The sequence below is a fragment of the Panicum virgatum genome, chromosome 7K (assembly GCF_016808335.1).
Source record: "Panicum virgatum strain AP13 chromosome 7K, P.virgatum_v5, whole genome shotgun sequence".
NCBI classification, from domain to species: Eukaryota; Viridiplantae; Streptophyta; class Magnoliopsida; order Poales; family Poaceae; genus Panicum; species Panicum virgatum.
This window is the reverse complement of record NC_053142.1, coordinates 34,397,332-34,535,170: the sequence shown is the minus strand read 5'-3', so window position 1 is coordinate 34,535,170 and position 137,839 is coordinate 34,397,332. Positions and strand designations below refer to the sequence as shown.

The 137,839-nt window shown below is 49.1% G+C and overlaps 14 protein-coding genes, 1 long non-coding RNA gene and 2 pseudogenes across 23 annotated transcripts; 5 read left to right on the top strand and 12 right to left on the bottom strand.

Moving 5' to 3' along the window:
- Positions 1–21,781: 21,781 nt before the first annotated feature.
- Positions 21,782–35,106, bottom strand: LOC120641186 (FBD-associated F-box protein At3g49020-like). Of its 3 annotated transcripts, XM_039917189.1 has the most exons (15): positions 34,885–35,106; positions 34,094–34,159; positions 33,950–33,998; positions 33,702–33,841; positions 33,281–33,382; positions 33,137–33,196; positions 32,936–33,036; positions 32,760–32,841; positions 32,336–32,428; positions 32,168–32,232; positions 31,742–31,754; positions 31,575–31,655; positions 30,859–30,967; positions 30,595–30,764; positions 24,455–24,555 (listed from the first exon to the last, which is right to left on the bottom strand). In XM_039917189.1, the coding sequence occupies exons 1-14, from the start codon at positions 35,026–35,028 to the stop codon at positions 30,646–30,648; spliced, it is 1,224 nt and encodes a 407-aa protein (XP_039773123.1). In that variant the 5' UTR covers positions 35,029–35,106; the 3' UTR covers positions 24,455–24,555; positions 30,595–30,645. The 3 variants fall into 3 exon arrangements, with proteins under 3 accessions (XP_039773120.1, XP_039773122.1, XP_039773123.1); XM_039917186.1 differs by lacking the exons at positions 30,595–30,764; positions 30,859–30,967; positions 31,575–31,655; ... (9 more) ...; positions 34,094–34,159; positions 34,885–35,106 and adding exons at positions 21,782–22,388; positions 22,487–22,639; positions 22,748–23,563; positions 24,996–25,697; XM_039917188.1 differs by lacking the exons at positions 30,595–30,764; positions 30,859–30,967; positions 31,575–31,655; ... (9 more) ...; positions 34,094–34,159; positions 34,885–35,106 and adding exons at positions 21,782–22,388; positions 22,748–23,563; positions 24,996–25,697.
- Positions 35,107–38,069: 2,963 nt separating this feature from the next.
- Positions 38,070–40,935, top strand: LOC120641185 (plectin-like). 2 transcript variants are annotated; one of them, XM_039917185.1, is made up of 3 exons: positions 38,070–38,313; positions 39,110–39,257; positions 39,416–40,935. In XM_039917185.1, exons 1-3 carry the CDS (start codon positions 38,294–38,296, stop codon positions 40,859–40,861), a joined length of 1,614 nt encoding a protein of 537 aa, XP_039773119.1. In that variant the 5' UTR covers positions 38,070–38,293; the 3' UTR covers positions 40,862–40,935. The 2 variants fall into 2 exon arrangements, with proteins under 2 accessions (XP_039773119.1, XP_039773118.1); XM_039917184.1 differs by lacking the exon at positions 38,070–38,313 and having other exon boundaries at positions 38,980–39,257.
- Positions 40,936–45,055: 4,120 nt separating this feature from the next.
- On the bottom strand, positions 45,056–47,496 carry LOC120641183 (histone H3.3-like). 2 transcript variants are annotated; one of them, XM_039917182.1, is made up of 5 exons: positions 47,350–47,496; positions 46,133–46,233; positions 45,830–45,906; positions 45,636–45,726; positions 45,056–45,522 (listed from the first exon to the last, which is right to left on the bottom strand). In XM_039917182.1, the coding sequence occupies exons 2-5, from the start codon at positions 46,202–46,204 to the stop codon at positions 45,352–45,354; spliced, it is 411 nt and encodes a 136-aa protein (XP_039773116.1). In that variant the 5' UTR covers positions 46,205–46,233; positions 47,350–47,496; the 3' UTR covers positions 45,056–45,351. The 2 variants fall into 2 exon arrangements, with proteins under 2 accessions (XP_039773116.1, XP_039773117.1); XM_039917183.1 differs by having other exon boundaries at positions 46,133–46,226; positions 47,350–47,487.
- A 7,277-nt stretch (positions 47,497–54,773) lies between these two features.
- LOC120640169 (arabinogalactan protein 1-like) lies at positions 54,774–55,835 on the top strand. Its single transcript, XM_039916036.1, has 2 exons — positions 54,774–55,098; positions 55,816–55,835. The coding sequence occupies exons 1-2, from the start codon at positions 54,774–54,776 to the stop codon at positions 55,833–55,835; spliced, it is 345 nt and encodes a 114-aa protein (XP_039771970.1).
- Positions 55,836–56,839: 1,004 nt separating this feature from the next.
- On the bottom strand, positions 56,840–65,888 carry LOC120641181. 5 transcript variants are annotated; one of them, XM_039917178.1, is made up of 6 exons: positions 65,595–65,888; positions 65,394–65,465; positions 65,220–65,261; positions 60,541–60,566; positions 60,224–60,417; positions 56,840–57,168 (listed from the first exon to the last, which is right to left on the bottom strand). In XM_039917178.1, the coding sequence occupies exons 1-6, from the start codon at positions 65,840–65,842 to the stop codon at positions 57,100–57,102; spliced, it is 651 nt and encodes a 216-aa protein (XP_039773112.1). In that variant the 5' UTR covers positions 65,843–65,888; the 3' UTR covers positions 56,840–57,099. The 5 variants fall into 5 exon arrangements, 4 of the variants coding, with proteins under 4 accessions (XP_039773112.1, XP_039773114.1, XP_039773115.1 ...); XM_039917179.1 differs by lacking the exon at positions 56,840–57,168 and adding an exon at positions 58,633–59,068; XM_039917180.1 differs by lacking the exons at positions 65,220–65,261; positions 65,394–65,465; positions 65,595–65,888 and adding exons at positions 60,695–60,775; positions 60,962–61,378 and having other exon boundaries at positions 60,541–60,608.
- On the top strand, positions 63,727–64,920 carry LOC120641182. Its single transcript, XR_005662170.1, has 2 exons — positions 63,727–63,996; positions 64,713–64,920. It is a non-coding gene; the product is annotated as an uncharacterized LOC120641182 (long non-coding RNA).
- A 3,856-nt stretch (positions 65,889–69,744) lies between the features above and the next one.
- On the bottom strand, positions 69,745–75,706 carry LOC120641180. Its single transcript, XM_039917177.1, has 5 exons — positions 75,054–75,706; positions 74,833–74,904; positions 74,677–74,744; positions 74,396–74,589; positions 69,745–70,005 (listed from the first exon to the last, which is right to left on the bottom strand). The coding sequence occupies exons 1-5, from the start codon at positions 75,242–75,244 to the stop codon at positions 69,916–69,918; spliced, it is 615 nt and encodes a 204-aa protein (XP_039773111.1). The 5' UTR covers positions 75,245–75,706; the 3' UTR covers positions 69,745–69,915.
- An 839-nt stretch (positions 75,707–76,545) lies between these two features.
- On the bottom strand, positions 76,546–79,894 carry LOC120641179. Its single transcript, XM_039917176.1, has 7 exons — positions 79,579–79,894; positions 79,265–79,406; positions 78,928–79,029; positions 78,612–78,727; positions 77,963–78,228; positions 77,788–77,878; positions 76,546–77,712 (listed from the first exon to the last, which is right to left on the bottom strand). The coding sequence occupies exons 1-7, from the start codon at positions 79,690–79,692 to the stop codon at positions 77,344–77,346; spliced, it is 1,200 nt and encodes a 399-aa protein (XP_039773110.1). The 5' UTR covers positions 79,693–79,894; the 3' UTR covers positions 76,546–77,343.
- Positions 79,895–80,476: 582 nt separating this feature from the next.
- Positions 80,477–82,339, top strand: LOC120641178 (E3 ubiquitin-protein ligase Os04g0590900-like). The gene has a single exon (XM_039917174.1). The coding sequence runs from the start codon at positions 80,777–80,779 to the stop codon at positions 82,001–82,003; it is 1,227 nt and encodes a 408-aa protein (XP_039773108.1). The 5' UTR covers positions 80,477–80,776; the 3' UTR covers positions 82,004–82,339.
- A 10,842-nt stretch (positions 82,340–93,181) lies between these two features.
- LOC120640166 lies at positions 93,182–93,888 on the bottom strand (annotated as a pseudogene).
- Positions 93,889–95,845: 1,957 nt separating this feature from the next.
- On the top strand, positions 95,846–97,969 carry LOC120643049 (glutathione S-transferase T2-like). The gene is made up of 4 exons (XM_039919584.1): positions 95,846–96,121; positions 96,495–96,636; positions 96,702–97,067; positions 97,159–97,969. Exons 1-4 carry the CDS (start codon positions 95,985–95,987, stop codon positions 97,792–97,794), a joined length of 1,281 nt encoding a protein of 426 aa, XP_039775518.1. The 5' UTR covers positions 95,846–95,984; the 3' UTR covers positions 97,795–97,969.
- A 326-nt stretch (positions 97,970–98,295) lies between these two features.
- On the bottom strand, positions 98,296–99,866 carry LOC120643048. The gene is made up of 2 exons (XM_039919583.1): positions 99,496–99,866; positions 98,296–99,415 (listed from the first exon to the last, which is right to left on the bottom strand). Exons 1-2 carry the CDS (start codon positions 99,729–99,731, stop codon positions 98,368–98,370), a joined length of 1,284 nt encoding a protein of 427 aa, XP_039775517.1. The 5' UTR covers positions 99,732–99,866; the 3' UTR covers positions 98,296–98,367.
- Positions 99,867–100,202: 336 nt separating this feature from the next.
- LOC120641177 (E3 ubiquitin-protein ligase ATL6-like) lies at positions 100,203–101,874 on the bottom strand. Its single transcript, XM_039917173.1, has one exon. The coding sequence runs from the start codon at positions 101,616–101,618 to the stop codon at positions 100,464–100,466; it is 1,155 nt and encodes a 384-aa protein (XP_039773107.1). The 5' UTR covers positions 101,619–101,874; the 3' UTR covers positions 100,203–100,463.
- Positions 101,875–104,171: 2,297 nt separating this feature from the next.
- LOC120641175 lies at positions 104,172–106,631 on the bottom strand (annotated as a pseudogene).
- Positions 106,632–107,497: 866 nt separating this feature from the next.
- LOC120641176 (dihydrofolate reductase-like) lies at positions 107,498–110,563 on the bottom strand. The gene is made up of 6 exons (XM_039917172.1): positions 110,164–110,563; positions 109,870–109,968; positions 109,719–109,760; positions 109,462–109,591; positions 108,014–108,115; positions 107,498–107,825 (listed from the first exon to the last, which is right to left on the bottom strand). Exons 1-6 carry the CDS (start codon positions 110,404–110,406, stop codon positions 107,722–107,724), a joined length of 720 nt encoding a protein of 239 aa, XP_039773106.1. The 5' UTR covers positions 110,407–110,563; the 3' UTR covers positions 107,498–107,721.
- Positions 110,564–124,821: 14,258 nt separating this feature from the next.
- LOC120641174 lies at positions 124,822–126,261 on the bottom strand. The gene is made up of 2 exons (XM_039917170.1): positions 125,438–126,261; positions 124,822–124,970 (listed from the first exon to the last, which is right to left on the bottom strand). The coding sequence occupies exon 1, from the start codon at positions 125,984–125,986 to the stop codon at positions 125,450–125,452; it is 537 nt and encodes a 178-aa protein (XP_039773104.1). The 5' UTR covers positions 125,987–126,261; the 3' UTR covers positions 124,822–124,970; positions 125,438–125,449.
- An 8,906-nt stretch (positions 126,262–135,167) lies between these two features.
- On the bottom strand, positions 135,168–135,795 carry LOC120643047 (dehydration-responsive element-binding protein 1F-like). Its single transcript, XM_039919582.1, has 2 exons — positions 135,661–135,795; positions 135,168–135,533 (listed from the first exon to the last, which is right to left on the bottom strand). The coding sequence occupies exons 1-2, from the start codon at positions 135,793–135,795 to the stop codon at positions 135,168–135,170; spliced, it is 501 nt and encodes a 166-aa protein (XP_039775516.1).
- Positions 135,796–137,839: the final 2,044 nt, after the last annotated feature.

Genomic DNA, 137,839 nt, shown 5'->3' with positions numbered 1-137,839 from the left:
CCAAGCGCACGATCACACCGCACGGTTGACAATTCACTCATCACAGGCAGGATAGAGTACTCTCGTTCCTCAATCTCCCCCTTGATGAGTGCATTGTCAACACACCACCTGAAAACAGAGAAGTGATAAAATAGAAGCAAGAAAGTGAAGAACTCAAGCAAATGACAAAAAGCTTAGAAAGTCAAGAATAGTCACTTACTCAAGCACAGATCGATTCCCTAAGACAAGGGCAACGGCTCGATGCAATCGATCAAAAGCCAAAACATGACTCCTCAAAGACAGAGGTAACGCTCGACGCAGTCATGCAAGAAGCAGAGGGAAAACGAGGAAACCAGGAGCCACAACCAAAGCAGAAACTCCCCCTAAAATGCATTTTCCCTTCACACGTGCAACTATCACAAAATGATGCACTCTCAAAGCCCTGTGCACAACAAGTTTTTCAAAAATCAAACAAGTCTCCCCCTTGTTCGATCACTTCTCCCAAATTCCCCCCTTGTTGGCACATGCACACATCAAGTCTAAAAAGACCTAAAGCTCCCCCTGAAGCTGAGACTCCCCCTGAACAGATGCTATGCAATGAATGCAATGCAGGAGGTGTAAGTGAAAGCATTCAGGGATACAAGGATATGAGTAACATCTAGTCACAAGCACGTGTGCATCCATAAACAAGACCTGCATTTAGCTCAACAGGGTATATCAAATCAGTCTAGAGCTAGGCAAGTTCAGTTTAGGAGAAATAAAAGCATCACCCAAGATCTAGCACTAACAAGTAGGGAATGGAAAGCAGTGCTAATCATACTCATACAGGTGAGCCAAACCAGCCAAAAGCATGTTGCAAACATTCATTTTTCGATCAAATTTATATCAAGCAATTCTTAATGCCAGGGGTTGAAAGCTTGTCATGCTTTACTTAGCAACGAGGCCAAACCTATGCCAAAGACAATCAGAAGCTTAAGGCACTCGTTTCAGTCATGCACAGCCTTGCCCGGGTTTTCACAAGTGCAAAGTGAGCCGTCCCGAAAACTCGATCAGTGTGACAAGCAATCCCACCTGGATCTTTTCAATTCATTTCAAGAACAATTCAAGCAATTTTATCAAATTTAGATCATTTCAAGTATGAATTGTTGAACGAAAGGCTACACTAGCATGAATAAGATAGCAAAGCATATCAACACGCCCTAACATGCTAGTAGCCAAGACAGGGTGATCATGTTTTCAGATTTTCAAATCAAAATAGCTTAACTCAGATGATGTCATATACACAGTGGAGCAAGCTATACATGATCAAATTTATCAACTCACACTAGCAGGCACTAGAAGATCATAGCAATGTATACAAGAATGCTAGTGCAAGTGAGGCAATGCAAAATGCAAACATATACAATGCATATGCACAATGCAACTGCCAAACCTAGAAAACGAAGAGAAGAGCAAACAAGACCTAAAAAGCTAACCAAAGAAAAGTCAGCGATCAAAAGGGGTAACAAACCCCAAGCTCCCCTCGCAAGCGAGCAAAAGTGTCCTGCTCTAGCGGTTTGGTGAGGATATCTGCAGTTTGCCTCTCTGAAGGGACATGGATCAAGTCTATGTGTCCTCTCTCATGATTATCTCGCAGGAAATGGAATCTGATATCTATGTGCTTGGTTCTGGAGTGTAGGACAGGGTTCTTTGCAATGCTAATGGCTGACAAGTTGTCTACAAAGATGGGAACCCTACCGAAACTCAGTCCATAATCCTGCAAGGTTTGTTTCATCCAAAGGATTTGGGAGCAGCAGCTAGCAGCGGCAACATACTCAGCTTCTGTGGAAGAAAGCGCTACACTAGCCTGCTTGCGAGAGGACCAAGACACCAAAGATGTGCCGAGAAATTGACAAGTGCCGGATGTCGACTTGCGATCCAACCGACACCCACCGAAATCGGCATCAGAAAAGCCAACCAAGACCAGAGAAGAATCCGCAGAGTACCAAAGACCAAATTCAGGGGTGAATTTCAAATACCTGAAGATGTGTTTCACCACCTGCCTGTGGGAGGTGCACAGAGAAGCCTGGTATCGCGCACAAAGGCCGACGCCGAACTGAATGTCCGGCCGCGTCGCCGTCAGGTACAGGAGAGAGCCGATCATGCTCCTGTACTCCTTCTGGTCCACCGCCTCACCGTCCAAGTCCTCATTAAGTGCCGTCGAAGTGCTGATCGGAGTCGGCTGAGGTGACAAGTCACTCATATCGAACTTCCGCAGTAAGTCCCTACTGTACTTGACTTGATGGATGAACTTGCCCTGGGGAGTTTGCTAGATCTGCAGCCCGAGGAAGAACTGCAGCTCACCCATCATGCTCATCTCGAACTCCCTAGACATCTGCTCAGAAAACTTGGAAACAAGAGCGTGAGAAGAGTCACCAAAGATAATATCATCCACGTATATCTGAACTAATAAAAAATCAGTGCCAAATCGCATGAGGAACAAAGTTTTATCCACACATCCCATTTTAAAACCCTGAGCCAGCAAAAAGGTTTTCAATCTATCATACCAAGCTCTAGGTGCCTATTTCAAACCGTAAAGAGCTTTTTGAAGTTTATAAACACGGTTTGGAAACTTGGGATTTTCGAAACCAGGGGGTTGTTTCACATAAACCTCTTCTTCGATAAAACCATTTAAGAAGGCAGATTTCACATCCATTTAGAAAACTTTAAAACCCTTGGAAGCAGCAAATGCAAGAAAGATTCGAATAGCTTCCAAACGAGCAACAGGGGCAAAAGTCTCCTCAAAATCAATATCCTGTTTTTGGCAAAACCCCTGGGCAACAAGACGAGCCTTGTTTCGAACAACCAACCCATCCTCACCCTGCTTGTTTTTGAAAACCCACTTCGTTTCGATGGGATTACAAGCAGGTGGAGGCTCGACTAAAACCCAAACTTGGTTTTTTTCAAAATTTTCAAGTTCCTCATGCATGGCATTGACCCAATTAGAATCAGAAAGAGCATGTCCAATATCCTTGGGCTCAAAAGAGGCAACAAAAGCTGAATGAGCAAAACCAGCGATACTTGTTACCTTGGACCTGGTGACTCACTCATTGAGATCACCTAGCATCTGTTGAGGTGGATGACGACGCTGAATATGTCGAGATGCTTCCCGAGTCGATGTCGCCTCCTCCTCAACAAAGTCTGGTGTCTCCACAGGTGCGGCTGGTGAAGCCTGAGTCACCTCCTCGATCGGCCCTCGTGAAGTAGACGTAGTCGGATCGGGGCCGTCATCATCATCCGAGCTCGTGGCGGAGGCGGCTGGGTCCACAGCACGCGTGGTAGCCTCAGCGTCGCCCTCCGCAGCTTCTTCCTCCTCATCTTCAAAGATGGAGGTGCCGAGCTCATCATCTCCTGCAACTTCAAAGACAGAAGAATTGCACGGTGCAGTCTCATCGAAAGTGACCTCACAAGTCTCTCTGACGATGTTAGTATCAATAATCAGCACACGGTAAGCTCTGGAGTGAGAAGCATAACCGAGAAAAATACCGTCAGACGAGCGAGACTCAAACTTTTCAAGATTTCCATCTTTCAGCACAAAGCACCGGCAACCGAAAACTCTGAGATGGTCAACACGGGGCTGGCGTCCAAACCGCAACTCATAAGAAGTCTTGTGCATGAAAGCACGCAAGAAAATGCGGTTGGACACATAACAAGCGGTATTGACCGCCTCAGCCCAGTACTTTCGAGGAGTCCTATGCTCATCGAGCATCGTCCTTGCCATCTCTACCAACGTCCGTTTCTTCCGCTCTACAACTCCATTCTGATGTGGAGTGTAGGGAGAAGAATACTGGTGTTCAAGCCCTTGATCACTGCAAAAGGCATCAAAACGAGCGTTTTTGAATTCTGTGCTATTATCACTGCGAATTGCTCGCATGGCCTGGGGTAGCTCGTTTTTCAACCTCAAGATCAAGTCTCGAACAAACTCGAAAGCCTCATGCTTGGTTCTCATGAAAAAGACCCAAGAATAGCGAGAGAAGTCGTCTACGATCACAAGAACGTACCACTTCCCACCGACAGACATCACCCTAGAAGGACCAACTGTGTCCATGTGTAGCAACTCTCCAGGGTGAGCGGTCATCACCTGATTAACAGGCGGGTGTGAAGTATCAATCATCTTCCCGTGGCAACACGGATGGCAAACAAGGTCCTTTTCAAACTTCAATGTGGGCAATCCTCGGATCAGGCCAAATGAGCTCAGTCTCGACAACAGATCAAAGCTCAAATGTCCAAGTCTCCTATGCCACTTCCACAGATCATAAGAAGGACCAGCCAACAAGCAACGAGAAGGGCCAAGAGGAGTTCCAGAGAAGTCAACCAAGAAAACCCAATCGCGAGGTGTAATCCGGCAAACCAAATCTCCCCTGGAATCCAAAACACGCGAACAGCCCTCCTTGAAGCGAACCTCAAACCCCTCATCAAGAAGTTGCGAAACAGAGAGCAAATTGAACCCAAGGTTCGAAACCAAAGCAATCTCTCTCAGGGTAAAGCGATCAGAAACTTGAACAGCGCCAAGTCCACGTACCTTTCCTCTTCCGTTATCCCCGAACACAATGTACTCCTTTGAGCGCATCGGGGTGAGGCTGGAGAACCATTTGTCATTCCCGGTCATATGGCGCGAACAACCGGAGTCCATGATCCACCTGTTCTCCAAGCCTCCGACCTGCACATCAGTAGTGAGACAAAGGGTGAGCAAATGTCTCAACACTGGGGTTAGCAAAGTGAGAAGCAAACCAGTGTCGAGCCATTTGCTCTACAGAAGGGTTAGCAAGACCAGGCAAAGCGTATCCCTCATCCCGTCTACTGCGAGACGGACGAACACCACCGCGAGGAAAGCGTGGTGCATCGTAACCTCCTCCAAAGCCTCGGTCCCGTGGTCCATAGCCGTACTGAAAACGACCAGGAGCACGACCGGCAAAGCGACCACCCGCTGGAGCACGGTAAGCGCCACCGTCTCCCTGACCTCCACCTACACGGCGCGCCCTAGCATCTTGCCTACCACCACGCCGAGAAGGACCATGCACCCGAGCAGAGTATATGTCCGCGTTCTGTCTCTCCTGCTCATGCCTCACAGCTCGCTTCCTTCTGAAGCAAAACTCCTCCAGGTGACCTTCCCTGTCACAGTACTCGCAGTGGTACCTCACCTCACGCTTGGGAGGCGGAGGCCTAGCCTGCGGATGGGGAGGAGCAGCCCCCTTCTTCTGGGCAACCTGGGCTGTGGCAGCAGGGAGCGCATCGAGGGGATTCCTCAGCTCATTGGGCTTTGGAACCCAAACCTGCTTCTGTGGAGGTGCTTTTTGTGGTTCTTTCAGCACACCATCCACGGGGTCAACAAGTGAAGGCTGCGTGCTCGTACTAGCAGTGTTTCCAGCAGCCTTGCCGATCTTACCATACAACTTGTCAAAGTCTGACTTCGTGTATGTGTAACCGACCCCAAACCCATCACCACGCTTGAACTGCTTGATCATCATGCCCAACTGCGGCTCACTATCAGAAACCCAACTAAGAATCGTCCTAAGATAGGTATTCTCATTCTCCAGGTTGGCTTTCTCTACCGCAAGATTATCCAAATCAGATATCAAACCAGGGCAAACAGAGTAGTCAATAGGTGGGCTAGACTCCACAACCTTAGTCTTCCCCCAAAGACTTAATCAAGGCGTTCTTCTCATCTAGCTCCGACCTAAGCGTGGGACAAAGCTTGCAAGCACCAAGCAGAACTGGCCTAGACTTCATCTCCTCTAGCTCGCACACAACAGTAGCAAACTTGAACTGCAACGAAGCTAGATCGGACTTAAAAATAGGACACTCAACACATTCAAGCACATCACTAACAAAAGGAGCATCCTTAACCAGTTCTAGTTCATGCTTGGCCTTAGCGAGCTCATGAGACACATCAGCAAGCGAAGTCTTAGCAACATCTAAGTTCGCAACATTCTCATCATGCTTGGCACGGAGAGCAACAAGATCGTTCATGTGAGATATGCAGCCAGCGCACTCATCCTCACCAGATTTCTTCCTAGCACAAGCCAGCTCAGCCCTAAGCTTTCTACGCTCTCTAGCTGCTTCCTTAAGCAGCCTCTTCTGGTTGTCGAGAGCGGCGTACAACTCCCTAACCTCCGTATCAAACAGATCGATTGTGGAGTTTATCTCTGAATCGCTCTCGAATCCAGGAGAAGAGTCGACGTGCGTCGGTGTAGCATGTCCTCCTGAAGACGCACGAGCACCATCGGCTTCACCCGCCATGGTGCAGAAGCCCTTACGCCGACCGGCCGCCAAGCAAAGGCCGATGAAGCCGGTGGCTTCCTTGTCCCGCTTCTTCTTCTTCTTCTTGTCGTCGTCATCGGAGGTCGGTGAAGAAGAGCAGTCGGTGTCGGAGCTCTTGTCGAGGTCGCTGAGCTGCGCCAGAAAGGCCTTCTCCCGCTTCTTGGCCTTGTACTGGAAGCGCTTCTTGAGCGACTCCTTGTCGAAGTGTCCTCCCCGGTCACGACTGCGGTGCTTGTGGTGCCGACGCTCCTTGTTGGAGCCTCCCTCGTCGCGGTCGCGGTGGCGGCAGTAGTCGAAGTGGTTGTTCTGGCCACCGCCGGACTTCTTGGGGCAATCAGCGATGAAGTGGTTCAGATCGCCGCAGTTGTAGCACTCGGGGTTCTTCTTCCTCGGCCTGTTGTGGTAGACGCGCTGGAACTTGCTGATGAGGAGGCACAAGTCATCGTCGCCCAGCGTCTCCAGCTGCTCATCTGTAACAGAAGACAAAGAGGCAAGAGAAAAGACAAGAGCAGAGTTAGCGTTAGAGCTCGATCCACCTGGGCCAGTCACAAGAGCGATGCTCTTGGAAGGAGGGGCACCATTGAGCTTGGCTCGTGTCTGGTTATCCACATCCGTGGCCTTGAGCTTGCTGAACAGCTCGTTCACGGTCAGAGTCTCATAGCCAGCAGACGCAATGATCGTGTTCACCTTGAGATCCCACACAGAGCGGTCAAGTGCGTAGAGTAGCTTGAGGGCCTTCTCATGCTCTGTGTACTCAAGGGCATCAGCAGATCTGTTCGCATTGACCTTGTTTACAATCGATTGAAACCGACTGAGCATGTCGCCAATGCTCTCACCCGGCCCCTGTGTGAAGTTCTCATATTCACACCGGTGAGTCTCGAACAGTCTAGTCTTCACCTGAGGTGTGCCCTCATGGTAGTTCTCAAGGCACGTCCAAACTTTGTGGGCTTCTTGAAAACCCTGGACGCGTGAGAACTCCGCACGAGAAACACCAGCGAACAAGACATTGACAGCCTTGGCGTTGGCCTCGTGCTCGGACACCTGAAGAGGTGCGGTCCGAACGGCAAGCACCTCGTAAGCCTGGTTCCTGGTAATCTCCCAAACCTCGGCTCCCATGTTTTGCAAGAAAGCTTGCATACGCACCTTCCAATAAGCATAGTCCTCGCCGGCAAACATAGGGATCTTACCAAGACTCGCCATGGTCGTCAAGTGGTTTTCGAACCGGTTAAGGTACTGAAAATCTCAACCAAGCTCTGATACCAATTGAGGGACCGAAAGAGCGACCAGAGGGGGGTGAATGGGAGCCGATTAAAAATTTTTGCAATCGGAAAGATCCGGCTTAGTCCCAAGGAGCACGCCCAACCCTAGAGTCCTAGGTGACGTGTGGAGTAGCTAAGGAGGAGCTACACCTACACAAGAAAGCCCTAGGAACAAACGGAAACAACCGCGGAAGCAAACACGGAGAACAGCGCAAAACAGGCACGGTATACAAGCACCGGTTAAACCGACGTGTGAAGAATACCTTCACCGGTTCAACCGACGTTGCAGAGCCAGCAGCAAAGAAAAGGACAGCACCGGTTGATCCGACGAGGCTGTTTGAATAGCGTCGGTTCAACCGGTGTTGGCACGCCGGATGATCCGACAAAATCAAACACGATCACCAGTGCAGTTGTCCAGAGAGGCACCAAATCGTTATGTGCTGAGCACCGGTTAAACCGATGCTACAAAACTTCAATACACCGGTGCAACGATCCAAAAGCCAGAAGTGCAGTTCAAAAACCGATACACCAGATGATCTGATGCTAGTAAAGAGCTAAAACACCGGTGCAATTGAAGAACACCAGAAAACCCTAATCTCAGAGAAACCTACTCACCGGTTGATCCGAGGCCAACACCTTGAAAGCGTCGGTTCAACCGGTGCTAGGAGAATCAGAAACCAGAGAGGATTTTCCAGCCCGCGTTTCTTGACAAACTCAACGATCGACAGACCAAATCATGTCCAAACCTTGCCAAACTTTGTAGACACGATCACAAAGGACTTGTGAACATATCCACGAAAGGAATCAACGAATCACTCCATGGTTTGGGAGGAATCAAGGAATTCCCGAGCAAGAACGGGGTTTTCTCTAGAACGCGAAAACTTCGATTTCAGGAGACTCGTGATTCCGGGGGGTTTAGCACTTGACTAGATGGATTGGAATCATCACAAAGATTCACGAAGTCATCACGAACCTGCAAATCATCTCGTGTTCAAGAATCGACGAAGGAAAATCGAATTCAACTAAAACTAGGCACAAAACGTTCGAGATTGATTTGAATTCAAAACCCCGGAGGGCATAAGGAGGATTGGGCCTCCTTTCCCACACAATCTCAGTAAAAAACCTCAAGAATCCATATCTCTAATCCTAATCCTAGAGAGGGAGGAAGAGGGAGGAGAAGAGGGGCGCCTGGGAGGTTGCTGCCGTGTGTGTCTCCAAGCGCACGATCACACCGCACGGTTGACAATTCACTCATCACAAGTAGGATAGAGTACTCTCGTTCCTCAATTTGCAAAGGACTTTTGGAACTCCCTTGGACTGCATTTTACTCCAGGCATGTCAGTCATCTCCATGCAGTCCTTCCCAAAGGTTCCAACCATTCCAATCAAACAATACAGCAGCTTCTTCGCCTTGTGCTGCTGGCAGCTATGGAAGAGAAGGAACGCCTTCATTTTCCGTAATGAGAGCAATTCACTGAGACAAGTTCTTCAAGCCTGTTATCTTGACGCATCTTCCTGGAGACACCGTTTCCCGAAAAGACAGAAGCATATAAGCGATGCTTGGTCTGCCTTTTTCCAGGGGCTGATTGCTCAATCCACTTTTTTGTAAATTATTAGTTTGTAAAGCTCCTAAATACCTCATGTTTACGAACACTGCCTCTGGGCTCTCTGAATAAAAATCAGGTGGGAACCCCCCCCCCCCCCCCCCCGTTGAATGTAAAAAAAACAGATTTGTGAGGGGGTTACTGGATGAGCTTGACGGTGATATATACTAGAAATTGCTTGTATACGAAGATACTAAAAGTTGTTGGACATCAGGCTACTCAGATTTCCAAGACGACAGTGGAGGAGTCTCAGAATACTTCCAAGTGTTGCCCATCTGAAGATATCTGTCTCCCTGGACATGACTAGCAGCAGCATATGACTCGAGTTCATTCATTTCCTCTGGTGTGAGTTTCACAGATAATGCTCCAATATTCTGGTTGAAATTTTCGACTTTTGTTGTACCAGGTATGGGACAAACATCGCTGCCTTGATGACAAACCCAAGCTAATGCAAGTTGTGATGGCGTACATCCTTTTCTTGTCGCCATTGAATCAGCATGTGACTGAAATGCATAGGACAGTGGGAATGAATAGCAGGTACAGTAGATGGGAATGCAAGAAGCTTCAAAGAACTAGAGGACATAGGCACATAGCAGGTGATAAAGTAGGGAACGGGAAGAGGGAAAGGAAGGGTGGGAAAGAGAGTTGACCAGGGGCGGATGGTAGGAGATAAGGTGGGCGTCCGCTTGCCGTTGCGGAATTGTTCATTCGGAATGTCCTTGGGTTGGCTAGTGTGCTGGGATCGAGGAACCTGAAAGTAGTCAAGGTCACTCACAGTAGCTAGTGTCACTGTTGTCACTGCAGGGCTGACTACGTCACTGCCTGCGTGGGATTGCATAGACATGTAAAAGCTTACGTCACAGACGAACTGTTGGAGAAACGCATGTAAAAGTAAAATGGTGATGTATCTATCCACGGATTCCTCCACAGGGCTTTCGAAAGCTTCAACCTGAATTGTAGCCTTGTCAGTGCTACTGCTAACAGAAAGTTCATGGCTACTGCTAACAGCCACTTGAACGGAGAGCAGCGAGCCCGTGGCGCCGACGAGGTACCCCAGCGTGGCGTCGTGGATGTTGAGCGCGGCGACCGCGAACACCAGCACCAGCGCGGCGCAGAGCAGCGCGAACGTCAAGACGTGCACGTACATGTTTCCCATGCCCATGCGCTCCATGTTCCACCCGAACACGCAGAACGTGCACGCCAGGGTCGTCGGCGACGTCGAACAGCCCGCCGGCCCACTCGGGCCTGGCCACCGCTACTCTGCTACCGCTGGACGACTGTGCCGAATCTTTCACCGCGACGGCCCTGTCGTCATCTTCGTCGGTGGACACCTCCGGGAGCTGCACGATCCTTCTGCCAAGCGGGCCGTAGACCATGTAGAGTGCGGCGGCGATGGGGGCGGCGAGACCGAACCCCATGCACAAGTTAACGGCCCAGTCGGGGCGCGTCTCGCTGCTGAATGCCCAGATCGAAGAGCGTGCAGTAGGCGTTGCGTGGAGCAGCAGGAGCACGACGGCGACGTGGCGGGCGCTCCTTCTTCGGGACGGCGGCGTCGTTCTTGCAGTAGACGCCACGTAGCTAGGCGGCGTCGCGCCACCGGAGCAGGAGCGCGATGAGGTGGTGGAAGAGCCGCGGGTGCTGGTACACGGTGCGTGCGAACATAAGAGGTGTGCGTAGGCTGCCGGTGCGCGCGCGGACAGTTGCGACGAGGACGGTGTGCGAGGCGGTGATGGTACGGTGACGCGGTGCAGCCACAGGTCCTTGGAAGGCGCCGCACGTCTCTGAGGAAGTCGAATGCCATGGCACGGCGAAGAAGGAGAGGTTCCTCGACTGAGTCAGACGAGACATCAGGCAAGCAGAGCGGCGCCTTCCAAGGCCCTGGCCCCTCCCTGGGTGCTAACCCCCAGACCCGATCATGTCGTAACAAAATTTGACTAGGGACGACAAGACACGTGCGGGTGATTGATAATTAGTTTTAACCTCAAATGTACTTTTTCTCTCAAATTACGACCAGTACGTTTCTGTTCAGTCCAACTATTTTTTTTTTTACGGTCACGGGGGAGAGCATCCCCACCCGAATATATTGATAGGCTTTTCGCAAGCCAAAATGCTAGTACATCAGTTATATTTTCAGAAGTTGAGGTTTAAACCTAAGGGTGAAAACAACCTTTTTGATGCAAGATTTACATTGAAGAGAACGTGGAACACCAGACATCCGCTAAGACACGGTCCGCCACCGGCCACCGTTGGCACCACAGCTGTGCATCCTCATTGCAAACGGACCAGAACCGCGAGATGGAGGGCGGCACACCATTGAAGACAAGGTTGTTTCGCTGCTTCCACAGTTGCCAACACACCAGGAGGATGTAAACTGAGGAGTGCTTGGCTGGCAGCGTTGCCGGGCAAGGGACAGTCCACAGCCGGGCCACACTACACCCGTCTGTGTTCACCCCAAGCGCGGACAAGACATCAGCAGCAGCAGGGCAGGTGAGGATGATATGGTCGCAGGTTTCATCCCCTTGGTTGCATAGCTCGCATCGCGCATCATCGACGATGTTCTTCAGCAAGAGGTTCATCTTGCACTGAATCTTTTCTTGAACAAGGAGCCAAGCGAAGAATTGAATCCGCGGCGGCGCGCGGTTTTGCCAGACAAAGGTGGAGAACGCACACAGAGGGGCACCTGTCGTCTTCATCAGCATCTTGTAGATGGGGCCGGCGCGCAGCACGTTCTCCGGCCCGGAGAGCGGCGAGGTTCGCCGGTCCTCCTCCTCGGAGAGCAGTACATCATCAAGGAGCGGGGAGAGCTTGGCAAGCTCCTCCCGCGCGCCGGCAGTCACGTAGCACACATGCCACCGACACCTCCGAGCTGATGGCATGGCTTTGGAATAGGGGAAACACCTCCTTCAACCTCCCGCAATCCAGCCATCGATCTTCCCAGAAGCAGGTTGAGGCCCCATCCCCGACCATGCATGAAGTGACGGCACGGTACAGAGGTAGCAGTTCCGCCAGGTCCCTCCAGTGCGGGCCGGCGACATCGCCGGTCAATGTTGCCAAGTCGACGCGCTCCCGCACCCACCGAGCCCACGCAGAGTCGTCGGGGTTGTGCAGCCGGTGTAGGAGTTTGAGCAGCAGACATTTGTTTTCCGCCGCGATGTCCTTAATCCCCATGCCGCCCTGCTCCTTTTCTTGGCACACTTTCTCCCACGCAACCAGGCACTGCGCACCATGCACTTGCTCATCTCCCGACCAGAGGAACACGCGCCGGCGACGATCCAGGGCGTCCATTGTCCCTTGCGGCAGCTGCAACACCGACATTGCATAGATCAACTGGCTGTCCAGCACGGTGTTCACCAGCACCGCCCTGCCCATGGTGTTCAGCAAGGTCGCCTGCCACCCCCCAAGATACTTGTCTGATTTACTGATCAGGGGAGCGAACGCCGTCAAGCGCAGCTTGGTGTCCGACAGAGGAAGTCCAAGATAGGTCTGAGGGAAACTCCCAATCTGGCAACCGAGGATCCCTTGCAGGGCGCCCACCGTCGTCGCCGTGGTATGCATAGGAACCATGGTGCTTTTGTCGTAGTTGATTTTGAGCCCGGTAGCGGTGGAGAACTGGTCAAGAACAGTTTTATGATTTTCCACATCTTGCCGCTCCGCCCGGACAAGAATCAGTGTGTCGTCTGCATACTGCAGAACGGGGCACCGCAAGTCCGGCGCAGCTGGGTGACGGATTCCGGCCTGCAGCTTGATCATCTGCTGGAGAACGTCGGCCACCAGGAGGAACAGGCAGGCGGAAAGGGGGTCCCCCTGGCGGAGCCCCCGTTTGCAGCCAAACCACGGACCCGGGGACCCATTGACAAGAACAGCGAGCTTGGTAGTAGCGAGGATGTTGGCGATCCACTGGCACCATTGCTGCGAGAAGCCACGCACCAGCATGACTGCCGCCAGGCAGCCCCAATCCACAGAATCGAAGGCCTTAGCAAAATCCAGTTTCAATACCAGGGTCGGCAACTTCCGCAGGTTACAGCACTGGATCAGTTCCATGGCGTAGATGAAGTTCTCGGAGATGGAACGGCCGCGGATGAAGCCAGTCTGATCCACATCGATCAGTTTGGGGATCTCCTGCTGAAGCCGCGTCGTGAGCATTTTGGACGCAATCTTCAGAGAGCATTTCTGCAAGCAGATAGGCCGGTAGTCGCTGGGGCGGCGGGCCGCGCCATGCTTCGGCAGCATGATGATGTAGGAACGGTTCAGCCGCTCCAGGGCCGCCGTGCCCTGGTGGAATTCCGCCGCGAAGTTCATCACGGCGCCCGCCACCACCGGCCACGCCGCGGTGTAGAAACCGGGCCCGAAACCATCCGGGCCAGGCGAGCTGTTACGGTTCATGGCCCGGACTGCCGCCTTCGCTTCCGCCTCCGTGAAGGGGTCGATCAGGCATTCCAGGCTCACCGGCATCGCCCCCGTGTACAACGCCTCCACGTCGAGGGCGTCCGTGGGCACCGAGCAGCCCAGCAGAGCGCGCAGGTGCGCGGTGAGCGCTTTGGTCTTGGCGTCGTGAGACGAGAGGACGACGCCGTCGATCTCCAGAGCCCTGATCTGGTTACGACATAGGCGCTGGCTGGCGTGCGCGTGGAAGAAGCCGGTGTTCGCGTCCCCTTCTCGGATCGCACGGTGTTTACCGCGCTGTTTCCAGTACGCCGCCCGTTCACGCAGGGAGATCGCCAAGCGATCCCTGCATGCCTGCCGCAGCACGGTCTCACCTGCAGATAGGACATGAGCCTCCTCGAGCACGTCAAACAGATAAATCACAAACTTGCAATTGAGGTGGAGGGATGGTGGTGCACGCTTACTCCGCGCCCAAGCCTTCGACACGCCACGGACCGCTTTGAGCGACCCAACCAGCGCCGCAGTGGCATCGCGGCCATTCGCCGCCTGCCAGGCAGGGAGAATGGTGGGAAGGAAATCACGGTGTTTGAGCCACCCGTTGTCGAAACAGAAGACATTTGGTTTGGGGATAGAGGTGGAAAGGGACAGGAGAATTGGGGTGTGATCCGAGGTGGGTTTTGGGAGGGAGTGAGCGATGAGTTGGGGAAGGCGGCGGCCATGGGGGTGTTGAGGAGAACTCTGTCCAACCGAGCCAGAGTGGGGGTGGATTGGTGATTCGACCAAGTAAAGAGTCGATCAAGCAGGGGCAAGTCAATCAGACCCAGGGAGTGGATGGAATCGTTGAAAGCGTCAGCGAGGTGTTGGTGAACATTGCCATTGTTGTTCTCATCTGCTCCCCGAGTGAGGTTGAAATCACCCGCCAACGCCCAGCAGGCAGGGACGTGGCTGGCAACTTCAGCCAGATCCTCCAAAAACACAAGCGAATCCCGGTGGTCAGCCGGCGCATACACATTAGTGAGAGCAAACTCCAAGTCAGAGGCCGCAGAGGTGAAGAAAATAGTAAGCGTGCGCTGCCATTTGATGAACGAGGTCATGCTGAGCGTTCTAGGGTTCCACGCAGTCAGCAAGCCACCACGGGCTCCATTTGCGTCAACACAAGAGAAATCGGAGAGTTGGGGGGAGGAAAGAGCGAGCTTTTGCAGGGTCAGTGCGGCTCAGCTTCGTTTCCTGGATACAAGCAACATCAAGACGCGCCGAGACAAGGGTGTCCCGGATGGTTTTGCACTTATCAGAATCTCCAAGACCTCGAACATTCCAAGAGACGATCAAGAGGGGAACCGTGTTAGCATTCATTGAAACGTGGGAGTCACCTGGTTACAGACTGGAGCGACGACCACCCAGTCGCTGCTCGCAACTCCCCCGGGGGGCCAACAACGCATGACAAAGGCAACATCCAGGCACACACTAGACTGACGCAGCTGGTGTGAAGCACCAACAACACTGCGCGACGCAGCGAAAAAGAAGCTAAAACAAGAACGGAGGCGGGCAACACACGGCTGCCGGCAAGGGACACGGTATGCACTACTGCTAACAGAAGGCAGCAAAGCAGTCAGTGCGCGACCGCCATGGTGCTCAGACATTGCGGCGGCCGAGCACCTGATCCAGAGCACGAGTGGTGGCATCTCCGATCACCATCGCCCGATCCAGCGCCCGGGCAGTGGCAGCGCCGAGGCCAATGGCGTCAGAGAGCTTGGCAAGGTCCTCGCTCCCAATGGGCTTCTTTGTCTTCTGCAGGAGCTTCTTCTTTGTGATATGGAGCTGGACAGGTTTGGAGCAGAGCGACAGGCTGTTCTTCAGAGCCTTCAACTGAGTCGCTTTATCCGCGGCACAGACAAATTTGCCACTGTCTCTGGCAGCGATCCTCTCGCTGTTCCTCGTCCCGGCACCGTCGATCGCAACGCGACGGCGCACGCGCTGCACAGGAGGGGGCGGCGGCGAGACGCGCGACACAGGCAGCGGCGACGAGACTCGCGGCGCCAGAGGTGGCGGCGAGGCGGTGTGCGGAAGCGCGTCGGTGGGATGCCAAGTCAGGAGGAGGACCGGCGCGACGGAGCAAGTGAGGAGCCCCGGCGCCGGGCCCGGCAGGTGAACGAGAATCGGGAGCGCCGGCATGCGTGGCAGCGGATAGGCATTGAGGAAGCCATGGCACAGGATCGCGGCACCCAGGAATGCGCTAGGGTGCAGCTGCTGCTGCGGCTGCTGCGGCTGTTGCTGCTGGTGAGGAGGAGCGGGCGGCACTGGGCCGAAAACCGACGGGGGCCGGCCAAGGAGGTGTGGCGGAGCCGGACTGAAATCTTGCGGCGGCGGCGGTGGGGGCCCAAAAAATGGGATCCAGTCGCCCGCCACGTCGAACTGCTCGGCAAGCATCCAGAATCGCATTGTATCCATGCGCAGGATGATGCTGCGCCCGCTGCGAGTGTGGACGCCGACGCGGTTGGGGACGTGGGGGTGGCAGAGTGCGACGACGAGTCGCAGGCACGACCGGTCATCCCCCGGGATGCATTGGGGATCAACCTCCATCACATCCCCCATGCAGGCGAAGATCTTGCGAACTTTCGGTTCGGTCCAGTGCTCCTCGGGGAAGTTCCACACGACGACGTGCGTGAGCCAAGCCAACTCGCGGACGAAGCGATCGTTGGTGTCCTCCACCCGCTGCAGCTTGACAACGTCCCCACGGTGGTGCACCGGCTGCACCGCCATGGCCGCCTCCCTCTCGGACTCGGAGTCGAACTCCATGAGGGCGACCCCACGGGGAGAGGGGCGGAGTCAAAAGTGGAGAGCGGGCGCAACACTGAGGAACGCAGAGCGGATGCAAGGAGTAGGGATCACCACCGCAGTCGCCGGCTCGAGCTCCACGAAGGCGAAGCGAGCGGCGCGGTCCCAGTTGCCCTCGTCAACCCAGATCTGCAGATAGTCGGGGTCGTCTGCCGCCAAATCGTTGCTCTCCACTGACATCTCCTCCTCACTGTCCTCCGGGGTTGGCGGCATCGCGGGCTCCTCCTCACCCACAGGGTGCAGGTGAGGTGGCGTAGGCGGGAGCCCACGAGCCGGCACAGGGGAAGGCGGAGACCGTGCGCCGCGGCCACGCACGTTGGCGCGAGCCGCAGCAGGCGGAGAGGCCGCACCAACCACACGGATGTCCCGTGCATGGGGAATGGCGCGGTGCGGACGCGCATCGGCGACGGGCTCCTGGAATAGGTCACCGAGGAAGAAAGGACCTTCGTCGTCCGCGGACGCCACAACCGCCGTGACCTGGGTTCCAACCACAGGCCGGGCGCTCGACGAGGGGATCATGTTGAGCAGATCGAAGGCGGAGGTGAAAGGCGGTAGGTTGAGAGGAGTGGGCGGGGGCGTTGGTGTGGCGGATGGGGGCGGGGAGGAGCGGGGAGAGAAAGGCACGGCGTTGACGGCGGCGCGCGAGGCAGGGAGTGGAACGGTGGGGCGGCGGCGTGGGTGGCAGGGGGTTTGTTCGCGAGGGAGCACCATGGTGCAGGTGTAGCTCCGGTGACCAGCACCGCGGCAGGTGCGGCAACGGATGGGCTCACGACAATCTCTGACCTGGTGGTCGCGGGAGAGGCACCGGAAGCAGGCGTCTGGGTGTGGGGGGATGGGCGGCAGGCGGCGATGGGTGGGTGGAGCTGTCTGTGAAGGAGTTAGGGCAGCTTGCAGGTAGGAGCGTGGCGCGGTGGTCGAAGCGTAGGTGGAGGGTGGTGGGACCGGGCAGGGGGGGTGCCGCGTTGTCGCTCAGGGCGGCCTGCTGCAGAGTAGGGAGCAGGCCGGGCGCGCAGGGTGCAGTGAATGCTGGATCCGGGATGATTTCTTTGCTGGGGCGCCCCTGACAAGTCAGCGTGAAAACTCCTGTAGACGCGCCTCTGGACAAGGGTCCAACTTCACTGACGTGAAGAAGCGAAGGCACGAAGATGAACAGTGATCTGAGTCTGGATGAACAGTGATCCCTAACGTAAAGTCACGGCCCACAGAGACTCAAAAATCACGGGAACAGTGATCCCTACCGTAAAGTCACGGCCCACAGAGACTCAAAAGTCACGGGAACAGTAATCGGACGGCCCACAGAGACTCAAAAGTCACGGGAACAGTATTCCCTGACTTGCTGAAAAGCAAGTCAGGGAATCCCGATTGTCTGGACAAGCCCTTTGCCTGCGCGGCGCCTCGGGCGGCGTTGCAGTCGGGGGGGTGGTTCGGCGCAGTGAGTGGGGGGCCGTTGGGGTGCAGTAAAAGCTTCTTCTTCGTCGAGAGCCGCCGCCATTGCCAAAGCTTGAGCTTCGGAACTGTGCAGGGTGAACCAGAGGCGATCGAACGCAAGGCGGCCGCGAACAATAGCGAAGTTAGCGACAATACGGTTAGCAACCCTAACGCGGAACACCGACCGACCAACCTGACACGCACGAAGGAGGCTTGGGGGACCCGTAAGCAGATAGGACAGCATCGAGGAGATGTAGAAGGAGTTGAAACGGGTGGCGTGGAAAGGTGGTGTGATCCAGAAGGAGGCGGGGGGGGGGAGGACGAGGCACCTGGAACGGCCGTGACATGGAAGTCACGGAGGAGGATGTCTTGAAAAGCTTCCCCGGCCTGACAGGGGGCACGAACTTCGCCGAGTGCGCCGAAGCACTTGGGGTCGCAAGCGGCGGTCCCCGGCGCGTCGCCGGCGAGGGTTGGAGGGCGGCGTGGGGGCTGGCTGGGGAGGTGGCGGCGCCGGCGCAAGGTGCGCCAGAGCCGGGAGGCTCCGTCTCGCGAGAGGCGAGAGGAGGCATTCTCGCTAACTTACCTTATCACAACATTCTCGCGACAGATCTCGCCCGGCGATGATTAGTTTAATTCAGTCCAACTATCGTGCATGTTTACGGTGAAATACACATTGATAGGCCGGCTTGCATTGTTTGGATGTACTAGCTAGTCGAAAACACATCAACACCACCTCAGGCGTTGTGTTGGATGTAGCCGAATGCGCATCAATCCACATCGGTGGGGGTGTACTGAAGTGGAATATTTGAACTAAACTCCACTCCAGTACACGTTAGGTTAAGGTGGATATGTGGCCAGCTGTCCTGTTCACTGGCTTCAACTAACTTATCAACCGTGGTACAATATTTTGCTCTCATAGCAAAATAGCACCTGTCGGCGCTTATCGGCCGCAGAAAGAAACCATCAGCCACCGAACAGCTAGAGGTTTCATTTGAGCCTCCAAGCGTATGGTACCCGATCGACCGAGACGTTTACGCGCATGCAGGGGGGAAAAACGGACGAAAATGCATGCTGATAACTCTCACTTTCCCATCCCAACTACGGGTAGATCAGAGCAGCATGCATATATGCGGCATGCCATGTACGAACTCTCTAGTAAACTTTTGGTTGATGGCTTTCGTACGTACGTGACCGAGGACAACAATGTCTTGTCATTCAAACAGAACAGCAGCGCAACGTACCTGAAGACATTCATCTGGATACCCCCCCCCCCCCCCCCCCCCCCCCCGCCGGCCCCGGCTTGGGACCGGACCGGACCGCATCGCACGACCAGGCCGGAGACTCAATCCAAACGACAATATGGTAAACAAAATCATGTATACATGCCCATCGTACCCTCCCTCCCTCCCTTCGATATTGCGAGGCACACCGGCTGGAGCCCCGGCGGCGCTCCTCCTGTCCTCCCCGGTGTCGGCCCCTCTCCCCCACGCCGGCCTTCTTCCCCGGTGTCATCGTCCCCCTCCACTGTTGGCCTCTTCACCTCTCCACTGTCCCCTTCACCGACTCCGGCGGCCGCGTCCCCACCTTCTTCCTCAACTCCGGTGGGAATAAAATGGCCCGGCCGGCCAAAGGGAGGCAGGCCGGCCCGGCGGTGGTGAAGGAGGCCGGGCGGCTTAGCGGCCCTGGCGGTGCCCGTGGTGGCCGGGCCAGGGAGGGGCGTGGGCGCCATGGCTGGATTTTGGCGGGGGTAGGGGGAGAGGGAGAAGGTGGCGCCGCCGATGAGCTAGGATTTCGCTGGAGCTCCACGGCCGCGGCCTTGAAACATCAGTTTAGTCTAAAGGAGTTTCATTGAAAGAAAATAACTCACACAAGGGTCAAATAAGTTGCAATCAGAAGTACATAGCATCAGTACAACTAAATTGTGCAACTAGTTATTTTTTTTACCTATATTTACTGCTCCATGCATGTGTCCCTAGATTGATGTGATGGAGAGAGAGTGAAAAAACTTGGAACTTTGGAACTTTGAAGGGAACTAAACAAGGCCCTAGTTGGAACAAGAAATAATGTTGCATGCAGGACAGGAGGAAGGAAAAGGCACGTGCCCGTCCCTAGTACTGAGTTCTCACTAAACAACCAACACCACATTAACCCGATCTCTTCTCTGGCCTGAATGAGCAGAGCAGGACCCGGTCAGCTGCAGGCATGATCTCTAGTTGTTTTTGTTGTTTGGATACTATTAATAGAGAATTTTTGCATATACAAAATACAAAATATAATTAAGTTAATTAATTGCAATCAGCGATGATGCAAATTGTAAGTATAGTGCACTGAAATTTTAATTATGAGGATATGTATATATATGTCCTTTTTGCTTTCGGGGTTACCGATTAGTAAGGAATTCATTTTTCCACATGAATCTCAGAAAAACATTCACAATTATAATATGTTATTAATTGTGATTTATGGGCACGACTTCCACTCGGCGTGGGAGTACGGGCATCAACCTGGCGTGGGCCGTGCTCCGCCCGGGGGGCGTCATGTTCGGCCACGACTACTCCACGTCGACGTCCGCCGACGACCGCGGCTGTTCGCCAAGGTCAAGGGGCTCACCGTCCGCCCGCACGGCCAGCACTGGGTGCTCTCCCCAAAGCCTCGATCGCGCGGGTGCCATGCATCATCCTCCGGCCGGCCGGCACCGAACCTAGCTGCCTGACGTGTCCCGTTGCACCAGCGGTCTACTCCCCAGGGAACTGAATCGGTGGGACGTGGCGCTGGAGATCTTCACCCTGGAGAAGGCGGACAAGAGGTTTTAATTTGCAGCCCGTGGACGAGAGGAGGGAGACGCAGGGTCTGTCCATATCCATGAAGATGACAATGGCGGCGACGACGTACGTGGTGGATGGGGCGGAGTTGCCGGCCGATCGATTCCAATGCCGTCACCATGATGATGGGGCACGGCGACGACGGCATTCCCTGCGACTTCGTCATGGGCAGCGACGTGCGCGTGCCAGGCAATGTCAGAGATCGTGTCATGCAGCAGGATAATGGCTTCCTGTTCCTGAAGCCGTGCAACACAGCCAGTATATATGCGTCCTGACGCAGGCATGGACGGCTACCAGCAGCATATGCGCCCGGCCGGTTGAGGTTAATGGCCGGCATACCGCCCCTGGTCGCGCAGTCGACCGCCGACACGAGCATGCCGCTGGCGTAGCTCCCCCGCGTCCAGAGCGCTCAGGCTCAGCGCGAGACCGACGGCTCATCGGCAGTCGGCACCGCGCCATGTCCGGCGAGTCCGCTACGCCCGCGTCCCTGGCCACGCGGAGCGCCACGGCGACCTGAACAGTACTAAATCTGTCAAATGTGTTCGTTCGTGTCCATCTTTGCCTAAATCTGTCAAATGCGTTCGTTCGTGTCCATCTTTGCCTGATTTTTGCTTCGTAATTTATGGTTCACTAACTGCAGATTGAAATTTCCCAATAGCTGGTTGTATTGTATCGCCTTCGAAAAATTCCTACCCCAGCTCAGCAAGGGAGCAGGGATAGTCTTTGAAAAACTCCTACAAGTACGTACCGCGGCTCAAAATCTGGCTCAAACTCCTACCAGTACCCCGGCTCAAACTCATAGAGAGCAGAGTAATACCCCGGCTTAGCAACGCTCAAAATATAAAACATTTTGACCTTTTTAGATATAATTGTTTTTAACTATGTACCTCGACATAGGCCATGTTTGTTTCCGTGGCCACCAGTCGCGTGATACACAAAATCGCGATGGAAATAAGCCTAGATTCCCTCGCTTTCTGCATAAGCGGTGCTCCAGTTAAAAAATGAGCTGTCCCAAACAGGGCCATAGTGCATATATATAAATGTTTGGCGTTCGGCGGGATTCTTCGCTTTCCGTCGCCGCTGCCACAGAAATCGCAGTCCCAAACAGGGCCATAGTGTATATATAAATGTTTGGCACCAAAAAACTATGTTTAAGAAAAACACAACCAACGTTAGAAGCATGTTTGGTAGCTTGATTGAAGAAATGTATGTATACAGTGGACACACAGACAGCTTCAAAATAACAAATGGCATACCAAAGTTATTATTAACTAATAAGAGGTTATTCAGCACATCCAAACGCAAAACAGAGTCTGCAGCACAAGCGCTCAAGTACTAGAGCTACACAATGGATATTATCCATAATTATGAAGGGCTGAAACTTAGACCCAGCATCTAAAGTTCAACAGCATGGCATCGTCGGCAAGTCTCAACAACATGTAGCTTTACCATAGCAGGAACTTTAGGCTCAATGTACGTCCTGATGGCCAAGAGCCCTCGTTGAGCTTCCTTGAGAATATGAATGGGCAATGGGGAGCACTTGTTACTTTTATCAGCAGGCTCGAAGCACCTAGAAGAACTCTGATGGGTCTCCAATGTAAGGCATTCAAGTGATGTCATGCTCTCAACAATATGGCATGTTAGCTCAACAAGACTCTTTGCTGACGTGAATCCTTGGATCTTCACTGACTTCATCTTGTGGTGCTGCTGTCCTTGCATCTTCCTCAGCTCTGAGGGATCTGTGAATATGGAGACGTGTTCCATTTCATACTGGGATACCTATATAACATAGAAAAGATGAAAAAGGAGAAAAAAAGTTATAGTCATGGTTCTGCAGTTTAGCTACTTTTACCACAGAAATATGAACATCAACTTACATCCAAAACCAAACTTTCCATGGAAGGGCAACCATCAAAAATGGAAACAAGAGAAAAATAATCGTAGGCCGGAGGAAAGGTTCCAGCAAAAAGCAAAATAGTAAGGCTTTTGAGGTGGAGATATTTGCTATGCAGCAATGGTGTATTGATGATCTGAAAAAAGATGAAACACGCTAGTTATACTCCATGGCATATGACTGCTGTAAATATATGGAAGCAAAATATGAATATTGCTGGTCCAGCCAAGACTTTAGAGTATACCTCTCTATGCGAAGATATAGTGGCAACTTTAAGGTTTGGCATTCTGGATGGAAGTTCAACAGAAAAGTAATGAACTGAGCCAGAGAAGGACAATCTTAGCTCCTTCATTTGCAACGTTTCTCCGAGTGACAGTTGAATGCGCTTTCCTTCATAGTCAAAGTTGAAAATATTTGGAGCTTTGCTTTCTATCATTCCCAGCTTGCAACAGCCTAAAACCTCTAGGTACCTTAGGCGCTGCAGCGTGCAAGGGAGCTTCAAGCTACCTATCCCATTACAATACCGGATTCCCAACACCTCCAAGGCAAAAGAATTGGAGAGAAGGCACCCTAACTCATCCCCAGTAAAACGGACATGATAAAGATGCAGTTTTGTCAGGCTTCTTAAACAACCAAGTTCAGTTGTGGGACGGAAGGAGCAACCAGTGAAGTCTAGGTATCGGATTGAGTCTCCACTCCCATTAGATAAGAGTGAGCATGGGAAGCTGTATTTTGCTATTGGTGGTATCGAAAGTGAAAGTTCTTCGATTCCTGATTTAACAGCAACCTGGAGCCAACTGTCGAGATAACTATTACAGTAACCTTCACACATCTGAATGTTGAGTTTTTTTATACCAATGCATGAGTGCCTTTTCAGAATCTGGTCAACTTTGCTACAAAAATCTCTCACAATATGTTCCTTCTTATTTGATCTCAGCGTCCTGACACTAAAAGTGAGGTTGGGATGGCACCTCCAGGAACGTAGAAAAGCTTGAGATACACAGGCAGCTCGAGCAGCAGATCGCATTGGCATTAGGGAATGTATATAACACCAGATGTCCTGCACGCATGTTACAAAAGCATGAAAAAGAAAATTCAGCATTAGAAATATAAAAGGCTAATGGTTAATCTAGATGGAGGGGAAAGAACTGAAGAAAACTATGACACCGTAACCCAGGTACTATGCACATTGTTGCACAATGAGTTTTCAATGGCTGCTTTAAAACAAAGTATGCACCTAGAGCTGATTAGATACTTCGAAAACTATTCATACTTTTTTACTTTTAAAAAAATATGCATGTATGTATGGACAGTGAGGTCGATACATGCTTCAAAATCAGTGTTGATTGGACACAGCAAACATGCATGTATTATGGAAAGGGTACCAAACTACCAATGGAGCATCTCTTGATATTAAAACAACAGGAAGTCCATGCAATTGTGTTTTATCGATCAACTTGTCAGCCACAGTGCAAGAGACATGATATAAACCATAACCGCTGACGTGATAGGATAATAGGCCAAACAGGCAGGGGGAGGAGGGGCAGGGCGGCGCGCAAGGGACTAAAAACTGAATTTCATTACCAAGGCCACAAAATTACAAGAGCTATTGTTCAGAACCACAGATCAACGATGATGAAACTAAAAACCCCAGACACATGACCGCCCAGGGAGCACATGCCTGAGGGCGTATGCTACCCACAACTGTTATTAGCTTTAATATGCATTATTATCTTTTTATATTTATTTAAAATATTAAAACAAATAAAAGAGATTGGTTGAAAAGAAAGAGAAATAGAATAATGAGAATCATATGGATTTACACAAACCTCTAATCTAATGATTAGAAACTAAAAACAAGATCTCGAAGTAATTGAGAAGTTTACTGACACATGGTTTACTGACATTTCAGTAGCACTAAGCCTAGCATTGAGAAGTTGCCATGGCGTACCTCTGGAAGCCTAGGCATCTGTGCCTCACCACCTTGAGAATCAGCTTCTTGCTGGCAGGGTGAGACCTTATTATTATTATCCCGTGAAGCAACCAACCCATCTGCAGCACAGCATTGGTGATTATCAGTAATGCGGACATTTGAGGCGCAAAACAACAAATGCACACAGAGGAATCCGTTTTTGTACTCTTGTCAAACATCAGACAGCTTGTTAAAAGAGAAAGGTTTTGCCAACATGGTTGAAGCCAAAGAAAACAATACAGTGGCCATCAGCCACTGCTTTCAATATCTGCTCCCTCACAAGGAGAGGCTCTCGTCTCGGATTTTACTTATACAGGTAAAAGAAATAAGGAATTCAATTGAATGTGCTAGCAATATTTTAACAATGATGAGATATTGTATTCCTCTGGAAATCTCCTTGGCTTAGATTTTTTTTTCTGCAAACAGATTCACATCAATAGTACAAGGTGGGTGGAGAAAAAGTTTGGATTTTTTCTATCAACGACGAAAAAGAAACAGAGAAAAGAAGGCGGCAGCTTACAAGTGGTATGCGCTCGCCGACGAAGGCGGTCCGGCTGCCGCTCCATGGACATGTGCTACATAAGATCCACAAGCCCCATGTCTTCCTCTATGTGAAATATATATAGATAATCTATATATATCCCGGGCCGGAATCGAATCAATCCCTCTCTGCCTGCCTGCCTTGAACTGAATCCCCTCCAGATCCAGCCCCTCCCTACTGGAGGAGTGTCAATTTGAGGGAGGGATTGGACTCAGATTTGGGAATCCCACCCAACAACGAGACTGGCTTCGGTTACGACAGGGAGGGCTGCTGGAGTTGGGTTCGATTTTGAGGCCGCGTTTGGCCGGCCGGACTCGGTTAGCCACGAAATCGAGGCTCCACGCGGCTCCGCCGAGCTCCTCCCGCCCTTGGACCGCCTTGCCCTCACCAGGGCTCAGGAGGCGGCGGCGCGGGCGGACGCCGCGGTGATGGAGGCCGGCGGCGCGCGCGAACGCCGGGAGGCGGCGGCTCGGGCGGAGGCCGGCGGCGCGGGCGGACGCCGGGATGCGGCGGATCTGGCGGAGGCCGGCGGCAGTTCGGGCGGAGGTCGGGAGGGCAGCTGCGCGAGCGGAGGCCAGCGGCGCGGGCGGAGGCCGGGAGGGCGGCGGCGCGAGCGGAGGAAGGGGGCGGATGAGGCGCGGAGAGGAAGGAGAGGAGCGGGCGACTGGATAAGGAGGAGAAGAGGGAGGAAAAAAAGAAGAGGGAGAGAAAAAGAAAAAGAAAAGGAGAGGGAAAAAAATGAAGAGAAAGAAAATGAAAAAGGAAAGAAAAAATAAAGAAAAATATAGGGAAGTGTAATTTAGATATTTCACAACCTCAACCCAATATGTGAAGCCATTTTGGCAAACGTTTTCTAAAACGGCTCCCGCTCCACCAGAAGCCGCTCCACCAAAATAGCCGGAGCCGTTTTTGAAGGAGCCGAAGCTCTGCCAAACAGACTCTTACACGGCTTCTGCTCCTGCTCTTGAGGGGAGGGAGCCCTACCAAACGCTGTAAAATTGTACGAGCTGCCCGGTTTGGGAGCGCTGCCACTCGTCTTCTTTCCCCACGGCGGTCGAGGACGCCTCCCCGCTCTCCGCCGACTACACGTGCACGGGCTGTAGGAGCCGTCGTGCAGGGACAACGTTCGGCGAGCGGAGGCCCGCCATGAGCGCGCGCTCCCGCCGCCGCAGCTCCGTGGCACCGTGTGCTCGCCATCCTCAACACCGCCCACCGAGTGTTTGATAAAATGCCAAAGAGGGGGAGGGGTGGTAAGGCCACCATGTGCCAGATGCAAGGTTACTTTACCCATCTTTGTACCATATCAAACACAAATACCAACTCAGCATGTCTTACAGGAGAACAAACATAAGACACGTGAATGGGTGGAGCCTGGCTCTGGCTGGCCACAGCCAGGCTCATCGGCCAGGCTCGCTAGGAGCGTGAAATCAAACACGCCCCTACTGGCCGCCCGCAGCCACTCCGCTCGTACGAGCTGCCATTCGTACGCACCCGAATACATGGTACATTAAAAAAAATCTATAAAAAAAAAGAGACTATGGATACCTCTCTAATGAACTCAAGTTACAAAACTGACAGTAGTTCAGTTAAATAGACAAAGAAAGTATAGACATTCAACATGTTTCAATAACAACAACAACAACGCCTTCAAACTAGTTGGGGTAGATTAGAGATGAAACCCACAAAAAACAAGTGTAAAAGAAACTCAAAGAAAGACAAGACAAAAAGTAGAGTTAGGGGGTAAACAGGAAGAGAAAAACAAAAGTCACGGTTCTAGCACGTTGATTGCTAGTCTCCAAGCGCTCCTATTCATAGCTAAATCTTTGGAGATATTCCACTCCTCAAGTCTCTCTTAACCGTCTCATCCCAAGTCAATCTAGGTCGACCTCTACCTCTCTTCACATTATTGTCTCGCATTAAAACCCCACTACACAACGGCGCCTCAGGAGGCCTCCGCTGAACATGTCCAAACCATCTCAATCGATGTTGAACCAATTTCTCCTCAATTGGTGCCACCCCAACTTTATCCCGAATATCTTCGTTCCGGACTCTATCCCTTCTTGTGTGTCCACAAAACTAACGCAACATACGCATCTCTGCTACACTCAGTTGTTGGACATGTTGCCTTTTTGTAGGACAACATTCGGCACCGTATAGCATCGCCGTGCGAAATTCAACATGTTTCATCCATTCTTGAAAAAAAAACTTTTTGCGAAATGTTTTTCAAAAGTGCTCCAACTTCTCCATTGGAGGAGCCAAAGTCAAAGCTATTTTTGGAGAAGCCAATACGTTGAGGACTTGTTTGGAACATAGAAAACCAAAACAGAGGAAAGGAAGAAAACGCAGGAATAAGATATAGGTGTTGTGGGAAAACAGAGGATTGGAAGAATACAGGAAAACAACTCAGCAAGCTGTTTGGAACAAAGGAATTTCAAACGTAGGAATTTAGAAACTAAATGCTAAAGAAAATATTTAAAGCACCTAACCCCACGTGAACAAGCACCTAACTTTGCGCTGGCTGTTGCTTCTCGCTGTTGATCACGCGCTTTGTCTCGGACTTCGCGATAGGAAGAGAAACCAAGAGATCACGGTGGATTTTCTGGTTCCTACGTTTTGAGAAGAGAAGCAAACCTTTCCTCAGGAAAGGAAACTTGGAATCCTCCAATCCAAACGAACAGTGACGTCATCTGTTACACCCCTGGTGTTACTATTAATAAAAATGTGACATGTCATCATATGCATTGCAAAGCATCCATGTTTAGCTTACCATGAGTTGCATTGAACTAAAATAAGTTTAATTATAGGATTGGTTGGGTTGTTGGATGAAAAGACGCGAAAAGAATTGGAATCCGAAAATTACCCCCCTTGTCGGAAACCCTGAAACCCTAAACCCTCTTTTACCCCCTTTTCCTTAATTCAAAATCTATCGAGAATTTGGGTATGGTTTCAAAAGCAAAAGTGTAGATCATTCAAAAATGAACAAAGTTAGTATTTTGAGTTTTCAAAGTTTAGTTCAAAAATTTAAAGTAATTTTGAATCCCAACAAAACCCTAAACTCGCCCCAAATTTGAAATTCAAAAAGTATGCCGAATTTGAAAATGTTTTGAATACCAAAGTTGTAGAATTTGAAAAATGGAGCAACTTTGATTTTTACATATTTTTAACTTGTATTCAAAATTTGAGAGTAATTTGCAAAATTCAAATAGGAAATAATCTGCTACAGTGAAACCACTGTTTCCCTCTCTGCTCATGCCCATGCCGGGTTGCCGGCCGATCGCCGCCGTGGCCATCTCGCACCTTCCAGCGATCCTTCTCGTCCCTGCGCGTGTGGCCGAGTTCGAGATCCCTCCTGCCACCTCGCCGTCTATCTCTCCCCTCTATTTAAGCCGGAGCCGTCGTCGTTTTTCATTTTTTTTTCCGAAAGCGCCACCGCCAAAACCGCTGTCACCCGCCGCCGTCGTTCATCGCCGTCGAGCATCATTTCGCTAAACCGACTACGCCATCGCCTCCGCAACATCGTTGGGCCCCTTCGACGTCCAGCCGCAAGCCGTTTCATCCTCTGTAGCGTCCGCACGGCTCGTCTTCCTCAAAACCGGCCGATCGGGTCACCGGAGCCCCGCCGCCGTCGTTCTCCTCCTCCGATCAGCTTCCAGGCCATTTTTCTTCATCAATCCGTCCGCCTTGACACCGTTCTCATTCCCGTGTGGATGGTTTGCCCAGCCGACACAGTGACTCGCCGAAACGTCGTCGTGCCGAGCCGCCGCACCGCCACCGTCCGCCATCGCCGCCGAGAACCTACCTCCGTCGCGTATCCTTCCGAACCAACGCGCGCATCAGTACCGGGGTAAGCTTCCGCCGCTTCCCATGCCTTTCGTTTGAACTCTACCGCTCTGTTGTCGCCGGAACGGCGATGCCGCCCCGCGCGGTGACTGCCGGCGGCCTTGACCGCGGGGCACGCACGCGAGGGGCAAAGCCACAGTAGCAAGCTTTGCTACTGTAACACTTGGGCCGGCCCAGTAGCACAGTAACGGGCCGAACGTAATAGTTGGGCCAAAATAAAAATAAAATTCAGCCCACGATGAATAGTAAAAGGCCAAATGAACAGTACGGCCACACAGTTGTAACACCCTAAAATTTGCGTTTTTGAAAATAGCGTGAAAATAATTTAATTATGTATTTTGTGCTCATAAAACCATAGGAAAAATAATATTTTTCACTATATTAAAAATTATCATAGGAAATAAAAACATGTTTGTGCATACATGTTGGTACATATGATTTATTGAAATGAGTGGGTTTCGTTCCAAATCCAAAATATTTCAAAATGATTTTGAAACAGATTTGAAAAGGGCTTTGAAAGAAAATAAAAAGGAAAGAAGAAGCTCTCTCCTTTGTGTATTGGCCCAAAGACCCCTAACCCACGTCCGGCCATATGTCACCTGACAGCAAACCAGGAAGCCAAGTTGGAGTCCTTTTCAATTAGCTCCAATATCATCCACACATCCTGGATATATATATATATATATGCCATACTAGGCCCTTGCCATCTCCTTGTTTTCTTTTTCTCTTTTTTCCACGAGAGCGGCGAAGTCCCCTAGCTGTGCCCTAAAATAAAATAGTTTTCGTTGCTGTCGCCGCCTCATGATCCTAGTTCGGTGCCGCCATCGATCTGCCGCTAGAGTCCACGCACGTCTACCGTCGCCTGAGCAGTACAACAATGCCATCTAGAGGGTCTATCCGTGCGTGTAGGATCAAGCCACTAGGGTTTGCTGCCTACGCGAGATAGCTGAGCGCGCATCTTCCATGAGCCGGGCCGTGCGTGCCCCGGTTGCCTGCGGTGCCCATCATCTTCTCGAGAGATTGGTTGGTAAGACCGTCCACAGCGATAGGAGGAAATGGAGGAGTAAATTTACTGTTTGGCACTGTAGATGTACTGTTTGGCACTGTAGACAGAGAAGGCGTGGGAAACGAGGCAAGAGCAAATTTGCTCTTGCTCTTGCCATTGTGGACAGCCTAAGGTCCATCCTTCTATCGTTTCATTATCTATGCGTTGCTCTCTCTCTCTCTCTCTCTCTCTCTCTCTCTCTTGCTTCTTGTTGTTTCTGTCACCGCAGGCCAACAAATCGAGTATGTGAGGTGCTAAGGTATTGCCAAACGTTGGAGAAGTTGGGTGCTAGAGCTAAAGGCTTAGCTGCGGTGCAAAAATAAGCTCCCGGTGCTCTAGAATAAAGTACTCCCGCCGAACTGCAGCAACATTGATGGGACTTGGGCTTTTTCTTTCATCTTCCATTGCCATTGGCCTCCCGCCGAACTGCAGTAACTTCTTTCCTCCTTTTATTTGTTGCGGGCCCCAGCTTTTGGTAGGAGAAAGTGTGCTAAACGTTGGAGAGAAAAAGCAGACTTTACTAAGGTATGAGGTGGTTATCTCTAGCACTTTGATGGGTGCCAAACACTGTGGATGCCAACCTCAACAAGTTCCACACTGAACACACCCTAGCACCTCACATATTGCAGGCCATCCTGCAATCTGCATTTCACCTGACAAGAACAGAAATATGTATATGGGTAGGACACTTACTAGCAGTGTACACTGAGCTTCAGTTTGATGTTTGGAACATGAAAACTGTCATCAAATGATTGTAGCAGAAGCATCATGTTTGCTCGATCTTTCACGTCGAAATGATTCTTCATCACTTATCACAGGAGGGATATTCCATGTTCCATAAGCATGACCTGATATTTTTCCACCTGCAATAGGGTGCCAAACATGACAGTGGCTCCAAAAATAAAAACAAATCAGATGAAGAAACGATCCAATTCGACAAGAACAGAGAAGACAAACCTTCCTTTGTAGCTTCCTCACATCTTCTCCAGTAACAACCTGAGAGACTAGGGTCCAATTTCTTTGAGAAACTCTCATACCTCTCTTCAGCCTCCCCTATGCACTTGGCCTACATCAGACAACCACGACACATACCACCACAAAACTTTTACATTTGATTCAGCAGCAAATCTAGTAACTTTTTCACTCACCAATATAACAAGACTATTACCGTAGTACGAAAATGAAAGCTATTCCTATTTGTAAGAGCTTATTTCCTCACTGGAATTGTAAACCTCAAAATTCACTTGAGCTCAGTCCACTATTCGTATCCATAAATGATTGCTTTTGGCTCAGTAAATAATGATACAATACACAAAGCGAATCCACGAGTCATTATCGAGGAACAAACAGGATCGGTTCAAAAGGAACAAACAGGATGCATCAAATCATGCAGATGGCAAAAGTTCTGGGGTGAAAACATATACACTGAATGTTATAGTAACATTGGAAAATCTGCATGGCTCAAAATTTATGGTACTAAGTTTAGTTCAAACGAAAGTGTTCTCCATGGTTGGACATTTGGACCCAACTTTCAGTTTACAGGATATACTAAGGATACAATTTTTAATAAAATTCTCAATAGAACATATGAAATTAGGAATATGAGAGTGATGTTATCAGGAGACGAGAGCAAAATAAATCAATTAATAAAAGATAGAGTGCTTGTTGCTCACCAGCATATTTGGTGCCTCTGAAGGTCCATATATCGCAGCATACATGCGGAGGATATTGAAAGTATTGTTCATCACATCCTCCTACAAAACAAAACTTCACTGCTTAAATAGATAGGCTCAAATTAGTATAACGAAGCTTGAATGACAACATAAGTAGCACAACTTACCTCATAATCATACCTGCAAGATATTTACAACAAGTCATTGATGTCATAACTTGTAAAATAAAACAAAGATTTAAGTACGAAAAGGAGATACAAAATTTCAATGTAATCTGATTCTAATTTCGTTTATTTATTTATTAACGGGGGGGGGGGGGGGGATTCATGACAAGTGAAGCAGAATTTTGTTAGTAACAGAACCATCGTTCCTAGTTAGATATAACATCATAGTATCATATCGAAAAAATTTAGACACAAACTCTACTTCCATTTACTTAAGCCCATACATTACGTTCCTACAGAATCTAAAAATCCAGCAAATTGCCAACGACATGTTTTCAGACATAACAGATTAAGAATGAAGGCAGTTCATACCATTCTGTGTAGAATGTGCAATTATGCATGTATGAGTAAGATTCAGAGCATACTCACAGGTCATCAGATATCTCAACCAAAAATTCTGAAATTGACAAGAAGTCCATATGCAATTCATTGACCTAAAAAGTCGACAACAAAAAAAGGATCCAGGTTCTAACAACACAAATAGGACTGTAGGAGTATATATTATAATTTAGTAAGTAATGAATAAAATGCACCTACCTGCTGACCAGTTAGCTGATACATCAAGAGATTAAGAACTCGATAATCAAATGATTTGAGATGGATTGCTTTCATCACATCGTCGATTGAGATCTAGAGAAGAAAAAATATTGAGCGCCACATTTGAGTTTGCCAATAAGGGGGAAGTATTTTTCTATGAAACAACAACAATAATAATACCCATTTTCATAAGTTCAAAATTGGCTGTCCGGTTTTAGTTTATGTTCTAAGAGACTGTTATTTAGCATCCATCAGTTGCTCTTTGAAGTCAACAGTGTACAACTTCGCCAAGAAAATAAAGTGATGGATCCAGCAAATCTGATGAAATTCAAAAGATGATCTAACCTACTAAAATCGATATTATTTGATACTTGGTTTTAAATTACAGCAAACAGCATGCAGCACAAGAAACGCCTCGACATACCTTCTCATTTCTTGATAATGCTTGACAAAGCTTCCGCTCTAAAGACCAGTACTGAATACCTGATTCCAGTTCAGTCCGCAATCTAAAAAAAAGGAGAAAATAAAGTGAGTAAATTACATCAAATATTAGTGGATATTTTATGTATGCAAAAGGTACATAGAGGAGATAGTTCCAACCGATCTGTCATTAACCCCTGACACCGAAGAAGACCAGTAAGGGGTTCAATCATTTGAGACAAGGATGTTTCATCGAAGACTTCTTTCTTTCTTTCCAACGCCTGTATGGTAAATAATGTAGTCATTATGTAGATCAGATTAAACACAAGTATCTTCTATATCTTATTTAAGTAGATAACAAATCAAAGGTCCAAATCTTACTTTTGAAGAACTGCTGTCATCTGAGACCGGATCCAAAGAGTCCTCATTTGAAGCATCTAACTGAAACAAGAAATTGTTAGAGTTTACTCAATGAGAAATGGAAACCATAAGAAGAAAGGTTATAGCAGATTTCAGAAGTAAAACCTGATATATGAAGCTCTCTGTGAAAGAAAGAACAGGTAGATACTTGAAAACAGATTGTGGATTGTTAATGTCCAGTCCATGAAACATGAAGTATGATCTGCACTGTTTTTTTCAAGACAAAATAACAACATTACCTGAACTTTCCCAAGATGGATTCATAACCAAGACGAAAAGAATGGATACATCCTTGGAAATTAAAATTTACAACATCACATGACCCAGTTTCTGTATGACTTGTAAAGAAACAGGAAAATACATTCCATGACCACTTGCATTGTTTTGACATGAACCTATTTCCTCTAAGCAGTTTCAGTTCTTTTATTAAACATGCATTGCAGTATCTGAAATGAAAGGCAGTATGGAAGTGTTGCAAATTTGCAATTATGCATTTTAGAGCTAATAACGACCAAAAAATACATACAAAGTCTTCAAGCGTTGACTTGGCTCTTGTCACAGCATCAAAACCAACCATAGGCGCAGCCTGAATGGTTGATTTGTCAGCCTGCATCTTGAACTTCTTATTTGGCTGTAGTAAAGCTCCAGAAGATATATCTTGATCAACTGCATTTGAAAGGGTCCTAATGTCTCATCAGATTGCAGGCCCAATCAACAAGAAGTTATCCAGATAAACTCATAAGGTAAAAGGAAGACCGTCTTCGCAGCTAATACCTTGCGGATGGGATAAATGCTGCACTTCTTCCAGAGTATCAGGAGTAACCTAGTACAAAAGGTCTCAAAAATAATTTTCTGTATAGCAAACGTATAGATGTAAGGATAATGAATAAGGAAATGGAAAAACGTCAGTAGGATTACCTTTCCTAACATCTCAGAGATCAATAGAAACTTCTTCTCCATGCTAAGAGAATCAAATGGTTGCACCTACACAAAAGAGTATATGACCATCAAAATAATTTTGTGAGAAGTTCTAAATGCACTTAATGTCCCATTTCAAAAATCACAGGAATACTTGACAGGTCAGGGGGGAGGGGGAGAGGGAGGGATAGCTGCAGTGTGTTAGCAAAGTTAACTAATAATTCCAAAAATGTCAGGTAACAATAAGGCACATTAACATTCCATAAATTATGTAAACCACCTGAACTGCTCATGAACATTGGGGCAAATCAATCATCAGCAAAACTAAGTCTCCAGTTGCTGTCAATTTATAAATTTCGACGGACCATGCCTGCACTGGTTGTAAACGCACTCCACACGAGCACAAGTACAGATGTTGCTTGGCTGCTTGCCAAAAAAGGGGGGAAATCAGACCGGGCAAGAGCAATCATCACCAATCAACAGCAGTTAAGTACAGTGCAACATCGATCATCACATTAAATCGATCGTGGCTCACACCACAACGGACTCCGCAGGAGGAAACGTACAACCAAAATCGTCCTCATCGTATCACCCCATCAAAATCCAAAACCAACAGCTTATACGCCCATAAACCCTTGTCCTAACCATTTAACCAAAACCCTCCGCAAGGCCACCAGCACACGGCACATTTGTACGGACGTTCGCTACACATCCGAGTCGGTTGAGTCCGCGGAGAGGGAGGACGAGGGGCCAGGGGCGTGGGGCGTGGGGCGTTGTGGGGGAAAACTCACCATGAAGAGGAGGAACTGGGCGAGGAAGCGGTCGGTGTCGCCGCCGCCGCTGCCGCCGCCGCTGGAGAGGGTGCTGCAGAGGCCGCGCGAACTCATGAGGGAGAGCACCCTCTGCACCCTCTCGAGCTCCAGCAGCGCCTCCATTGGTGCCGCTCCGCCTCTCGCGGCCTCGCGCTGGGTTTGATTCGGTTTCCGCTTCGAAATTCTCGGGGTTTTGTGCAAGCAAAAATAACGAAGAAATGGAGGAAAAGGCAAGGAAGGGAAATAAATAAAGGAAGGGAAAACGAGGCAGGGGTTGGGCTTGGGCCTCGACTAGGGAGCATGTGGTTCTGGGCTTGGATTTCCAAAAACCCTGATGAAAATTTTCTCGAGCTGGGCTTGGGCCCGACGGGCTGCAACGAGGGATCAAAAGGCTTGTTTTGGGCTTAACGAGCATTCTATCTAGTGCCGTTATGACGAAATCTGAAACCTGCAGCCTCAGAAGAACATTCAAACTGTGCGTAGTGTCTTAGGAACATGCAAATCCTTAGCACTCGTTCAAACTTAGAGAGGGTACAATTTCTAAGACACGTTGGCACCGCATTGCGGGGGCAGCTAATTTATGATCGACCGTAGAGAGGAGTTCTCTATGGCTATGGTTACTCCTGGGATTGGATTGGATCAAATCCAATGTCCAATTGGATTTAAGTACTAGTCTCAGTTGGATTTAGATTTAGTTGAATTTTGGACATCCATTGCTTAAAAATCCAATAGCGTTGGATCCTATTGGACAAAATCAATTGGATAATCCAACTTTATTGGACTTCCCCCCATCAGATCATCGGCGTGCTGCAGTGCGCTACTACCCCTACGCCTGGGCGCACAGCTGGTGTCGCTGCATGCTGCGCTCGAGGAATGCGTCAGCACCGCACCTCGCGCAACACCGTGCTGGCGGGCTTGCCGCGTCTGATGGCTGGCGACCTCCTCAGCTCTTCTCCGCGTCTTGCCTCGCCGCGCTCGCCCGAACCTGCCCCGCGACGCCGCATGCCAGTGCATCGCGTGCTCGCAAGATAGTGATGAACCGAGGGCGGCGGCGAGCTCGCAGCGAGCTAGGGGCCTTGAGGCACATTCATCAGGATGCTTTTGCGGCTTCTTGTTTGAGCCTATATGGCTCGCTGTGCCTCCCACTCTTGCAGTCAGCTCGACATGCTTGAGATTTGGATTGTGTTGGATGGATTTGGATTAAATGGAGTTGGATTGGACTAGATTGGATATTAGACACTAATTATTAGGATTGGATGGATGGCTGCCTCAATTTAGTTGGATTTCAATTGGATTCCTTCTATTGGATGTTGGATGTCAGTCCAATCCCAGCAGTTACTGGTGACCACCTGGCCGAACCGGAAGCATGAGCCAGCATGCGGTCGGCTCCTCACTTGGACGTGCACTGGTGATGCTTCTCCTTCCGCACGAAGGAAGATGCACCCACATGCTGCTCGTCCTCGTCTGGCGTTCGCGTGCAGACTCTGTTGGTCGCTTTCTCGGAGAAGGGAAATTGCGCGGCGGTGCTCGCCGCCGCTGGTGTCCCGTCGCCGTCGACCCGTCGTCATGCGGCGATCGCGGAGGAATTAGCATACATAGTAGGAAGGAGCGCGACATATCTGGCAAAAATGTTGCTGTTGCTTAAGAACGTCGCATGAACATCGGTGAAAAAAAGAATGTGGCCTTGTGTTTTCCTCACCACAACGAGGCATGTGATCATGAGCAAAACAGAGATCGACGGTCTCCGTTTACTTCATTCACAGTGGGAGCAAAGAATATTCAATTGCAGCTTTGTCCAAGGAAATCACATGGGTACCCTTTTGTTTTCTCAAGTCAACACGACATCATCGAACACAACCGTTGCAAGACGACTACAGAAATGCCCATTTTGTGTGTAACGGCGAGAAGAGATTACGCTGGCTCGCGGTAACAGCATGTGCGTTGCGTCAGGTTTTAGCTCCAAGCTCGCTGACATGGGGTGTGTGTGTGTGGAGCAGCTGTAGTTGTGACCCTCCTCGAACAGAGCACCAACAGCCGACCAAGCCCAATAACAATGCCAGTGTCTGAATGGAAAGATATAGGATAACGGCGCCATGTGTTGCCAAACCCAGCCGGCACTCGATCATCGGCCTATAATTGCGGGCGTTACGACATGTCGGTTTCGATTTGGTTCGCGTTGATACTATCTTTTGCATTAACGAGACCACCGGCCCGTTGGTTCTTCTTCCCAGGATTTACCATCCGGGCAGCTCAACATGGTTCTTCTTCCTTCCACGGCTAAAAAGGCGCAATGACTTGGCCTCATTTACTCCTGGTCGCGCCCCGAGCTTGCTGCTGTCGGCTGTCGCCCCCGTCCGGCCCGGCCGGCCTCGAACTCCACGATTTCAACGCGAATCGGGTCTGGCAATCGGAGCTCGCTCGCCTTTGTCTGAAACAGGGCCTTCATTTACGAAGTTGATAGCAGAATCACCATCCATCAGATCCCGCTGACCGATTCACCGGGTCGTGGAAACACTCCGTGTTTACTCCATTATTACCAACGATTCCACTGGAGAAGAGCTTGGACCCGCCTACCCCGGTCCACGATCAACAGTCAAGCTCGCCGCCGGCCGCCCATTACCGGCTGGTTTCACCGCGGCGCGATCCATCATCCATCACCCCCACACCTGAAAAACGGGGGCGCGGCTTCCACGGAAGTTTTCGCGCAGCCCCCACCAAATCCACACAAGAGTCGTCCCCGTCCGTCCCCGGCGCGCGCAGGACGCCGAACCACCACCGCGCCGGTCGGCAGCCGGCAGGCGAAGCGAACGCCCATGCACACGAAGCCAGTGGCGGTGCCCGATCGAACAGAGAAAACACCAGCCAGCCAAAAAAACCCCCACCACGCAGGGACCGAGCCAAACCCCACCGGCCGTTGCCGTTGACCCCCTCCCGCACGCCGCCCGGGCTCGGCGCTGGGATCCAAACGCACGAGCGCGACGCGACCCTCCTCCCGCGCCCTCGCCTCGCCTCGCCAGCTCGCCTCCTTCTGCCCATGAGTCCACGACCCGCCATTTGCGGCCCTCGCGCGCGACGACGCGCGCCCGGACAGGTAAACAAATCCAAAGCCGGCTCCCCCCCTCTCCGTTCGTTAATTAATCCCTCTCCACTCCCGCGGCGTCGCTGAACCTGAACCCCACTGACCCGCCCGCCCCTCCTCCGTTTCCTTCTTCCTCCCAGATGCCTCCTCCTCCTCGCCCGGCGTCGGCGGCGGCCCGGTGGTATTAATTGCGGCATGCTGCGCGGGGCCTCGCCTCCTTCTATTCCGATCCCCTCTGACTGACACACGGATTTCTTTTCCCGGGCCTCGGAGTCCGCGCCGCCCCCATCACTCCCCCGCGTGCCCGAGATGCTGTCCGCCAGGCCGAGGTGAGACCAGGATTTACCTTCCCGACCGCTCCGGCCAAACCAGAGGAGTCCGGTTCCGGTATACCGGTCCGATTTGGCCGGTTATCGGTCGGAACCGATCAAATTCGAATTTGAATTTAAACTTCCCAGTTCAATCGGTTCGCCGACCGGTATACCGGCCGGTTTAGCTGGTAACCGGTCGGTTTGACTGATAACTGGTCAAATTCAATTTTTTTATTTAAATTCAAATGCCCGCAATGTATATTAAATAAATATTTGTATAACATATTTTAGTATAAATAAACCCTACAATCCTCTTTTGTACTACTTTTACATTGTATTTGTATATTTTTGTATGCACGCTTTTTTTTTACTTCAAATCCCTGCAAATTATACTAAATGAACGATTTTTTGAGAAAATCTGACACAATTAGATTTGTCGCACCTTGAAGTATTTTTAAGAATTTTTTGGCAATTTTTCATTTTTTTGAATTTAAATTTAAATTTTGAATTTGTGCCGGTTTGGTACCGGCTCAAACCGGAACCGGTCCGGACCGGACCGGTTCCCACCGGTTAGGGGAACCTGGGTGAGACTCGAGACCCAGCTGCCCGCCCGCCCGCCCACGCACGCGCCTTCCTTCCCTCGCTCGCTATAGCAGATCCTTCTTTCCCGGCTCGGCTCGGGGATCCCTCTCCCTCCCTACCCCTGTTCCATTCCCGCTCGCGGCGTGCGGCGTGGCGCCTTCTTTCTTTTATTGTTTGACTATTTAGCCCGGGACGCGATTCGGTTTCTGATGAGCTGGGATTCGCCGCGCAGATCCGGCTCCTTCGAGGCCGGGCTCAGGGCCGCCACGGCTTCTTCGTCCGCCTCCTCCAGGGAGCAGCACAGGCAGCCGTCGTCCCCTCGTCTCCACCGCAGCCGCTCGTCCGCCGGCGGCCCCTCCAAGGCGTCCCCGTCCCCGGAGGTATAGAGTGCACCGGCCTTTTCCTCGATTTCTCACGTTACGCCCAAAGCTGACGGCTTTGGGAATTTGGAATGGCGCGATCGCTGATCAGGAGGGGCAGGTGATTGGTAGGTTGCTGTTTCTAACGGCGGCTCTTGCATTGGTTTGCTGTTGGGCAGAGGCGGCGCGGCGTCGGCGGCGCGGGCGCGATGCAGCAGCAGCAGCAGCGGGTGGCGCAGCTGGAGGAGGAGCTCCGGAGGGAGCGCGAGGAGAAGGCGCGGGCGCTGCGTGAGCTCGAGGAGACCAGGAGGGAGGGCGAGAGCGGGGCCAGGGGCGCCGCGGAGAAGGCGCAGCTGCTGGAGCGGGAGGTGGACAAGTCCAAGGAGTCGGAGCGCAAGATGCTCGAGTCGCTGATATACCAGACCAAGCAGCTGGAGCAGGCCAAGATCTCGCTCGAGGAGGCCAAGCTGGAGATCGCCGCGCTGCGGCAGGCCAACAAGGGCCTCGAGGCGGCGGCCCGGCGCGGCGGCGCCGAGCAGCGGAGCGTCAAGGACCTCATGTTCGGCGGCGCGGACGAGGAGATCAGGGTCCTGCGCGGCGAGCTCCGGGCGGCGATGCAGGGCGAGGAGCGCAGCCGCAAGGCCGCGGACGACCTCTCCGTCGCGCTCGCCGACGTCACCATGGAGGCCAAGCAGGTCAAGGTCTGGCTCTCCGAGGCGCAGGCCGAGCTGGAGGCCGCCGGCGCCGAGGCCGAGCGGCTGCGCGGGGCGCTGGCCGCCGCCGAGGCCCGGCTGCGCGCCGTGTCCGCCGAGCACGACCGGTGCAGGCTCGAGGCCGACGAGTGCGCCGCCGCGTGGGCCGACAAGGAGCGCGTCCTGCTCGACTGCGTGCGCGCCTCCGAGGAGGAGGTCAACCGCGCGCGCCAGGACAACACCAAGCTCGTCGAGTCGCAGCGCGTCATCCGCGACGAGAACGCGCGCCTGCGGGACATCCTCAAGCAGGCCGTCGCCGAGGCCAACGTCGTCAAGGACTCGCTCGAGCTCGCCAGGGCCGAGAACGCGCGCCTCAACGACGCCGTCGCCGACAAGGACGCCGCGCTGCAGAGCCTCCGCCAGGAGTACGAGTGCGTCAAGGTCAGCGAGGCCGCCGCGCAGGGCAGCCTCAAGGAGCTCAACAGCCTCCTCGCCGCGACGACGACCACGGCGTGCAGCACGCCGGCGTCCGCCAAGACCGCCCCCGCGCCGGACCACGGCTTCGATCAGCGCCTGCCGAACGGCAGCGAGAACGGGACGCCGCAGTCGGCGTCGCAGCGGTGGATGGCGGACAAGCCCAGGAAGCCGGGCAAGCTGAAGGGCGGCTTCTCGCAGTCGGCGAGGATGGGGAGCCTGAACCCCAAGGAACGGGTGTTCGCGTCGCTGAGCAACATTGCCGACCTCAAGTCCGCGGCCGACGCGGCCATGGAAGACTTCGACGACGAGTTCGATCACATCGACGAGAGCCACTACGCTGACATGGAGGATTCCATGAAGCACAAGAAGAAGAGGCCGATATTCCGCAAGTTCGGTGATTTGTTCAGGAGGAAAAGCTTCTACAAGCCGAATTTGGCGCCAGTACACACACTCTGAAATTTTTTCAACCTAATGATTGTAGCTCTGTTCTGTTCGTCTGAATACACGAGAAATGAAAGATTATTTGAACAGATTCCGTGCCTTTTCTGCTGAAATTTCAATGGCTTCCAAAACCGCTGGCATCTTCAATTTTTTTCTGCTGAAAGTAAAAAAAAAGAAGTTTATAGTCATATGGCTCAATGGCTGACGCAATGATTGAAAAAGGTCGAGTCTGAAGGTGATGTAACAAGAATAGGAAGAAGTCGCGACTTTGGATGCGCTTACGTTTTGGACTTTCAGTGCTAACTTTTTTGACACTTTCGTTTCTAGAACCACGAAGGAACAGGCGAGTCAAGTTTTGCCGAAGGCCGCCATTTGTTTAATTAGGACATAATATTGTGCCTAAACCCTAACGACGGTTTCATATCCAGCGTTCTCCCTGAATTTTCTCAGTTGAGTGGTATGGTAATATTATAACTTTCGGAACTACTCTCGACGTTGAACTACTCACATCACATGATCTATGGTATTCCTTTTGGAATCTAGCAATATGAATTTCTGAAGTGGCATGCTTTGAATCTTCGTCAGCAGTCCTTTCAGTACAGAAAGCAACCTCTAATTTCAGCCGACTTTCATGGATCCAAACAAAATTTGACCCATCGTCTATTTCAGTGAAAACGCCATGCAAATTTTGGTTGAACTATATACACACACAAATAAAAGGTTCGAAACGGAATGGACCGGGATAACCTGTTGCTAACATTGTGGATTGTTTGGTTTTTTTTTTTTCAAAACCCATCTGCCTATCAACATCACTATTGAGCAGGCAGAAAAGAGAGCAGCAGGCCCTTTAGTCTTGCTCCATGCTTCGTCGGATCAGGCAAACTCACAGGCCACCAGGGTTTTCTTAGCGTTTCATCCAGAAAAGGTATCTTTTCTGGATCGTTTCCACAGCTGCGAGAAGGCGTCGTCGCTCGCTTCTGCTCGAACGGTGATCGAGCTCAAATCACGGCGCATGGCTCCTGACGTAAACCGAGTGAGTTAAGCTTTGTGCCCCTGATCAGTGCTGCAGCAACAAGTAAAGATGAGCCACTTTCGGTGACGGCTTCTACTCAATGATCCATCGAGAATTCGGCCGATCGGCTGTCGGCAGGTGATCGGCGCCTGTAATCGTAAACAAAGTTGCACGGTTGAACTCACTTCTGGCTATTCATTCTCCAACAAATTAAAAGGATGCTGCAACGAGGAAGACTTGAAAGCAAGCATGCACACTGCGTCGCTCATGATCCTGTGCCCCGTTCCCTATAGAATCGATTGTACTTTCAGCTAGTCGTCGAGGCCTGGCGAGACTGAAAGCCTTACAAGAAAAGCACTTCCAGTCAATGGGCACCATGAATCATGACTCAAGAATGCAGGGGAAATAAAAACTGTGGGGGAATACGCGATGCTCCCACTGCCTGGCATTGTACCGAACACCTTTACGTCGTTTCTTGAAAATCGCCGGATACGTCGTTCCCAAGCGATTTAAAAGGCAGTGAGCTCGCCTAGGAGCAAATCTTGTTGATACATGCTGAAGGCACCATGCTGAAGGCTCCCATGGGTGCCAGTTTTATTTTTGTTCTAGTTTACCTGAGCACGCCTCCTGTTGAGCCCTCGATCGAGTAGGCCGGCTGGCCGTTAGCAGTGCGTGACCGACCGAATATACGATAACAATTTTGATCTAGTTTGAACTGAACAGGGTGCTGACCAACGGGCTCCGAGCCAAGGCATACAGAGAGGTCAGGAAGTCAAGATGCGCTCGTGGGGTGACGGATCATAGCCCTAATGGTTTTTTCACAATCCAACTTGATTTTTATATATTTTAAGCTCAATATTGTCTAAGATAAGAACTCATTTTCGTTAAGGTCCAGGTCTTAGATTATCTAGACTAAGGCATTGTTTGGTTGGCTAGCACGATTTGTGCTACGAAAGGTTTCTTGCATGCATGAGCCACTAAATAAAGTTTATTTGCAAAACCTTTTCATGGATGGGTGTAATTTTTCGCGACGAATCTAATGGTAATAATTAATCCATGATTAGCTACAGTAATGCTACAGTAATCATCTTCTAATCATGCTGTCAAAGACATCGTTAGATTTGTCTCGCGAAATAGCGCAGGGGTTGTGAAGTTAGTTTTGCAAACCGCCTTCATTTAATACTAGTAATTATCGGTCAAAGTTCCCTAGCACAACTTGTGCTAGGGAACCAAACAGGGTCTAAAATTTGAGACTCTTTACCACCCCTTGTAATGCTTGGGATGTTCGTGGTGCCGTCCATATCCCTGAGAATGATAAAAAGCAGGTAAAAAGTTGGCTGGTTTCGCTTGATCTATTAATGTTCTGTGAGAGAGAATAAGCTAGAATAAGTTGAAGCAGGCAAGTCGAACAAAGAGATTGAGTGTACAATTCATGGTCGAAACTAGAAATGGGTCAGCAACAAAAGTCACAGGCAGGGTTGAAAACGGTCGATGAAAAACTCCACCACTTTTACTTTCACATTTTTTTATCGGAAACGAAAGCGGTACGATATTTTCGGAAACGAAAACGGCGCCGGTATTCTGGTAATTTCGAAAACGGAAATATACGGTCGAGAACACATTGATAACGGTCGAAACCCATCAAAACGATATTTAAAAAACGATAAACATATCAAACAATAGAGCATAACATTAACAATATGACTTGACACATCTCATATGCAAGTATTGAAGATTCGATTAAGATATTAATCTAAATATCGAACCAATCCGTGATAACTGACATATAGTAGCATGCACGATAGTATGGCACAAAGTTGTGCACAACATACGTGACATAGTCATACATGATCATTAACCAAATTCAAATAGAGACTTAAACATATACTAGCATGCCATTAAGAATAGTACTAGTACAGGGCCGCAGACTGCCTATGCCTACAGCTGAACCTCAGGCTGCCACATAATCATCATTGACTAGTTCTGAAAATTCATCCTACAAATATAAAAATATATTAGTACTCATATTATCATACCAAAGTACAAAACCAATAGCCAATAATGGAATGAGAAGAACCAACCTCACAGGGGTCACTGTCTCACTGGGTCACTGCCTCACTGGGTCAGGGAATGGGGAGTGGGGGATTTTGAGGCTAGGGTTAACCTGAAAGGCTGGGCCAGCAGGGAAGCCCGCGAGCTATTGGGCCGAGAAAATATGTGTTGGGCTGGGCTTCAAATACAGTAGGATCCCTAAAATACGGTAATACCGACGGTAAATTACCGCATAAATACGGTAATTTTCGAAAACGGTCGGTAGAGGCTGAAATCATTTTCGCTTTCAGTTTCGGATAAAAATACCATTTTTGTTTCTGTATTTTCTGTAGCTGTTTTTGTTTTCATCTACACCAGAATCTCAGTAAAACCTCGAAAACGGTTCCCGGTAATCGAAAATTTTCGTTTTTGTTTTCAACCCTAGTCACAGGTCTGACCTAATCATAGAAAACGCGCAATGAGCTTGAATATCTGGGCTGGCGGGAACTTGTCCCCCAGGATGACAGCCGGTGCCCGGTGGTGCAGCTTCTGGTCTCGGAAGGCCAGAAGAGGGCTGAACACAGAAGGCCGGGGAGCAACTGCTTGATGGCTCAGGTCAGAGCAAGGAAGTGAGCGGTCCACCCCAACCCAGCCGGTCTGGAACTCAGTACTCGGGAACGATGGATAGAGAGGAAATGGTCAGTCAGCTATGGCCGGAGAATGGTGGTGGCCACTGGCCTGGTGGGGTTCTTTTTTTTGTTTTTGTTTTTTTAGACTCACTGGCCTGGTGGGTTGGTCCGGCATGCAGAAGCAAACGGAATGGAAGACCGGCCGCCGGTCAGCACGGTCGTATGGGTAAAATGCTTTGGTCGTGGCGCGTGCCAAAAAGGACGCTGCTTTCGGGTCTTTTTAAACGCGACGGCAGCCTTCCCGTGTTGCTCCCCGCGATGCTTCCTGCCGGTCGCCAATCCTGTCGTTTATGGGCTGCCGCCCAGCTACAAGCTTCACATGAGGACAATGCAATGGCCTGATCTATGGAGGCATGTACAAGCCAGCTTTGCATGGTTGGTCATGACTGTCCATTTCAATGCCGTCCAGAGAAGGGGCACATTGACACCACGGCAGGCCACAATATGCAGAAACTCAAAAACCTCTGCACAACATAATGCAACCAGAGCTTGACACTATTGAACCAAGTTAACAACTTGCTTAACATACCAGTTCAAGGTTCAGAATTCAGATAGAAACCACACCCATCAGGTGGATGGATGAAACCAGCACTTACAAGATGTATTCGGTACCAAGCGATTAAACTCTAAAACATAATAAGATTGCAGCAGCACCTAACCTAGCACCACGAACGAACACTATAACTATTCAGAGTTCAAAACACTGACAGAAGTTAAAGCACCAACATCGCAAAAGCAGTTGCATCGAACAGATGCACACCAGAGCAGTGAAACTAAGCCCTCTCGCCGCGAATCCTCCTAGCCAGCTGAATGTCCTTAGGCATGATCGTCACACGCTTGGCGTGGATGGCGCACAGGTTGGTGTCCTCGAACAGACCCACCAGGTATGCTTCCGCAGCCTCCTGCAGGGCAAGCACCGCATGGCTCTGGAAACGCAGATCAGTCTGCACAAATACACAGCAAGAGGTCAAGAAAAGTTTCTAGTTATACTTCACTACTTTAGAACTGTGGCATCACATGACTGATCACAATACAACAGTATGAATACAAATCTCACCTTGAAATCCTGGGCAATCTCCCTAACAAGCCTCTGGAATGGAAGCTTCCTTATGAGCAGGTCAGTGCTCTTCTGGTACTTGCGGATTTCACTGTACAATCAGGCATAAGTTTAGAATTTGCCAATTTAGTAGAGAATCATTTCAGTAAGCACAATAGCAAGTCTAATGAATAACATTTAAGTATTTCACACACCGAAGAGCAACAGTCCCAGGGCGGTAACGGTGAGGCTTCTTCACTCCCCCAGTTGTGGGCGCAGACTTACGGGCAGCCTGTCAAAGAACAAAGTCACATAGTAAATAACCATTCTGCAAATAAAACTAATTGAGCCTATGCGTTGAAGTCAGATGTCGTCTATAATTAGACAACAGATAACTTTTTCACCCTAAAACAAAGTAGCCAGAGATGTTTGTTCCCATATCAATGATAAAGTAAAGTCATTGGGCAGCACAGTTGAAGACAGTAACAAAAAAAAGGCACAAGAATAAATATACAAACCTTGGTGGCTAGTTGCTTCCTAGGAGCCTTGCCTCCAGTGGACTTGCGAGCGGTTTGCTTAGTACGAGCCATGTGTCCCAATGGTCTTGTTTACCTGAAAACTGAAAAAATTGTAATCAGTAAATAGTCAGGCAAAACTTTAGATTGTTCCTGACAAATCAGTAAATTCAGTATTCCAGAAGGTTAAATCCCATAGAACCATAAAATTATTCAGAAAATGCTGATACGATTATAATCTATATTCCATATCTAAACATGATCATTCCTTTTACAACTATGAATAATAAACGGCTAATGGCCCAATACCACAAAATATAATTATCTCCAAGTAAAATCATGACAGGCAGAAAAATTTCAATCAAATTAGACGGACAATGTAGCCAGACTGCTACACATTATCACAAATACTAAAACCTAACCATCTTCAGGTCTTCACTGCAACATATGATCATTAATAAACAGCTGGATCTTCTTAATATCCTAATTGGGGGCTTGGAGCCACACCAGGGATCCAGGAAAATAACTAACAGAGTGCATCAGCCTAAACAGTTGTTCAAATCACATTACAATTACAGTTCCAACACTAGTTTAAGTGTACCCAACATTAGTAGAAGCATTGCTGCATCATCTAATGATAGATGAGTAGTTAATCATATTCAACAAAACAATCAAAATCACACATCGATATCATTCTCTCAATCCAAAGTTCACGCATGACATGACTGTTTCAGCTAAGCCACATCTTTGATCATCGGCAGAAGGTAATCAGCCGAATCTCCAGAATTTCTTTAAATGAGGAACATATATATATAAACTAATGTTGAATGCACGGAAATTATTCAACTATTGGTAATCCTACAAGTACATCGAATTTAATACTTGCAGCGAACTATTTGATGCCTAAGCCGATTACGAAACAATGCGATTCCCAGCTACATAGATCGGTAATTGCTTGCTAACAGAATAATCCACCACTAAATTAGCACAGGTGACCGCAGGTAAACAAATCAGCACGAGCGATCCAGAAATCCCTCGAAACAATCCTAATCGCGAAACCCTAATCGCGCTGGACATTCGAATTCGCGGCGGCCCCGCCCTTTTCTAATCACCGAAGCGAGCGCCGCAGGGAGAGAAATCAAATCAGCGCGAGACCACGAGCGAGTCGTCCACCACATGAATCGAAAATTCGAAATACGGGATCGAGAGAGCATGATTACCTCGAGCGCCTCCCAAATCAGCGGAGAGTTGTGGTTTGCGAGGCTTTTTTTCCCCCCAACCTGAGATTAAGAACCGGCTATTAGAGGCTGCGGTTGGGTGGGGGATTATATATGGGAGCGGGCATTGGCCATGGTTAAAACGGACGACAGGGATCGGGCGCTTTTGTGCTTGGCTCCGCGCGATCGGACGGCCTGCACTGGCGGTTTCGCTGCGGCACGGATCGTGGCCGGTGAAACTCGCCCTCTCATTGGCTGAGACCTGGAGGACGGGGATAATAGATTAGTGTGTCCGATTAGTATGGGGGGCTAATATTGGAGGACGCCGTGTACGGTGGAGATTCCTTGTACGTACAGGGAGGCGTGTTTTGTCACGGAACGAGGCCGTGTGAACGTGTGATTGAAGAGCCCAATGAGGGCCCAGAGTGTAGCCAGGATGAGAAAGAAGACCTCCGGGCCGGCCTCCTAAGATTTTTAGTGACGAATAACGCAAATCAAAGCCCAACCCAGAGAGTGGTGCCCTGTTCCTTTTTTTTTTTGCTTGTGTAACGCACCACTGGGCTGATATCGAACAAATGGGCCACCGAGAGGCAAGGATATCGCCCGAGCAGAAGAAAAAAAAAGAGCAGAGATGGCGAAGGCATGCATATGGATAACGCCATAACGGAGATCGCTGAGGATGGGGACGCAGGGACCGTAAAAAAATGTTTGGTTAAATGTATTGACAGATATCACAATTCTTATAATGATATTTGGCTAGATGCAATGCTCGAGTCGGGCGCATCCATCGATCAGGATTAAAGTATACTAGTCAATTAATCCATGCTTCCGCGTGGACTAGTCAGAGATATCTAATAATTATCTATCTCACACTCTTTAACCAATTAAATATTCTAATCTAGTACTGCAAAGATACATATTTATTATTATATAATTGTAATAAATGTGTTCGATTTAGTTACTAACAATTTTTTTTTCATTTTGCATCACACCTCCATATATATTGATACATGTTTAATTAAACACTTTGTTTGAGCTATATGAACAACATGAAAATTGGTATTCTTATCGCTTATTTTGTCCATGAATATATGGTGACAAACACCTTATGGTTAGTATGTTTAAATAAATAATAATATAAATAATATATTAATAATGATAGGAATAGTAATTTAGAATTTTATATTAATACGCTTTAAGATTTTATTATAATAACATAATTTTGATTCAGATTTGGGATTAACTTTTTATTATGATATCATTGGATGATATATATGAGAATTTGTGGGGTTATTTGATATTATTTTATAATGGCATAAGGGGGTAATTTACATGAAGATTAGGGGGGTTATTTTAGATTATTTCGTTATAATGGTAGAGGTGGGTAATTTAGATACATGTTTAGGAGGTTACACTAGTCTATTTTGTAATGGCAAAGATGAGTAATTTATTAAAAACGATAACAGATCCAATAGCTATTATGACTAAAATTGCCAAATTGATGTCCGGATGTTTCTGATTTAATTTGTAAAATTTCTCTATTTTTTAGACTGTCCACCTAGGATCTTAGATGACTTCACCTGGAGGCTTCAAAAGAAACCTCCAATTAGTAATAGTAAGATTTTTGCCTCCGCTTATGCAAACAACAAAAGTCTTTTTTCTTGTGAGCTTATACGGATCCACCAGTGTAAATAGAGCTCTTGCAAGCAACAAAACATATCATAGTCGCCCATAGAGGTTATCCTCTCAGGGGGGAAAAATAGATGTTACTCCTATACCTTTGGTGATTGTAGTAGTTGTCATCAAGTACAACCTCCTGACGGCTTCAGGCTGGTGCCGTATTTGTTGTCGGCCGCTCCAACTGCCCATATGGCATAAGTAATCGTATCGACAGCTGGGGGTAGGTCTGTAGACCAAGAAAAATATTAGGAATGGCATGTTTATTTTTGCATACCGTATGCTACTACCAGCAGCCTATCTGCTAACCTGCAGGAAGGCTGGCAATTTTACACTATCTGATATTAAGCTTGGTATCTCCACTTGCCTCCTTGCTTAGATGGCATCAGTCGCTCTTCCTAACATTTCCGTACATTTTGGTTGTATGATTGTGCTTGGCCATTTGGCCTGCTCAAGTGGTATGCAGTACAGCCGAAAGGAAGCTGTCAGGAAGGTAACGGCAGACAGATCCACGGGGAGCTGTATTCTTAGGATCGCTTGGAGAACAAATGAGCCGGCTCTTAACAAAACAAACAATCAAGCACACCAAGCTCAAAGGGCGTCGACTTCACTGCGCCATTCTATAAAATGAACACAAACGGACCGATTTCCTTTTCCTTTTTTCTTTTGTTGAATACCAAAATTAGCAGTAACATGTGCTGACCGGTCTGACCGGTGCGCTCAAGCGGTCTGACCAGTCGAAGCGTCTGTAGCCAGCCTGGCACGTCCGACCGATCTGACCGGTCCAAGTGGAATCCGAGTACAACTAGGGTTTTTAATAGATTTAGATCTTGTAATATGATTTCTTGCGGGATAAGTCCACCCCACCCTATAAATATAAAGGGTCACGACCGATTAGGACATCCAATCGATCAAATACAAAACTTTTTATCTTTTTACTTTTTTTTGCCCTAGCTTTTTTCCATCTACTATCTGTTGTTCCTTCTTCGTCTCTACGTCGATTGAGGGTGTTCTAGGTGGCCTGCCGACCCTAGAACAACCCTGCGTGCGCCTGCTCCGACGGGTCCTTACCGGGCGACGTTCGTTGGTTTCGCCACCGGCCTGCCCGGCGACAACTGGTCTGACCGGTATACCCGACCGGTCTGAGCATCGGCGCTGCGTTGTGCCGTCGCTCGCTGTGTTGGCCCTAGTTCTGCGCCAACATATTTGGCGACACCGCTGGGGAAGAAAAAATAAATCGGTTGCCATGATCAGTATTCCTAAACCTAGTGAAGTTGATTCTGCCAATATCTGGAGGCCGAATGTTCAACAATTTCCGGCCGAGCATCAGAAGATTCTTGATGACATCCAGAAGAAGATCAGAGAAGAGAAGGAGAAGGAGATCCAGAGGCTAGAAGAAGAAGCCATGAATCAGTACATCTCGCACTTCTCCATCGACCGACAAGGGAAGGTCACGACGGATGATGCCTTCGATATTTCACAATTTGAGGTAAAATTTGATGAGGATAAACAGTCTGCTCTTGATTCCGAAGTAACTATTATGATAGATAGTGTTGTTGCTTCTCATGTAAATAATAAGTTGGAATTTATTGGTCAAAATATGCATGATATGTTTGATGACCGTTTTAGCCGAATTGAAATATATCTTGGTATGAAGTCTGTCGGTAATAATACATCTACATATAATATCGATAAGACAATGCATGGTTCGGCAATTCCAACTAATAATGCTATTGTGACTAATTCAGCTAATTAGCATAGCCGAATTAATTATAATGCATTACCTAATGCCAATATGCCATATGGGGTAGCAAGTTCGTTGCGACATTCTACACCGCCGAACTTTGCTCAACCTAGTAGTACACCGATCACAAATCGGCCTAATGCCGATGATGTTGGATCAGGTAGTATTAAAAAAGAGGTGATGAAGATATTTCGGCAAACCTTTGGTATAGAACATAAAGCCAAATGCCGAACTTATCAAAGACCATACCCTGAGAATTACGATTATGTTGCATATCCTCAAGGGTTTAAAATTTCTAAATTTGTAAAATTCACTGGTGATGATAGTAGAACTACATTGGAGCATATTGGTCAATTTATTATACAATGTGGTGAAGCTAGCACTAATGATATTTACAAATTGAGATTATTTCCTTTATCTCTATCGGGTGCTGCATTTACTTGGTTTATTTCATTGCCACCCAATTCAGTTTTCACTTTTGCTGATTTAGAGCAGAAATTCCATGATTATTTCTTTACTGGTAAAACTGAATTGAGCTTGTCACATCTTTCATCGGTTAAACAAAAAATACATGAAGGTGTTTCTGTTTCTGAGTATATTAGAAAATCTAGAGATACTAGAAACCGATGTTATAATTTGACAATTTTTGATAGAGATTTGGCTGATCTAGTTTTTACTGGTTTACTTGATTTTCATAAAACAAAGTTAGAGGGACAAGAGTTCCTAGATATTAGTCAAGTCCAACAAAAGGCTCTGGCTAATGAAAGCCGAGCTAAAGAAGCTAGAGACTCTCAAAAGTCCAATGAAAAATCTAATCGTCTTGTTTATGTGCTTGGGTGTGATTCCAATTGTTCGAATGATGAAGGTAAAGATGTATATGCTGCTGAATTCGTTTAGCCCTCTAATGATAAACCTTGTGTTTGCGGTTCTCTCAAGCCGGTTCACAAAGATCGGCAAGAAAGATTTACTTTTGATGTATCCAAATGTGAGAGAATATTTGATGAATTATATAAGATTGGATACATCAAGATGTCGCATGTCATACCGCCGCTTGAAGAATTAAAGCGGTGAGCTTATTGCAAATTCTATAATACTTTCTCTCATGCGACTAATGATTGCAATGTGCTTCGAAGGCAAATTCAATCGGTCGTTAATGAAGGCCGAATAATTATTCCACAAATGAAGGTGGATCAAAATCCTTTCCCTGCACATACACATATACTTGAATTGAGTAATCCTAAAATGTTAATTCGGCCAAATCAAGCTGAATCAACAAGAGAGAAAAATATAATTATTGGTGAAGAGAGATATGAGCCTTCGAGATCTCACCAGGAAGCTCCAGCGAAGGAGACCCCAGAAGATTCATTGAAGAATTCAATGCTCGAGGGGCAGAAACAGAAAAAAAAGCCGAGTCTGAGAAGACCGGTCTTACCGGTCTGGAAACCGGTCTGACCGGTCGCTCTGGAAATTCTGGTAAGAATTCCAGAAACAAGAAAGAAAAAGAAAGGCCGTGTTTTAAAGAACTCTTGGACAAATATGAGAAGAAAGGAGTCGTCCAGAAGCAGAGGGGCGGCCAGATAAAGTCAAGGATACAAAGCCATCATCGTCTCAAGAGCGATCGAGTTTGAGCCAAGATAATTCATTTAATGGACCGATTGCTCCATGGTATTGCTGGTATCCTTGTTATATGCCTTTGGATTATAGTAGGATGCACATGTAGTCATATTATATTCATTATCCTCCTATATATCCAAGTTTTGCTTCAGAAAGACCGATTAACGATAATCTGGTCAAAAGAGACATTGATTGCAGCAAAGAGTGTGAGAAGAATATAAGACAAAATTTAAAATATCTACAGTCGAGGTGGTGTCCCTCAGGTTTGTCTCACACCCAAAAGAGAAGGCTGCAATAGATTCATATAAAGGAGTCCATTGAACAGCAAGCGGAGGTTATACCAACAAGATCAGCGACCATGAAGCAGATATGGAGACCTAAGCAAGTTGTTTCGTCATCAGCTTGAAGAAGAAGCAAGATACGGCCGATAAATTGTTATCGCCCTTAGCACAAAAAATGGCCGATGTATTCATCGCTCTTAGACAATTTTGGTCCAGAAGAGTGTTTTTTGGCACGCAAGTTTCGCCAAAGAACAGGGGGGCATATGTTGACGACCAAAATTGGCAGCAACCTGTGCTGACCGGTCTGACCGGTGCGCTCAAGCGGTCTGACCAATCGAAGCGTCTGTAGCCGGTCTGGCACGTCCGACCGGTCAGACCGGTCCAAGTGGAATCCAAGTACAATTAGAGTTTTTAATAGATTTAGATCTTGTAATATGATTTCTTACGGGATAAGTCTACCCTACTCTATAAATATAAAGGGTCACGGCCGATTAGGACATCCAATCGATCAAATACAAAACTTTTTATCTTTTTACTTTCTTTTTGCCCTAGTTTTTTTCCATCTACTATCTGTTGTTCTTCCTTCGTCTCTACGTCGATTGAGGGCGTTCTAGGTGGCCTACCGACCCTAGAACAACCCTGCGTGCGCCTGCCCCGACGGATCCTTCCCGGACGACGTTCGTTGGTTTCGCCGCCGGCCTGCCCGGCGACAACCGGTCTGACAGGTATACCCGACCGGTCTGACCGGTCTGAGTATCGGCGCTGCGTTGTGCCGTCGCTCGCTGCGTGTTCTAGCGTTTTGGTGTGTTGGCTCTAGTTCGGCACCAACACCTTTTTGTGCAGATTAACACCAGCATGCCACGTACTTACTATTCAAGAACGTTTGGCCTGCCATCGTCATCAGTAGGCGGCGGCAAACCATATGTCTTGTGTCAGCACTCCATTATCGATCAGCTAAAAGCTGACGAGCACCGCTATGCATCAAGGAGTAGTGTGTGATGCTTTTTTCAGAGTGTGGTAGTTTAGTTTCGTGCCTGAACTAAATCTGATTTACCTTCATAGCACAATTCCTCATTTGACAGAGCACAGAAAAGGGAGGAGAATCTGATCTTTCTCTCCCTCCCCCCATTCCCCCTAGCTGTCTCCTCTCTTTCCGATTTTTTTTTTTTTTTTGCTGGCGGCAGGGCAGAGACAGGTGAGGCCGTGAGGCCCTGAAGCATCTTTTGAGATGACAGTATTCTGTTTATCACAACGAACCCCACCCGCGCTCGGTCCAACTCACGCACATGCCCCCAGTGGCGCCGCGAGCACGCAAGGGTCCACCTGGCATGTGGCCAGCACCGGTGATAAACTGCGCGGACGCCGTTCCTGTTTCCTGATCAGCAGCGATCACCAGGTGAAAAGTGAAACCGTGAGCGGCTTGTACTCATTTACACTGCATATTTACATCTGATGCCTGCCTTCACCAGTCTGTTCAGACAGAGGTCGGTGATTGCTGCGGGAGGCACCAACCGATTCATTTCATGATTTGTTCTCCGAGGTAAAAAAAAAAGGAGAACATTCAGACATTCAGATTCAGTCAGCATTGCGGTTGCAACTTCTCGTTTGAACTTTGAAGGATATAACAGCAACGGGACGCATTTCAAAAAAAAAACAGTAACGGAACGGTCAGCTGACAAGCGGGCTCACGACACCAGAGGGCCCACATTCCAGAGACCCTTGGCCCTAGTGTTCATATGTAGTGTGTGCCCACGAAGCAGAATGGAATCTGTGGTTAGAAAGCTCATCAATCATCGTCGATCCATCAGTGCTGATAACTCATAATTTCCGGCTCCAGAGCGTAATTCCAACCGTGAAAACCTCCCAATAATGGAATGGAGGTTGCGACGTGCGAGGCAATCATGCAGGCAGGCAGGTGATTCGGCAGCGGCAGCTGCATCGGCGCTGTCCTGCGCAGCGGCCGCCGCACAGCTCGCGCAAAAGCTGCCACCTTTATAAGCCCCACGCCTCTGCACGTCCTCTCCCCCCACGCACACTCACGAGCACACCAGGCAGGCGAGAAGCGAGCCAAGGAACCGAGCGGCCCTCCCGTCTCCCACGGTCCCACCACGATGGCCGCCGCTTCTCACCTCGCCGTGCTCTCCGTGCTCGCCCTCCTTGCCGTGGCCGCCACGGCGCAGGCGCCCAGCGGCGCCCCCGCCGCGGCGCCCCAGGCGGCCCCACCGACCCCGGCCACTCCGCCGCCGGCCCCCGCGCCGGTCGCCCCGCCCACGGCGGCCCCGGCCCCGGCCCCGGCCCCCGCGGTGGACGCGCCCACGCCGTCCGCGGCCGCGCCGGCGCCCGAGGCCCCCGTCTCCTCCCCTCCGGCGCCCGCCCCCGACGCCGCGACCCCCTCGCCCTCCGCCGAGCCCAGCACCCCCGCCGGCGGCGCCGCCGGCCTCCGCCCCGCCTTCGCCTTCGCCGCCGTCGCCGTCGCCGCGGCCGTCTTCGCCTTCTAGATGATCCAGTGGTCCCCATGCATCCTCTCCTACGTTTTCTTGATCTCTCGCTGTCTTCTTGATCTCTGCTTGTTTACCGTCCTCACAATTGGTGTATCTTCCTCGTACGAGCTGTTGTAATTATGATCATTGATTTAATTTATGCATTCTCCATTCTTATTCTTAGCATGTTATACTTCCATAAGCTTTTACGTCCGGTCTTTGCTTCCATCTGGTCTTTGCTTCCTGGACTAGCTAGGCAGTTTCAGAACAAGAAGAGATGCTAGTGAGCTAAGAAAGCTAAGGCTCTTGACTCGGGCTACGAAATGCCTCACTAGCTCGGTTTAGGCTTCAGGAAATATAGGCATGGGATCTGCATTTCCACTTCTGTAGATCACACAAAGGATCAGTAGTACTGATTGTTTTTTTTTAAAAGAAAAGAATCAGTAGCACTGACTTTACTTGCATCAAGGCCGCCCACTGTCAAACCAATGGTACTTAGAGCATGACAACGTCCAAACTCGCAGTCTCGTGCGAGACCTGGTTTGCACATGAATGTGGGTCCTGCTGGTCCCAGTGAACTTGATCGGTCGCACTGCAGACCGCCGGATCCGGTTTGGACAGGCCAGGAGAACGGAAACACTGTTCGCATTCACTGGTCTACCTCTACCGACAGATCGTTACAGCGAGGCCTAGATCCTGGTAGGGGGGGATGGATCATGGATGGATTAGCCTGTTGCCCGTCAAATACAAATCCGCACGAAATGGAGATGGGCATGGCAACTGCTCGTTCACTCGAGCCCACGAGCTTAACTTGGCTCGAAAATGGTCAGATCACGAAGGGGAAATTCAGGCACATCCCGCACATGTGCTCGAGGCCCGATCCATCGCCCCTAGCTCGTCGTCGTACAGTCCGCTTCACTGTGCGCGGCGCGGATCGCCCACCAGGCTGTCCTACACTCCTGTAGCCCCTGTCCCGTCCCGTCCCGTCCCCCTAGCTCGTGAGCTGGCCGGCGGCGGCCGCCGGACCCGGCCAGGACCCGGACTGCAGCGACGACGAGCCAAGTAGCCACGAGCCGCTGGCCCGGTGGCCCCATGAGGCCTGAGCTACAGGGGAAAAAGATAACTCGGAACAGATGCGCCGTGGTAGGTAGGGCCGCGGCAGGCCGGTCGGCCCGATCAGGCGACAGCTGGGGGCGCTTGATTTGATGGTGGAGCGAGGCCGGCGGCGAGCCGGAGAGGGGGGGCGTGCACGCATGTGCGCGCCTGCGGGCTGGGCTGGGTTCCCGGCACCTTCGCCGGGGCGCACGTGCGAGTAGGACGCGCTGCCGGCCGGGGTCGCTGCCGCTGCGGCGACGGCGCCATGGCAACGCCCATGTGGCCATGTGGGGCTGCGGCGCCGGACGCGCCGCGCGGATCAGGGCCGTTTGCCCGTTGCTTGCATTGCCTTGGTTGGCGGTGGCGCGAGCTCTGGCTTCCGTTTGAGGGCCATGTGTCGCGCGTCAGCTGGAGACGCGACGATCTGAGCAGCCTGCAGCTTGGCGTGTACTAGAGCGTTTGTGAACTGCTGCTCTGTGTCGCGCGTCCACTTGTGTAAAGTTCATACGTCAAACGGTCAGAGGACTAACAACGGCATTTTTTTTCTTTAAAAAAACAACGGCATTTTACCAAATTAGAATCCAGTTTTTTGAGTTCACAGATGAAGCCTGTTTGGGGAGAAACTCTTCCAAACCGCTCTCTTATCTTTTCACTACAGTGACAACACATGAACATGAATATTTATCGACAAAATCCGTGATTGGTTTGGTTTCGCGTGGTTCCTTTCGGTGACCGTGTACAAGCACATGACAAGAAACAACGTAACGAGCTTAGACAAACAGGCGATGGACAATCGCTCGCGCGCTGGTTCTCTCTTATTCCTTTCCTCTCCTTGAGCGCCGTATATATCTATATAGAGTTCTTACTTCTTCTTGTCCTTGTCGATTATAGAATCAACTATGGAATCCATCTCTTTGTTTATCTCATCAACCTGCTCAACAAAGTAAGTGAGAGAAATGGTTAAATCTATAGTTCGTATGTATTGGCAAAGGTGTGCTAAAGCCGCGCAATTTATGCAAGCAAATTCTTCACCGCAGCATAAGTAAAACGTTAGTGTTACAAGCGGGGGCTATGAAAATGCGGTTGGCTAGAGAGTTAGTAGTAGTAAATTGAACATATGGAAGAACTAATTTTCCACTCCTCAATGTTCACGAATCACAACGGTCTTATCCTGCATGACCGGCATCACATGGATCATGTGTCGTGACGGTCGAACCCGGTTGCCTTGGAGTTGAGATATATAGCCTCTCCGATGGATCCGGCGTGGAGCGAGTCCTGGGACTCGGGCACTCGGCGGCAATCCAGATCAATGGTGGTGGTGCAGGCATAAGTGCTTAGCAGAAGTGTGGCCGCCTCCATGGGAGCAGTGCGGGAATGCAATCGTTGGTATCGGCAACACTGTGGTGGCAGGGGCTGGGCTATGTAAAGCAACTCCAAGAGTCTAGTCAAATCTTAATCTCCATATTTCTATTTAGCTATTCATTTAATTAGCTAAAATTCACTCGTCATAATTTCATAAACTCCAACAGATTAGCCAAAATCATTCCTCACGTTCGTCATCCTCAAGCTCGTCGGGTTGGCGGCTTAATTGGGGGCCACTGCGCGGGGTGGGGAGGTGCAGCACAGCCGCCGACAGGGAAGGTGCCGAGGGGCCCGCCGCGCCAGAGGGGAGGAATCGTGGGGGCCGCCGCGCCGGGAGGAGAGGTACAGCGGCCGCCGGCCGTGCCGGCAAGGGAGAAGCCGCAGGGGCCACTGCGTCGGAGAGGAGAAGCCACTGGGGCGGGCCGCATGGCAGGGGATCGGAGCAACGGGAGGAGAAGGATGGCGAGTACGACGGCTGGGTAAAACTAGCTACCGCGGGGACTAGGATACCGAGCCGAGCGAGATAGAGAGGCCGTTGGATCCAGTTTTCACCTTATTTTTACTATTTTTACATATTCAATTCATTTTACACAGACTGTTGAGTTGCTCACGGGCAGCACTGTGTGCCCGCACAATACCACTACTATCTTTAACGAGATGGATTTGCGACTTATAATAGATGATGGCTAGCGCTGCATGCGCGGGATAGTTCAGTATAGAGCAACGTCTAAAGGTAGCACACGCACACATGCAGATTCAATCATGAGATGGCTACACACGGCTTGGAGCCAACTCTGGCGACAAGCCTTCTATGATACCCCTTATGTTTTTATTTACATGTCGTATTAAATTTGTCCCAAGTCAAACTTGGCTGACTGTGACCGAATTTATAAAGAACGATAATAATATTTACAATACCAAATTTATTTTATTGAATCCATCGTGAAATATACGTTGATAATGCATATGTTGGATAGTATATTTGTTACTATATTTTTCTATAGATTTGATCAAAATTAGTTAACTTTGATTTAGGTTAAACACATGTAAATAAAAATGGAGGGAGCAGTGCTTGTCTCGGTGTGGCATATCGTAAACTGCAACATGAGTGTTGACGATGATAATGTCATATTTTGACTTGACGGTTTTGTCTCTCTTTAGTGGTGTACAGTGTGTCAACGTGTCAACCGGCTATCCATGGTTTGGGATTGTAGATTGGTATTGGACAAAGATGTTTAGTAATGACAAGACATTATTGTGTGACATATATTGTTATTTAAGTTGTTCGATGTTAATCACCGTGTTCGGCTGGTTGCTACTGGGCTGCTTCCGTCTGTTGCAGGCTGCTGTTGCCGTTCGGCTTGCTGCTTGCTGCTGCTGCCGCCAAGAGCAGCCCCCTCCACACCAGCCGAACACGGTGAAAGTATTGGCTTAGCGTATCTTCAGTGGATCCGCATTCTCCAATCCAACTACCATACAGGAAGAGTTTGGGTTAAAATTATGGTCCACCATTTCCAATAATAATTAGTAAGATGAGGTAATAACTTCACTACAGCCGTCTGTAATCTTATCAGTACATATGCACCCTTTGCATGATTATCTTACACGTTAAGTTCTCGAGACACACCACATGGTATTTTTGCATCGGCAGTACATGAAAGCAATTTTAAAATTTAAAAAAATTGTAGAACTTGAACCGGCCATGAATTTCAAATTCTATTTACACAAAATATTTATCTCGAAAAGACCTTCTAAACAAGAGCTACTTGCATATGTTTCAACAATATTTTTTTGAAGAAACATACATTTCTTATGTAGATTAAAAAAATACCAAAATAAATCGGTAAAAATGATCAATTGACTTGCTAAAGGTCTGTATCACTGATTATGCAATAAACACTCACCTACCCCGGCATAATTGTTTGCGTCATCCTCTAATCACATCATCTAAATATCAACATCAATCTCCACTTATCTAAACTCAGACGAGTCAAGCAATATTTTGTCAAGCGATAAACAACTTTTGCAAAATTCATAAGCAAATTAGAATACCTAAAAACCAATCTCTCACATGGAAAAAAATAACTTTAAAATATAGTGATGTGGGATCTTGTTTTAAAGCTCTTATTGAAACGAGCGCAACTGTGTCACTGGATTTTGATTTGGATGCTCGGTTTTGAAACTACGATTTTTTTTTATTGTGTGCTGAGATCCTTCATCAATTTTCTTTACTCTCTATCTCTCACATGCATACAAACACCTTAACGTGTTCTCTAAAAAAAATGGATAGATTATATTACGGAGCCGTATCCAACTAATAATCCATCCCAACTCTCCTCAAATAAAGAGAGAGTTGAATGTCTCCAAATATGGTAGTTGGCTTGGTATGCATGAGATTATTGGGGAGCTGCAGAAACAACTCTTCCAATAACCATTGAAAAATTTAATTAGCGGGGAATGCAGGAGATGCTCTTATTGTAGCAGTTTAGTTGTTTGTTTCCGTTGATTATTCTATTTTCAGTATAATCAACAGATCCCTTACCCTGTTCCTTAAGAAAAGTAGCGGCCGTAATCGAAGCCAAACATACTCATCACTCAGCAATAAATTGCGCAGTTAAACTAACCTTCTCGATCAGGGCCTCAGCTTTATCGGCATCTTCCTCGATCTCATCCGCGACCGCCTTGATATTCGCTGCTGCCTTCTTGAGCGTTTCATTGCCGGGGAACGCGTCGGCATCCTCGTCGGCGATCTTCTCCGTCTCCTCGGCCACCTTGTCGATCACCTCGATCGCCACCTCCGCCGTCTTCTCTAGCTTATCTATGTCTTCTCTAGCTTATCTATCACCAGCAGATTAAAATTGCAACAATAAAAATCAACTCATGCTGTCGAGATGATTCCAAAAGGCACTGAATATGTATGAGTATGATCTCGGGTATATACCTTCCATTGCTCTGAACTGTCTGTAAAGGGGAACTGCGAACACGATTGCACCAACCAACCACTGGGCCCTGAGAAGCAGAGGGGTTTCGGAAGTGAGAAGACTGTTGATCATGAAGCAGACCCAGAACACCTGAACTAACCGATCTTCCCTCACCATGGAGGAATGCCGGGAATGGGGAGGTTTCCGCCTGACGGAGCTGGGACGGGAGTACATCCAGGATCAGCCGCAGAAATTCTGAAACGAGAAACAGGCGAAACTGATACAGATACACAGCGCCTTTGTAGCCTTTTTTGGAAGAAAAAAAAAAGAAACTGTAGCTGAATGGAACCAGCACATGCCGACTGAGGCCCGCACGCTAGCTAGAAACTGATCCAATTAATGATCAAGACGATAAGTCTGAAGAGACAAAGATGTGCTTACCGTGTAGCTGATCCTTTGATCGGCGGGAAACGGGCGCTGTTCATGCCTGAAGAGCTCATCATCGTTAAGCCAGCAAGGCCTCCCCGTCGTCGAGGAGCCGATGTGGCGATCGCCGGTTTGTAAGGAGCAGAGGAACTGAGCGCGGCCATGGGAGGGTCTAAAAGATTACGTACAGGTTTCCTCTGCGTCGCCGGAGCTACTGCTCTCTTCTGAATGCCAGGCAAGCTTATTGCTCGTGGGGCAGTGTGGTATGCTTCTGCTGCTTTCTTCTAAAACTTTGGCATGAAATCCTGGCTCTGCGCCAGCTTTATGTAGCCGCCTGTAATTGGAGGGCGCGTGACTCTCGTGGTCGCGGCAACGGGGTAGGCCGGCCTGACGAACACTAACTAGCTAGGGGCCCCTCGCGCTGTCCGTGGTCCTCTCGTGCGGTATCAGATCGTACGCAGTCATCACGCACGCACGTGCCGGTAGGACTCGCGCTGCGCCCGGCTGCCGCTGTGCGCTGCGTGACCTGCTTCGGCGGCGATGGCGATGGCGACGGCGATGGCGATGGCGATGCTCTTACTCGCAGCAGACCCATGTGTGGTGCGGATCGTGGGACGGCGGCGCGGATCATCAGGGCCGCGACGTTGCTTGCTCTTGCTCTTGCTCATGGCGCGAGCTCTGGCTTCCGTTTGAACGCGCGTCAGTTGGACTGGGGACGGGGGACGGAAAGATCCGAGCAGCCTGCTGCTGCACCTTGGCGTCTCCATGGGTTCTTCGGCCGTATGGAACATGATACATCAATGGAAAAGAAGGAACGGCATTTCTTTCTTCCCAATAGCCCTTTTCCTTCTTGCCCTTGCTTTGAAGGCTAATAGTGAATCTATCCTAATTTTTTTCGACTCTATGATCTACCACCTTCTCTTTTGTTTCGAAGCAAAGACCGAGTTCGCACCCTTTCCTTTAAGAGGACATAACGGTGTCAATTGTTGTAGAAAAGACTAGTTTGCTCGTGCAGATTTGCCTCTATTTTTATGAGTTAGTTGTGTTTTTAGCCCTATTTTGACATGTCATGTTTGGGCAGCAATTTGGTGCACATCAAAACTCTATCAACAAAAAACATAGAGAAAAATATGAGCAAACTTGCACCCTTCACATCATAGGATTGAAGACGGTAAATAATTACATCCTCACATCAGATAATTGGCATCGAGCCTGTTTTCCCCGCTAGGGGCTGGACCCTGCGTGTATTTTTTTTCCGACACGAGGCTTACCCATTTCCATTAAGACAAGATGGGTGCTCCATTTTCTTTTCATGTATTTATTACACGCGGGTCCAGCCACACGTTTTATTTCTCTCTCGTCGTCTCCCGTCAAAGAATTAAAGCCTCAATCCACCGCGCGGAGATGATGGATCTTGGCTCCAGCTACGCGAAAATTGAAAGCTCATATCGCCTCTCACACCGGCGCGGTTGGCAGCCGCCTCGTTGCCACTCGCTGTAGCCATTGGCGCGCCCCACTAGGGCTCACACAGGACAGGAGGGAGAAAACGTGTTGGGCGTGGATAAGGTTAGGGGTAGTTCTATCTTTAACAATTGCTCTGAACATCTTTTTTTAATTTCTAATTTTGTTTAATGTGACTTCAACCAACTGAGTTAACAAGAAGCAAACGATAGCTCAGTTTCTTCAAAAATGAGGGCGTAAAATTGCAGAGTTAAAAGAGTTAAAAGAAAAAGGGAGAGGAGGGAGCCGAGGGGGGTTCACGACAGGCCAAGAACACCAAATTTCATTCCTTTCCAGAAGATTAAAATTGTGGCACTGTAGTGGCGAACGAATTTGCCATCCCGTGGTTCGTGGAAAGTCGGTGACCGTGCAAGCACATGGCTACAAACAGTGGAACGAGAACACGAGACAAACAGGGGATGAACGAACAGCTGCCTGACGACGTCTTCCACTCCTGTCCTCTCTTTGAGCTCTGCCTCTCTCTAAGGTTACTTCTTGGCGACCTTGTCCAGTATAGGATCGACTATTTCATCGATCTCTTTCTTTATCTCATCGACCTGGACAATTAATAATGCAATAAGTGAAGAAATAATTAACCTCATGTGTATTTGCAAAAGTGTGGTTTTATTCCCCTTCTTCTTCACCAGTTGCAACCTAGCCACTGGTAACATGCAAATCGCTATCACGATTTTTCGAAAAAAAAAGGAATATCACAATACTAGGAACACTGCATTATATATACAGTTCAACATGTATCTCCATCTACTGAAATCAGCAAAGGAAAGCGCGTAGCTACTACTACCTCCTTTCCAAATTGTAGTTCTTTTGACTTTTCTAACTTAAGTTTGACCACTAAAATTTGTGCAAATATTGTCAAATTTAAATCATTCTTGAAGATCTTGTATTAATAAAACAACTCACAACAAAAAAAAGTGATATTTCATATAAATTTTTGAATAAGACTAGTGGTTAAATTTGGAGTAAAAAGAATCAAACGAACTTCAATTTGAAACTAAGGGAGTAGTATCTTTCAAGACTCCAATAGCTTTAAATAATAGCAACATCAGCCACAACCGTAATCGACGGTGGTGAGGGCCTGCTTACTCGACTGTGACACTTAGCGTGGCAAGGAACACCTTTAGAATGAAAAAAATGTAAAAAAAAAAACATAGCGAGTCAACAAAGAATAGAAGCTTGCGTACTCATCCTATAGCAGTGGATACATTATTTCGTAGTCAAATCTCTAAGACACGAAAAGGCGTCCGCTCCCCCGGCGATTCCCTGGCACGATATCATGCCACGTCGCAAGCTTCCTAGAAACCGTTGGATCGTAGCTCGGTGTATCCTACGGCTAGATCCTGATCCAGGTTTACTAAGGCTTCGGAACTCTTCCAGACTAATCCAGCATTCGCTCAAACAGCCAAACATCCGAGATCCAAATATCACTATCCATTTCCACATGAATGCACCGGCGGCAACGAAGAAGAACATCAATCGATCCAGTGAAGCAGCACACCAACGAAGAGGAAGAAGAGAAATGAAATCAACAGGTATGATAAAGACCTCCATCTTCCTCATCTATGTAACTCGAAAGATCCATTTTCTGCGCTACCTTTCTTAGCTCGCGCCCAGCACCGCGGGCCGCCGTGAGGGCTCGGCAGCGGCGGCGGTGGGCGACCTCAGCGCCGCGCCTGCTGCCGCCGCCTCCATGGCCTGAGACGCAGCCTCGGCCGCGCAACGGACCCGTACGACTGCAGTCGAGGCGGCCTTTGACCTGTACCTCGCCGATGCGAGGGCATGGCATGGCGGTAGCCACGGCGGTGGGCGACCTGAGCGCCACGTCTGCTGCTGCCGCCTCTATGGGCCGATTCGTAGCCTCGACCACGCGAGTGAAGGAGGCCTGCAACGTCAGGTGCTAGGCGGCCGTCCACCTCCACTTTCAAGCAAACTGGTGCCCCCCCCCTCTCTCTTTGCATAAGAGCCACGCACCCTCTGCTCCTCAGATGAGGCAAGGGGCATCGCACATCCCCCCCCCCCCCCAATGCACAGCCTGAATCGCACCTCTACCTCCATTGTCCGCTAATCAAAGGCAGACACAGAGGAGGCTTGGACTACAGATTATATGGACTCTAGCTAGCATGTCCAAATAGAGCACATTATAGCCCAAAATCGAAAGAGAAAATGAGAAAGATAGCAGTAGAACATACTGTTCATGTACTTATAATCTTCAATTACTAACTATTAATATCTTTTTGATTGCGTGCAGGTGAGAGTATTAGGCAAAAATAATAATTATTACTACCTACTACATACAATAATACATATACATATATACGTGCAAATATATACATATATATACGTCAATACGTGTAGAACATACACAGAATTGTAGCGCATTCACTTATCGCATCAACGTTGGAGCAAAGATTCCTTGCAAATTCCATATCAACAATAGCAATCCTTCTGAGTGATGACAGCTGCTGTGGATATTTAGTTTGTATCAATCATTAAAAAAAATTCAGCTGCAAAGATGAGTTCTTTTTTGTATACACAACCTTAACTCAATTCGGAAAATGTAAGTTACAGTTCGGCTGCATAATTGGTTCAATCTTCTACCACAATCAATTCACCAGAGATCACTAAAAATATAAAGATCGAGGAAGGCGGCCCTCAAGCGCGCCAATGGCGCGCCATCTTTCTAGTAGCAACGCAAGTCGAGATGATTTCGAAAGGCGACGAATATATGAGATCTCGGGTGCACTACTGTCTGTAAGCAGGAATTGCAACGACGATGGCACCAACCAGCCACTGGGCCCTGAGAAGCAGACGACAGCAGGTTTCGAACGCGAGAAGGCAATTGATCAAACAGATTCAGAAACACCCGAGCACCGATCGATCGAACAATGCAAGCAGCGATGCAGTAAGTATGTGACCGGTGTTCCCTCACCATGGAGGAACGGGGAGATTGAATCCTGACAGATCAAAGCCAGCAGCGCTCCCAGGATCAACCGCAGAGACTCTGCAACAGGAACGGGGCGAAATAAACTTGGTACACAAACCGTTGTAGCCGCATGGATCTTGACATCTTGTGCTGTACATGCCAGCAGACGACAGGTTTGAGGAGGGAGAGAAAGATCGATGCACTTACCGTGCGCTAGCTCTTCGCACCACCGGGAAGAAGAAGAAGAAGAAGAAGAAGAGCGCGTTGCTCGTGCCTGAAGAGCTCGTCGCTGAGCCGCCGGGAAGAAGACATCTCCGGTGGAGAGCCGATGCGGCGGTCGCCGGCGGGCTGCTCCCGCGGCGGCGAGGAGGAACCGCGGGGGCGTGGAGCGGCAAGCTTACGCAAGGAACGCACGAACCGAGCGCGGCCATGGGGAACTGGGATTGAATAATCATACTAGACTAGTGCTTGGCATGAACCAAAATAAAACCAGTGCTCTGCGCCAGCGCCAGCGCCAGCTAGCATCTGTAAAAGGAGCTCAAGGTCACCACTGTTTGGCTGGCTGCGGCTAGTAGCTGATGTTGATTTATTGTGAGAGAAAAATACTGTTAGTTGGCTGATGCTAATAGTTATTATTAATTTAGTGTGAGAGAAAAACATTCGCTGGTTTCAGCAGAACAGAGTGTTCGCTGGTTTCAGCAGAACAGAGTAGACGCTCAGCGGTGGCTCGCGTACTCTCGTGACAACTGACAAGAAGACGACGGGGGCCGGGGTAGACTCGTACTCCCTTTCGTGCCGTATCATTGTAGCGTGCGTCACGAGGCCGGGAAGAGCGGAGCGAGGAAATGGCGCCACCTGATGCTCGCGCGCCCGCCGCCCGGCGACCCCTGGTTTGGAATTTTGGGGGAAGAACGGCCTCCTACGACGGCGGCCGCGGCCGGCCGGCCCGCCGTGGGCTGACGGCGACGGACCTGAACGAGTCTCCTGCACCCCTTGGTAAAGGGTACACCCCGTGTCCGTTCCTGTGTGGGGTGGGGTCCACTCTTTGGACCACGACCCGAGCGATTCCATTGGCCTCTGGCCCTCTGCGTAGTACTCTACGTTGGTTGCGTTCGATCGACTGTTCCGTTCATGATCGCGCCTTTCGCTTGTACACGAGCTGGGGGGCGGTCACGGCTAGCGGCTCTGAATCGATCGGCTTCCTCCAGTAGACCAGATCTCTGCCTCTGAGATACGCTTGGGCGGGGAAAAAAAAGACTTGTTGCTCGTGTGTAATTGCAAGAAACATCTGATCTTCCGTGTCATGCATTGTCTGTGTTTAGTTCCAAAAAACTTCCCCCGAAAATCCAAACTTTCCATCACATCTCTATCACATCAAAACATTAAATATAGCAAATGACCCATGCATGGAGTACTAAATGTAGGTAAATAAAAAAACTAATTGCATAGTTTTGATGTACGTTGCGAGACGAATCTTTTGAGGCTAGTTAGGTCGTGGTAGAATAATATTTGCCACAAAAAACGAAACGTGCTACAGTGCGCTATAGGGTTTCTGACGCTACAGTGTTTTTTCCGGTGGAACTAAACACAGCCTGTGGGTGTGTTTAGTTCCACCAAAAACCCCCACAAAAACATCCCTTTCCATCACATCCCCATCACATCGAAACATTAAATGTAGCAAATAACCCATGCATGGAGTACTAAATGTAGGTAAATAAAAAAACTAATTGCATAGTTTTGATGTACGTTGCGAGACGAATCTTTTGAGTCTAGTTAGGTCATAGTAGGACAATATCTACCACAAACAAACGAAACGTGCTACAGTGCGCTACAATGTTTTTCACCCCGCGCTACAGTGTATTTCGTGGGATCTAAACACAGCATGTGTTGTTTTCTGCAGGATGTTCACCACGCACGCAGGTCAGCCAACTATCCGTGGTGAAATAGAGGAGGCATGCACTGTCATGCCTGGTGAGGAGCAGGACACCGCCCAGACTAGCAGCACCCAGATGAGGAGTGAATGTCACATGCAGTGGTACAGTGCTACAAGTACAAACTAGTTGAGGCCCGTTTAGTTCCCAAAAAAATTTTCTACAGTATCGGTCGCATCCAATTTTTTACACATGTATGGAGCATTAAATACAGTTAAAAAATAACTAATTATACAGTCTAATTAATTAGCACGAGATAAATCTTTTAAGCCCAATTAGTTCATAATTGAATAATATTTGTCAAGTAACAATGAAATGTGCTACAGTACCAAAACCCAAACTTTTTCGCGAACTAAACACAGCCGAATATCCGACGTGTTGCTAATATATGAAGTTGAGTGTGCTGAAAATATGGAGTGATGCAGTTGTAGCCTTTTAGCATTGGAGATATATGACATGGTTGTATATAAGAAATGGATAAATATTGAAGTCGATGTACATATAAGATGTTCTAGTTGCTAAAACTGATAAAAGGAGAAACCATAATAGTTATGATAAGGATGTTTTAATTTTATTCTGGGAGAAAATAAAAATATCTGCATCATTTTGTGAAGCAAGAGATTGGACTTTGTATTAACTCTTTTGAATAAGTGAAGTTTTGCAAACAATTTTAAAAAAAATTAAGTGTTGTGTGAAATGTTGATAATTGGAAAGAATCTATATATCGATTAATGGTTTTAGTACCTATGTTTCATTGGACGAATGTAGATATTTTGAATTGGTTATGGATTCTGCACCATCGTGATCTGTATTATTGTAATATAATAGGATGTTAGGAATGTATGTGATAAAAATGAATGAGGGATATGTTAGCGCTTACATTATTTTTTTGACATTTTGTTGCAATAATAAAACCAAGTAAAAAGGTATGAACTCTTAGTGGGTTGTGGAAGGTCAAGATATGTGCTCTTATTCAGATCCAATGATGGAAATAAAATGATGATGTGGCTTCATGACATACGAAAAAAATAATTATTAATGAATTTTAGTGGATTGCATTTATATAAGACATTGATTTATTGGGTGCCCTGCCTGCCACTGCCGTCTCCTTCAGCCTCCAGCATTCACTCGTAGTTTGGGCCGTCGCTCGCTTAGCGTGCGAGTTGTGGACGTCTTTTTTATTTTTATATTTTTTAAAATCATTTTTTACAGAAATATATTTTCGGTTTCATAATTTACAGTTTTGTACCCCTACCGCCCGGCTGCGGGGCGGCAGGGTACCTGCCGCCAACTGGCGGGGCGGTAGGGACCTGAATGTAAATAAAATTTATTTTTAATCACATTTTGGCCCCTAGGGGAGCCTGCCGCCAACTGGCGGGGCGGTAGGCCAGGCAAAAATTCATTTTTTTAGTTTCCAAAACAGTAAACTTCTAAATTCAATTAAAAATTATAGAAAAATCAAAAAAATGCAAACTAAATTTTGATAGGTTTTTTAAATCAAGATCTACAGATAAAAAATACTCAAGCATGTGAAATGTCAATTTTGCCCCTCTAAAATTTTAGGTTGTGTTTAATCTAGTTTATTTTGTATCTGTTGTTCTGTTTGTCTAAAAATCTTGAAAATTTTGTGGTAGCCTAGTTTTTGCATGTGTATTTCACTGGAAAATTTTCAGGTGCATAGCCTAGGTGCATGTTTGTGGATCTATTATTCTACTGCTAAATGATGGAAATCCAACAATAATAGATCCATAAATATGCACTTAGGTTATGCACCTGAAAATTTTCCAGTGGAATACACATGAAAAGAGTAGGCTATCACAAAATTTTCAGGATTTTTAGACAAACAGAACAATAGATACAAAATAAACTAGATTAAACACAACCTAAAATTTTAGCAGGGGCAAAATTGACATTTCACATGATGAGTATTTTTTTTCTCAGTAGATCTTGATTTAATAAATCTAACAAAATTTAGTTTGTATTTTTTTGATTTTTCTATAATTTTTAATTGAATTTAGAAGTTCACTGTTCTGGAAACTAAAAAGAAAATAATTTTTTGCCTGGTAGTTGTGGACTTATTCTGCAAGTTTGGCCCAACAACAAAAGGCTTGGTAGTGTGGAGGGCCTAACCGACCGTACATCATTTGTGAATTGTGAGGTTCAGGGCATCATGCTTGGAGGGAAAAGTGAACAGCATTTTTACCAATTTACCATTTCACTTTAATGACAGCGCATGCAATAATTACTTGTCGCGAAAGTTCATAAGTGGCGACCAAACTGGCTTTCTTGTGGTTCGTAGATAAAGTCAGCGACTGTACAATGACTAATTGTAGAAAACATCGGATGAGGTAAGCGGCCGGGCGGGGCGATGACATGTGGGGGCGTGACATTTTTCCCCTCCCTAGCTCTGTTGGGAACATATCTGGTAGTCCAGATTAAAGTTTGTATGATTTATATGAAAAGAATTTATTTACACTTGATATGTTTCCCTGCTTACCGCCAAACTAGTGTATATATACTTGCTTCTTTTTTGAAACGAAAGAAGCATAAGTAAACAAGAAGGAAAAGTGTGTGTGCTTCTTTATTTTCATGCCGACTTATTTATTTCTCTCCGCCTCTTCCTCCTTGACGACCTTGTCAATTAAAGGATCGACTATTGAGTCTACCTCTTTCTTTATCTCATCAACCTGCGCAATGCAAGCGAGGTAAGTTAACATCACCATTTGTCCGGTAATCTCAGGTAGATGCATCGAATGAGTAAAGTTTACCGTTTACTTATTCCACTTGTCCATCACAATCCGCAACTAGCTAGCGCTTAATTAAAATGCAAGCCACTAGCTATCACAAACCCACGCAGCTATATATAGTACACATCAGCAAGTATCTCCAGCTACGAGACATATGTACCAAATACATCAAAGAACAGCAGGTAGTACTAACTTGCAAGATTGTACGGTGAGCATCACGGCAATATAATGGCAACATCAGCACCTGCTGTAATAGGAAGGACGTGCGCTAATAATGGCCTATTTAATTAGTTGACGACCACACTTTACTACACCTCACATTGGTAAAGGTGGTAAGTAACACCTTCTGGGGAAGCAAATTTTATTTCTTCATTTTTTCCGAAAAGGGGAAATTTATTGATTTCAAGTAACATTACATCAAGGTGATATAACAATACTTGAAAGAAATTTCCGACCTATGCCTAAAGAGCATACAATCTTATAAAAAAGAGAGAGCAAACACTCTATGACTATCGGTAGACTAGATCACCATCCATGTGCTTGGGTGAAAAACTCCTTGACCATTTACGCCAATTGTTGAGCTGCCTTAAGTTGTTTTAAAAAAAAAACTACAAAAAGTTTGGCGAGACAAAGAATTGGTGATAGGCAGAACACATGCCTTACACGCTATTCAATTCAGCATAGAAACACTTTAATTTGCTTTTATGCAAACTAACTAAAATGAGCTTATCGTACCCACCCATTCCACTTGCCTCGCGAAGTATCATAGCCAAGAGCCTCATTTCCCGTATTTTAATAAATTGTCATAAGAGTAAGTATTATAGGAGGCTGTAAGTTAGCTGAATCCTAAGTGGAAAAGAGAGAAAAAAAATAGGCGTTCTGCTATCCGCCGGCTCAAGCGGACCGTTTGGCCTCTGCTCGGGGGCTCGGACAGACCCAGCCGCCTGCTTGCCGCCTGCTGCGGGCGCTGGCGCACAGCTGCGCATGCAGCCAGCAAGCCGGCTGGGTTATTACCCATGCCCTAAGAACCCGGTGCTTAACACGTGCACGTCACGTCGCTAGGCAGACTAGCACCTAGGAGTACTTATCATAGATTTAATTGTTGGTGTTGCATTCATGCTGGTACATTAATTTATTTGTTTGAGTGCTAGTTGTGAATTCAAATTTGAATTTGAATTCACCTAGTTGTGTGTTAGTTTGAATTAGAAATAGAAAATGAAAAGAAATAGAGGAAGAAATAGAAAGGGAACCAACCCAAAACCCACACTGACCCGGCCCAAGAACCCCACCGGCCCAGTCCTTCCCTCTCCCACCTCCCTCACTCGCGCGGGCCCAGTCCGCTCTCCCCGCTCGGCCCGCACCCGGCAGCCCGAGCCGGCCCAGCAACCGTGCTCGCCCAGCGCAGGCCGCCCGCGCGTCACCCGTCCCCTCCCGCGACGCTGACAGCCTGGGCCCCACTTGTCGGCGCCACTCTCCCGCAGACCGCGCGCCCCGTCGCTCTCGCTGCCAACCAGGCCCCACCCGTTATCCCCCACCTTCTTCCCCGGCGAGCTAACAGAGCCGAGATTTCCGCCGTGACGCTCGCCCACGTGCCCAATGGCACGGACGCCCAGGACCCCGGCCCCTTCCTTAAATCGCACCTCCGTGACCCCCTGCGCCCCATCACCCAGCCCATCGCCGCCCAAACCCTAACTCCGCCGCGCAGACCCCCCCTGCGCCGCCGTGCACCGGCCACGCCACCGCACCCCAGGTCCTACCGACCGCCGCATTAGCTTCGCCTCGGCCCCAGGAAACTTCCTAAGCCGGCCACGCTCTAGTTCCTGGACTACATCGGCCGAATTTGAGCCGGACGCCGTCTCGGGTAAGGTTGTCCGCCGCCGCGATTTCACGTCGCCGACGCGTCTCCGGCCCGCCTGATCCTCTTGGCCTCATCGCAGGGACCTCGCACGCCGATCCACAGGACCAGGAAGGCCGAAGTCGCACACCTGCGACCCGTCCGCGACCACCACGCCACCGCCGCCGCCGGAGTTCGTCGCCGACCGCCTGCGCTACAGCCCCGGCCGCCTCGACCCCTCGGTGAGCTGCGCCCCGACCCCCTCTTGCTTCTGCGCTAGTTCCCGTAGCCAAGGCGCACCGTAGGAGCCGGAATACGCCAGCACCGGCGAGCCCTGCGCCGCCGAGCCGCCATCTCCGACGAGCGTCACGCTCGGAGCCCCGAACCACCTCCCCATCGCCACCGGTGCTTTACGCATGCCGTGTAGATGCCTCCCGACCCAGACCCCGTTCGAATCCTCCCGGGAAGACCGAGTTCGATCTTCTTCGGCGCAGCGCCGCCGCGGGAGCATGTCTCCGGCGAGCCGCGCCGCCGTCCGCGCCCGCATCGCTCCTGAGCCGCCCGATTCAATTCTAACGGGCAAGATTAGATCCACACCCGAGCCGCTTTGAGCCACTAGATCTAGATCCAGCGGTCCTCATCGCTAGATACCGGTTCGCCCTCGTAGTTTTGCTAAAGAGCCCTTAAGTTTTACGGAAATCAACCCGCGGTCCAGCTTTATTCAAAACTATTTGCAGATCTGCCCAGAACTTTGCATGTACCCCCCTGAGTTTCTTTAAAATAGAACCCGCCGTCCTGATGAGGCCTTTTTGCACGTCAGACCCTAGAACTTTCCAGTTTTTGCACATAAACCCCTGGTTTTTGCACAGAACCCTCTGGAACTCCAGTTTTCTTACAAATAGGTCCCTGGATCTTGTTTTTAGCCTAGATTATGCGTATTAGCTCCGTTTTAGGCGTTCTTTATGTCCACGCGATCGTTGTAACGCGTAGAATAGTTTTAGACTAGTTTAGTGTGCTGTTTGTATGTATTGATGTACTGTTTCTTAGTTTATGCTATTATTTGCATGTATGTTTATGTGGTGTATTGTTTTTGGCCATGTGTTCGTGAGTAGACGTTGATTCATCTGAGGAGCCCCAGTACCATTACCCGGAGCAGCCGTCTTCCGACCAGTTTGAGCAGCAGCAGGAGCAGTACGAGGAAGGCAAGTATAACATGAACAACCTATCACTTTTAAATACATTTTCATACTGCATTTTAATACTGTATGCCTATAAGGATTTCCTAGCCACTTTATATCCTTTATATATACCTTTGGGTTGCATTTTGGTTAGTTGTGCTAGGTGCCGCGCTATAACACACTTGGTCCTTTTTAATTAATTTGATTAATGGTTTATGCAACTTAATTCTGGGAGTGTCCCTCTGTGCTTCGTGCTTGGGTGGCTCACGTCTCGTTAAAATATGTTTTGTTAGAAACATGGTTTAGGGGGCCAGCACGGTGCTTAGTGGCTACCGAACATGAGCAAAGAACAGCAGTTAGGCCCCGTTTGGCAGGGCTCCGCGGACGGCTCCAAAACCGGCTTCGTCCAGAGCCCTGCCAAACGGTGCTTCACCCGCGGCTCCGGCTCTGGAACGCTTCTGGAGCCCCGCGTTTCCCGCTCGTTTCCCGCTCACTGGAGCGCTTCAGGGGAGGTGGAGCCACGTTTTCGTGGCTCCGCCCGGCTCCGCCTCACTTTTTTCCAACGATACCCCCGGTAATCGCGGCGGCCGAGATAGAGAGAGGAGGCGGACGGAGGTGCCGACAGCGGCCTGGACGGGGCGGGGTGGGCGGAGGCCGCGGGAGCACAGCGCGCGGCCGGGGTGGGGCGGAGGCGGCCGGGGTCGGAGCGCGCGGCCTGGGCGGGGCGGACGACGGCCACCGGAGGGGCGCAACCCGTGGGGAGGAGGGCGGCCGGCGGGGAGCAGGGAGCTTGCGGCGCCGGTGGAGGGAGCTCACGGCACTGGAGGGAGTGCGCGCCGGCGGGGAGGGGGGAGGCCGGCGGCGCCAGGGAAGAGGGAGGCCGGCGGGGAGGAGGAAACGGGCTAGGCGCAGGCGTAGGGAATGAATGGATAAGGAGGAGAGGAGGGGGAAAAAGAAAAGAGGCGAGAAAAAAGAAAATGAGAGGAGAAAATGAGAAGGGAAAAAGAAAAAATAGATAAAAAAATATATTGAAGAGTAATTTAGACATTTCACAACGTCAATTCAACATGTAAAGCCGTTTTGCCAAACGTTTTTCAAAACGGCTTCAGCTCCATCAAAAAAGCCGCTCCACCAAAAAAGCCAGAGCCGGAGCCGTTTTCAGAGGAGTCGGAGCCCTGGCAAACAGACCCAAGTAACACAACTTGCAAGACTGTAACATGAGCTTTAAGTCGTACGTCTAGCGACATCACCTGCTGCCGTAGTCGAAGCCTATAGCGTAGTACTCACGTAGCAATAGAGGTTGCGTAATTAAACTAACCTTGTGGATCAGGGCCTCGGCTTTCTCGGCGTCTTCCTCGATCGCATCCGTGACCGTCTTAATCCTCGAGGCCGCCTCCTTGAGGTTTTCGTTGCCGGGGAACGCGCCCGCGACCTCGCCGGCGACCTTCTCCGTCGCCTCCGCCACCGTGTCGACCACCTCGATCGCCACCTCTGCCGTCTTCTCTATCTTATCTGTCGCCGCCAAAAGTTGCGATCGAAATGAACTGCATGGTAACTAAGATGATTTCACGAACGGTGAATGTACGGCCTCGATTTTACCTTCCAATGTTCTGAACCTTCTGTAAATCGGTATCGCAACTATGACAGCACCAACCACCCACTTGGCCCTGAGAAGCGGGAAAGAAATGGATCAAACAAAAGTTTGGAAAGATCAGAAAGATGAACGAGCAACGCATGTGTCTGTTCTTCACTCACCATGATGGCATGCTGGGTATTGGGAGATTTCCTCCTGACGGATTTGCTGGGCCTGGTCCCACTGCTGCAATTCTGAACCAAAATAGGTGAAGCTTTATACACAGAGCCTTTGTGCAGTAGCTGCATGAAACTTGATGTGCATGCCAAGATACAAGCTACTACTAAAACGTAAAGGTTGGAAAAGAGGAGATTTAACTAAGACAAGAGATCGATGAACTTACCGCGTAGTCGTTCCTTTGAATGGGAAGGCACTGTTCATGCCTGAAGAATTCATCGTCAAGGCGATAAGGCCTCGGCGGCGATGGCACGAGGAGGAGGAGATCGCTGGATTCCCGAGGCGGCGAGGAGAAACCTTAGAGGTGTGAGGTGCCAAGCCTCCGGAAGTAACAGAGGAACTCATCAGCGCGGCCATTGGATTTAAAGGAACAAACAACCTTAAGGTTTCTTCTACGTCGAAGCTACTCTCTTGTGATTATCTAACAAGGTTGTTGCTTGGGGCAATCTGCTTGTGTTGCTGTCTTCTGCGTAGTCCTTGCCGCGAAATCTATGATTCTGTGTGTGAGGCCAGTAGCAGTATATAAAAGGAGGACGTGGCCATTGCTTTGTACAGAGTGCGAAGATATAGCAACCTTGACTGGTAGCTTGCTTGTAATTGTAAAGATGAGGTTGACTTTGAGAAGAGGTTGAACTTGAACAAAACTTTTACAGTATTTCTGACTCAAAATCAGCCGGGTCCTTCCCTTTCCATCTAAAATACAGTAGTTGTGTTTCCTTTCAAAACCATCAGAAATGAAAACCTAGATTTTTCAGAGAAATATTTAAGCTGAAAGCATGGTTAAAAAATCATCCACAATGAAAAGAAAGAATTTCCAGAGGAAAGTTTAAGCTGAAATATAACAATTATGAACAATATATGATGAAGCAATTTAAGATTCAAGAGTGACCAAAACACGAAGTAGAATAGGCAGTAGAGCAAAATTTCTGGCAATTAAAAACCTCCTCTCAATTCTTAACCGAAATGGATGCCTGCTTCTGCATTTGTTAATGTAGCTTTTATAAAAAACTGTGATCTAAAAACAAGATTGAAATTCCATGGATATGTGATTGAAGCATGCTAAGTTAATGGCAATAAAGGGTATAACGGGAATGAAAAGTACATGCTTCTGTCATAAAAGTTTGAATCCCCCAAGGTAGATTAAAATGTTTGAGGAACGAATCATCATGTCAGTTGAGCACATACTGACATCGCTCGAATGAAAAGCTCTGTCAAATTGTCAACAGATATTTCAACCACTCTGATCTGCCCGATTCTCAGTGTTTCTGCCGTCCCGCTGCGCGTCTCTCTTGCGTGTGGGTAAGCGCGAGTGCAGGGAGCAGACAGATCTGTTCTGCTGTGTGGTTCTTCTTGCATGTGTGTGGTGTGGATGAGTAGGACCAGCCGTCCCCATGGCTCCATCACCGACCACACCATGCCCGGCGGCGGCGAGCAGTGCCCTGTGCGTCGATTGCTTGTGTACGCCTGAACGTAATTGTATGTGCCACTGCCATTATCGCATCATAGTTGTTTGGTTTGCTACAGTGTTAAAACAAAAACAGAGTTCCATCAGATGCAGGTAGATGGTTGCCAAAAACTCAGAAAGCACGCTCCTGTGCAGCGGCCTGGAAACTAAGATAGGAAATTGTAGCAAGATGAAGAATACAGTACGCACAAGCTTGAAACAAAAGATAGGAGCATGTTGGATGATGAAGTATACAGTATACCTACTAATCAGTAAAAGTCAGCAATAGACCTAGCCAACTCGAACCCCCCATCGAAGTGTAAGCACAGAGTAACAAATAAACATGTTGATTTAGCACAAATGACACCTCATCACCATTATTGGTCGAGTACAAACCTTCATCTCAAGCTACTAACAAAAATCCTTCAACGACCACAATCTACCTGCTACTCAGTGCTGGACAAGCCTATTCAGTTTAAGGATAGTGCTGCTGGCTACAGCTAACCATGGTAACCACAGGGAAGGATGCTATTGAAGTAACAATGATGTCATCTGAGCAACCTTCTTTTGTGAGTTGGAAATCAGAATTTTCTGGCAGACACTGTAGCATCGAAATAATCTACTTTCTGCTTCTGAAAAAAACTTTCTGATCCAGGTTCAGATCTTCACCATCATAATCCTGCACCACTCTTTTCTTCTATGCAACTTTCTGACTTCATGTTTCCCTTAGTATTTGTGAAATGGGTTTGAGCCAGCACCATCATTAGCATTAAACAGCCCAGAGCCCAGGTACAGTTTCAACCAAATTGAATCATGTTCCTGCTGATTCCAAGACTGATGTCCTGCCAGCCTAACAAAGTAACAATATTGCAGCACACAACAGTGAATCAGCTAGAGATCATCGATTGAAAGAGCAAGTAACTTTTCTTGGTAAAGGTCCATGTTGTTTTTCTAGGTGAAAAAGAAAGAATCTGATCAAACTGAACCATGTCTTATGAAAAAAATTGACATCTCATGGTATTGGCATTGTCAAGGAAACCAACTCAAAACGGCCATCCTCGACATTCTTCTCAGGGTTGACCAAAATCTGGAAGCAGAACGGACTATTGCTGCCTTGGTTCAATAGACATTTGATCATAATAAGCCAGACTTGATGGAAATTAGGCTTTTGTTCAGTTTTTCTCCTTTTTGCTATCTCTTTGCTGCCACCGCCATCTATTATACCAGGAGCGCTTAAGTTACCTGACTCAGAGGTTTCTAACAGCATGTGGCTCTTGTAGCATTCAGATACATCATCTGCAATGATATTGGCAAATAAGATCTCCGCTGCTTTGTTCCTTACAAGCAAAGGAACTTGTCCAGATTGGTCATAGACATATATCTGCATATGACCATAACATAGTTTTAGAAAGCTGTTCAACTACACAAGAAAATTTCAGGCTGAAGGATGTCTTACCATAAATGGTTTGTATATCTGACCAGGAACATGGAGATACTTTGGGTTATTCGGACAATCTATGGTAGATAAGTTTTCCCCATGAAGGTTTCTGCATAGATATTCATTACATTACACAAGAGCAATATAATTCTTGCTGTATAAGAAGATGGCAGCATGATAATAAGGTGCCTACTTGTGATATAGAGGTGAACCGCATAGCTTGCAGCCAGCAGTAATGAAATCTCTGACAATTTCATTGCGCTCTTTCAAAGAATGTTTGTCGATAACTGACAAGTGCCCCAAGTGGGAGGTCGGCGAAGTCGCTGGAACCATCTTGGAGATGCATGCATAAACATTCAGATAACATAATTTTCTCTGAGAGAATAGTTTGGATATAGACAACAAGTCTGGTGATTCCTTCTCTTTTGCTTCTTTCCAGTTCTTCGATATCACCTGCAACTGCAGCATAACACAAGAGTAAACTATGAGTAAGTAGCTTTGATGCTGTATGGTACTGACTACTGAGTAGACATATTGACCATAATAGTCAACTCTGTTCATACTCAATTGGGAACTTATCTACTAAGAATCAGTGATGCCCTGAAGTTGTGGTTGAATTTTTAATTAGTAATCATTGTAATTACAAGGTGAGATGATGTAAAACATGAAAACCAATGGAAAACACTAGTATTTCCAAATCTATAAACAAGTTAATGTCGATGATGGAAACTCAACAGTTGAGCGCCTAGGTGAAAATGGAAGAGTAGGTTCCAAGAAGATTTAGGTGTGCAATTTGACACTATCACACAGTTAAAATTGAGGATCGTTTCAGCATATCTTACCTGTTGACGACTTTCGCCAAGAGCACATTTAGTGTGGAGCGTCCATTCTGCCACTCTTCTTAGCTTTGATTTTGTAGCGTCCCCCACTTCACAACTGGTTATTAGTTCACCTATCCCTGCATAAGAGTAATTTGCTAAGTTACAAACCAGAATGCTGGACAGCTGGAGATATTTTTCATTAAGTATATTTATCTGCTGAGGAACTCTTAAAAAGGAATAACAGCGAACGCTTGATATCAAGTCGCCCCATAGTTTGGATGAATTAACATTGTGCTAACTTCCAGCGCAGAGCCAAACCATCTGCAACTCTATATACCTTCAGGGTTCGTCAAGTCTTTAGAGTTGAACAGTACTTGTACCGCAGATATCTGAGAAGCTCTTCCCTCCAGGCCATTTCTAAACTCCACTATCTTAATATCTGAAACAAGATAATCAGAGGCTACCAATAAGAAGCGGAGGCTCACAGAAGTATTGGCACGCACAAAGAGTAGACGAATTCACAAAGCGCATATTGAAATCTGAAATAAAAAGGGGATCAATCTCAGGGTGTTCCTAGTTGCATCCTATTGACGCACTGAAGCTTTTTCAAAAGAAATGAAAATGTTCTACATGTAAATGTGGCAATGTGCATAACAGATGATCATGATCCTTACTCTGCATCAGTAAGATGTCGCCGGCGATTATGCCCGAACTCTGCTTGGACGACCACAGAGAGACACAGAAGCTGGACCGCGAGTCGTCGCCGACTTCAACGATGGTCTTCTGGTACGTCCTCCCGGTCGCAGCGTTTAGTTCCTAGGAACGGAGAGAAATGAGAGCGCCCCTCAGTATGCGTTCGTATGTATACACACCACACCACACCACACCACACCAGTACAGGCGAACTGCAACACCCATCACTCGAATGCTGCTGCTGCACCCTCCCCAAACACACCGTAGCAGAGGCGGATGTGGGGTTGCGGATTACCTGGTGGGGAAGGACGCGGCGTACGGCCGCGAGAAGCTGCACGAATCCGCCGACATGGCCGGCGGCCGCCGAGAGGTCGATCAGCGGCCCGTACCAGCTGACAGCTGCCGCCATGGTGCCGCCGCCGCCCCGGGGACTAGGGCGCGGGACTGAGATGTACCGGAGACGGGGTGATGCAACCCATCCGCGGGCTACGCCTGTGCGCGGGCGATCGGAGAGGAGAAGGCGAGCGCGGGGCTGCGGCTGCGAGCCTGCGCCTTGGCGTGGTGAGGTGCCGCTCCACGCTGCCGCCGCCACCGGGCACCGCCTGGATGGGGGTTTTTTTTTTTTTGAGTTACCGCCTGGATGGGTTAGCGTAAGGCCAAGACGGGAGTGGTGGGCTCGAGGGTGGATCCGGCTACTGTTCCGGCCGGCAGACGCAGGATTGTGGGCCCAGCCGCAGGACGGGAAAGGAAAACTGGGCCGCCCAACGAGGCTTTCCTGTTGACTTGAGGCAACTGGACCACGGAGGAAGTTGGCGAGCCCACTCGGCGCCTGCAATGATGCAACGGTGGAGTGGAGCACCGAACGCGGAACACGAACGCCATCCCGCAGCCGCTGCTTTTGGGTTTCGATTGGATGGCCACAACCACAACTTGGCCAGGCCAGTGTGCTTTGAAGCCGTCAAGGGGCGAAAGTCCTCCGACGAGGCGACGAACCCCAAGTCCCCATCCCATCCCATCGCAGCGTGCCTCACGCCACGCCAGCGCCACCCCCTTCCGGTTCAAAAGAAGATTAGACGGGGAGTGAAAGCAAGGTTTATCCACGAGAAAAGCTTTTGCTCCATGCCAATTGCCAACAGTGACAGGCCAATGGCCGCCGCCGGGCCAGTTTTTCCACGCGCCCAGTCAAACTGTCCAGGTCGGCCACCAAACCAACCAGCCCCAGCGCGGCCGCCCGGCCGGGCACAGCGGGCAGGCCAAGCCAAAGCCTCCCCCAGTCCACGCACCGGAACCGCCGTGCCGTGGTGCCCCCGTCCGGCCGCCCGCGCACTAGCGTAAAGAAACCGCGCCCCGCACGCATTCCCGCGAACCTTCCGAGCACTTTCCCCTCCGCCTCCCCCACCAGCCACAGCCAGCCCGGCGGATCCGTGCGTCTCCATCTCCGCCTCCGCCAGCAGCAGATGCCGCGGCCGATCTGACGCGGCCGATCCCCGGCGATGAGGCCTCGCCGAGGCCGGGTCCTCTTCCCGGACTCGGACTCGGGCCCGGGCGACGGGGACTGCTACGAGGGGTACGGCTGCGCGCCGCCACCGACGGTTCCCAGCACCCCCTCCACCGGCCCGGCCTCTTCCCCGGCGCCGGCGTCCTCTCCGACCCCAGCGTGCCCCCCGCTCGCCTCCCCGCCGTCGCCTTCTCCCGCGCACAGCGGCCGGAGGAACCAGGGAGGAGGGATGCAGGGGTACGGGCCCCCGCCGCCCGGCTTCGGTGGCGGCGGCGGCGGCGACCACCGGTGGCACTACGTCAGGTACGTGCTCATCGCCGCGGGGGTCATCGCCTTTGTCTCGCTCATCCTGCTCGGGGTCTCGGTCGCCGTGCGGCGCCGCCAGGTGCGGCGGCGGCGGCGGCAGGCGCTCCTCGCGCATGCCACCGCCCCGCCGCCGCCGGGGAACGGCGGCGGCGGGGGCGGGGTGGTGCACCACGTCTGGTACATCCGGACCGTGGGGCTGGACGAGGCGGCGATCAACTCCATCGCCGTGACGCCGTACCGCGCCGGGGCGGGGCTCCTGGGCGCGGCCGACTGCTCCGTCTGCCTCGGCGAGTTCCACGACGGCGAGCTCGTGCGCCTGCTGCCCAAGTGCGGCCACGCGTTCCACGTCCCCTGCATCGACACCTGGCTCCGCGCGCACGTCAACTGCCCGCTCTGCCGCTCCGACGTGCTCGACCCCGCCGTCACGGCGGGAGAGGAGACCGGCTCCAACCCCCCAGCTGATCCGGATGCGAACGCCAACGTCCAAGCCGAGCAACGAGCGGCTGCTGCGAGCGACGCAATACCGGATCACGAAGAGGAGAGCAGCGGCCAAGGGGCAGCAGCTTCACCCGCGCAGGAGGACCAGCAAGAACAGCCCAGCTCGCCGGAGCCGCCGCCGCCGCCTCAGCAGCAGCTGTTCCGTCCTCCGCCGCCTCGCAACGTGCGGCGCGCGGCGTCCATGGACGCGGCCATAGCGTCAGCCGCGGCAGAGGCAGACCCCGCGGCACTGGAGCGTTTGCCGGCGGCAGCTCCTGAAGAGGAGCAGATCGGCGCCAGGCGGAAGCGGTGCTGCGCGAAGGCATCGGGTTCCGGCCATCGGAGCAACCTGAGCACCGACAGGCCGGCTGCCGGCGGCGTCCCCAGGTCCTTCTTCTCTCTGCATTCGCGTGCTCGGAGCTCGGTGCTGCCGCTGTGAGCCACGGCGCGGACATCCCCGAGCTAAATTTTTGCTCGCTGCTAATAATGTTGCTCCTGTCGTTGATCCGTGGCGCGATCTGTATTATACTTGTAAAACTTACGATCTCGAAACCGAGGTTACGAGTGAAAGCCCAACACGGTGAATGGAAGTTTGCAATCGAGAGATTGTCCCTAGCCATAATACTGCACAGCTCTGTTCTTCTCGGCAGACTGCAGTATGGATTCAGGAATCGTCTTTGGGTCGTTGGTGATGATCCGATTCTTGTCTTGTTCTCCTTCCAGCGAAATTAAATATAAAGAGGTTAAACCCTAAACAAGTATAAATGTTTGCGACGATCTTTGAGGTTATCCTTTCCCGATCAGTATTGGATCTGAGCGACGATCTTTGATCTGTCCTGAATCACATGAAGACATGCATCTCCACATCTGGCGTGTCTGATCGACTTGAGCGTTCTCCATAGGCACTTGCATTTTGATCTCTCCTGAAAGTACAGGCTGTGCTCAACGGATGCTGCCGAAACGTCGCATTCAGAGATGGGTTTGTAGCCCGGAGCACCTACGCCAGCCACCAGTTCTGTACTGTACTGCTGCAGCTGGCAGCCTGGCAACAACGTCAGGTTTGGCTTTTTAAGGTCTGGGCTTTGTTTAGTTGCAAAATTTAAAATTTTAAAACTATCACATTAAATGAGAATTTTACATGCATAAAATATTAAATTTAGATGAAATAAAAAAACTAATTGCAGAGTTTGCTTATAAATTAAGAGACGATTCTAATGAGCCTAATTAGGCCATAATTAGACATTAAAGCTACAGTAATTGTGAAAGTGCATCCAGGCCCCTAATTGATTTTGGTGATTCTTGACAATCACAATTTAGAATATGATGCTTTTAAAAAGATGTGTGCAGGAATAAATGAAAGAATCAAGATGAAGATGAAAGAAAAGTCCCCAAATTCAAATTTATCGTATGGTGAATTCTATCGGAGATTTAATTCTAATCTTCTGTTTGAAATTGAGTATAGGACCACCATACTATCTAGGGAGACACATTTAATTGATCTAGGTTGTCAAAGTGCTTCATATGAGATAACATTCACGCTTGAGAGACACTTTTTCACACACAAAACACTTGTGCACAAAACTCTCTTCACTGGGTCGGATGATCCGGCCTGCCCAGCCAGTTCGTCTCTGGACAAGGCCGGATGATCCGGCCGTGGTAGTTGGTGTGCGCCTAAATCTCTCTGTCCAAGTCCGGATGATCCGGACCTGAAACTTTGTGAGCGCCTATTTGTCTCTGGACAAAGTCGGATGATCCGAATCTAGGAGTATTCGAGTGTGTTTTAGCCTATTCTGTTATTCACCCGTATGATCCAATGTAATCCCGGATGATCCGGAAACTCCAGAAAACACACATAACGGTCACTTGTGTGGGTGGGAGTATATATACCCCTTCACCTCTCTCATTTACTGCTCTCTGCTCCTCACGACCAACTAAGCCTCTCGAGCATTCATTTCACCACTCTCCTCCATCCAAGAGTTTGTTTCTTGCAAGGATTCACCTAGAGATTGAGAGAGAGTGAGATTTGAGGGTTGAGTTGAGAGCACTTTGTGAGCTTGCACTTGTTCATCTCAAGAAGCACTTGAAGCAACCTTTGATTCGTCGATTCGCGTTTGTTACTCTTGGAGCTTTGCTCCTAGACGGTTAGAGGTGCCGGTGAGCTCCCATTTCTTTGTTGTTGAGTGTGACGGCTCAGGTTTTTAAATAGCCAATTTAGGGTAATTAGAACCAAATCATGCGTCATTAAATAGGAAACCTTGAATTAATGCATGTGTATGCATGAATGTCTATATGTATGTGTGTCTATGTGTGTGTTTGAACCCAAGGGAGAACACTTGAATAACTTTTGAACCGAGTCACGTGTGCATATGAAATTGATTAGGCATCTCATTAACATCATGATAAACCAAAGTTTAGCTGAGGTCAATGGGAGAAAATGAAGTTTTACACATGGAATGACGAGTTCTTCAAATTACAGCTTTTAAACGTTTAAATCATCTTTCAAATCGTAACGAACAGGTATTAAAAATGAATTTTAAACTGTTGCTCAAATGAATTTTTGCCCAAAACCAATGTTATAGGTTTTCGAATGACGAACAACTTTCGTGTTTAAAGTTTTTCGAGTTGCCACACAAAAATGGGAGAAAAATTTGAATTTCGAAGCATTTAGTACCTTTTCACATGTACTCAAGTTTCAAATTTGATATTTCAAACGAAGCCTCAAATGAACTTTTGCCTAAAATGAAAGTTGTAGATCTCGAAATTTTGAGCAAGTTTGGTATTCAAAACTTTTTCATTTGAGGCCATGTAGAAGGAGAAAAACTGAATTTACAAACGACATTTTGGAATTTCGAGTTATTTACGATACCGCCATCACCTTCATCTACTCCTCTGCTCGCGCCGCCGCAGCTTCTCGGCGTCCGCGTCCACGCGTCGCCGGTGTAGCTCGTCACCGCTCAAGTCGTCCCGATCCACTCACGAGCGAAACCCAACTTGGCCTCTCCATTCTCGCTTCTCAGAGCCGGAGCCCGAGCTCCCTCCCCTATTTAGGAGTGCTGCCGTGGCCGCCGTCAGCCGCCTGCTCACGCGAAGCCCCCTCCTCCGCTTTTCCTCGCCCCCAACCGTATTCCCAGCGAGCTTTGTCGGTCCTCACTGGTCTTCCCAAGCCGTTCACCGCCGCCGCGGCACCCCATGGCCGCCGTCGTCCTGCTCCCGCGGAGCTTCCACCTCCGGCCTCCCTTCGCCCAAACTGAGCCCGGGAATCGCTCCACGGCCTCCCCCCTGAAGCTCACCGACCTGACCTCCACCGCCCTACGCCGCCGGAACGCCGCCGCGGCAGTCCAGTTCGCCGGCGGCCGCCCCTCTCCACCGCGAGGCCACCACAGTCCACATCCGCGAGTCCCAAGCCCCTCCAAATGTAGCTCTTGTGCCCCTCTCGCTTTTCCCCAGTGGGGCCCCCATCGCCGGAGCCTCTCCTCGCCGGGAAAAAGCTGCGCCCTCCCTCCTCTGTTCCTCACCCGACCAGGGACCTTCCCTGAGAAGGAGCCAAAAGTCCAGGGGGCCAAGCGCAAAAACGCCATGAACTCAAAACAGCAAACTTTGAAAATTCCTAGAAATTCGTAGAAAAATCAAAAAATACAAATCCAAATGTTTTGGAATCCTCGAAATAATATCTACAACTTTTGTTCCATCCACTTTTGTATTTGACCAATAGTTTTATGTCTATATTAAATATTAGTTTAATACACATTTGTATGTATCTCAAGTTCTACACATTTTGACAAATCTAGCTATAGGTTTCATTAGATCTTGGTTTATGCTTGTGTTAAATAGAATTAAATCCACGGGGTTCTATAATAGTTTTCTTGAGCTGAAATTTTTACGACAGCCTTAACTTTGTTTCTAGATCCTATGGAAAAATATTGGGAATTTTTAGTAATGTATAACTAGTCCTTTTGATTTATTCATGAATAAACTTTGTAAATCGAAAGCCCTAGTTTCCTTCATTATAAAAATCTAATATTTTTACTAGAGCTTAGTTTTCAGTACATGAATATGTCTTTAAAATTTTAGCCATTGAAACTTAGTAGTTTACTCTATAGATTTTTAGTTAGATTTATGCCTATAAAAAGAATCTTAATTCTCATGCTTGCTGTGTAGCTCTTTTAATCTTGAAAATTTTACCACAAGCTCATCTTAAGGAATCCAATCTTCAGTTAAAAGATCGTTACCGGCACTTACATTCCCTAGCCTGGAGAGTTATTTTTGAGTAGAAATGCTTTTTCAGTTCTAATATAAAAGAAAAGCAATACACCCAGCTCTTTTATGAGTTAGTATAGATACAATTGCTACTCTATAAATGACTGCCCAGGAAATATTAATTGACAAGTTTTCCCATACCAACTCACTTTATGTTGGACTACAACTTTATCGTGGAGGAAAAATAATAAAACCTAAATCACTAAACAACTCGGAACTGTGCATTCATACATATGCATTGCTGCATTTTATTTAGGTACGATAGATGTACCACGTGAAGGATGTGATGTTGAAGACGAGCCAGAAGACGGTGAATGGTGGACACGTCTAGAAGATGGACGGATGGATCCCGATGTGCACGACTGAAGGAAGATGCTCGCTGAGCAGTTTTTCTCTAACTAACACTGATCTAGTGTTATTCTTAGACAAGCCCCGGAGCATGTCCTATCTATTTTAAATTTATGCAACTTATTATTGTTTCTATCTACTTGCACATTTAAGTTTACAGGAGTTGCTTGGAACCTTAGCTGCATAATCCTAGGTACCTATGCTTGAACACTAGTATGTGTAGGTCGCTAGATGGCTAGGCTAATGGTTCGGTAGAAGTCGAGTGATTTCCTGTCACTCGCGAGAATTATAGGAGTTGAATGTTTACTACATACTGCAACTATAAGGCTCACGGACGGGGCTGTGGTACTTGTGATACCCCATCTGTTTAGTGAAAATGGATAAGGCCGCAGTGTGTGGTAGTGGTGGTTAAGCTTTTGAACGTACTAACCACATGCCGAGAAATATGGTAATTGGTAAGCTTAAATACTGGATTGCACCGAGGCCGGAACATACCTCCCCACCGTCTTTGAACGTTGTTCTCATGCGGCCACATGCGGGTGCAAGGAGGCTCACGACCCGGTGCCGTACCGTGGCGTGGATTCTTGTAGTCGAGGGCGGTGGGCCTGTTCCGTGCAGCGGGAATTGAAGGGAAAAGTCGCGTGGGCGAAGCGAGATGTCGATCCCCATGCGCGTGTGTTAGGTCTGCCTGGCCAGGTTAACAAATTCGATTCGAATCGTCCGCTTCTCACGGTTTGGAACTGTTTAACCCTTTTGCCACATAGAGTAAGAAGTGAAAGATGATGAGGATGATGAATATGGTTGGTTGGATGATGAAAGATAATTGTTTCCCACCATGTATGCTATTGGATAGATGCTCACCTTGAATGGTTAATTGAACTAGAATTTGGAAGCTAAAACCTGAAATTAAGGATATACTCTTTACTGCTTTTCGGCAAACCAAACCCCTCCAGCCAAAAGCCTTGCTTGTCTAGATAAAGGGCTAAGTATACTCTTAGTCGGGTAAGCCTTGCTGAGTATTAGTATACTCAGCCTTACTTGTGGCTTTGTTTTTCAGGTGGTTCATCGGAGGTTACGGATGACGTCATGTACGGGCTTCATCATGACGTCTGGTTTCGACGCTAGACTATCGTTCGTTTTTCGTCAAACTTGAACTTTGTTGTACTTTTATAAATTCAAACTCGGTTTGTAATAATATTTCAGTTTCATACTCTGTATTGTAAAATTTGCGGGATGTTGCATTCTCTGGACTGCTTTGTCGATCCTGTTTCAAGTGGTTTAATCGGGATTTTACCCGATAGCACTGCCGGATTACTCCGTCTTAAGTGCGTGTTAACCCTGATTATCGTTTTAATGATGGTTAGCGCACTTAAGTCGGATTAATTTAGGCGGGACTGTCACATTGAGCCTCCAGAAGTTTGTACTACCCCCTCTCTTCGTGAGAGCAATAGTAAGTGACTCAATCCTCCTTCGTGATTGATTGAGGGAGACTTGGGGCTAGTGACAGTCCGGCTCTTTGTGAGCATCTCAATAGAGACGTGCTCTTTTGTGAAGTGACTTCGGTAACAAATCTCGTGTCTCCTTTTTACTTTTTGTGCTTCGTATTGTTCTTAAGCTTGTTTTGATCCGATATACTTGTTAGTAGCTTATTTCTTGTGTAGAACATGTTCACAGGCTTAATTTATTCATTTGTCGACTTTGTATTCAAAGGGAATCGTCAAAAGCTAATTAGATTTCAAACCTCGTACATGATTCTTTCCATCTATCGGAAGATCCGACCCTATGCCGGATCATCCAGGCCTGGGAAGGTCGGAAGATCCGACATAAGGCCGGACCATCCGACCCTGACGACTTTCTGTCAAGTTTTTTAGAAAATTTTTTAAATAGGCCTATTCAAACCCCCCGCGCGCTCTAGACCTAGTGTCGATACTTTCAAATTGCTACAGTAAATATGTGAATGACGGATTACTTAGGGTCATTAGATTCGTCTCTTACAGACGAGTTCTGTAATTAGCTTTATGATTAGTCTATGTTTAATACTTCAAATATGAAAATATTCTTTTTCAAAAAATTTTACAGCCTTCATCTAAACGAGGCCCTGGGTTGGTTGCTTTCACATCGAATATTTGGATGTTAATTTGAATATTTAGATACCAACTTAATGTAAAACTAATTGCATAAGTTGCAATTAGGACTCTAGATGAATTTATTAAGTATAATTAATATACAATTAACGGATGGTTACTATAGCACTCAGTGATCAAATTATATTCTAATTAGACTTAATAGATTCGTCTCGTGATTAGATCCCGACTTATGAAATTAGTTTTGTAATAAATTTATATTTAATACTCCTAATTGGTTTGTAAACAAGTTTTGGTCATAAGTCCTGTCACATCGCATATTTAAACACCAATTAGGAGCACTAAATATAGATTTATTATAAATTTGATTTCATAAATCATGACTTAATCACGAGACAAATCTATTAAGCCTAATTAGTCCATAATTTGATCAGTAATGGCTACAATAACCATCTGCTGCATTAATTATATTTAATAGATTCGTTTAGAGCCTTAGGTCGTGTTTGGTTAGAGGTGAGAAAATTTTACAAAAACTTTTTGCAACTTTGATCACTAATTAGATGTATTAAATAAAATCTAATTATAAAAGTATCTCCACAACTATGGTTACTGTACCTAATGAGACCTTTGACCGCATGATTTGAGGATGATTAGAGCATGGTTACTATAGCATTACTGTATATAATCAGCATTACTGTATATAATCATGTATTAATTAGGCTCATTAGATTTTCGCATAGTTGCATCCATCTATAAAAAGGTTTTGTAAATAAATTTTATTTAGTACTCCATGCACACAAAATTCTCTTTTTGTGAAATTAACCAAACATAGCTCCAATTGCAACTTATGCAATTTTTTTATATTAAGTTAACATTCAAACATTCGAAGTGATATCTGAATATTTGATGTGACAGTTACTTAAAAAATCAAACATCGGTATCCGGCACATCGTAAGATCGGAAGCCTGACCAAATCAACTGCCGAGCCGAACAAAATGGGAGGTGCAGCAGCCGGCAGCCTGCAGCCGAAGTTCCTGACTCACATCGGGATCAGGCATCTTTAGATGGCGCAGCAGAAGTTCCTACTATATGTGAGCACATAGCAGCAGCTACCGCGTGCCACCGCTGTGCGTTAGCTGTTAAGGATCTGCAAGATCCGCAGGCCATGGCACTTGGCATGTTCTTCTCGGCGGATCAGTTTTGATCGGCTGCCTAATCCCCCTCTCATCTCAGGTTTAAGTCAGGAGCCTGAATGCCTGATTCCTTGTTGGGTGCGACGTCCACCTCCAGAGCGTTCTGGCCCCTTGGTTTCCCTGCAGTCCGGCCGCTTGGACTTTCACCGGGCCGCGGCACAGAGCTTGGTGAGCACGGTGCCGCCCAAGGACGACCGGACCACATAGTCACAGAGATTCGGGATTGAAGGATGGAGTCGAGAAACAGGACACGGTTCTTGTGATATGTTTTTATAAGATGGGGACAAAAATGATTCTACTTTTCCGAGACAGAAACAGTGTTTTCGAATCGAGGAACGGTACCCTCGAGTCCGATTTCTGTGACTATGGGCCGGACATCCAAACGCGAGGACTGGACGTGTTTGTCATAGATAGCAATGATTCACTCCACTGGTGAAGACAAAACACCCAGGACCGTCTCCACGAATTTAGACCCACGTGCCAAATGCAAAATAGAGCCCTAAATATATATAATAAAACTAAGAAAAACTTAATCCACGAGAGAATATTTTTATTTCTTGTAGACATAGTCCTCAAGGGAATAAATATCTATTTCACAAAATCAAGGAAAATTCAGTCAAATAATGATTTAATTCGAACAACAAATGTACAACTCATGAAGGCACGAGACAAGAATCAACCATCAATTCATGAGCAGATGAGCTCACGTTGCTTACCTCACGATCTTCCCTGCAGATTGCAGATCGGAGTCCTTCTCGTTGCTCCGTCGCTGGTGCTGGTGGCCTATGAGAGTTGAGATGCAGACCCACCGTCATCCAGATGCGTCGCTGCCAGCCGTCAAGACAGGGGGCAGGGACGGGACGTCTTTTGGTCGCGTGCGGCGCTGCACGAGATCCTGTCGCAGAAGGTGGAGGAGAGCGCCAGCTCGGGCTGGGCATTCGGGAGGAACCGACCGATCGGTTCGGTTCCTCGGTTCCCACTGAACTTCGGTTCTTGAATAATAGGTACCGATCGGTTCTTTTTATAGATAGGAACCGAGCAATTTCGGTTTCGGTAAGTTCGGTTCGATTCCGGTACTAACCGAAGGAACCGAAGGCACTGGAGCACTGGGCACTTGGGCAAGGGCTGGCACTGGGGCAGGGGGGCAAGGACGGTCGGAGCTGGACGGAGTACTGGGGCAAGGGTGGCCGGAGTTGGGCGGGGCACTGGGGCAGGGGCGGCCGAAGTTGGGCGGCCGGAGCTGGGCGGAGCAACGGGGCAAGGGTGGTCGGAGTTGGGCGGGGCACTGGGGCAGGGGCGGCCGAAGTTGGGCGGCCGGAGCTGGGCGGAGCAACGGGGCAAGGGCGGCCGGAGCTGGGCGGGGACTGGGGCGGCAAGGGCTACCAAGCCGCGCTGTCGTTGCTCGCCGCCGTGCATGCGAAGGCCGCCCGGGTGACCATCCCGTTGACGCCGCCCCGTTGCCCATCCGCCGCTCGGCGCTCGCCTCGGCGGCCGCACCGCGGCACCCGCACCTCCGACAGCGGCGGCGCATGCCAGGGAGGGGAGAAGGGCGTCGTGGAGGACCGACGGCGGGCACCGGCACGGGTCGGGCGGTCAGCAGCAGCGGGCCTTCGCGGGATCTGTCGATGGCGGGTGCGGGCCGGAGGCGGGGGCTAGAGGACGCATGCAGGGCGGCCGGCGGCGACGCTGCTGGGCGCCAGGGCAGGGGCGGCGGTGCCGCGCAGCCGCTGGGGGAGGGGGTCGCGGGTGAAGTGCTGGGTGCTATTGGGCTTCGTTTAGTTAGGGTTTGGTTGGTAGTTGGCTTGGGCCTTAGCTGGGCTTAATGTTTTAATGGGTTGATTTGCTAACCTGCTCGGTTCTCCGGGTAACCGAACCTAGGAACCGAATTAACCGAGTAATTTCGGTTCCTGAGAAGTAGGAACCGAATTTAGAACCGAAATTCTCGGTTCCGGTTCTTTCGGTTTCGATTCTCGATTACTTCGATTCGGTACTCGGTTCTCGGGAAAATTTGCCCAGTCCGAGCGCCAGCACTGCCGGAGGAGGAGATGAAGAGCCGCCGCTGTTCGTCTTCCTCGTGGAGACGAGCTTGTCGGCGAGGGGTGGGAGGTAAGGGGAGGTCGGGGTTGGAGGTGGGGGCAGCGGCCGCCGGCGAGATCGCCAGCAGCTGGGGCTGTAGAGGGAGGCGAGGATAAGGTCGGGGCGTTGTGGCAGCGGCGGGGGCAAAGAGACAATCGGGGCGTTGTGGCGGTAGCGGGGGCAAGAAGGTCGGAGCGGGAGGCGGCGGTGGCTTATGTGCGGGCGGCACGGCGGCGAGAGCCGTCGACCCGCACGGAGGACGAGGGGGATATCTTCACTGAGCAAAGGGAAATATTTTCTCACCTAAAGTGGCTGGATTTGGGAGCGGAATACTGGATCTACAGTCGACCGGAAGTGGGGCATCTCACAGTCGACTGACCCATCCACGTGGTGGGCCCAACGCTCACATGTTTATCTTCTACCGCGGCAGCAACTCTCCCATTCCCTTTCCCCTTCCTCTCTCTTCCTTTTTCCTTGTCTGGATCTAGCAGTAAAGGCAAAGCTACCAACAATTCTCCGCCGCGCAGCCGCCTCCCGTTCCCAATCCAACCCCCCCACGCCACCGAAAACCCTCCTACATCCGCCGCCGTCGCCATGGGCAGCACCGCCGCCGTCCATGAAGCTGGCGCAGGAGGACTTAAAGCGTGTGGCGGCGCACATGGGCGCCGCCGCCGCCGCCTCGCCACCGCCCGTGAAGCTGACGCAGGAGGACTTGAAGCGCGCGGCGGCGCACCGCGCGGTGGAGTTCGTGGAGCCCGGCATGGCGCTGGGACTCGGCACGGGTTCCACGGCGGCGCACGCGCTGGACCGCCTAGGCGACCTCATCCGTGCGGGCGCGCTCCCGGGCGTGGCGGGCGTGCCCACGGCGAGGGCGCTCGCCGGCAAGGTGCTCCCCCAGGCGCTTGCCTCCGGCGGCAGCCTGGGGGCATTTTTTTAGCTTTTATCTTTTTCTTTTTTTTAATTTTTGGATGCAACAATTTTTTACAAAAATTTTCCCAAACTTTTTTTGTTTTAGATTTGGACGGAAAACTTTTTCTTGAAATTTTTTCTAATTTTTTCTCAAACTTTTCTGTTTCATATGTTTCTCATCAATTTTTTTCAAAAATTTTCTTGAAGGTTCCTCTCTCCCCTAATTTTTCCTTGAAATTTTTTTTCTGCTCTCCAATTTTGTTTCTTGAAAAAATTTTCTGCTCTTCAATTTTCTTTTTTGAAAAATTTGCTGCTGCTCCAAAATTTTTCTTTACAAAATTTCTCAAATTTTTGTGTCTAATTTTTTCCCTCTCCAAAATTTCTCTTACAAAAAATTTCCAAAATCAGAAAATAACAAAAAAAATATTAAAAAAGAAAAAAAAACGGTATGGAGATCGACCGTAGGGAGCCCCTACCTACGGTCAACCGTAAATTAGCGAGACCCATTTGGGAGGGATATGGCTAGGGTTCAGTACATCAGGCCTGTTGCTCGGGAGGCCAGCGTGGCGGCCGGAGGCTGCCTTTTTCTCCCCACTTGTTCCGGCACAATAAACGGGTTACCTCGTGTAAATAAAGTTTGGATAAAGTTAGTTTAAAATATTTTTAAAATTTAAAAAAGGTTATTCTCCAGCAGCAAGAGGTACAGAAGCACACGGTTACACAGTCATGACCCCCACAGCGTTCCTAGTCTCAGCACGACATGATCGATGACAAGGCCAGTGCGGCCGCTACCGCCACAACCACAGGTCCACAGCCGGTGCGACAGCGGCGGCCGCGCCGGACGCCTTCTGGCCCGGCTGCACCTGCGGCGTGTCCTCCGGGCACGACAGGCCCTTGTCGCCCTCGTGGCAGGTGTTGGCGAAGAGTCCCGGCGGGTACTTTCCGTAGAGGTTGATGTAGCTGAACATGGTGGCGGCGCAGTTGGTGGTGACGTCGTTGATGTAGGTGGAGTAGGGGCACGCGAAGTCCTTGAGCGCGCCGCAGCACAGGCTCGGCTGGTACAGCGGGCCCTTGCACCGGCTCGTGATGATCGTGTAGTTGGCGTCCTCAAAGCTCACGGGGCAATCTGCAGCGGGGAATCAACCGTTCGCGGCTGAAGCTCGGAGATCAAACGGCCGGCCGGCACGGATCAAGAAGAGAAGATGGCAGCGCAGTCTCACCTTTCTTGGCCTGCAGCAGGCTCCGGCCGGCGGTGTCGTGCCCGCGCTCCAGCAACGCGTCATCTGCGTCCACGGCGAAACGGCGGTTGCTTTAGTATAGATCAAACCGCGAACCCAGAACCAGACGGGCGATGCCGTAACGGAATGCGACCGACTTGAGATGAGCCCGGCAGCGGCGAAGCCGAGGACGGCGGCGAGCACGGCCGCGCGCAGCGTGATGCCCCTGCGAGGACCCATCGCTGGCCACGCCTCCTCCCCGGAAGGTGTGGCGACGGGCTCGGAGGACGCGACGGGGGGTTAACCGACGCGGCCGTGCGGGAGGCGGAGGGAGGAAGATGCGGAGGCGCGCGGCAAGAGTTTGGCGCCGGCGCGCGCGGGGCACGTCCAAATGGACGCGGAGCGTTTCAAAAATAGCAGGTGTCTTGGACGGTCAGAAATGTTCGTGAAGGAGCTTCTGTACTCCAATGATGTCAGGTGCTGCATGCCTGCATCTACAGAGAAGGTAGCACGGCAAAAGTTGTGTCTTTCTTACAGCCCATGGAGATCAGAGTGCATCAACACAAGGAGGCTACTGGTAGCAACTGAGAAGCCGTTTGGTCATGTGTATCCAGACAACAACATTCGTTATCTTTCACGGCTGATAACAACTAGAGCAGTGGAGGGCAGGGACGGAGCTAGAGAAGAATTGAGAGGGTGCGGCACTTCATAATATATTTATAATATTCAATAAAATATGGTGAAAATTTGAAGATGATAAGAGATTATAAATTTTTTTGGTTGCAACCGCACCCAGAACTTGCAACCTGGCTCCACCCCTGGTTGAGGGGAAGAGTGGGGGGATTCGTGATATATAGTTGTATAATATTCTTAGAAAAGTAAAAGAAAATCAGAGGTATCCCTGGCCATGAACGGAACTGGCTTGGCGAGGCGATGTAGCAACAAGTCTCGGTTTCTCCGTTGAAACCAAACCAAGTAATAACCACTGCAAGTTCTGGCGCCGGAATGGGCTTGTGCCTCCTCCGTTCGTCGCCTCGTTTGGGCCCTTGAATTGGGCCCCCTGGTACTCTTGGGCATGGCGTGGTGGTGGACCAGCGGCTATTTTGGCGCATGTGTGTTTGTGTTTGCCTGCAATCTGGATCACGCTGGTCCGCAACGAACGTGCTGACCTGCCAAGGGCCATCCCTGACCGACGTTAGCGACCGTCCGAGTCTACCGTCAGCCCGGTGCGCCGGTCCGGTTGCTGGCCTCGAACAGTTGAGCTCCCGCCACAAGGCAGCTCGGCCTCGGCGTTCCAGCCTGCGCACCGTACCGGGGGGGGGGGGGGGGGGGGGGGGGGGGCACTGTTTCGAGACCAGCTAGTGCCACTGCCGCCCAGACAAGGACCATGCACGACGAACGCGTGACCGAGGAACTGCCTGCCCTGCGCCGGCCGCTTGCTGCCCGGAACGATGCGTCCACGGCACTCAGCACCTCGCCGGCGGGCAGCAGAACAAAATAGGTGGCTTCGTCGCCGTGCTGGGCTCGTTTCACACGTGGAGTCCGTCGCTACCTGTCTTCCTCTTCAAATAAACAAATCCCTGCGCCGCCGAACCCGCCCCGGCGCCGCTGCCAAGAGACCCAACTGTCCTGGTCGTGGCGACGTCTCGTCGGCGGCTCAGCGCAGGCGCAGCCCGTCGCCACTACGCGACGCGGCGCCTTTGAAAATGGCGCGACGGCCACCCCTTATCCTCCCTCATTTCTTCGCCGTTTCTTTACGCCGGTCGCCGCTCAGTACACGAACCTTCCCCGTTGTCTATAGTGCTTTATACCCTGTGCCCCGAATTCTCTTTCTTTCTTTTTATCCCCCGCATGGATCAAGTCGGAATGACACGAACCGGGACAAAAAGAAAAGGGACGGCGATAGCAGCATGATTTGCAGTCCCATTACCGACCAAAGGTCCTGCTAAAGAATGGTTAGCAGCGCAAATGATCTGGCTTAAAGCTGACGCCCGACGCATGGTGCCTCTCCCACTCACGCCGATTCTCCTACCGGAAAAAGAGAGGCTATCGCTTCGAAATCCGAACGGAAAGGAGGGTATCGGCAGACCGACTCCAGCGGGCTTCCCATCCAGTCCCCGCCGCGGTAAATGGGACGTTGGGCGCACTGTTCACGTGCCCAGCGGATTGCCCATTGCGTCTCGAAAAAACGGGAAAAACGGGGTACCTCCCTCCCGTCCCGCAGATCCGCGCGAGCCCCCCGGCCTCCCATCCCAACTGTCGCTCCCGTCCTCCCCTTCTCCCTCTCTAGTGCATCTCGGGCGGACGGAGCACCGCCACCACCACCACTGGCGCGAATGGAGATCCGGCGCGGACGGACCACCCCCACCGCTTCTCGGGCGGACAGAGAAGCAGCTGCAAGAGCCGGCGGCGCACGAGGTCTTCTTCACCCCCAGCGCTGGATCTTCCACTGCTCCGGCACCATCTGCAGCAGGTGCTCCTCGACTCGCCCCTCTCGATCTCATCTCCCGCTGGTATGGCTCCACCTCTATTGCCGATGCATCGCGGTACATCTCGTGTGCCATTCGTGCTATCCTTGTGCTTGTATGCTTGTTGTTGGTGGTGGTGAAATAGTAGTACAAACTGCAAGACTGCTCGTATTGTTCCGGCACCATTTTCTATTCCCTGTCATTATTTAGTTAGTTTCATGACAAGTTATGGAGTAGTTTCGTATGCTTATTGATTTTGGGTCTGGATTAATCTTGTTGGCGTAGCATGTTTCACGACAAGTTAGGGAGTTGTTAGTGTGCATTCGTGTTGTCTTTGTGAATCCCTCTTGATGCCTGTTTATGTTAATGATATCACAGCGATATGGAGAACGTGTGGAATGAACTTGATGATGGTAGCCAACATGGCTTTGGTGTGGCTAGTTGCACCCCATATACTGATTTGCTTGGTTGCCAAATGACAGAGGGGCAGGACGAGGCAACTCCTCATTGTGATGTACAGGTAATTTGTCTCGGTTGCCTTTCTAGACTGGTTTCGGTGGCCGTCTTACGCCCATTTTTTTTCAGGTTTCAAACAACGACACCACTGAGTCACCAAGCACTGGCAAACGACCCAAAAAAGCAAAGCAGGGACAGGTTTCAAAAAGCACAGCCATTCGGTCCTCGAGCTATACTCCTAAGGAAGATGAGGTTATATGTTCAGCTTACCTGAATGTGTCAAAAGATCCCGTTGTCTCTGTGAATCAGCCCAGCAAAACTTATTGGGAGAGAATTTGTGACTACTACAACGAGAATCGTGGCATGTATGGCCAAAGGACCATTTCCTCCCTCCAACACAGATGGGGTGAAATATCCAGAGATACTGGCAAGTTCACTGCGTTTTATGCAGAGATTGAAAGGAAGAACCAAAGCGGCAAAAATGAGGATGATAAGGTACTTTCTTTGTACCTTCACTGGCTTTTATTGTGTATGTTTACAAATGTTATTGTATATGTCCTAATGAACTTGTTAAATGTTAATGTAGATAAAAGATGCGCTGCAGTTGTATAATGGTGTTCTTGGTCACTCTTTCAAGTTCATTCATTGCTGGTTCATATTGAGGCACGAGCAGAAATGGCATGAGTTTGTTGCAGAGAAGAAGCAACATAATAAAACAAGGCCGGAGCCCTCTGCTGAACCGGTGAGCCCAATGGCGCCGGCAACAGATACTCCTCAGATCAATGCCCAGAATTTAGTTAGACCAATGGGCAGGGATAGTGCAAAGAGGTTAAGGAGTGCAAACTCATCTGCTAGCTCGACTGGATGTCTTGAGGTGCTGCAAAAGATCCATAGTGACAGGGCTAAGTATGAAAAAAGGCAAGAGGAACATATCAAGGATGAGTCGAAGGAAATGGTAGAGAGATACGAGAGGAAGCTGAGACTACAAGAGGAGTCCATTAATTTTCAGAAGGACTCCATGAATTTTCAGAAGGAGTTGTTGACAAAGCAGGTCTCTATTCAAGAGAAAATGTTGGCACTTCAAGAAAAAGAACGTGTGGATAAAGTCATGATGGCTGACTTGGATAAATTTCCATCATGGGTGCGTGACTATTATGTCATCGAGCAAAAAGAGATTGCTGCCAGAAGACTACAAGCTGGTCAGCCATCTGGTGAAAAGTGAGCTTCAGAGTGTTTGAGCTGGTCAGCCCTGTACTTGGGCTGTATTATTGTGTGCTGCACAATCTTAGTGTGTGCTCCACAATCTTGCAATATTTGAACAAGCTTTGTTGTATTATTACTGTGTGATGAACCTTAAATTGTGTTTTGGTAATTAATGACAACTATAAGTGGACTAACTGCTTCATTGAGATTTATGAGAGTAGGATGATCCATAGATGAATAGTTGAAACATGGCACATGAGAGAAAAGATGCACACATAACTAGAATTCCTGCACTTCACGACTCAAGTGGACAACAGCAATACACCAAAGAGTTACTCTCTGAATATGAAACCAAAAATTGCTCCCAGAATCAGACGACATAAACATTTGACTTGGACAACAAACAACATATTCAACCATGAGTAAGCATTACATCTTAACATTCACTAAAATAAGCATTACAGCTTAACATAATGCGGCCATTGTGAGACCCAAAAGAAGCTTTCTCATAGTTCTTGCCTACATGCTAAAGCTTTCTCATAGTTCTTGCCTACATGCTAAACCTTTCTCATAGTTCTTGCCTACATACTAATTACTGCTGGACTCTTCGATGGCCGTCATGAATCCATAGGTGCTCGATCAAGTCTTCCTTCAACTGTGCATTGGCAGCCCGAGACCTGATGCGTCTGTGGTTCTCAATCAAAGCAGATATCTCAGGAACATTTCGGGTGTTTGAGAGCCTAGGTTCGGTAGAACCTTCGTACTCTTGTATTGCCAACCCTGGTCCACGCTCATACTTGATGCCCATATTATGCAAGATTACAACACACAATATAATATATCTCATGTCCTCCGGACACCATACCCTAGCAGGCCCTTTGACTATATGGTACTTTCCTTGTAGTTTTCCAAACATCATTTCAACATCTTTCCTATAAGCTGCTTGAGCTAGTGTGAAATGCTGCTGCTGCATGTTGACTGGAGAAGGAACACCACTTATAAGGGTGGCCCAAGGAGGATAAATTCCATCAGCGAGGTAGTATCCCATATGATAATCTTTGCCATTCACCTTGAAATCAACTTGAGGACCGTAACCACTAGAAATGGAGTCAAACACATGAGATCGATTAAGCACATTTATATCATTGCAAGATCCGGGCATCCCAAAAAAGGCGTGCCAAATCCAAAGATCATAACTTGCCACTGCCTCCAAGATAATGGTAGGTTTTTTGAAGTGGCCCCTGTACTGACCATGCCATGTTGTGGGGCATTTTTCCCATTCCCAATGCATGCAATCGATGCTCCCTAGCATTCCCGGGAACCCCCTTTCTTCAGCAATACTAAGTAACCGAGAAATATCATTGGCTGTGGGTTCCCTAAGGTACTCATCTGCATAAAGTGAAACAATAGTGCGCGTGAAGTGATTGACAGTTTCAATGACCGTGCTCTCACCCATACGAATGTACTCGTCAAGTGAATCAGCCGCACCACCATACGCTAGCACCCTCACCGCAGCCGTCACTTTCTGTATTGGGTGGAACCCTGGCTGTTTCGTGGCATCATAGCCAAGCTTGAAGTATTCATTTGCTGCCTCTACATCGCGACAGATGTCTGTAAACATGTCTCTACCCATTCTAAACCTGCAACCATATAGAAGCAATGAGCACAACCATATGGTGTACACAAGGAACAGCTGGACATGAAGCATCAAATAATGCACCTGCGCCGGAAGTAATACTCTGGATACACGGGGTTGTCGACAAAGTAATCATTCATCAATCGTAGATACGCACTGTGACGATCTCTTGGTATGACCCTACGACCAAACACCGAACCACAGTGCGGCTCTTTTTCCTCCTCAACCAGGTACGTCGTGACTGTCATAGCAATCAACTCATCCTCAGCATATCGGTGGTCACGCATACTCTTCACACGCTTCAATCGTCGGCGCCACATTGGTCACAAACCCTAGTCGAAGGTACTGTACATGAAAGTTGCAGCAGATAAATGGTGAAAAGATGATGTTTTTTGAGGAGGAGCGATTTTTGGGGAGCATCGATGCATACCTCCGTGGTGGAGTTGGAGCAGAGAAGGAACGATTTTGGGGGTGGGGGGGAGAGCGCCGCCGGGAAGGAGCTGTCGGACCGATTTGGGGACGACGACCCGAGGGCGCCGGCGGGATCTTGATTCCGGCTAGGGGCTGTGCGCGCCGGCGCGACGCCGTCGTCCACCGGAACCCCTCGTCGCCTTCAAGGTTCACGCGGGACCAACGGCCGGCGGCGGCCGCGGTTCTTCTTTCCCAAAGGGCGGGCCCCACGCTCCGCGTCCCGGGCGAATGCCGATCCGCAGCCGCGAACCGTTGGAGTCGGTCTAAAGAACGGCAGGTAGGGGGAACCAGGAGAAGTGAGAACCCTCTCCACTCCAAGGTTCTCTGAACTGATCACTCTCCTTGTCAATTTTCAAGCCCACGAAATCTACAGGGCAAGCAAACCGCGCCTTGCAGAAGTAAACTAAAGCTAGAAAAGTTAGCGAAATTCACAGACCGCTATCACGCTATCGCCAAATATTCCTAGACATAAACAAATACAATATACAAATGATTAGGAAAAAAACGCACAAACTTGTCGAATTTTACAGTCAAGCACACTCCGTGCCGCGGTGGCGGTGGTGGTGGCGCGGCGCCGTCGGTCACGGCCGGCCCGCGGGGGGCGGCGTGGCCGAGCACTTCCTGCTGGACTCGCCGTCGTCCCTTCCCCTCCTCGTGGACCCGTCCCACCCCTTCCGCACCGACCCGTCGCCACCGCCTCGCGCCCACGAGACCGTCCGGGCCAGGAACGACTGCCACCGCCGCCCGCCGTGGCTGCTCCCGCCGCCGCCGTTGCCGTTGCCATTGCCGAAGCTTCCTCCTCCTCCCAGGCGGCGTCCGCCTCGGGAGCTGCCCTCGGAGCTCATGTCGGAGAGGTTGATCAGGCTGGTGGCGTGCCTCAGGCGGCGGGACCGGAGCACCTGCTCCCGGACGTGCTCCGGAAGCCGCAGCGTGAACCGCTCGTGGTCGCCCTCCTCGGCGGCGGCTGCCGCCGCCGCGAAGAGCGAGTGCCCCGTCGAGTGCGACCGCGGCATCCTCGCCGCGCGCCGCGCGCTGCGCAGCATCTCGAGCTCGACGGCCTCCTCCTTCCGGTCGTCCTCGTCGCTGTCCTCCTCCTCCGCCGAGCCCTCGCCCAGCACCGGAATCGTCACGGCCTCCGGCGGCGGCGAGGGCTGGCGCTGCGCCGCAGCCACCTGCTCCCGCGGCGACGGGGGCGACACCGCCGGCGCCGGCGCCGGCTTCTCGAGGTTGGCGCGGCAGAGCGGGCAGGTGACCCGCGACTGCAGCCAGGGGTCGATGCACTCCGGGTGGAAGGCGTGGGAGCAGTGCGGCAGCAGGCGGAGGTCGTCGTCGTCCTCGAACGCCGTCAGGCACACGGCGCACTCGAGCACGCCCTTGCCGATCTTGTGCGCGACCACCTCCCTGTAGGACACGATGGGGAACGTGGCCACCACCGCGGGGTCCAGCCCGCGCTTCCCCCTCCTGGACGCGCCCCCGGCACCGGCCCCCGCCGCCGCGGCCTCCCCGTGCGCGCCGGGGTCCGCGAGGCGGCACTGGTTGACGTACGCGCAGAGGAAGAGCAGGAAGAAGAAGACGCTGATGGCCACCGTGATGAACGTCGACATGGTGCGCCCGAACGGCGTCTGCTGCGCCGGCGGCGCCGGCGGCGAGGGCGAGGGCGGAGGCTGCGCGTCGCCGACGGCCATGCCGGCGCCGAGGAGGCAGAGGACGAGGAGCAGCTCCCGCGTCCCCATCATCGCCCCAAGAGCGGAGCACGGAATTTGGGGGGGGGGGGGGGGTGGGGGGGAACGGCTCCACTAGCGTCTAGCGCGCCGCCGCCGAGGCCTGCTCGCTGCGGTGGGACTCTGCTCTGACGACACGAGGAACCGGTCGGCGTGCTCGCCTCGCCTAAAATCCCAGGCCGGGACTCGCCCACGCCCCTCTTTCTCCTCGGCGATGGGGTGCTCGCCTGCTCGGCGCCTCTTTGCTCTTCCCAGACGTGCCTTTTTCCTCCTTTTCCTATACCTGGACGGCTCCTTTTGACAATCGTAGGGTGTCACTGTGCTTACATTTTTTTTAAAAGAAAACGGTGTCATTGCGCTAGCGTGATGTGGTGCGGCTGCAGGCAGTGACCGCATTTCCAGTTCCCCTCTTTTGGAATTTTGAAAAAAATATTTTTATATTTGAAATATTAAATATAGATTAATAAAAAACTAATTACAAAACTCGTAAGCTCAATTAATATGTAATTAGCAAATGTTTATTGTATCTTTACTGTAGCAATTTAGTGTCTAATCATGATCTAATTAGGTTCATTAGATTGGGGATTTACAATTCATTTGTGTAATGCAATTTTTTTTAACTTAGTTCACCATGCAGACGTTTTATAAATTTTTTAGAATTTTGAAGTTTGGATAAACAAGGCCTCGGTAATGGATGTTGTGGCGCGTGCCCAGTGTTTGACCTTGGAAATATCCTACAGGTTTTTGGAGGTTTACCACTACCCCAGGAGGAGGTGTGTGTGGTGAAGGTGCCCAGTGACGCAGCTGAAGAAAGAAAGAAACTCCGACTGTCCGACAGCGTGGATTCGCTGCACAGTCTCTGTGAAACCGGGCAAAGATTCAGGGGGTGTTTAGAAATATGGACTTCAAAAAAGTCCTAGGGACTTTTTAGTATTTAGAAGTATTAAATAAATATTAATTATAAAACTAACTGCAGAACCCTGGGGCTAAACTGCGAGACGAATCTAATGAGGTATCTTAATCTATGATTACCGAATGGTACTGTAGCATCACTGTAGCCAATCATCGATTAATTAGGCTCATTAGATTCGTCTCGCGAAAAAACACTCAGCTGTCAAAAAACATTTATAAACAGATTTTATTTAATGCTATAAAATAGTAAGATTCCTTTTGATGTGATAGGGACTTTTGAAAAAAAGTCCCGGAGCCAAACAAGCAGGCGCAAGGGGCTCACGTGAAATGCTGTGTTTAGATTCCCGAAAAAGTGGTAAAAAGGGGCACATCAGCATCATTTTTCATTTATTTGTGGTAAATATTGTCATACTATAGGCTAACTGGCTCAAAAGATTTGTCTCGCAATGTACATCAAAATTATGCAATTAGTTTTTTTATTTACCTATATTTAGTACTCCATGCATGAGACAAAAGATTTAATGGAATAGATGAATAGTGAAGTTTGGAGAGAAAGACAAGGTGACAGGAAATTTGCCGCCGTGGCGGCGCCGGGAGGCACCTCTCCCGCCGCGTCCCCATCGTTTCATCGGTTCGTTCCTCTAGGATTCTGCTTTGACGACACGAGAAACCGGCGTTCCAGTGGTGCTGTTGCGGACTGCGGACGCCCGAATCCCACGTCAGAGTTCCGCGGTCGCCTCGCCCGCCAGGCCGCCACACTCCGTGGATGCAGATCTAGCCTGTTTGGCTGCCTTTAAGGGCGTCGGAGTCTGCCTCAGCAGATGAAAAATGAAGGGTAGAGCCAGGCTCCCTAGGAACGCAGGCAGCTGGCTCGCATGGTGCAGTGATTTGCACTGCTAATGACCTAATCAGTATGTAATTAATATGCATTAACTGATATTAAGTATAGTAAAGAAATTAAGCTATTAGAAAATAAATTAAGGGCTATTGGAGTATAATCTTGCAAAATAAGTATCATGGTGATGATTATTTAACAATTTTTATCATACGCCTCCCTGTGAGGTTCTTTGATGCGAGCCAGGCTCGCCAAGGAAGAGAGAACCAATCACGCCCATCGCTGCGCTTGCTCTCACCAAAGTACCAAACTCGCTACCCCTTCTCCGCTTCTTTTTTTCGAACTTACTTTAGTGTGACTTCTTTTTCAAAAAAAAAAGAGAGAAATCACCGTCACACTGCGTCACCCCGATGAAGGGGAGGCCCGTTTTATATCTGCACCGAACGAAGACCCGGCTGCTTAGGCGTGTGCCAGTGTTCAACACCCGGAGTATTCTGAAGCTTCGGGTGTTATCGGAGCAGGTGTGCACGGCGATGATTGCCGAAGCAAGAAAGGCCTCAGAAAAAAACAGTTGAAAACCCCCACTGCAGATTGCGACGGTCCCGTTACGCACAATCATGTTACAACCCGCACCCGTCAGTCGATCGCCATCCTCGTGGCGAGAACGTGGAGCGTGAGACAAGCAGTAGGCGATCGGCAGACCAGGCGGCGGTGGCTTCCGCCAGCGTGCAGTCGCTGTACCTGTCGTCTATGGAAGCCAAACAAGAGCTGGGTATACAGGTAGTTGGGCTAGGCTAGGAAGATCACAAGAAGATGTCCAAGACCGTACAGGTTCAATGCGCCTCATCATGCCACGGATCTGGCAATATATGATCAGATACGTATCTTTGCCAAAATAGAGAAAAAATAACCTGTGAAGAGCTTGGCGGTATACAACTCTTTTATTATTCCTTCACAGCACAGCAAAGACAAATCGAAGAAAATCAATAATCACTGCACTCTGCTACGGTTGCCCTGCTCGTCAGTATGCAACTCTTCTGCAGCATCAGTTCCCTAAAGCTCTCTGCTGTGTCGGTGAGGCCGGCGTTCAGAAGCGCGTCGAGCAGCCTGTTGCAGGCTGAGATGTCGAACTCTGGGGCCTTGGACCGCTGCCACTGGTCGACTATCTCCCCCGCGTCCTTCACCCGCTCGCACAGCAGGTAGGAGGAGATCGCGCAGATGTAGTTCCGGCTCGTCATCCGCTGAGAAGTCATAAGCATAGACTTCCATATGTCCTTTATCCTCTCCAGGTTGCCGAGGCCGGCATGTAGAAGGACGAGGAAATCGTAGGTTATCCACTCCCTCTGGCTGATCTTTGCCTCGGCTTCCACCAATGAATTTCCTTAGGCAACAAGCTGACTGGCATCAACGTAAATGGCGGCGAGCTTCCGGTACAGCGTCCATCATTCTTTGGAGTTCGGATCCTTGGACATCTCATCGAGAATTCCTTTGAAGCCTTCAAGGTCCATGGAAGCAGCGGCTGCACTGACCCGGAGATTGTAAGTGAAGAGATCCGGAGAGACATTTTGCCTTTTTAGTTCTTCGGCAATGACCTGAACTTTATCAAGCTCCCCAACAGAAATGTACAAGGTCATCATTTCATTATAAACCAGGACATCCATGGACAGGTTTGCATCCTTCATCCTCCCAAACAGCCTTTCAGCTTTGTCTGTCATCTTTGATCGAGCATAGGAATGAAGAAGTGCTGTGTAGGCTTCTAGCGATTTGGCTTCGCTTCAGATGGAAGCTTCTCAAAGAAATCTTCAGCCGCATTGGCACCAAAAACTCTGGTAATCAAGTCAATGCGCATTCCATAGTCACTCTCAGACAAATCAGACTCATGATGCGTCTTCATCCAGTCTGCTACCTGTAAAATGTGCAGTTAATAATTGATGAAGCAATTTGCAAGTTTTTTTCTAGAAGGGGAAAATGTAGCAACCATTGACAAAATATATCGTAGTGCCAGGGTATCAGCATAAACAACCAAATAAAACAAGGTGGGATGAATAAAAGGTACAGCATGGTTATTCTGGAGGGCTCTTTCAAGGGTTAGCAAAAGTAATCATATAAGACTGTGACCCAAAACCATTTGGCAGAAGTATGATAAGATAAGACAACGATAAGATTAGATGGCTCATTATGCTGCACAACAAAACATGATAGCTAGCATTAAAATGGCACAATAACAAGTACAGAGAACAGTTCAATTGGCGGAATATTGATTCCTAATTATAAGATCCTATCTGTAGCCTCTTCCATCATACCAAAATACTAAGACTATATTAGCACCTTCATAGCCACCCTAATCAGTTCCAACGAGGAAGGAAGCCTAAAGCACATAAATACAATTCAAATCCAACATACTCGGAATAAAAGCTTAATACTGCTCAATATTGCACATACGCTTAATCCACAATAAAACCTACTCTTAACTATTAGAGAACTCGACCTGTTTATAGAGTCAGATTCATCTGCCAAAGCACTAGAAGTCAGCAAACAGGCTACCGAACCATCTTAACTATTCAGCCGGATAAACCTACATCGCGTGCACGTCACAACCATTTCCAAAACCAGAAAGGAACAGACAGATCACATCACCACAGTGCAGTGCTGTGCACAGCAGAACGCACTAAATCCTGGCGGGCAGGCAGAGCAAGCAATCGGAATTCGGAAGGGATCGTTCAGCTGGCTACCGAACCTCGAGGGCGTGCTTGTAGCGGCGGGCGCGGCAGAGGTCGCGCGCGACGCGGCGGAGCTCCGCGGCGGGGGCGGCGCGGCCCTCGCTGGACCACTTCTCGAGCGCCGCCGTCGCGCTCCGCTTCGCCAGGCCCAGCCGGAAGATGCGGCCGCGCAGGTCGTCGCCGTCCTCCTCGGCGCCAGCCGCGGCCGCGGGGGCAGGGGTCGGCGCGGCCTCGGACGAGAAGAAGGGCCCGTGCGCCGCGAGGGCGGAGCGGCGGAGGGGGAGGCCCGAGCCGGGTCGCCTGGCGCTGGCGGCGGCGGCTCCGGCTCCGGCTCGGGGAAGCACCGCCGCCATCTCGTGCGGTCCGAAGTGCGGCGGCGTGTGATTTCGTCCCGATCGTGCGAAATGTGCAGCGTTCTCTATCTTTGCTGGGCCAGCCGTTGAAGGGCTGAGACGTGGAAGTCGCGCCTTGGACAGTCTGGGCTGCAACGTTGGGCTGGACTGCAACCACGCACACGAGGAGGGCATCCCTAGCTCTAGCGGGCCTTTTCTCAGAAAACAAAAGGCTCTAGCGGGCCTCACCAGCAAGCCGCGCTGCCTCACACGCGGCTCGTAGGTCCCGTCTTTTAGATTAAAAGAACTAGGTGAGATTTAGAGATCATTGCTAGAGCTAAGTGTAAAAAACTGGCCCTAAAAAAACAGAGAGAGAGCCCTTACTCAACAAGTAGAGGATCTAATCTAACAGCTATTGCTGAAGATGTTCTGGGGTTCCCTCTATTATGCAATCATTCGTTCTAGCAGGCGGAGTTTGCCGGCGTCTTTTTAGAGTGGCATTGTTTATTCCATACTTTTTATATCGGTTAAAAGAAAAACGCGCAAGCACCAGTAGGCGCACAGATCGCACTCACATCACACCACCTATGCCAGGCACACATGCGTATCGCATCCAGCAAGCCAGTTTTCGACACTGATGGACGCACTCATTCTTGTTCTCTTGTGTGAATACGTGGGCATCCTGCCAACATACCAATGATTTCGGTCCATCCTAGACGATCAATGAAACAGGATGGTGGTTTTTGGTATGGAGTCAAGCAGGGGAAAGTCCCTGGAGATGACGGGGTTGAACTCAAAATTAATCTTAACAAACTCTCTGAATCTGAATTTCCTAATACACGTCAATTCGGAGGATTTCCCCATGATACTGGATTTCAACCGCCCCCCTTTCTTTTGACATTAAAATTAACACATTCCCCAACCAACTCAATTGGATTTGTTCAACGTACTGTAATAGGGCCAAGGGATTATATTCCAATGCAAAGGCAGCTCAGTAAATTCTGTATACTATAGTATGTCAGCGGACTATTTCTAATCTGCTGGAGCAAATTTTCCAAGTAACGTTGGCATAACTTTGAACAGGCCCGAGCAAACTACAGAAACGTAACATTTTAATAATTTATCATCTAAAGTGATACACTATATTACAGCCATGTCATGAACGATATTCAGTTTGGAGTAAATAAAAGATACACATGATCATTCTTTCACCATGGTACAGAATAGCCGTGCCTCAAAATAGCGAGGCCACAGTTGAATGTTTATTCTACAGTATACGAGTACCATGAGCGTTCAGATGCTAATAACCTGAAGTCCTATCACAAGCACACTTCTTTTTCGTCAACATCGGTGGATGCATGCTCGGATGTCTCCTTCTCGATCTTCTCAAGGAAACTGAGCATGACTTCAAGGCACTTGTCATCTGCGCGTCAAAAGATAGTCATATATCGTGGTTAGTTTGGCGGTCAGGCGCAGTTGATATTTAGGCAATAACATTCCTAATAGAAGACTCGGTTAGTAAAGGACTGAAGACTGGCTTAGTAAAGGGTGCTGAACGCTGGATTAGACTGACGAGAAGAAATTTATTAAGTCGAAGGCAGAGGAGATTACCAAGCCTTGGAACTGTGTGGCCCTTTGGGTGACGAATTACGAACGGATCCACGCATGATTCTATGAGCTTCTCACCATGAGCTTTGAGGAAGTCGTTGTCACCTGCAGTGCAGAGCATGCAAACGTGTTCAGTTTTCAGTGATTGGGTACTTAGAGCATCTCCAAGAGTTCCTAATATTTTCTCTCCAAAACTTGTTGTTTATCAACCCCAAATAGGTATAGGGAGGCAAAAAAGAGTTTATCTCCAATAATTCCCTATTTTTATTCCTAAAAATGAGAAGTTGTGGCTCCACAAGGATAATTCCATGGCTTTTATGACTGGCGGACAGTAGCTTCTTGCAAGTCAGATTGTCGATGATTTAGGGCACGAGAGAGCTTGAAATTTGGGGGAAAAGAAAGAGGAGGACGAGAGGGTTCCGTTTTACCTCTTACTTGCGTTTGTGATGCACCATAGCAGTTAGAATCGGTGCCGAAAGAAGTGGCGGCGGACGCAACTCCCTAGCTCCACTCGCCGTGGTCAGATTCGCTTGATGCCTAGCTCCAACGCTTGATCCCTAGCGTAGTCACAGCCGGCCACGCAGCAAGCCGCCCAATGACCAACGCTGCAAGAAGCAGGTCGCCCATGCCTAGTGCCGCAGCTGGCAGCCCATGGCCAACGGGGCGACGAAAAATGGGCCGCGGGAGGGTAGATCGGGAGTCATGGAATTGTGGGTATCTTTACTCACAAAGATGGGCAATAGGCCAATTGTTAGGAGATGGAGAGTTAGGATAGAAAACTATTGGAGAAGTTTTTTTTCTTTTTTCTCTCCAAAAAAACAAGAATGGAGGAGTGAGATTGGGAACTCTTGGAGATGCTCTTAGCTGACCACCGGTTCACCTCTAAATCTACCAAATTAAATAATAATAATAATAATAATAATAATAACAAGAATAATAATAATAATAATAATAATAATAATAATAATAATAATAAAGAACTGAAAATAATAGAGAATTGAACCATGTGCAACTAAAGCTTAGTTGACCGAAAGCGAAATGACCACATAAATAAAACAAACGATTGTAGCACGGCAGCACTTGTTAAATGCATGATGGAACGTTTTAGGGGCCAGGCAACCGTTACTTTTCGGGCTAGAAAAACAAATTCGATAATGTTGATTCGTATTAAGAGATGCAAAGAGGGCATATGCGTTAATTTTTTATTCGCGGCATATCGCTACACGACTAAGTCTAGAAGTGAAGACGCCCGTCCATACATGAAGCCAAAGCAATAGCAGAGTGTAATGCCGTCTCCACCCTATTCATCTGACATGCCGGCAAGAAAAGATACGAAAACGGAAGCACGCAACGACGTCCCTACCGATGCAACTCTTTGGACGCAACCAACCAACCAACCAACCAACAAACAGGCATAACAATCGAATGATGCGGGCAAGACATTCAGGTACCGATGAAGTGAAGCGAGGGGCAAGTGATCTTGCTGGCGTACGCCTTCTCGACCAGGGTCGGAGACCGGAACTTGGCGCCGCAGATGATTATCAGGTACTTGATCTTGGGAACTCTTGTCAGGGCCAGCCCCTGCCATGAAAGCACAGAGGAGGCAATAAGGTCAGCGAAAGATGCAAGCGCTAAGAACTAGAAGCAGAACTTGACCTGCTCTGTTCTAAGGGTAGTACTCCGCATCAACTATGAACCGTGAGCTTACTCGTTCTTGCAGCCCGGGAAGCGCCGCGGATAGAATGGCACCCTGGTATCAACATCGTGATTCGCAATCGTTAATCAAACACAAACAACTGGTTAATCAGCATAGTTTTTTTTTTTGTAAGGAGAAGGTTATCTCAAACTGAGCTGCGTACCTGGGAGAAACCCATCAGCCCGTCGAAGGGGCCATCTTTGATCATCAGCTCCTCGATGTAGGCCAGGCACTCGTCGAAATTCCTGTACTCCGTGAAACCCTGTTTCGGAGGAAGCAGATCGGTGAGTACAGGGAAAGCCGACTAAGCTCAGATCCACGCCGTAAAAAGGGGCCAAAAAAAGCTAAGGAAATCACAACTTTAATTTTATAACGAAATAGGCGGGAAGGATCGGATCGGGAGGAGGAGGAGGAGGAGCAATTGACTGGGCGGGCGGGCGCGCGCGCGGCGGCGGACCTTGTCGAACTGGAACCACTCGTAGTACGGCGGGTCGAAGATGCCCTCGACGTCGGACTTGCCCTCGGCGGGGAACGGCGCGTCGGCGAAGACGAGGTCGAGGCGCGCGGTGACGTCGGCGGGCCACTTCCCCAGCACCTGCTTGCGCATGATCTCGGCGCTGGTGCGGAAGCCGTGCAGGCACAGGAACCGCGGGCGCCGCCGCCCCTCCGCCGGCCGCTCCTCGCCGCCGAGGCTGCCCATCGCGCGCGGATCGACCCGGGCAGCCGAGCCGAGGACGGGGCGCGCCTGGTCGCCGGCTCGTCGGTCGCTGGCGGCGCGTCGAGGGGTGGAGGCGGCCGCGGCTGGGGGCTCTGGCTGGCTGGGCGGCCGCGGCGTGGGGGCGGCGGGGTATAAATTGTTCGGATTGAGATCCGCTGCAGTGGTGGGGCCCGACGGGAGGGAGGGAGGGAGGGAGCCGTGGTTCTGGGAGTGCGGGTGGGGCGCGGGCCGCGTGCGCCCGTGTCGTGGACTCGTGGCGCCTGCGGGAACCGCGTGGTGGTGGTGCGCGGTGGGCTCTCGAGGTTTTTTGCGTAGGAGTCGACGTCCGGCTATTGGTGATCCGTACCGCACGTGGGGTTGGGGGCAGGTGGATCGGACGGCTGGCTGGGTGTTTCGCTGCGGGTGGGTCGGTGGCTTGGCGCGGTGCGGATACCTGTAAGCATCGGAACAGTGGCTCTGCTGCCGCGGCGCTGTTCGGATGGCAGACGGGCGGTCAGCCAGCGAGCTGCGGGTGATTATTCGTTCTGGATTGAGGCACGTTTAGTTTCCACCCCATAAACTCCGTAAACAAAAAAAATATCACATCCAATGTTTCGACACATATATGGAGTACTAAATGAAATCTATTTATAATTTTTTTTTTGCATAGATAGGCTGTAAATCGTGAGACGAATCTAATGAGCCTACTTAATCCATGATTTGCAACAGTGATGCTACAGTACCATCTGCTAATTATTGATTAATCATAGATTAATTAGCATCATTAGATTCCTCTCGCGATTTACAACCCATATGTGCAAAAAGTTTTATAAATATACTTCATTTAGTACTTTAAATTAATAAGATTCCATCAAAAAATTTTTTGCGTTCAAACTAAACTGACTGAGTGAGCTAGGGAGGATCGGACGGCTCATAAAACGCTGTTTGGTTCACTAGAACACCTAGTACTAAAAAAATTTATATGCATGAAGTACAAAACGAAATTTATTTGTAAATTTTTTTTTACAGATAGGTACAACTTTGCACGACGAATCTAATGACGATAATTAATTCGGTATTGACTACAGTAATGCTACAGTACCATCCTCTAATCGTGCGGCCAAAGATCTCATTAGATTCGTCTCGCGGAGTAGCGCAGAGTTGTAGAGTTAGTTTTGTAAACTGCCTTTATTTAATACTAGTAATTAATGATTAAAATTTCCTAGTACAACTAGTACTAGAACCAAACAGACCTAAAATTCGAAGGCCTACAACCTTCATGACGAAGGAAATGAGCGGTCAAACAGAGTAGTCGATCGACCGATGCTGGTTTGGCGCAAGCAGTTGACGGACGCGCAGTCAGTTTGTTCCCGGCCCCACCACCTGACGGACCGGACCCACACCTACCAGACCGCAGAACTGGTGCGGCCAGGGGGCTGCCTGCGCAGGGGCGGTCGTCCAGCCTGCGCTCGTTGTCACGGCCGCGCAACTGTGCTGCACGAGCCACGACACGTACGGCGGCCCGGACTGGCTGGGGGAAGGCGAGCCGGGCTTGAGCCGCGGGCCCGTCGTGAGGAACAAACAAACAGGTCGTCACGCACGAAGCCGCCCGTCGTACTGGCTGAGTCGTGCTACATGTAGTATATGAAGTCGTCGTGACTCGTGACCCGCCAGGTCGTACGTGCAGTGTACTTGGAAGCCTTCTAGAAGCTCCAATGCACGCGTTGCCCTTTTCATTTTCGAGCGACTAATGTTGCAAATGTATTCAGTGTTCTGTGTTCGGCCGCCACGTTGAGGATGCTTTGTTTTTTGGACACGGCGAGAGGGCTTGGGTCTTTTAACGGGCCAAAAAACAAATCTAGCGTACAATACTGAATACATTTGCAAACACGTGTTTTGGTAGTGCTTTACGTTGTTGGGCCAGCCCACTCTACAGTGTCCGCTAGACATTTAACGCAGCGGGATGTATCATAGCAAACAGAGTTTATTTTAATTTTTATATTATTTTTTTCGATTTATCAGAAATATATGTCGTGATATTTTTTTTCTCAAAAATGTCACCCAGCCGCCGGTTCATCCGGCGGAAGGTTGTTACCGCCGTATGAACCGGCGGTAGGCTCCTACCGCCGTGGGCCGTGGTGGGCCGGATCTTACCGCCGGTTGAAACGGCGGTAGTTCCACCTACCGCCGTTTCAACCGGCGGTACGGTCCGGCGTATTAAATCCGCGCTCGCCCGCTCCCCTAGCGCCGCCACTCGCCCGCTCCTCCCACGGCGCCGCCCGCTCGCTGCCCCGCACCGCCGGCCGCCCGCTCGCCCGCCCGCTCCGTCGGCCGCGCGGCTCGTCAGGGGCGGCCCCCGCATGCACGCCCGGCCCCCGCGCGCCGGGCTTTGGCCGGCGGCGCGGCTCGCCGGCGCTCCCCCGGCCGCCGCACCGAGGCGGCACTCGCAACTCGGATCGCAGGTAAATTTTAAAACTTAATTTTAGTAATAATAGATGGTAGATTAGAAATATTAGTGATTTAAATATAGTTTTAGATGTACAAATAGTTTTACTAAATATTAGTGATTTGTAAAATAAGTTATTTTGATAGAAAATCGTAGAACATGTAAGTGAAAATATTAGTTTACATACAAATATAATTGAAAATATTAATGAGTTCAAACAGACATATTAGTCTCATAAAAATATTATTAATTGATATTATATTATATAAAAGCAGAAATTGTTGTCAGTAATAGAAATTGTAGAGAAACAATTAAGATAGATGTAAAAATAGCCGAAATATTTTTTAGCGTTGATTAAATTCTAATGACGAGTAATTAATGTCGTAAATATTGGCAGGCATGTCAGATGATTTGTATTTTCAAGTGTTTTATGGGTCAGGAGAAGTTAGATATAGTCCTGAAGGGTAGATTTGTCAGAGTTTAGCTCGATCACAAAAAAAATACCCCGAACTAGAGAGAGGACTTGGATTTCAATATCCAATTGGCTATTTAAAGCTTTCGGCCTTAGTCGAGATGAATATGAGATCTCTATCATGGCAGTGGTCAGTCGAAGGGAACCAATATTTTGGGAGCTATTGCCGCTTGAAGGGACGTAAAACTGGAAGAACTATGTCAATATAAGTAGTAGCTGATGCTTACCGCTTGTGTTGTTTGTTCAAGCATTCGGGAAGATTAGTTTTAGAACTGAAGCGGGTGGAGATCATGAAGAGCAGGGAGATATAGTATCAGAAGAAACCGAAACGATGCATGAACCTCATGAAGAAGGTGGTGAACTCGAGATTTTAGAAGATGATAGACATGCTGCACACGAACCTCGTCAAGCAACTGGTCAGGCTGATGAAGGGGAAAACATTCCAGAGATAGTTGAAGAGTTTCAGAGGGAGGGTGAACAACAGCACAATACAATGAATGATGACTCCTCGGATGATGATGATGATGACGATGATTATCATGTCCCACACCACTGGTCCGGGTATGATTTTTCAAAATTAAGTGTAAATGAAGGTGAAGCGGTCCCTTGGGAGTACAGGCAAAATGAGGTATGCATCGGTTCGGTCTATGCCAACAGTGACAATATGAAGGAATCTATAAAACGTTGGTCGACTCTCTCTTTGCAAAGACAGTTCAAAGTTGTTAAGAGTAGTCCGAGAACCTATGACGTGAGTTGTGTGAGAAGCGAATGTCCTTTCAGGGTGTACGCTTCTATAGGCAAGTGGCAGGATTTTTGGGAGGTCAAAAAAATTGTGGAGCACACATGCCAGCTTGAGCAATTAGAACCACAACACCGCAACCTCAGTGCAGGTTTCATAGCTAACTACATGTACCCTTTGATCGTGGACAATCCTAGTTATGAACCTAAGTCAATCATTTGTGCTGTTGAGGAGGAGTTTAAATATAAAATTAGCTACAACAAAGCTTACAGAGCGAAACAAAAAGCGCTGCAGATGAGGTGGGGGACGTATGAAGCTTCATATCACAATATGCTGACATTGCTGCACACTATATGTCTTAGAAATCCTGGTAGCTACTATGACTTGAAAACGTATCCATCTGCCTAGAAGCTTGAAAAGCAGGTACTCCAACGGTCGTTCTTGGCCTTGGGCGCTTGCATTGAGGCGTTTCTGCACTGCCGGCCAGTCATTTGTATAGATGGGATTGGTTTTTGCAGTGGGTGAAGCAGATGATTGTCAAAGATGTAGAGAACGTGTGTTTGATTCATGATCGGCACAAGGGTATATTACAAGCAATTGATGACATACAGAATGGTTCTACTGAGCGTAGTAGGACTGCACTTTGGCCGGACCTAAAGAGTAGGTGGTGCATGAGACATATGGAGGCAAACTTTTATAGCCAGTTCAAGAACAAAACCCTTATGAAGCTATTCAAGCGGTTATGCAGCCAGAATCAGGAAAGGAAATTCAACTTCCTATGGAAAAAATTGGATGAGCTAACAAAAAAGCAAACGGCAGAGCTAGCGAAGAGATCTGTCAATACAGAGGAGGACGACCAGGTCTCACTTGAAGACGTGGACTTGGACGGTCCGAATGTCAGGCGCAAAAGGAGAAGGGCAATTAAGACATTCTCGGAGTGGATTGAGCACGAACCAAAAGAGAAATGGGCTTTACTGTTTGATGAAGGAGGTGGTAGGTACGGTTTAATGACTACGAACCTAGCCGAGGTATACAATTGTGTGCTGCGTGGTGTAAGATCATTGCCACTTGTTGGGATCGTGGAGTTCTTCTTGTATCGCACGTGCGAGTACTTTAGGGACCGTTACGGTGTGGCACAGAAAGATATGGTCAGTAATCGCAAAGTTTACGGATACAAGGTTACGGAGTATATGGAGGAAGCTTTCAAAAAGGCCCGTTTACATCGGGTGACTCCAGTTGGCTCTATGGAACGTCGGTACGAGGTGATGTGTAGGGACAAAGGCCGAATGGGGGGCCGGCGTGAGAAGCATGTGCAGGAGTGTGTTCTCCGTCCTGATGCTTGTATTGCTCATGTCATAAGCCAAAACTGCTGCACCTGCCGTGCACACATGTCATTGCTGCCTGTTTTGAAGCTGGTGGACTACAGCCTCGTATGTATGTCTCAAATTACTTCATGAAGGAAACTATTTGGATGACTTGGAGGCACGAGATTTATGGGTTCCGCATCCTGGGAGACTTCGTAACTGATCCTGGACACAATGCAATATACATTCCGGATCTAGATCCAGAAATGTTTCAAGGGGTGGGCCGACGCAAGAAGAAACGCATTAGAAATAACATGGATCGATCGGAGGCTCGTCGAGACGTTCGCCTCTGCTCGAAGTGCCATGAGACGGGTCATACGTACAAGGATTGTACGGCATTGAGTTATGGTAGCCGCACAGATGGAGCGGGCCCATCGGAAGCTGCTCCAATTCCGGCAACGCAGGCAACGGGTCGTCGTGGCCGCCGTCCGAACAACGATGGCCTTATGTGATCGACGACGAATGTCATCTGTGTCATTCGCTATTGAATCATGTTCGATGTTAAATTATGTAATATTAAGAACTAATATGTCTTAAACTGGTTTTGTCTTGGCGTACGAATATTTGTTGTAATGTGTGGTGCAAACGTATGTTCAACTTTGTTGCTGTAATTGGAAATTAAAGTTATATGATATGTAATTTGTTGTGCATCATTTTTTAGTTTATTACGTTATGTTTTATTTAGTATTTTATTAAGTATTTGTTGTATTACTTAATTTTATTATGCTTAATATTGTTATTTATGTTCTGAAATTTTTTCTAATAAATCTTATTATACAGGTATGGCGCACGAGGAAGGAGCCACCCCTGAGTTGCTCGATGCTCTCGTCGACAAGCACCACCGGTCGTACATGTCTGCGGTCCGTGGCATAAGCTTAGGGACGTTTCGGGCTCGTGTGCCCATGTCGACGATGCCGATACACTGTCACTGGGTTCCTAGGTACGGGTTACATTTGTCACATATTTTAATTATTTCCGTAACCGTTTGTTGTAACTTGATGTTTCATTTTCGCGATGCAGGTTACACGCTTCAGGTCTTCTCCCGATTGCGCGACTTGTGGAGGGAGATATGGCCGACCCTGCACGTCGACCTAGGGACAGGGCTCCACGGTTTCAGTTCGACATGTCCCTCCTCGCGGCACTTCTCGACCGTTGGCATCCAGAGATGCACACGTTTCACCTCCCGGTCGGTGAGATGACCACTACTCTTCAGGACGTGGCGATGCTTCTAGGCTTGCCATGTGCTGGACGAGCCGTGGGCGCAGAGGACGTGGGACTCTCGTGGCGCGACGACCTTTTGGCTCGGTTCACCGGCGTTCAGCGCAACGAGCTAGCGTTGCCGTACCGTCCCTTGCCTGCGAAGTAGGATGTGTGAGCGGTGTTGAGCGTGCGAGGGTACAAGTCAGGAACGAGAGGTCGTGTCCGTGTTTAAAGTGGTAGCAGTGAGCGTTGTGGAGCGTGCGAATACTGAAGGTAGGTGTAGTGAGAGGTCCTGTTGTTTTTTAAAGTGGAATGAGTGCGCGCTGTGGAGCGTGCGAGTGCAGAACCGTGGACGACTGTGGAGCTGTGAGAGGTAATATCTATGTTCAAAGTGCTTGCACGATGCAGGCAGCCCTGCGTGTATAAAAGACCACCTTGTGGTTGACGAGAGCACAAACTTGCAATTCATGTTCCACATTTTTTTAATTAGCCCAAACAAACAGCTATGAGCTCCTCATTCTCCCGGGCAGCTTTCCGTCGGGAAATGGAGGCTAAATTAGGACCCTCTCCTAACGATCCCAATAGATGTATTACAGATTGCAAGGTATGGCCGAAAGGTGTAGAGCCACCCGATTGCTATTGCCAAATGCGTTGTGTTCCGAACATATCTCGTGATTACGAGACTTTTGGCCAGAGGTATTAGTGTTGCAAGAATATCGAGGAAGTCCAAAAAAGAGGTGCAACATCACATGTATAGATTAATTTATAAATATGCTTTTGTTATTTTTAATAATTTTGAATCGTTTCTTGTTTGCAAAAGTACGCTGGTGATGACACGCATACGCATTGGTGTCATTTCCATGAGTGGATTGACACGTGGATCACTCGTCGTGATCAGCAATATATGGAGTGGTTGAAGAAGGTGAATGAAGATTTACGCAAATGCGAGCGTGCAAAAGCAGATATGGCGGGACGTGATAAGGGTACTGCCCGTGAATGATTGATGTTGTACTGCTCCGTCTGCATAAATAATGTAACATTTGTTCGAATTACCTAAGACATGTTAGGTTTAGTCTTGGACCTCGTTACCGTACCTTGCAACAGGTCCTGACATGCCATGTCATGTGTTGTGTGCGTTGAATTGTGTGGACTATTATTTTATTTGTGTTCAATGTATGAACGGTGATTGTTTTGTTTGTTTTTATTGTGTGTACTGGCCGATATATGCCCATGGAGTTGTCATCACGTCGGTCTGAAAAGTTTATTTGTAGAGCAATGCTTATGAAAAATCTTGTTGTAGCTCATGTTTTATGAAATGGGTACTTGTAGTAGAAAGTACACAATGCATATTAATTAGACATTTAAATTACTAAAATAATTGCACTGGCATGTACATGGAACACGCTAACGTCGTGTTCCATTTAGACCTAACATGCCTTAGGGAATATGAAATTCGAACATTACATGATAGTCATCTACTGAGTGCACCGAGGATACTTCTCCTTCCTAATAGCCTCGGGCCCCGCCTCCTTCGCACGGCGGGCCCTCTCTCGCTTCCCTCCTCTCCCTATCAGCTTCACGCTCCTCCGCCTGCCGACGTTCCACATCTGCGAACCTCTTCTGGATCTCTTCTTTATCTTTCTTGCGGTTCTCCTCCATTTTTTCTTCTTGCAGCATTCGCTGCCACCTTTGCGCAGCCCACCTTGCTTCGCGCTCAACGTGTTCCTTAGCTTCGGTCGATTGCTCCGTGTCCAGCCACTGTATGAAATCACAAAGAGGTGGTGGACTCTATTTCCAAGCCGAGTTAAAATTAACTTACTAAACTCCGAAACCCCAAACTAGATAGTGCGAAGTGATACCTTCGCTTTGTCCTTGCCGTAGCGTTTTGGTGGATCGTACTCGTAGTTCTCACACATAAAGAACCTCCTGCTGAAGTCATGGCCCAAAACATTGGACTCCATCAGCTTGCACAACGAACCGCAGAAACACATTGTAACCTGCACTCCTTGAGGCACAGGTTCTCTAATCTTGTTCCATGGAATATAGGTAAAACCAGAGAAAGACATGGTGGTAGTGCGGGGATGGCTAGTGACTTCGTATGAGATGGGGTGATGTACTATTTATAGATGGAGCTATTTGGTTTATATGCAAGGTTCACGCATGTCTATCACCGTTTCAAACGGCGGTAGGTCCTCCCACATTTTTAATTATAATGGGGTGCACAAGAATCTGATGCATGGTGACAGGACATCGAAATCGTAATTAAAACTCATGAATATATCATAAAAATTTATTTTCACATTGTATTAGAGTTAAATCTAATTTGTATTAATTTTTTCAAAAATATTTTCCTAACCTCCGCTGTCTCTATTATTTTCTGAAATATTTCTAAACGTAAAGAAAATAATTACAGTACAGACAGCATATCAAATAATTAAACAGTTAATTATAATACCGAGAGCATATAAAATAATTAAAAAAAGTGCGAATACCTACCGCCATTTCAAACAGCGGTAGGTCACTGGGCGTCTACAGTCGGCTATAGCCGCGCTGTAGCCTGGCGGTAGCACCTACCGCCGGTTCATTCGGCAGTTGGTTGTTACCGCCGGATGAACCGGCGGTACGTTGCATGGGCCGTGAGCCAAGGATCTTACCTCCGGTTCATCCGGCGGTAACAACCTTCCGCCGGATGAGCCTGCGGCTGGGTGACATTTTTTTAAAAAAGATCGTGACATATATTTTTGATAAATCGAAAAAAATAATATAAAAATAAAAAAATTCTGGCAAACACGTGTTTTGGCCCAAGAAGAACTGAAGAAGCTTTCGTGCCCTCCACGGCCGGCAGACCTGGTTGGATAAAAAAAAAACCTTTCGCCATGGCGCTTCTTCTACCGCCAATATATTATTGGAGAAATAATGTGTACACTCTCCAGCTGTGATGAAATTTATCATAGACCTCCATCTCGTGACCAACCGTGCGATCTCATATTCCATATGAACGATAAAAAATGTATTTAATTTTTTTTACCGTATACCATCTGCCATCATGCATGGGCTCAAACCGATGGCGACATAAAGTTTTTCACCGGCCTGAGGTGACATAAAGGCTCATCGAGTTGTGTGAGGCTGCATAAAGGTGACATAAAGGCCCTGTTTGTTTCCGCGTCCAGGAGACGCGCTTGCTGGGGACGCGCGGCACGGAGAAGCGAGCCAGAAGTCGCTTTCCGCTTTTCACCGGCCGCAGTACAAATTTCGCGTTTTGCTACCGCTGCGTTTGACAGAAGCGAGAAAAACGCCGGGCGTTTGGCGGGATTTTTTCGTCGGCTCGCTTCTCTCCGTCGAGAATCCGATTATAAGCGGTCCCAAACAGGCCAAAAGGCTCATCGAGTTGTGTGAGCCTGCATAAAGCTGACCCACCTGTACTGTATTGCCAATCCATTTTCAATCCGTGAGCCACTTATTTCAAAATTTATCAAAAAAAACTACCGTTGCACATGGTCATCTTCTATTTTTTTTCTTTAATTTGAATGAGAACACGTTTGTTTGAATATACATCAAGGTACCATTTTCGATATACACAAGAATCCATAAACACACGTTACTCAAATCGGAGTACCACGGGGTACCCAACTGTACCAATGCTATTTAGTGTTGAGTACTACAGTGTACTCAACACCACCAAAGCTCATTCACGTTGTACACCTAGGTTCGAACATATTTTTGAGTGTGATTCCAAAGATTGGAGGACACAATTCTGTATGTCACGATGTATATTAACAATAATAAGAACACATACAAATTCTTCCTGTACATGCACAGTTTGCGCCAAGATCACTCTAATTTACATTTTGCTACTTGACAATATTTCTCTCCCTGCCATCCGTCTCTCCTAAAAAATGGATGTACAATGCGAAATTCTGTCTGGCACCTAATAAATCTGTAGAAAACATTTTTGAGATGCCTCAGTGCTACTGACCTTGTGGTCGTTCGGAGTTTTGGACAGCGAGCTGAATATCCCGTACACGAACACCGTGTTCAGGGCCGCCACGGGGACCACCAGGAACTGCCTCCTCGCCGGCGACGTCGAGTGGTCGCTGATGGCGCCGACCTCGAGGGCCTCTGCGGCGGCCAAGAACGCGGCGCCGAGGCCGGCCACCCCGGCGCTCTTCAGCCTCGCCAGCGCGGGCCTCCCCACGCCGTGGCACATGGTCACGGTCAGCACTAGCACACGCGCCACGGCGCCGCGGAGCGCGCCGTAGGTGGCCGCCCAGAACACGCGCGTGCTGCCACAGTGATGGTGAAGCAGTGCAGCCCTGGAGGTGTCACGCGGCGCCGCCAACGCCGGTGGGCTCGAGTCTCCTGCGAGATGTCCGCCAGAACACGCTCCTCCACCCGTCGTCGGCGATGCGGTGGAAGAAAAGCAGGCGCTCACCATGCCAGGTCGGCTATCCACCTCGCTCCGTGATGACGATGCAGCGTGTCGCCGGGTCCGGCTGCTCGTGCGCGGAGATGAAGTAACCTCGGGTGCCCCAAATCGTGTGGCGGTCGTGGAACAGGCTGCCCGCGGCCTCCGGGAGCGGCTTGGGGCACTCGGACCCCGGCCGATACAGAAAAAACTCGCTGCGCCCGTCCGCTCGAAGACGAACGCGACCATATCGTCAGCGTCATCCGCGAACTTGGCGTTGAAGTTGACGGACACGTCGTCCGTGTGGCACAGCCCATCGAGCTCCGAAGCATCGGGAGCATCGTCCGAGAGGGCCGGCACGGCGAGGGGGAGACTTCAAAGACGAAACCGAAGACGCCGCAAGGGACGCGCGCAGCCCAGCGCCGGCCGTTCCCATGCAGCTGCACTACCACCATCACCACCATCTTGGCACTCTGCGGTGTTCCTCCCCTCGGTGCCCGCCGCCATGCGCATCCCTGCGCGGCTGTGGTCGCACCCCGCTGCTGCGCACATGCGGCTACCCCAGATCTGAGCTCGGCAACGCCGGATCTGGACTTGCCATCGCCGAATCCAACTCGGGTGGCCTGGTACTGGATCTGGCCGTAGCATCGCCTCTGCTCGGGCCAGAGCACCGTGAATGCCGGCTTGCAAGAGAGGGCCAGACGGGAGAGGAGAGGGTACGAGCTTTTCAAATGACGTTGAAACTCTGTGAAGAGAGAAGAGTACTATTTTTATTATGTATAGTATATAGTTCTGTATATGTACTGTGATCCCTATCGTATAAATGCGTTGATAAAATACTAATGTACCACGATTCCATATCTCGAAACACGTCCAGATGAGATCCACTTTAGTTTCATGGAGTATATTATCATACTCCCTCCGTGCTAGAATGTAAGTCAAGCTAGAGTTTTTAGGACATATTATGGTTATATAGAAAAAACTCTTCCACTCCTAATTATTAAATATTGAGAATTTGCTAATTAAAATAGTATGCCTTTTCCCATGCACACCCTCCATATATACCTCATCTACATATTGCATGCACATCTTTCTAGTGGGAAAGACCCGAAAACGATGCACAGTTAAGATGGTTGGGTTCACTCTCAATCTAGAATGACTTATATTTGAGGACAAATTTTGAATCCCAAAATATAAGCAAAAATGACTTACATTTGAGAACGGAGAGAGCAGTTCTTATTAGAGGATTTTGTTACGACTACCATGCATAATGTCGCCATGGGATCTGGTGCAGTCGTGCCAGATCGACGGGGCGCTGGCCCCTGTCAGGCACGCAAGATCCGCTCGATCCCGAAAGCGGAAAAAAAAAGGCACGGAGGATCTCGGCTCGGCACAGCTCTCTGCAGACTGGACGACACGACCGCCGAACGAGCTGCTCGCTGCCCGTACCCCACCCGACACACCATCCCGCCAGCGAATCCTCCGCTCCGCGCCGCCGCTGCCGCCGCGCATTCCGGTCCCGACCAAGGATAGGTTCGCGCGTGCGGCGCGCCGATGCCACCTGGCGATCGCTGATCCGACCCACCGCGATCGCGCGAGGTGGATGGCATCGCCGAAAGCTGGTACTAGTAGCTCGCTCGGCAGCCACCTGCGGCGAACTGCCGCGGGAGAAAGATCGCGGAAGCACCTTCGTCACCAGAGCAGCGCGTCTGTTCGATCTGCCGTGTGGGGGGCACCACGCCCGGACGGCCGGTAGTACACGCGGCTGCTACGACGTGCGCGCCGATCCGGTTGTTCGGTTCAGTACTTCAGTTGGGTTCAGTCCAAAGACTCCAACGCGACCGTGGAACGAACCAGCAACTACCCCAAGGTGCCGGTGGTGGCCCGGCCGGGTGCGCGGCGGCGGAGCGACGCGCTTGCGCGCGACATCATATACTCGTATCATCAGCTTCTCTCTGTCTCCTTTTTCGTGCATGGTTGCAGATTTTCAACACGCGATTGGAAATTCGAAACCCTCCTCGCCATTAGATTAGTTCGTCGGGTCGACGGCGAGTTCGGTCGCTGTCAAATTTTTTTGACGTTCGAATTGAGTTGAGCCTTTCTTCCTTACTTTCTTTCTTTCTTTTTGAGGATAGAGTTGAGTTGAAGATGGAATAAATTGGGCGGGTGTATTTGTCTTGTGGGTGGCTGGGTGTATAGAGTTTAGTTAAGAGGGTGTAAATATGATAAAAATTTAGCGTACTGTCGTGTTTAAGTGTTTAATGCCTTAATTAAAAGAAGAAATCACTGTTTTTCCATTTTTAGGGGGTGCATAAGAACAGGGGAACTAAGGGTGACTGTCCTAAAAACGCCATGTGTTAGGGCTCAGCCTTCATCGTTAAACCTAAGAATAATTAACCTCGGCGTTATTGATGGATTGGCAATCGTTGCTGCTAGCGTTTGCCGATCGTGTTATATTTCCCCCCCCCCAAGGGAACGGCAAGAGATTTGCCGTAATAATTTTTTGACGAGGGGAACGAACTGATCGTGTGGTATTTATTTCGAGGATAAAGTCTGTTTTTCAACCCTGAACTATCACGATAGTCCGATTTTGACCCTTGAACTACGAAACCGGATATCCTACACCTCCAACTAACGAAACCGTTTGAAAAACAACCCCGGCTCAACCAAAGGCGGTTTTGCTACAGTAAAATGTCCGAATTTCTGGAATTTCACACCTCTCTCAATTAAATAATAAAGAAAGCATAGTTAATATTGTCTAAAAATGATGATATTTTTTTGGGAGGTAGATCAAAAGACAAGGAATTTATTTTGGCTAGATGTGATACATTAAACATAATGAAATTTGAATTATAAAATTTTAAAAATGGGTAGAATTCAAAATTTCTTGAATTTTTGGGTTAGCTAAGCCTTTGATAAAAATGAAATAAAAATATGATAATTCATAATTTTTTATTTAGTTTAATAAGTTATTTTTTATTGGCCCAAGTTTTTATGAAAGTTTTTGAATTCCTTCGCAATGCTCAAATTTGAATCAAATTTGATTCCTCAAATTTTAATTTATGAATTTTCTATAGAACTTGGGCCAATAAAAAGTACCAAACTAAACTAAATAAAAAATTATGAATTATCATATTTTTAATGCATTTTTATCATAGGTTTAGCTGACCTAAAAATTCAAGGAATTTTGAATTCTATCTATTTTTAAAATTTTATAATTCAAATTCCTTTATGTCTATTGTAGCACATCTAGCCAAAATAGATTCCTTGTCTTTTGATCTACCTCCCAAAAAAATATCATGAGTTTTAGACAATATTAACTATGCTTTCTTTATTATTTAATTGAGAGAGGTGTGAAATTCTAGAAATTCGGAAATTTTACTGTAGCAAAACCGCCTTGGGCTGAGCTAGGGTTGTTTTTTCAAACGGTTTCGTTAGTTGGAGGTGTAGGATGTCCGGTTTCGTAGTTCAAGGGTCAAAATCGGACTATCGTGATAGTTCAGGGTTGAAAAATAGAATTTTCCCTTATTTCGACGTGACAGCTGACTGGCTGCTTCCCTAATCTGCATAGCGATAGCAGCCTAGCGATAGGCTAGATGCAGTAGCTAGGATCGAATTCACAAATTTAGGTCCCGTTTAGTTACCAAAATTTTTCCTACAGTATCCGTCACATCGAATCTTTCGACATATGCATGAAGCATTAAATGTAGTTGAAAAATAATTAATTACACGGTTTAACTGATTAGCACGAGATGAATTTTTTAAACCTAATTAATCTATGATTGGATATTATTTGTCAAATAACAACGAAACGTGCTACAGTAATTTTTCGCGAACTTTTCACAAACTAAACATGGCCTACTTGTCTATGTACATTGGGTCTGGCATTTTCATCGATCCATTGATCGGTCCGTGCTGCCATGGTGTCTTGGCTACATCATGTCGCTGGTTTCCGTGAGGTGTGTGTTCCTATCCTTTTGCGGAGGGGTGGGATTTCTCGTCATCCCTGGTGATGACGTCTCTGTCCTGGTTGCCGATCCTTTTGGCGATAGCGGACACTTGTTCCGGTCGCCGGTCCTTGGGCCGGCGGCGGCGGATCTCTCAGCTCCTCCTTTTCTTCTTGTCTTGATGGTCGATGGGTGTTCATCGACTGCGACTCGTGCTGGACGGAGCTCTGGGGGACGAATCTTGTGGCAAATCCATGCGTTGGAGTCAAGCAAGGAGATGGGAGGTAGCTCTTGCTCGGCGACGGCGGCCAGCGCCGGCGTCTGGGTTGTTCGGCTTGGCAGGGGCCTCTCTGGAAGTTTGGGGGCCATTGATGTAATTTTCTTTGTTTCCAGGGGGTCCCTTGTAAGTTTCCGGGGATGTGCAACTTATTTAATATACTTCCCCTTCGCAAAAAAAAAATGTAGCTAGCTAGCTAGCAGCTGATGACCTCGGCCAGGAGCTTGTACCGCCGCACCCTCACCCGGTTGACCCGAGTCTTCCCCGCCCGCATCACCTCCTTGCTGCCGCTGGCATCGGTAACAATAATTTCCTCCGGCTGCGGCGGAGGCGGAGGCATCCTCTGCTCGGTCTTGTGTTTCTTCTTCACCGGGCGGCCGGGCTCCGCGGGCGGCCTCCTCGACGAGCACCCCTCGTGGCGCTGCTGCCGCTCCTCATCGGGCGCCGGCGCCGTCTTCCGCTTCTCCTTGGGACTACTACTGCTATTAGCCACCGCCGCGGCGGCGTGGCCGCCCGGCCGCCCGCCGTGGTCGGGCAGCGGCGGCTCCCGCAGGCACCAGTTGCACCGCCGGTACGCGGCCGCCCTCGGGTACAGGTCGCTGCAGTACCGGTGCTGCAGCCGGGTGCGGCAGCGCCGGCAGCGGAACAGCTCGCCGGGGAGGCCCTGGTCGCCGCACATGCAGCACACGGCGGCGGCGCTCGGAGACGGCGGCGGCGGCGGCAGCGACGCCATGGCGGCAGCAGAGAGTCCGGATCGAGCTAGGGGCCCGGCGCGGGGCGGGAGAACGAGAAGAGGCGAGGCCGGCGAGGGTCTATTTATGCCGACAGGAGGGGAGAGATGGAAGGAGGCTTTTGGTAGCAGGGATTTGTAGTAGTGTATGAACGCGGTTGTCGTGGAGAAGGCAGAAGACCCGCCCTGTCTTTGCTGCACGCATAGCGATCAGCCAGGGCCCAGGGGACCCACGGCCTCTCGTCCTGCCGCGTCCTGCACCCGCCGAGCGAGCGATCCCGACGGCACGACGACGCTCGCCCCGTCCGGCACGGCCGGTCCGGGTCCGACGACGACGCGATCCGGCCAGCCTCTCGATATATCGTCACCGCCACAGTAACGGCGATTGATGCGAGAGAAGAAAAAAAACGTGCTCCCTGGTTTCTCTTCACGCTTTTTTATATGCGCGGGGGCAGGACGTGTTGTGTTTCGCGCGGACGGACACGAGCCGCGCGCGTCGCCGTCGACGACGTACACCCGGCGGCGATGGGCGGCGGACTATATCTCGTCGCGCGCCGCCGGGCAAAGCGGAGCGTCGATCCCGGTCCCGGCCGGGCTGGGAGTGGAATCATCGTTCGGGTGATGAATCGCGGCGTGACGTCGGATGGCGCGAGGCGTGGCGAGGGGGCACACTACACGACCCGGACGACGGACTTCTTGTGCTCTCGCGTCGCGTCGCCAGGTCTTGGCGTCTTGCTTGCGCACTAAGACAAGCGGTAGCGGCTGCTAGCTGCTTAGACTTTGTTGCATTGCTAGCGATCGGTGCACGGCTTGTTGATGGGCTATCAGTGGCCAGTCTCGACGCCATCTTATCCGGTTTCATTGGCCATATCCTGGTGTGAAGCGGTGTGAACCCGGGGGACCGGCTCGCTTGCTTCGTCGTCGACCCCGTCCGCACGTCGGGGCGGCCCTCGGAATAGCTTGACTCAGTTCATCGTGTACCCGAGCAGCTGCTAGGTTACTAGCCCCTGCCCCTCATGATGTCAATTGTCATGCATGGGTGCCTTAAGAATCCAGGACAGGAAGAGGCAATCAAAGTCTACGGACCCGGTCGGAGGCGCAAGCACCTTTTTTAAGAGGAGAGATCGATGCTGCCGCGTTGATCATTTCGCGTAGTACACTGCCGCTGCGTACGAGGGCGACGAGTTAACAAATGACCAGGAAAGTTTCTGAGCAGATGCGGTCGGCGTCTCCGGCAAGCGCGGCGCCGCCGCCGCGAAAGATGCGTATACTACGTTTATACATGCGGCGACGACGAAGCTGCCGGGTATTTGCCTGCTTGGCTGCTGGTTAGATCGTCGCGCCTTCGTTTAATTTCCGGCTGGGCCGAAGGGGTGGGGGTTATTCACGCAAATATTAAGAGGCACACGTATGACTGACAGTCAAATCATCACAGAAGATTGAATAACTATCTTTTATTTCGGAATAATTTTTTGTGTTCCCAAATAAATTTTTTGTATTGCTGGAACAATTAAAAATTTATTCTGAAACAAATTTTATTGGGTTACACATGTGGGCCGGTTTGTTGAGTCAATTTAGGCCAAAACATAAAATTTGGAGTGGGACAGGCTTAGTGTGACAAATCTGCTGGCAGCATCCATTATTCATCACGCGTGTGGCTGCGAGGTGACGGAAGGTGCTCATCCCCGCTGCCGGTCGTCTTCCCAATCTCATATGGCTTCTGTCGCCAGATCCATCGCCCGGTGCTTGCCCTGTGCCCCCGCCCGTCGCTCAGCTCCCGCGCCCCGGTCCGGTCCCTAACCCACCCGTTATCAAGTCACCACCCCTGCGCCCACATCCCCGCCACCAACCGCTGCCGCGGCCACGTAATCTGCCATTACCGTCGGTCTTCCGTCTTCGCTACTGCCCCCAACTCCCTTTCTAAGTCCGGTGAACATAACATCCCCCGGCAACTCCTTTCCCCTAACCCCGACGGCCAATCATCATCACAAGCTCGGAGGCGAAAGAAGAACATTGTGCATTTGCGATGCCTTGCCCTCCATCGGTCGCGTGATAGATATACTTCCGGACGGAACGCGCCAAACCATCCAAACTGGCAATAACCGAGTATCAAGTACTACTTGGTAAGGATGAAAACGGTCGGAAATAATCGGAAATAGACTCCACCACTTTCACTTTTACATTTTTTCATCGGAAACAAAAGCGGTACGGTATTTTCGGAAACAAAAACGATGCCGGTATTCCGATAATTTCGAAAACGGAAATATACAATCGAGAACACATTGATAATGGTCGAAACCCATCAAAACGGTATTTAAAAAATGATAAACATATCAAACAATAGAGCATAACATTAACTATATGACTTGACACATCTCATATGCAAGTAGTGAAGATTCGATTAAGATATTAATTCAAATATCGAACCAATTCGTGATAACTAACACATAGTAGCTTGCACGATAGTAGCATGCACGATAGGATGGTGGAGCCGTGGAGACTGGAGAGGGCGGTGCCAGCAGGCGACGGGTCACGACCTCACGGGGGCTGCCGCTGAGGGCTAGGGCACGAGAGTCAGGGAGTGGGGAGTTGGAGATTTTGAGGCTAGGGTTAACCTGTAAGGCGGGGCCAATCGGGAAGCCCGCGAGCTATTGGGCCGGGAAAGTATGTGTTGGGCTGGGCTTCAAATATGATAATACCAGCGGTAAATTACCGGATAAATACGGTAATTTTCGAAAACGGTTGGTAGAGAATGAAATCGTTTTCACTTTCAATTTCGGATAAAAGTATCATTTTCGTTTTTGTATTTTCGGTAGCCATTTTTATTTTCGTTTACACCAAAATCTCGGTAAAATCTCGAAAACGGTTCCCGGTAATAAAAAATTTTTGTTTTTGTTTTCAACCCTACTACTTGGCTATATTTGCTTGCCGTGTCAACAGTTGATCTGATTATCTGAGCAATTCCACCCCCGAATCACACATTCGTCCACATTCGTCCCCGTAGTTTTTTTCAGACAAATTTGGCACCCGGTAGGCACCAGGCGTCGGCGAGGATCAGCCAAATGTAGCGGCGCCGACCACTGTGAGGTGTGTAGGTTTAAAAATGGTTGGGAACGGACGGGAAAACTATCTAACTTTTAGACTCAGGAACGGGAGCGGGAACCCCGGTCGGGAAAACAAAATCGGTTATACAGTATGCCGAAAACGAATCATTTCGATCGGGAACATGTTGGTAACGATCGGAAATCGATACTTCAAAACCAGAAAAACAAATCATGCACCACATCAAATATTCGACACAACAAAACTCATACAGCCTTGATATACATCAGCAGACCAGGACACGAAGGATCTAAATCACTACATCTCTTCACGGTCTGCAGCTCCTGTCACAGATTCTTCTTCACTACAACTGCACTAGCACTACATCTTCTTCACGGATTCCTAGCTGCAGCAGTGTAGCCTGCAATGCAGGCCTTCCTGGGGGCAAGCCGGCGACGGCGACCGGCCTCAAGCGGCTATGGTCTGGCTCCCTGGGCACGGGCTCCGAGCGACTGCCGCCCCGTCTGCCGCACTGGGAGAGTGGTAAGGAGACGGGAGGGATAGCTGGGGAAGGCAGGCAGACCGGCAGAGGCCAAGCCAGGCGAGATGAGCGGCGAGCCTGCCCGCCGGCGGCCGTGGTGCTGGGGCCGACGGAAAGAGAGGGTGGGAGGCAGAGAGCGAGAGAACAGGGGCGGCCGGCTTGGACTGGTGCGGGAGTGCCCTGGTAACGAGCCGTGGCCCGATCCTAATCCAAGCTCGGTCCTTTTTCTTTGGGTAGGTGCCGATCATCCAATTTGAACCCTTCTATTTATAATTCTAATTCAGTTTGGGCCCTTCTTTTTAAAATCCTACTCTTGATCCTAACTCAGCCCTTGGGCCGCGATCCTAACTTAGCTCTTGGGCCCTTCTATTTAGCCTCTACTCAAACCTCCTGATAAAAATGCTACGTCTTTTCTGTCGCCGATCCAAATAACCGTGATCTGCTACAGATCAATCTGACGCAGTGAATCAAAATTGCCTTCTGCAAGAGACCGGACTCCCATCATTTGAGGTACCAGCTACTATCAGTTGTTAAATGGAATCAATTACCCAAGGGCCAAGTCAACTAAATAAATGATAATTTCAGTTAAACGGAACAAACGCAAGCAACTGTTTTCACTACCATTGCCACTCCCTTAGCAAAGCCAAACAGAACCTCAAGTAGATGTAACTAAGCTCAAGCAAGTGCAAGTTTACAAAAGCATTGCTAGGGCATGCTAAACTGCCATAATAATTTTCAAAATCCTCAACGAGTACATATCTTGGGAAAGTAGTAAAACAACAATTCTCTCTTTTCCCATTAAGAGACGGCATGATCTAATCGCCCTTGCGACGGAAGGAGCACCCCTCGGTGAGCCTGGCCTTCCCACCAGTAGGTTGGTAGAGAACAGTTTGGCAGCCTGGGCACACAACCACAGTCTGGGAGTGGCTGAACACAGTGGTTCTGCAATCACAAAAACTTTGTGAGATATAGTCTGGGAGTGGCTGAACACAGCATGCTGATATAGCAAAAACTATACAATCATGTTGTGGAATTAGATAGCCTGCTAACTTAGCAACATGCAGCTGAAAGTAGGATCTCGATGTGAACATGCAGCTGTACAACTACAGATCAATTTCAACTTCTCTCATGAACCAACAGCTAGGGCACTAACCTGTCAATCATCATCTTCTTCTTCATCTGATTCAAACATACGTTGTCCAGTCAATGGTTGACCTGCAATGAATAAGAAACATATTAAACCACTATTATAAACATAACCAGCTTTGCAAAATGTATCTCAAATACGACATTTACCTTCATCTGCATCATTCAAGCCAAACAACCAGTCTTTCGCACATACTAATGCTTCAAGAGTTTCTGGAGAGAGAGAAGTCCAATTTTTTCCAAGTATCCTTCCAGCACAACTAAAGGCAGATTCTGAGGACACTGTACTTACAGAAATTGCCAAGAAGTCTCTAGCCATCAGAGCCAAGATAGGATAAGCATCTGCGTTTTTTTCCACCATGCCAGAACATTAAAGTTCTCTCCTGCTCTCACAACTACTCTAGGATCATCCAAATAAATGTCCAATTCAGTTCTTTCTGAGCGAGTCCTCGAGTTTTGTGATGAAAACTGTGCAAATGCAAGTTCCACACGCCGTTTGCCACGAAGTCCAGAAGAAGAACTCGAATTGCCCTGACTTAGTACTTCCTCTTCATGTGAAGTAAAGACAGGACCGCCACTGTTCCTCACAATCCTCTCATACTCTAGATAGTATTGATTCAAATATCGCATGAGTTCTCTCATCTTCTCTTCCACTTGTGCACTCTCAACGGTCATGAAATAGAACTTGACAAAGTCAGCTTTCATCGATGGATCTAGTGTAGTAGCTATAAGAAGTATGATACTAGGTGCAGTCCAATACTTCTCAAACTTGAGATACATAACTTCCGCCAACTCATTGAGCAGTGAATTGGCATTCCACGCCTCATCAAGCAGTTCATCTCGGATTGCCATCATCATCTTCAAAAACATGTGAGCTGTTGGGTGCCTATCCGCAGAAAATGCTTTTGTAGCATCACTGAACCGCTCTAGAAATTCATGAAGCCATGCAGCGTCCTGCCAGTCTAGTTCACTAGGACAATCCTGAAACTGCTCTGCTGCAAATCTGTTGAGGGCTGCTTTGTACTTCAAAGCTTCATGCAACATATCATATGTCGAATTCCAACGGTGGGGAACATCTAGAACTAGCCCTGACTTGCCTCTGAGACCTAAGGTCTGAACGACTGAGTTGAATGTTTGCAGCTGTGAAGGTGTAGAGGTGGCAACCTTGATAATGTCACTTATCCTTTTAATTGCATTTGGAATGACTTGCAGTCCTGCTTGAACCATTATATTGAGAACATGAGCAACACATCTGAGATGTAGATGTTCGCCTTCAAAGAACATCTGCGGACCTAGAGCAGCACGCAAGTCTCTGATTGTTCTATTGTTCACACTTGCATTGTCTAGAGTCACTGAGAACACGCGATCAACCAAACTCCCACTGTGGGAGTTGCGAGTTGAATTTTTTATTTTTTTAATATGATTTTTTACTGAAATTAAGGAATAATACTTTGGATATGAGAAATTTCAAAACTAGTATATTGTCGTCTATTTTACTAAAATTAAGGAATAATACTTTGGATATGAGAAATTTCAAAACTAGTATATTGTCGTCTATCCGGCAGACGAAATTCAAATTTCGTCGCCCGAGAAGACGAAATATATAGATTTCGTCCGTTCAGCGGACGAAATTAATATTCGTCCACCTATTAAACAAAAATGCATGGAAATAGTCGAAAATACATGTAATTTATGATTTTCGTAGGCGAAACTAAATTTCGTCTACCCGGCGGACGAAAATTGAGATTTCGTCCACTGGGTAGACGAAATTTCGTCTACCCATCAGACGAAATTTAGTTAGATTTTTTTTTTTGATTTTCACTTTTTTTATGGCTCTCAGAACTCGATCGGCAGCCTCGTCAGGTAAAAAAAATCCGTGCGTCATTTTTTTACCTTGCCTCCACATATTTCTTTGCTGATGCATGAGGGAACAAATCCATACTATTCTGATTTGAAGTGTGATGATTGCAAATTGAAAGCGTGTGCTACGTGCATTCCTGCTCCCTTGAACAAAATAAAAAAACTCGGCAGCAGAGTAGTATCGATTTGTTCCATCAGGCATCAGCAAAGAAACATGTGGAGGCAAGGTAAAATAATGATCCACGAACTTTTTTACCTGGCGAGGCTGCCTTCGAATTCTGAGAGCCATAAAAAAAAGTGAAAATAAAAAAATCTAACTAAATTTTGTCTGATGGGCAGACGAAAATAAATTTCGTCTACCAGTGGACAAAATCTCTATTTTTGTCCGCCGGGTATTCGTCTACGAAAAACGTAAATTACATGCATTTTCGTCTAATTCCATGCATTTTGGTGGACGAATATTAATTTCTATATATTTCGTCTTCCCGGGCGACGAAATTTGAATTTCGTCTGCCGGACAGTAGACAATATACTAGTTTTGAAATTTCTCGGATCCAACATATTATTCCGTAATTTCAGTAAAAATTCGTATTAAAAAAATAAAAAAATGGTTGCGAGTTGGTCTCGTGGAGAGGTAGGCAGTGCTCTGGTGGGCTGGGCCGAGGAACGTTTGTGGGCCGAAAAAGAAGTTTTGATCCTTTAGTACGGAAAATACTGCGGGAATTTCCCAGAAACAATATAGGAACCGAAAATACAGTTGGTATAACTCCTGAACCGATTCCGCCCCTGGTTTCGCCGAATTTTCCTTTTTTTCTCCTTTTTCTTGTAAAAACGATATTCGAGCAGGATAATCGGTATACGGTGCCGGTCGGAATGGGATTTTTCCGTCCTATTTTCAACTCCAGAGGTGTGAGAGCTTGCCATCCTCTCATAGGATGTCATCGATCGGCCTAGGCTTGAAGAACCTCGTTGTCTCTTGCTCAAGAACTAGGGCTGAAAAAAAAGCTCGCGTCTCAAAGCTCGGCTCGGCTCGGAGCGGCTCGCGAGCTTGGAACGAGCCGAGCCGAGCCTCTTTTCTCGGCTTGCTAAAACGCCGAGTCGAGCCGAGCCGGCTCGCCCTAGCTCGCGAGCCGGCTCCCGAGCTGAGGCCAAACCAAGCAACCAGCCCAAATTGCCAGCCGCCAGCCCATCAAAGCTACATTCTGTTATGAACTTTATGCCTTTTTTCTTGCTGTTACATTCATGAACTTAATTAGTGGGGCTAAGAGAACCTTGTCGTTATGACTTATCAGTGCTTGCTGTTTAGACTTAAAGAAAATTGTTGTTTGCCTTATTCTAGCTTTTGTCGTTTGCATTTTTCCTACAAAAATTGCTCTGTAATGCAATGGGCTGCTTTGGCTCGCGAGCCGGCTCGAGCCAGCTCGCGAGCCGAGCCTCTTCTATGGGCTCGTGAAATCGCCGAGCCGAGCCAGGCTCGGCTCGCTGCACGACCGAGCCGAGCCGGCTCGGCTCGTTTCCAGCCTATCAAGAACATCGACAATCTATACCCGCTTCAACATTCATTCTTTGTTAAAGATATATATTTTAAGCCAACATCCACTTAAGCCAACATTTCGGATACACTGCTTGAATATTCTAGGTGGAAATGTGACACACTGTATCCAAAATATTGAACATGGACATTCATTGTTAAAGTAGTATATTTTTTTGAAGTAATAAAATATGCAAAATGTAGTATGAAAAGCCATACCATCAAGTCCTGTCTATCTACCAATAAGAGACGCCTCTCTATGAAGGGTACCAACTAATTGATCACTGATATAAACTTAATTCTAACAGTATCACCCTGTCCATTCTCCCCCAGTGCGACCTTGGTCCGTTTGGTTGCCTGGTGTGGGTAGCCTAGTAGTAGTAGGCGTAGCAGTAGAATAATACTAGATGTATGTATGTACTACTGCAGAATTTGTACATCTGGGAGGCCTCCCCTCATGCTTTCTGGTTCTCTGCTTTCCTGTGAAAGTATGCAGAGTCCAGGGACGGGAGTACGGTACTGGAGCTGCAGATACTCGTGTTCATCGATTTGGCGGCAGAGTAGGAGCATCAACACCACGCTAGCTGTAACTTTGGCTACGGGTACCAGCTGATCGATCCGCTACCACATCATATATATATATATATATATATATATATATATATATATATATATATATATATATATATATATATATATATATATATATATATATATATATGACAAGCCAGGAAGCTCGTCGTCCCAACACCACGCTAGCTAGTAACATTGCAGTGACGTGCGTCAGTGCGTGTAGCCGTACAAATGTAAAAAAAGGAGGGGGAGGGGGGGGGGGGGGGGGGCTTCACATACTACAGAAAGTTCAGTATTCCTACCCTGTCAGTTTCTACCAACCATATTACTCCACGTAAAAGAGGGGAGTTTGCAGCCGGGCTGCACGGAATTTTTTTCCGTTAACATAGGCATGGCCACAGCAAAGAAACATGCGCCTCGTCGTGGTCACGTTCGGTACACACAGCGTGCCAGGCAGGATGGCTCAGGAGTGATCCAACAAGCTCATGCCATCATTGTTGTCCTCCTCCAGCGACTCGGCTCCGTCCGCCGTGGGGCTCAGCCTCGACGGGCGGGCTCATCATCAGCCCCTCGGCCATGCCCTCCACTTCCAGCAGCCGCAGCATCCGGAGGATGTCGTCCTCGTCCACAATGCGCCTCTCCCGCCCGCTGCTCCGATCCGAAGCCGATACCGATGCACCGCCGGCCTCCGACCCGGACGTACTCGCCGTCGTAGCCGCCTGCGGCAGATAGGAATGGTCAGCGCATTCACCCGGACGACCAGCCATCGAGGCAGCCACCGCCGCCGCGCGGATGTCGTCGGGGGAGCACCGGGCGGGACGCGGCCGCGCCGGGGAAGTTGAGCGCGGCCTCGGCGCCTAGCAGTGCCCAGTGGCGGAGCTACGTGGGCTCATCGGGGTCCCGCGACCCCGACGAAATCTGTGAAACTCCACATAAACTACTGTAGATCTCTGCATTCGACCCCGGCGTCTTAATGGAGCCGACCCCGGTGGCACAATCGTCTGGCTTCGCCCCTGGCAGTGCCAATGGGGCGGCGGCGTACGCGGCGCCAGCCATCGGCGTCGGGTACGTGCCCAGCCAGATCCTTGTGGACCTGTGGGGCTCACGGCCGGATCTCATACACCCACTTGCCCCCGCGGTACACCGGGTGGCGCGTGTCCGCACGCGCCTCAGTGGCAATGGCGCACCCGCCGCGTCCTGCTCCTACTCCATCTCACCGGACATACGAGCACAAGCCTTTCCTACGAGAAACGTGCTGGAAATCCTATGATCACGACCATGGCAATCCTAGGAGCACGAGGGGTTTAAAAAAGAAGGAAGTAGGTGGAGGAAAAAAAAACTTGGGACGACGCACTATTACAAAACGGGTTTTGGGGTTGGAAAAAACTAATTTTTAAGAGCAATTCTCAGGGCTAAAAATGTTTTTTTCAGAGGAGGATAACGCGTCCGGTACCTGCCCCTTGAAAACACATTTCCAAGGGCGGCCGAGGGGGTGATCTGCCCCTGGAAATGGGCCCGCCAAAAATTCACTGATTTAAATTTAAATTTTCAATTTTGTTTTCTACTATTTTTAAAATTTTGAATTCCCGCCAAATTTGATCTATCAAACTAGTTCACGATCGAGCTATGAAATATGTTTGATAAATATAATGCATACAAGATTAAATAATATGAAAATAAAATATCATTATAGAGTACCATTAGAGTACATTATTAAAGTGCTCATTGAATATATGTTTTTTTCCATATTCCCTACCAACACTACTAGAACATTCCGCGGGCTTTGCACACCCTATCATCTACCATTAACTCAATACAGACATGACTAATCAATTAGATAGAACTATGCATCTCGTATTATTCTTATCATGTAGGGTATGTAACAACACTTATATGATCATGAGACACTGCATCAATCATGAGCCATTGCCTTGCAAGGGGGCGTTGTGCGAGCTGTGAGCGGAGGGCCTGTTTGGTGCAGGTGCGGAGCGTGGCGCTTATAGTCGTGGGGGAGGGCTTGGAGGCGGATGAGGGGGTGTAGCGCGGCGACAGACCTCAGTCGCGTGGGCGAAACACACACGGCGGCGGACCTCGAGCACGTGGGCGCAAAGAGGGAGCAGTGGTGCAACGTTTATGGAGATCGATGTCGGAGTGGTCGTGTTGTGACGATGCAACGTAGAGGTGTGCCGTCGTTGAGGTCAAGAGGGCGGCGGCGGGCGCGGGGAGGCTGCGCCCCGGCAACTGAGGTAAGGGGTGGGGAGGCCATGGCAATGGTCATGATGGCGAGGGGCGGGGAAGGCTGGCGCGGCGGCAAGGAGCGGGGAAGGCCATGGCGGCGATCGGGACAACGGCGGTGTAGGGAAGGCCACGACGTCGGTGGCCGGGACGACGACGACACGGGGAAGGTCATGGTGGTGGCGCTCGGGATTGTGACGGCACAAGAAGGAGGGACAGCGGCGGCGCTCGACTTGGGGAGGAGGGCTGGCCACCGACCATGGAGGGCTGAGGGCGCAGGAAGGAGAGAGCGACACGTGCGAGAGCTAGAGAGGAGAGGGTGGTGGCGCATTTCCAACTCACCCTCTCGCGCTAGTTTTCTTCCTAGCAATCGATCCAACCAGTGCGGACCCCTCCTTCCTTTTTTTTCCAGCGCGGAGCTCCTTCCTTTTTTTTCCTGCGCGGAGCACGAAAATTCAATTCCACCGGCACGCATTAGCAAGCTTCCATTATATTTTCTCTTGAGAAGTTTTTGTTTGGTAAATGTTTCATAAATTATGCTAAAATATATATCAAAAAGTTGGATAGTGAACTTATGCTTAAAAGTTGTGCGATATGTTTTCTAGATAATATTAGTATCATGGAAGTTATGCTAAAAGAATCTGAAAAATTTTCTAAGAAAAGTTATACATGTAAGTTGTATGTCGTGAAAAATTATGCTAAAAAATATATTTTGAAAATTTGATTGAAAGAAGTTATGCGTAAAAATTATGTATCACGAAAGTTGTGTTGAAAAATATTCCCTCAGAAGTTGTTTGCAGAAAGTTATATCCAAAACTTGTACGCATAAGCTATATTTTTTTCAAAATTAGAATGTTGTGGGTGAGAAAAGTTTCCCAAAAAGACAAACCCACCTGCTGTCCGAGATCGTGCGCGCGCAGCCTTCCTG

Bases quoted from the DNA above. Each gene is read 5' to 3' on its own strand.
- LOC120641186 (XM_039917186.1), bottom strand. From the start codon at position 25,047: ATGTCCATGGAGCGGCAGCCGGACCGCCTTCGTCGGCGAGCGCATACC. The intron at 24,556-24,995 runs GTAAGCTGCCGC...GCTGTGCTGCAG, and splicing joins TCGGCGAGCGCATACCACTT to ATGGGTTGGTTGCTTCACGG. The intron at 22,389-22,486 runs GTAAGTTGATGT...TATGTTATATAG, and splicing joins TGGAAAGTTTGGTTTTGGAT to GTATCCCAGTATGAAATGGA.
- LOC120641185 (XM_039917184.1), top strand. From the start codon at position 39,087: ATGAGCTGGGATTCGCCGCGCAGATCCGGCTCCTTCGAGGCCGGGCTC. The intron at 39,258-39,415 runs GTATAGAGTGCA...GCTGTTGGGCAG, and splicing joins AGGCGTCCCCGTCCCCGGAG to AGGCGGCGCGGCGTCGGCGG.
- LOC120641183 (XM_039917182.1), bottom strand. From the start codon at position 46,204: ATGGCTCGTACTAAGCAAACCGCTCGCAAGTCCACTGGAGGCAAGGCT. The intron at 45,907-46,132 runs GTTTGTATATTT...GTTCTTTGACAG, and splicing joins GGAAGCAACTAGCCACCAAG to GCTGCCCGTAAGTCTGCGCC. The intron at 45,727-45,829 runs GTGTGTGAAATA...CTGATTGTACAG, and splicing joins CCTGGGACTGTTGCTCTTCG to TGAAATCCGCAAGTACCAGA.
- LOC120640169 (XM_039916036.1), top strand. From the start codon at position 54,774: ATGGCCGCCGCTTCTCACCTCGCCGTGCTCTCCGTGCTCGCCCTCCTT. The intron at 55,099-55,815 runs GCCTCCGCCCCG...CTCTACCGACAG, and splicing joins CCCCGCCGGCGGCGCCGCCG to ATCGTTACAGCGAGGCCTAG.
- LOC120641181 (XM_039917178.1), bottom strand. From the start codon at position 65,842: ATGATTATTCAATCCCAGTTCCCCATGGCCGCGCTCGGTTCGTGCGTT. The intron at 65,466-65,594 runs GTAAGTGCATCG...TTCCTGTTGCAG, and splicing joins GTGCGAAGAGCTAGCGCACG to AGTCTCTGCGGTTGATCCTG. The intron at 57,169-60,223 runs GTTAGTTTAACT...TTTGTTGAGCAG, and splicing joins CTGAGGCCCTGATCGAGAAG to GTTGATGAGATAAACAAAGA.
- LOC120641180 (XM_039917177.1), bottom strand. From the start codon at position 75,244: ATGGCCGCGCTGATGAGTTCCTCTGTTACTTCCGGAGGCTTGGCACCT. The intron at 74,590-74,676 runs GTAAAATCGAGG...TGGCGGCGACAG, and splicing joins AAGGTTCAGAACATTGGAAG to ATAAGATAGAGAAGACGGCA. The intron at 70,006-74,395 runs GTTAGTTTAATT...TGCATTGCGCAG, and splicing joins CCGAGGCCCTGATCCACAAG to GTTGATGAGATAAAGAAAGA.
- LOC120641179 (XM_039917176.1), bottom strand. From the start codon at position 79,692: ATGGCGGCAGCTGTCAGCTGGTACGGGCCGCTGATCGACCTCTCGGCG. The intron at 78,728-78,927 runs GTATATAGAGTT...ACTCTTATGCAG, and splicing joins AGACTTGACGAACCCTGAAG to GGATAGGTGAACTAATAACC. The intron at 77,713-77,787 runs GTAAGACATCCT...GGTCATATGCAG, and splicing joins AGATATACAAACCATTTATG to ATATATGTCTATGACCAATC.
- LOC120641178 (XM_039917174.1), top strand. From the start codon at position 80,777: ATGAGGCCTCGCCGAGGCCGGGTCCTCTTCCCGGACTCGGACTCGGGC.
- LOC120643049 (XM_039919584.1), top strand. From the start codon at position 95,985: ATGGAGATCCGGCGCGGACGGACCACCCCCACCGCTTCTCGGGCGGAC. The intron at 96,122-96,494 runs GTGCTCCTCGAC...ATGATATCACAG, and splicing joins TCCGGCACCATCTGCAGCAG to CGATATGGAGAACGTGTGGA. The intron at 96,637-96,701 runs GTAATTTGTCTC...ATTTTTTTTCAG, and splicing joins CTCCTCATTGTGATGTACAG to GTTTCAAACAACGACACCAC.
- LOC120643048 (XM_039919583.1), bottom strand. From the start codon at position 99,731: ATGTGGCGCCGACGATTGAAGCGTGTGAAGAGTATGCGTGACCACCGA. The intron at 99,416-99,495 runs GTGCATTATTTG...ATATGGTTGCAG, and splicing joins GAGTATTACTTCCGGCGCAG to GTTTAGAATGGGTAGAGACA.
- LOC120641177 (XM_039917173.1), bottom strand. From the start codon at position 101,618: ATGATGGGGACGCGGGAGCTGCTCCTCGTCCTCTGCCTCCTCGGCGCC.
- LOC120641176 (XM_039917172.1), bottom strand. From the start codon at position 110,406: ATGGGCAGCCTCGGCGGCGAGGAGCGGCCGGCGGAGGGGCGGCGGCGC. The intron at 109,592-109,718 runs GTAAGCTCACGG...CTTTCATGGCAG, and splicing joins TTCCCGGGCTGCAAGAACGA to GGGCTGGCCCTGACAAGAGT. The intron at 108,116-109,461 runs GTACCTGAATGT...TCTGCACTGCAG, and splicing joins CCCCTCGCTTCACTTCATCG to GTGACAACGACTTCCTCAAA.
- LOC120641174 (XM_039917170.1), bottom strand. From the start codon at position 125,986: ATGGCGTCGCTGCCGCCGCCGCCGCCGTCTCCGAGCGCCGCCGCCGTG.
- LOC120643047 (XM_039919582.1), bottom strand. From the start codon at position 135,795: ATGAGATCCGGCCGTGAGCCCCACAGGTCCACAAGGATCTGGCTGGGC. The intron at 135,534-135,660 runs GTCGGCTCCATT...GGGCACTGCTAG, and splicing joins CAGACGATTGTGCCACCGGG to GCGCCGAGGCCGCGCTCAAC.